This window comes from Gobio gobio (assembly GCF_949357685.1).
Source record: "Gobio gobio genome assembly, chromosome: 22".
NCBI classification, from domain to species: domain Eukaryota; kingdom Metazoa; phylum Chordata; class Actinopteri; order Cypriniformes; family Gobionidae; genus Gobio; species Gobio gobio.
The window spans coordinates 38,863,820-38,969,664 of record NC_137118.1 but is presented as its reverse complement, the minus strand read 5'-3'; the positions used below and the strand labels follow the sequence as shown (position 1 = coordinate 38,969,664).

The window sequence follows — 105,845 nt, the reverse complement described above, 5'->3', positions numbered from 1 at the left end:
AACATGAGAATGAATCCATCTGCTCTAAACTCACATCCATTCATGATGTATGCTTTTTAATGCACTACCTGAGAAAGATCAATTCTCTGTTTGGTGATCTCTGAATCACTAATCTTTGAAAGATTATATTGTGTGTCTGTGCTGAGGAAAGTACTTTAGCCCTGTAAAGACTGACATACACTACCCAGAACAAAAAAGTATCTGTTTGGAATTAAATAGGCAAAATCTTAAGAGTCAATAAATCAATTTTTTTGGCATGGTAATGGATATGACAATGTTGATATGTTTGTTCTTGGCGGAATAGATCTGCAACGTTGCTGCTGTTATTGCTGCTGCCGAGCAAGTACGGGACTTGCTACTGCCAAAACATACATGACACGCTGCTGTGAGCAAGTAAGACATGCCGCTGCTGTACAATATATACATGAATTACCAGTAGCAGATCTTTACAGGTGGAGCTGGGGAAGGTGGAGGGTTTCTGAAAGCGTGCTGCACTGCTACAGCAGTTTGAGTCTCTACCAATCAGAGTCTCATCTTCCATTCTCTTTAAAAGCTAGTTGTGCTTGTGCCATGGCAGATTCGCTATTTACATGGCGGAATTTGCGAGAGCAAAGACTGACCACTTCTCCAGAGAGGAATTTTTTATTTTTATTTTTATTTGCTGCTGCACGTCCTTGTGTGTGTAATAGGCGCTAGATGTGAAAATTATAACTGCGTCGGGCTGAAACTATAGCAAAAAACACTTGCGTCGCGCCTGGGGGTACGATAGGGCCCCAAGAGTTTAATGACAGAACTTTGTATAAATTAGAAATCTAGGGTTAAAGAATACTTCGACCAAAATGATGAATTTGAAATTTTTTGTCATTATTTACTCTCCCTCGTGTTCACTGAAAAAAATATTTTGTGATTAAGTAAATGCAGCAGAACAGACTGTATTTTCTTTATTCAATAAGTTAGTTCAAGCATGAACTTGAAAATATTAAAGGTGCTGTATGTAAGTTTTTGACTATACTAAAACATAAAAATACCATCATATGTTGCAGATATTTAGGAAACAGCACATACTCGTTTCTGTGAATAACAATGCTACAGCCAGTTATTTTACTTTGCAATGTGCATTCCGTGTCGGAAGGTCTGTTTTTGTTTTGGTCTGTGCAATACCGAACGTTGGCAGTTTACCCAATAGTATTTCGATACCACTGGTTACCAGTTGGTGGAAAACACAGCATATTGCTGCCATGAAGCCAGCAAACAAACTGTGTCAGAGATCGCTGATTCTACCCAACCTAAAAAGCCTCAGCACCCATTTAAAATTAAAATCTCTATGAACAGAAGCATATTAACACACAATATCTTGAATCAATAAATCAACTCATCAACTTACAGTGTGTGTCTCCTCGCCTTCCATTGTCAATTGTGCTCGTTCCTGTTGATATCCTCAAACCAGCAACCTGCGTAAGCGTCGACTCTGAGGAGGGGATGCGGGAACGACTCTCCAATATTTTGAATTTGGACTTCAATAGCCATTTCAACCGTTAGCTGTCAATCATACTCTACCTTTAAGGATACTCTACATTTGTACTCAATTCAAACATGTAGGAATGAAAACTCTAAATGAGACAATATAGGCGCATAACTTAGTGTTTTGTTGATGTTTTCTGTCAATTTTGGCCGTTTTTTTTCCGACACCTTGAGTTTTTCTATTAATATATATTTTTTATTAATTAGGGGCCAAGCACCGAAGGTTAGCGTTCCTATTATTATTATTATTGTTCTGTCTTAGAGTCTATGGCAGCCCATAGAACCGCTTGCGGGAAAGTTGTGAAATTTGGCTCACTGATAGAGGACCGTCTGATCGGTCACCATAGCGAATTTGAAGTCTCAATTCTCAATCCCTCTAGCGCCACCACCCGTCCAAAGTTTCACTCATGTTTATTCTAATAACTTTTGAACCATAAGGGTTAGAAACAAAATTATTTTTTCCTCTGGTTCCTTGGCTCAAGCCGATTCGAATTACGTTATGATATGACGTTCATGATATCATGAAAATTTCCCCGCCATTTTGAATTTTTTCCGAAAAACCTACTTTTCCTAACTCCTCCGAGGTCGTTGCTCCGATTTCCACGAAAATTGAACCAGTCATCTTCAGACTATGCTGACAAAACAATATTAGATTCTAGATATTAGATTAGACTCAAATTATGCGCTAACAAATTCGACAAGTGCCCACAATAATGAAAGTCAGGCTATATCCGAACGCTTTAGCATATTCTAACCAAACTTGGTGTGTGTGTTATGCCAACTATGACATGAGGCTGTCTGCAGCGTTTCGGCGCAGTGCCACCTAGTGGTCCAGAGATACAAAAATGTTATATATTTGATTTTAACTTCAGAATGCTTTAGCCAAAAATCACGCCGAGCTACACCATACTCAATTTTCCCATATCAACCATTTTGGGCCATTTTGTCAAAAAGTGCTATATTTTACGAACGCATTGGCATATCGTTACGAAACTTGGTATATGTCTTCAGCACCAAGCCCTGAAAGTACTCGAAAAGTTCCGTTATATATAATATAACAAAAGTTTTATTACGTTTTTTAAAAAAAAGCTAATAACTTTTGATTACATTTGACTATTGTCATAAAACTGGTTTTAATAGAATCCTTGGGTCATGCCAAGAACATAGATCCATATGTTACCATATTTGGCCAAACTTCCTGTTCGCCAGTTTGATTTCCTTTACAAACCTACTTTTTCAAACCCCTCCTAGACCATTTGTCGGATTTTCACCAAAATCGAATCGTAACATCTTCAGACCATGACAGCAAAAAGTTATTAATTTGTGTAAACAGACAAAACCGTTTTCATATACCACAGCAACGAAGCTGAGGCATGATGCCAAAATGACTCTTGAGGCTGTATGTCTGTAATGCCAAACTTTGCCTCTAATTGTCACCTCACTCTGACCACACCACATCAATTTCGTAACTGCGCCACCTATTGGTCAAAAGCGATAAACCATTAAATCATATTATTAGTGACTGTATGATTTTTCAGCCATTTTGCCTAAAATCATGTTAAAATGCCTTTAATTGCTCATTGTTGCAGTTGGTCTAACACTCCCAGCCATGTTGGCATGTCTTATTGGCTTCTTTGCGCTTGGCCCCATTAATTGCTGCTTGCAGCTATATTTTTATTTATTGTTATCTTTCTCCAGTTCTTTTGTCTTTTTTGAAGCTCGAGAGCTCCAGTCTGCAATGCATTCATTATATTTGCATGAAAAAGCACCAGCACAGTTTTCAGAATTTCTCCTTTTTTGCTCTACGTCATATGGGTTTGAGATGCAATGAGGATGAGTAAATGATGACCGTATCTTTTTTAGGTGGAGAATTATGTCATTAATTCTTAATTGCAGAAAGCAATTTTTTAAGCCAAAGAATTTATTTAGGCCAAATAACAGTGCTTTTTAACAGACGTGATGTCACCTTTGAGCTCCAAGCTCATTAGGATCCTCTGCCTGTTACAGTTAAACTGTCTTATACTGTCACATTAAACCCAAATTGATTAATTGAAAACGAAAACCCAAAGGGAGGTTTCAGAAGTGCTGTATGAGTGGCTTCAATCTTTGTGCTTCCATAAATAGACTTAATAATTATTCTGTCCCCTTTGCGTCATGCAAAACCCCCACCCTGCTTTCCCAGCAACAACGCTTCAAAACACGTTATGCATTTTTTTTGCATTTGCATTTATTATGCCTTTTTCATTACCTCTAAAAGGAAACACATACCAGATTTGTTTTGGCTACTGCATTAGCTTGTGTCTTCCTTATTAGGGGATGTGCATTCAAACTTTTCAGCCTTGCTTTGTTTTTAAGGAGGGGAATTACAAAGTGACAATCTTTAAATGCTCTAGGCGGGCAGACAGTTGAATTAAAAAAACACACACACACACACACACACACACACACACACACACACACACACACACACACACACACACACACACACACACACACACACACACACACACACACACACACACACACACACACACACACACACACACACACACACACACACACACACACACACACACACACACACAAGCCAAGTGCACATGTCTCCACTCAAGCGTAAATGCTTTCCAAAAGTATCTTCATTCCACTGAGTCAGCCCTGAATACATGGGAGTGGGCAAATAATTAAAATAAGTGAAAAAGTTTTCTAAGATTCCTGTCTAAATGGCAAGTAATGCAACAAGAAGAATATTTGGAATTCAAAGCGAAGCATTTGAGTCCAAATCTGACCAATTAACCCTTATCAATAATAATATACACCGTTCAGGCATTACATTATGATCATTGACAGGTGAAGTGAATAACACTGATTTTGTCTTCATCACGGCACCTGTTAGTGGGTGGGATATATTAGGCAGCAAGTGAACATTTTGTCCTCAAACTTGATGTGTTAGAAGCAGGAAAAATGGGCAAGCGTAAGGATTTGAGCGAGTTTGACAAGGGCCAAATTGTGATGGCTAGACGACTGGGTCAGAGCATCTCCAAAACTGCAGCTCTTGTGGGGAGTTCCCGGTCTGCAGTGGTCAGATACCACAGCACACCTTCAGGGGTCTAGTGGAGTCCATGCCTCGACGGGTCAGGGCTGTTTTCACAGCAAAAGGGGGACCAACACAATATTAGGAAGGTGATCATAATGTTATGCCTCATCGGTGTATATAATAATAATATAATTTGTATTTAATGGAATCTTAATTTAAAATGAATCATAATTTTAGAACTCAAAATATTAATAAAAACTATAATCGTAATTATACTAAAATAACATTGGGTCAAAGAATCACTTGAAAACTATTTTCAGTTTATTTTTTCCAAATCTTTTTGATTTGATTCTTTAGAATTTTTATCTGAGCCCTTTCAGAATCAGATTCCTGACTATATTAGAAACTCCACTGGCATTCTGGGAAGATTGGTTTACACACTTATATTTTATAATGTTTAATTTATGCAAACTGGGATAACTTCATAAATGTTTCAGAACTTTCATATTGACTCATTTGTTTATAAAGCTCATTACCCAAGCCGCACATTGTGCTTTGAGAAGCTATTTGGCTAATGATACCTCCATATTTGGCTGACCTCTGCGGCGCTGATGTGTTTATGCAGAAGCGTGAGTGTACAGCATTCAGTCCACCATAAACTCAAGCTGCTGACTGTTCAATTATTAACCCATCTGATGAATGTTTCAGAACCAGCAAACAGTGCCAATAGACTGGGGTTAATTGAGAGGGTCAGCCCGGGCCAGATAGTTGAACCGGCAACATCAGTCCTGAAAAGAACACACACATGCAGCTTCCTGGTAGGTGGTTTGACTGCAGTGTACAGTCTCAGTTTAACTCCTTGTTTTGTTAAGAATTTCGAAACAGTTGCAAAGGTAAACATACTGAACATAATTCAAACCGGAAAGTCTGAAAAATGATACAAGCCGAGGTAATTGAACCATAAGATACTGTAAGATGAGCACTTGAAATTTTAGACTAAATGTTATCAAGTGGAACACCAAGTGCTTTAGTCTCAACTAGCATTTTAACAACAGGCTCATTTACAAGGGGAAAAACTGTTTAGTATTACATACTCATGTATACATCATGTCCTTCCTGCTTGATTGACTGTCTCACATAATCTCAATTTACATCTTTAAATCAGGATTTTTGTTGAGTTGCTTTGCCCTTTAAATTGTTTTTATTCTACTCTCAACTTGTATTCACCCAAAATATAGACTTTAATGCCTTTAGTTTTATAGTGTCTTTATTTTTTTTTAAATATTTTCAAAAACACCACAATAAAAATGGCTGGATTAAAAACAACCCATTTGCCATTAGGCAACCCAGCGCTGGGTAAATATTGGACATAGAACACATGCTGGGTTAAAGTAACAGTAGCAGGATGGGTTGCACAATTTGAAGAAACACGCCGACTTTTTGGGACTTTAGCTTATTCACCTTATCCCCCAGAGTTAGATCAGTCCATTGTCCATACATACCATTCTCATCTCTCATGCCCAGGAAGAAAGAGTCTCTCCACGTCGGTGGCAAGTAATTCTAATCTAACGAAGCACCTCACATCATCACATGACGCCACAAAATTAGAGGCTAAAAACCCAGGTGATAACGTGAGCTCCACTACCAAAGGAGTTGTATAGTACTGATAATATTTACACAATATTTACACTATAGTAGGTCTACTGATAATATTTACAATAATGTATTGAATTTGATAGGTGTCTCTCACATTATCCCACAGCAACATTACAATAGTGTACATTAATGTACAATGTTTTAAAATAATAATGTATTCTATTTAGTGTACAATTCATTCATTTAACATATTTAATATTGGGGGCATCCAAGTTATTTGACATATTTGAACATTTGAAAAAAAGTAACACAGTAGTTACTTTCCCTGGTAATGAGTTACTTTTATAATGATGTAACTCAGCTACTAACTCAGTTACTATTTGTAAGAAGTAACTAGTAACTATAACTAATTACTTTTTTAAAGTAACGTGCCCAACACTGGTAACTATACACATCACAACATGTAAATAGGAAAATGTTGGCGTTATTTTGTCACTTATTGAGCAGTAGGCTAGATGGAGCTGTTTACCTCCAGTCTTTGTGCTAAGCTAGGCTAGTGGTGGGTACGTCAGACAGAGTTATGGCACGCACGGAGATGAGAATGGTATGTATGGACTTATCTAACTCTGGGGGATACGGTGAATAAGCTAAAGTCCCAAAAAGTCAGCGTGTTCCTTTAACCCAAATTCTGCTCATATTGAACAAATGCTGGACTAATTTTACGTCATTAAAGTAGACCTATTATGCCCATTTTTACAAATTATAATTTAAGTCTCAGGTGTCCCCAGAATGTGTCATGAAGTTTCATCTTAAAATACCTCAGATCATTTATAAATGTTGTAAATATCCATTTCTGACTACAGTCAAGAACAGGCTTTTTTTGTGCATGTGCCTTTAAATGCAAATGAGCTGCTGTGTGACGCCTCCTGTCCACTCAATTCCTGCCTCAATCGGATTCTCTGCCAAATACTAGTCTTGCATAACCAGACCTTCAGACTGACGGCAGAAGGTCTGGACTTCGTTGCAGCTTTCATTGGTCAAGGACCGCTCCAAGAGGACGTTTGACTGACATGTAACGCAACCAATCACCGGCGTGCATCTACAAATTATTCAATCATGAACGTTGTTCAAGTTTACTGCAACAATGGAGCCACGAACTTCACATACTTTTGAAAATTCAGTGTTTAGTTGATCCTGGTAAGTGCTCATTGTCACAGTTGTAAACACAACAGCGTTCTTCTTCCACGAAGGAGTTTGAAGTTGCAGCATTTGTTTTCAGTCAGAACATTAAAAAACGCAACACAGACATCTCGCAAACATAGAATTCAACCAATCAGATGACGACTTCGAAACTCCTGAAGTGTTTCCAGTTAAGTGTGCTATATGCATCAGACGTTTAGCCAACGGTCTGTGGGCGTGACGTCTGAGGCTGAGAAATAATAACAAGACATCAGCTTGGTTTTGATTATCATCTATATCGCGATCACTCTCGCGGATAGCATAGTTCTTCTTTCAGTTTATTATTTCCATGCGTTTTAAAGCTATATTAGTTTAAACTTCAAAATGGATCGTTTTCTGAGCGCGGCTGTCAGACGTCGAGTCTCGTGAGTAACTTCTCTTTCACATTTTGTTGAGTTTAAACTGTCAAATACACACAAAGGTCTTGTTCACCGTTGTCGCTTGCGGCGCCATGGGTGGAAACGTGCAGATTAAGGGGCGTGATATTGTAATAATATCCCCTACGTCAGAAGGGGAGAAAAATCTGAGCGGATCATTTTTTTACATCAGAGTCAGAGAAAGGCTTACCAAAACAAAGTTATTGGGTTGCCCTTTTTCATGTTTTCTGGGTTGGAAGATGCACCAGAGACCCGATTATAGCACTTGCACATAGAAAATATAAATGTTTTACGTCAGATCAGTAGTTATTTCATACATTAGGGCATACAAACCATAAAGTTATTTGGGAAGATCACCTCAGGAAGTTTTCTCTCAGGACCGAAGACAAAATGACCAATCCAGTTTATTCCAGTTTGGCAAACCAGCAGTGGGTTAGGCTACGATAACCAAAGTCCCTTTAAGACAAGTCATTTCACTCGGCGGCCATCTTTGAAACGCCTCTCTGGTGTCTCTCTGAATGGGGAAACATCAAATTCTCCAAAACTGTTCGCCAAGCTTATGATTAAATTTCATATTTGAAATCACCAATGAAATCTGACAACAACTGTCTCATAAATTTTGTTTCTAAATGCTCGAATCATGATGTGGCGAGCAGCGAGGCAGAGGGACCGTGAGGGCGGGACGAGGCGGCGCTCATCAGGGAGGATGAGCGCCAGCTGCGAGCCGCAGCGATCTCGGCCCTTGCGGAGGAGTGAGGGAGTATAAAGGAGGAGCGACGACAGTGAGGGACGAGAGAGGACCAGGCCTGGACGTTTTTGTTATGTGCACGCTGCAGTCGTCCGCGAGGGGCTGCAGCCTTTTTGTTTTCATTTTGTGTTTGTGTGTGTGTAGGCGGCAGTCGACCGTGAGGGGCTGTCGCCGCCATTTTATTTTGTGTTTATGTTTTATTAAAGAGCACCTATCATGGAATTTTGAAATTTACCTTTCATGTAGTGTGTAACATAGATCTAAGTGAACAAAAACATCCTGTGATAGCTTGAAATATGACAGTGCACCGTATATATAGTTATTTTCTTTCAAAAGTAAGAGTCGACTCGGAGTCATTTTTAAGAATCGTTAGAAGACCGAAGCTTTTTCTCTGACTAGATGACGTCAACTTGTCAAGTTATTTGAATACGATACGCCCACTTATTGCGCTCCAAGACGCCAGTGAAAACTAGAAAACATCATGGCGACGAGACGCTGTGTTCTGAAGTGCCACTCAAAAGCAAACTTCTTTCATCTGCCCAAGGATGAGCATTTGAAGACTAAGTGGCTTGAAGACAAACCATACATCGTCGCGATTGAGTGTTTATTATTAGTCGTCAAATGTATGTTTCGCGATCTCAGGAAGCTTTTATTATGGCACATGGTTCTTCTTCGTCTGTCTGTACCATATATGGATTACATGTGCACAGAGCGCCCTCCGGCTGCCAGTATGAATTGAAAACAACACGAGACTCAATCGCTCATGATTAGGCTATTTCTGCCCATTTTGAGGAAGTATTGAATAAAAAATACTCCTCTGTTTAGAAATTTGACACAGACATATGAGAATCTATCAATATGTCTCCTCATCTGCACACTTTTGAACTAAAAGCCCTGAGGGATGTTGATTTGTCGCGAGTCTTCGTGAGGAGTTTTTTTATGAATGAGATCAGCTGAGGCTCATATTACAATCAAACAGTACCGACGCGGTTTTCATATTCATAACTCCTGACACATATTAACAAATTACTGTCATTATAAGACTTTGATGGGCGTTCCGTTTCCGAGAATATCTGCACAGACTATACCAATCACAACTGACTGGGTCATCGGACCAATCACCGCAGATTAGCGTCACGTAAAGGCGGGGTTTTGAAAAGTGAATCACTAAAGGAATCATTTGAGAATCGCTGTCAAAACAGGTAAAAATAAATGCATATTATAAGAAAACTAAAGTCTTTTTTGTCATTGCATGCATGCAAAACTGTTGTTGGGGACTTCTAAAACAATATTTGGAACATTTTAAATGCCATGATAGGTGCTCTTTAAATACTTTGATTGTTCGCCGGTTCCCGCCTCCTTCTTCCCGTACGAACAACCTTTACTACACATGACAAAAAACAGCATTTTTCAAAGCTAATGCGCATGCCCAATCCTAGACGCGCATCTCAAAACACTGCCTGTTTCTATAGCAACCGGAGCTTCTAACTGCAGCTTTACTAATCAACAATCCACCCTTCGCCGCAAGTTTGATTGACAGGCGAACTGACCAATCGTATCGCCGATTCTGCCCTTTTGTTCAAAAAAGCAATCAGGAGAGTTAGTAGATTAACGTTGGTGGACTTTAACTTGGAAAAACGGTGTGTACTGACGTCTTCATGATTATCAATGAACTAGAAGGAAGAGATAATCGGTTCACGAGCAGCTTTAACTGAGGCGCTACAGCGATCACAGCACATTAAAGAGCCACAAAACGGTATTTATTGTTTACATTTCTTTTTTAAAAATGAGAATTTCAAAGTTGAGACTTTGTTTCATATCAAAAGAAACTTGCTCTGTCCTGTCTGTCGGTGTGTTGTCAGTGTCCTCTTTGCTCCTCGATGCATTTTTCCCTATGTGAGAACATGTGTGTGGCGTGAGAGCACCATGGCTTGTCGGACATAGCAACAGTAACTAAAGGGGGCGGGTCTTTGCGAACGGTCAATTGGCTCTTTCATTTAGAAGGAGGGGCTTATTCGCCATATTGGGCGTTGCACTTTCTCCCATTCATAAGTAATCGGAATGCACAATCTTCATTTAAAGTCTTTGCTATAACCCAGCAGGCTGGGTAGTTTATGAGGGGGTGCATAATTTCTACTATCGCTGAAATTCATGGTGTTCACGTGTCGTCACACGCTTATAGGAAGCCCACCTGGAGGGCAAAACGAGGCTCTCCTCCATTGCCCGCTAGTCATTTTTACCAGGTTTGTAGTCAGTATTAATGCGGTAAGACAGTGATATTATACCAAATTCAATATACACCTTATTGATGTTGCATACTTTGTACAGGAAAGCAGACGAACACAGAATATTAGTGCAACACAAGGTTTCTCGTTAGGTGTTTTCCCCATCGAAACCCATTATAAAGAAAACGCGTTGCGTTCACATTCTTGCCTCATCTACTCGCCTGTATATAGTATGAATCATCAAAAAAGGTGTAAACTGAATTTGATCTTTTAATGTCACTGTTTTAGTACATTACGGCACTTTAAGGGTGGGTTGCACTAAGGATTCTTTAGCCTGTCGTCAGTTCACCCTCCACTGCTGATCAGATAACGTTTTACTGCGTAATTAATCTGTGTTTAAAATGAAGTGGTGCAACGACTCGATTTAAAATAAAACCCATATCAACAAATCCTTTAAACTTTGCTTAATTTAATCCTTATTGGTGCAGCTCACCCTATAGTGTTTTTCACGTTAAGCGTTTTAAAAACGTCCCGCTGTTTTCAGTGATTGAAATACTGCAGCAGGTGCTCTATATGGATCATAAGTGCCCAAAACGTGCATCTTGTTCACATATTTTTGTTTTAAGATGGAAATTTGACAGGCTTGTGCTGTAGTTCTATGGAGTTCTATGGCGGTTTTGCCCTCCAAGGCTCCATGACAGTCACGTGACTGAAAACTATGGATTGAACCCAGCAGTGGCAGTGGGTTACACACAGAACTACCCAACACTTTTTGAAAATGACCCAGTTTTTCCTTTTATTCAGCAAGGATGCATTAAATTGATCAAAAGTGACAAGGCACATATATTGTTACACATTTCTTTTTCAAATAAATGCCATTCTTTTGAACTTTCCAGTCTTCAAAGAATCCTAAAATAATGTAGCACTTTTGTATAATTTTGACAAAAATATTAAGCAGCACTAGCCTAGAAATCTAGACGCACACAAATGTAATTTGCAGCCAGGGTCGTCTAGCAACTCTCCGTCGGCTTGCGAGCTGGAAAAACCAAACTCTGGTCAGGCCAATCACATCATGTATAGAGTCGGTGGGCGGGCTTAACATAATGACGGCAGAGTTGTGGCAGTTCCGCGTGCTACTCGTAAACAAAGAAGCTGCCGAACAGCGGTCTTTCGAAACGGCTTTGGCCGAGACTCTGGAAGACTTGGAGTTCAGCTTTTCTTTGAGAAAAGAACAAAGAACGCCACTGAAGTCTTTCTTAAGAAAGGATACGGCGAAAGTTTAATCAACTAGCTCCGCTTCACCTTCTTCGTTGCTCTGGTTGGTTGTAGCGCTATATTGCGTGCAGAGGGAATTTGAAAGACAACCGTTTATCCCGCCCCTCGGATTGAGCCCTGCCAATGGTGTGTTCCCAGACCCAACATCTTGATATGGGTCTGGCCTGTCAGGCTAAAGCAGCACAGCTGTTTTCAACATTGATAATAATAATAAATGTTTCTTGAGCATTAGCATTTTAGAATGATGAAGGATCATGTGACATTGAAGACTATAAAGAATACATTACATTTTAAAATACAGAAAGCAGTAATAAATTGTTTAAATTTAAATTGTAATAATATTTCACTATATTACTGCTTTTTTGTGTTTTTTTCTTCTTCTTTCAAATAAATACAGCCTTGGATAAGAGACTTCTTTCAAAAACATAAAAAATTACTGACCCCAACATTTCGAACAGTGCTGTTGCAAACAGTGAAATTTGAGGTATTGTCCTACTCCTACAGCACAAATGTTGCAAGAATTTTGCAGCCTACTATTTGAGCCCAAAGTTTAATACTTCATGTTAAAGATTTGTTCAAAGCCCAACACCATCATATAACATGTGATGATGTAGCACATGAAACTAAGTCTGTTTTTTCACTGGAGTGTGAGAAGAAAACACATCTTGTTTTTTTCCCTCTTTTGCTCCCTTGAATGCAAATGGGGCCAGATTGAACCCTGGGGCTTTAGTGTCCCCTGCTGCAGACAGAGAGGAGGGAGGGGAGCATCTCTTTAAAGAAACGAAAAATTCACAATTTTTTGCTGAATAAAAAGTTGGCCAAAGTAAGATAAACCAAACGTCAGTATGTATTCCAAGAGTTAGAGTGCGACCAGGGGAGTCCTGTCAGTCAAAAAAGGAAGGAGGAAGTGAAGCGGGGCAAGAGATGGTGAGATGAAGCGAAAGATGCCATCTTTCCCTGGAGCGAGTGAGACGGAGACACAGATGTCAGTGAACACAAAGTCCCAGGAGACTCTGTGGGGCAGAAGCGGCACTTTCCAACATCTCACACACTGTTTACACACATACACAGTGGAAAAAAGTTTTTTACTCCTTTAATTGGGTCCATGTTTAGTGACATAATGCCCATAAATGCTTGAACACCCTGTGCAGCTGCTCCGAGACTGAAGGAACGCAAGCAACCAGATGGGACTTTACAACGGGCCTGTTTGAACAGGAAACATCTCGCCTACTTCTAGCCAATCTGCACCCATTATGTGGCTTGCACAAAATGTCTTACATCTGCACCGAAACAAGTCATTAAATGTGAAAGAAGTTTGAAAGATGTCACTGGTCTTCTATAAAAATGATGAGTACGGTCACCTCAATTTGACTGTGATGTCCATCAAAATGTACTGTCCTTCAGAAACAGGCATAATAAGCAGTTCTGTAGGCCTAGGTACATCACAAAGATTTTATAGGAGCGGCATGTTTTGACACATGAATATATGGCTCAAAGTCAGCATTAAGAATGTGACTGACGTTTGCAATTTTAAGCTGTGAATAGATTTGCTTGTCTTTCCCCAGTTGTAGGCTATTATTGTGCACACATTATTTGCAGTAGAACCTTGCTAGTTTTCCAATAAATTGCACCTTCTACTGGGGTATGTCGTCACACAAGGTCGACGTGTGTTTAATGAACTGTATTTTTATAACATGTAGTCTAGTCTTTAAGGGGAAACATTCACTGATGTAAAATCCCCAGTCTCCCCAAATGAAAAGAAAACTGCGTGTAAAGGTTGAATACAAATGGAATATTCTCGTTTTTTTCCCTGTCACAATTCACCTGCGCAGAAGTCACGTCACACAGTTATTAATATTTTGACGGCCTTTTATTATTCAATGGCTTCGGTTTGTTTGACGTAACTCTCATCCTGTGAGAGCGAGAGAGGGAGAGCGAGCGAGAGAGATTCACTTGCTGAAAATTTGTGGTAGCGCGCGCTCAATGGGGTCACGAGGGACCGACCAAACTCTGCGCGAGCGACCTGTGCGATGCTCTCGAGCTCTATAAAGTAATTCACTGTGCTTTCACCGGTGAGATTCCAAACAGATAGTCAGGCTTTTGCTGCTACATCTGACTGAACTGCAAAACTTCACGAGTTTGTGGGTGTCAAAATGAGCTCCTCGCTTCCAAAAAGCGATTCCACCACGTCCCTGATCAAAACGAACCGGAGAGTCCGCGTGGACCCCGCGAGTCAACGCAACGGTCACCGGCACACGGGAGGCGTCGAGGACTCGTGCTGGACCGAAGAGTGCGATGCCACCGCCCGCAGACCCCTGTGCCAACCGAAACACGGACGAAAAGGGGAGAAGACTCAGAATCACCGCGGACAGGATGGATGTCATCAGGAGGATAGACTGGAACACCGCAAACCGTCACGGCACCACCACACCATTGACCCCCCGGTCCAACTCCACGGGAATTCCCGCACCAGCCGGACGCCCTCGCCGACTCCATCCCAATCCAAGCGCTCGGAAGAAGCCGCGCTGTTCTTTGAAACGAAGGACAAGCATCGGACGGGCTCGAATCAAAGCCTCACCTCCAGTCCACCTCCAGCGCTTCAGCCCAGCAGCAAGCGCGTCCCCGGGAAAGCGAGCGCGTACAGCGGCGCGCTTGATGCAGACCTCCATCCCATTGTCAAATCCGTCTTTGGACAGGTAGGGTGACTACTGTAGCCTACTATACCACTAACTATAAATAAGTCATGTAGCTGATTCCTGTATCTAAGGTGACTTACAGTACGTTTAAGGATGAGATAGAACCTACTCCGGAACATGGCAACTTCACTAATTAAATCCAACTGTTTACAACTGAGCAAGTTTCAATCAAAAAGTGAATAATTCAAAATGAGTAACAAGGTTTTTAAAATGGGTGGTTTGATTAAAATGTATACAGAAAGTTGCATTTTAATCTCCTTTTGCCTTTTTACCAGTTCATGACACATACAGCCATGTGGTGTGACAAAAAATCTATTAATATGAGGTGACAAAAGCTGTATGCATAAAACATTATTAATAATCATTTAAAAATAGTTTTAGTTTAGCTATTTTTAGTATGTCACACCACAGAAAGGTAACTGTGAATCAATACAATAAATGGATAAACATGACAACAAAATCAACAACAGTGTAAATCAAACTGGCAAACCATAATTATGATTTATGCCTTGGTGCATGCTGGGAAGAACATAAAATCAGTGAATGTTGGATTCACTCAATAATCTCTACATTAGGAATTGTTCAAACAGAATGATTATAGCATTCATAAAAAAGGTGTAGATTTAGATTCCAAACATGTTTATATTAAGTTCATCCAAATTAGGTAACAAGAAAATATTATTATTAAAATGGAAATGATTAAAATAAACTCAACAGGTGGTCAATGGAGAATTAAACAGAAATCCACTTTTATGCATTCCAGCTTTAGAGTTTTTGTCTCGGACATTAAGTGCAAGGACAAAACAAAAATGTTATACGTTTTAAGTCACTTTAGATAAAAGTGTCAGCTATATAACTGTCTCCCTTATAACCTAATGCTGCCCAGCTGAATTATGGGTTATGAAACTTCATTATTCATCACAGTGCCTCATAGAAGATGTTTTGAATGTGTAACTGGAGTGCACGCGTCTTTGGGGATATGATCTCTCTATGATCAGATAATGATAAAAGTGAATTATGCATGAGGATTTGAAGATCAAAGTGAAACAGAAGTCTCAGAGATGTCAGTTTGAATTCGGAGTTCAAATGGTGGTCAGAGTGGTTTATTGACCCTGTACTTCACACTTAAAGCCACAGCAATGTCGAAACGATTGATGGATAAATTATATGCATAGTGAAACGAGCTGTTGTACGAACCGCATGATTGAAGGTGACATACATGATGTAACCTGAGCATCATTTTTGAATCATATGATATTATTTGAGGCTCTTCAGATTTTCCATTCACTCTCATGCAATGCACTGGTAATGTTCCGCCAGGACACGATCCGTTAAGTTTATGGGCATTTCCTTTAACCATTAAATGCTTGATTCAAAATATGAGTAAAATCCTTGTGAAAAATCAATGCACAAATTTTCTTTGAATTAACGCAGTACATTGGCCCTATTTTTAAGGACTTTTTTTAGTGTGTGTTACAGCGGGACCACTATCGGCAATGACATGTTCATCATTCTCATCCTCACTGTATTTTCATATCACGTTCTCCTGCTGCTTTATCTCTCTGAAGGACAATAACTAACCATCCTTATAATGTGCCGCAGAAATAACACGGCTCCAAATTCAGGTTAAAGCTTCAGTAGGTCACAGACACAGAAGGGCACACATTTGTCTAGCTATCGAAATGAGGACATACCAGGGCCCGTTTGCATGGAAGCCCTTAAGTTAAGAAAACCCTCAGTTATAAGGTTAAGGGTACCCTTTGTGAAACATGGGTTGCACGGGGGAAAAAAGGGTCTACTTAAGGATATTTAAGGCTGTCATTAATTACTTTCCCTTAAAGGGTTAGTTCACCCAAAAATGAAAATTCTGTCATTAATTACTCACCCTCATGTCGTTCCAAACCCGTAAGACCTTCGTTCATCCTCGGAACACAAATGAAGATATTTTTGATGAAATCCGAGGGGTTTCTGACCCCTCCATAGACAGCAATTGACCGTTCGCAAAGACTCGCCCCCTTTAGTTACTGTTGCTATGTCCGACAAGCCATGGCGTTCTCACACCACACACGTTCTCACGCAGAGAAAATACATCGCGGAGCAATGAGGACACTGACAACACACTGACAGACAGGACAGAGCAAGTTACTTTTGATATGAAACAAAGTCTCAACTTTGAAATTGTAATTTTTTAAAGAAATTTAAACAATAAATACCGTTTTGTGGCTCTTTAATGTGTCGTGATCGCTGTAGCGCCTCAGTTAAAGCTGCGCGTGAACCGATTATCTCTTCCTTCTAGTTCATTGATAAGCATGAAATAAACATGAATGAACAATAAAAGAAATGTTGTTTCAATGTTTTTCAAGTTTAAGTCCACCAACCTTAATCTACTAACTCTCCTGATTGCTTTGTCGGACAAAACGGCAGATTCGGCGATGTGATTGGTCAGACCGCCTGTCAATCAAACTTGAGGCGAAGGGTGAATTTAATGAACACTTTCAAGGTCCAGAAAGGTAGTAAAAACATTGTTAAAATAGTCCATGTGACTACAGTGGTTCAACCTTAATTTAATGAAGTGGCGAGAATACTTTTTGTGCGCAAAAAAACAAAATTAACGACTTTATTCAACCAAATTTTCTCTTTCTTGCATTCTCCTATGCTATTCACATAGTAAGTACAGTGCAGCAATTCCAGGTTCTACATCAGAACGCTGGCTCATTATTGGCCAGCTCCTGCGTCAATATCACATGCATGCGTCGTGGTGCTCACGTGAACAGCGTCCGCCAATCAATGGTAAGCCGGCGTTCTGGCGTAACTCTCATGTAAATCGGAAGCGCTGCACTGTATTTACTATGTCAACAGCGCAGCAGACTGACACAGATTGTTGAATAAAGTCGTTATTTTTGTTTGTTTTTTTGCACAAAAAGTGAGTCACATGGACTATTTTAACGATGTTACCTTTCTTGACCTTAAAAGTGTTAATTCAATTGTTGTCTATGGAGGGGTCAGAGAGCTCTCGAATTTCATCCAAAATATCTTCATTTGTGTTCCGAAGATGAACAAAGGTCTTATGGTTTGGGAACAACATGAGGGTGAGAAATGAATGGCAGAATCTTCATTTTTTTGTGAACTAACCCTTTATGTTCTGTTATGCTATGTCCTTAGCAACCATTTAGCCCTTAAAAAAAATGAAGGGATTAAAACAGGTCCCTTAAGTAATTTGCCGAACTCAAACGCGACGGATAATTTCATGTTAAAGGGTTAGTTCACCCAAAAATGAAAATTCTGTCATTAATTACTTACCCTCATGTCGTTCGACACCCGTAAGACCTCCGTTCATCTTCGGAACACAAATGAAGATATTTTAGTTGAAATCCGATGGCTCAGAAAGGCCTCCATTGGCACAATGCACTTTACACTCTCAAGACCCATAAAAGGTACTAAAGACGTCGTTACAAAGTCCATCTCACTACAGTGGTTCTACAATAACTTTATGAAGTGACGAGAATAGTTTTTGTGCGCAAAAAAAACTCTAAATAACAACTTATATTGTGATGACCGATTTCAAAACACAGCATCATGAAGCTTCGAAGCGTTATGAATCAGTGAGTCGATTCAGCGGTTTGAATCGCCAAAGTCACGTGATTTCAGCAGTTTGGCGGTTTGACACGCGATCCGAATCATGATTCGACTCACTGATTCGTAACGCTTCGAAGCTTCATGATGCCGTGTTTTGAAATCGTCATCACTATATAAGTCGTTATTTAGGTTTTTTTTGCGCACAAAAACTATTCTTGTCGCTTCATAAAGTTATTGTAGAACCACTGTAGTGAGATGGACTTTGTAACAACGTCTTTCGTACCTTTTATGGGTCTTGAGAGTGTAAAGTGCATTTTGCCAATGAAGGCCTTTCTGAGGTCTTACGGGTGTCGAACGACATGAGGGTAAGTAATTAATGACTTTTGAGAAATGAATCTCAAAAGAAATGAATTTTCATTTTTGGGTGAACTAACCCTTTAATTGAGGAGGAGGAAGGACATCCGTCCTACATCCAATATTGAATATCTGATTCCCCTTTGAATTCCAAGACATCATAAGTCAAGGGCGACATGTTTGCCCACAAAGATAGCTTTTTAATGTTGTATTATGAAGCAGATGTGCTTGTACGTGCTCGCAGCTTTTTTATTGAGGTGGGAACTATATGAAGGAAAGAAATTGTGCGCACACACAAACATTCAGGAGCTGGTTTTCAACCTCTGCCCCGTGAGTTTTATAAATAAAACAGCTTCACTTCTGAAAGCTACATTAAATTTCTCAGCAATGAGGTGATAAATTTGCTGTAATTAAATCAATAAGCTTCACCATTGGCTACTCAATCGCACGTTCTCTCTCTCACTCTCATTAATTCATTAAAATTAATTTACAAAAAAAATATATCTTACAGCGCTACTTTATTTAACTTCAGAATTCTAGATCTAATGAGCCGTAGATAAAATAAACGGTTAGTTTTCCGGTCTATATCCGTTCGGTCAGATTTTTCTCTGCAAAACATCCCTGACAGCCGTTATCTTGTCCATGCAGGCAAATAATCATAGCCACCCGACATGATGAATTGTATAAGAATTTTAATAACACGGACATTCCAGAGGGTCTACCATGTGCATATAGTAAAGAGATCACGACAATCACTTTGAGTGGGAATTAATGTAAACACCGATATACTAGTCGTTTCTAAAGTGAATGTAAACAGGCGGGCCAAAAAATCTAATATGGACAAAAGATCGGATCTGTGCATTAACACTTTCAGTGTAAACGCAGCCTGAGTTAAGGACCTATTAGCCTGCTTCATCTAGAGTTCCAAGACAGAATATTGTATTTCAGTGCTTTTGCAAACTTCTTAGGGGAACGGAAATGTTTTGCGAGAGAACGCAAAGTCTCTCCGGGAACGCAATGCATTTGTGGAAGAACGCAAAAGCTTTGAAAGATACCCCACCGCATTTCATATTTTTGTCCCCTTAAGGGCTCCATATGAAGGACAAAATAATAAAAAGAAAAGCAAAAGTTGTAGCTTGCCATTTTTTTTACTAAATAGCAATGTTTCAAAAACCTTGTTTTGGCTGAAACATAAATTTTACTAGCTTTTTTTTAGCTTCAAGGACATTATCAAAGTGTGGTTTCATCAGATTTAGCTGCCATTTGAGGACAAAAGTACAATTAAAATTAAATACACACTAACAGACCTTATATATTATTACGGATGCAATGGTTTTCATATTAAGATAATGATATTTGCTACAGCCTTACCTTAAAGGGTTAGTTCACCCAAAAATGAAAATAATGTCATTTATTACTCACCCTCATGTCGTTCCGCACCCGTAAGACCTCTGTTCATCTTCAGAACACAATTTAAGATATTTTTGTTGAAATCTGATGACTCAGTGAGGCCTCCATAGCCAGCAATGACATTTCCTCTATCAGGATCCATCAATGTACTAAAAATATATTTAAATCAGTTCATGTAAGTACAGTGGTTCAATATTAATATTATAAAGCGACGAGAATATTTTTGGTGCGCCAAAAACCCCGAAATAACGACTTATACAGTGATGGCCGATTTCAAAACACTGCTTCAGAAAGCTTTGGAGCGTTATGAATCAACGTATCGAATCAGCTGTTCGAAGCGCCAAAATCACTTGATTTCAGCAGTTTGGCAGTTTGACACGCGATCCGAAACATGATTCAACACGCTGATTCATAACGCTGCAAAGCTTCATGAAGCAGTGTTTTGAAATCGACCATCACTATATAAGTCGTTATTTCGTTTTTTTGACGCACCAAAAATATTCTCGTCGCTTTACAATATTAATATTGAACCACTGTACTCACATGAACTGATTTAAATATGTATGTAGTACATTAATGGATCCTGATAGAGGAAATGTCATTGCTGGCTCGGATTTCACCATAAATACCTTAACATGCCGTTCCACACCCGTAAGACCTCAGTTCATCTTAGGAGCGTGAGTTATAAATTACTTTATTTTCATTTTTGGGTGAACTAACGCTTTTAAACCTAACCCTCAAACAAACCTGTTGGCATTATTAGATTTAAAGAAAAACATGATGTGGCCCTTTTGTGAGCATTTTGAACAGCACTTCAAATGTTGATTTTTGTTTGTGAGCATATTTTAAAAAAATTATAGCCCAAGCTAAAATTACAAACCCTTTGTCAATCTGTGACTGTGCTGGAATGAAACAAAACACTGAAATACATTTTAAATGAAAGTGATTTGTTTAATCACTTTAATCAAGCTTATGCGCCCATTTGGCATTGTCATTATAATCAGCACAGTTTTGGACTGGAAAACGTGTTTGATTAATCAATATAAATGTAATACAGGTACAACAGAAATCACATTGTTACTACATAGCCTATTTTTGAACCTCACATCTGATAGCGTCACAACAAGTAGCATATTCTGACACCAAGCATCTGCCTTTTCAGTCAGAAACTCAAGATTCAGTATTGCCAGGAACCAGAGTGGGTCCTAGTTTTGACACTTTTGCTCGGTTTCAAGTGCCTCCCAGACATCATTAGTCTTTGGCTTGTAAATGTCACACAGTAATTTTGTCACAACTCTTCAGTGTAAGACCTGTGTAAAAGTTAAAAAGCCTGCACATTTCTTGAGAGAACATTCAGCCATGACTGACGTGACACGCGATTGGGACGCTGTACAATATGTTCGCGCACACATGAGCTCAGCTCGTGCCCAGAAAAGCCTTGCATCTTAATGTGAACGGAAACGCTGCTGTATTTATAGCGACGCCGTGTCTATTTTTTCCTCGTAGTGGATTGATATTCCTCAAATGCCGTGTTTCATATTTCCTTATGTAACATCAAGGCCTGCATACAATCCCTACAGAAATCATTCTCCGCCAGCAGGCGCTAAATATAGCAGCTCAAGACCTGATTAGAGAGGAGAGGGGAAAGCTGTCTTTTGTGCTGGAGTGAAAAAATTCAAATCCATTAGCTACCTGACACCGTGAAAATGAAGAGAGGATTCGAGCGAAGCTCATCACCCTGCCGAGACTATTCTAATGTATACAGAATATGTAGTCACATCTGTTTGCACATTAGTGATCATCAGTGTTTAACTAATTGATATGTGTGATTTTAAGTCTAAAATCAACCAGTATTTTAAATATGCAAGCAGTGTGTTATATATATACTCCTTAAAAGTTTCATTTAGATCCATATCTACATTAAGAATTTACTGGTGTGAGGGCGGGATAATAGAGATGCGCGGATGGGCTATTGTTTCGTTCGCAACCGCATCACAAAACTCTTCATCCGTCCGCCATCCATCCGCACCAACGTTTTTGACCAATTTTCAAAGCCGTACCCGCCCGCCATCCGCTGATTGTTTTAAGGTCTCTGGGCGATACAAGGCGCTGCTGACGCAAGCCGCGAGGCTAGAAAGCTCTTGCCTGTTCTAGAAAGTATACTGATCCAATGCAGCAAAGATATTTAAAGGCTAAAGTCCCTACTAGTATAGCCTATTGGCTATGAATATTGTATCCCCAGAATATCAGCAGTGAACTCCGTCTCCGATCGGTGCACAGGGACAAAAATAAATAAATAAATAAATAGCCTAAATAAAACGCACATCGGCAAACCTGGCCTTACCTGAATAGGCTACTGTACAATTTTATCATTGTAATAAAAAACGCAATTTGGCACATCATTTCAACATGCTGCTATTTAGCCCACTACTAATTAATGCCTATTGCACTTAATTTTTTTGCAAAAAGAAAGAAAGCTTGAATAAAATAAGTCATTCACATTATAGGCTAATTAACTCTATGCACTGTCATGTCAGGGTTACGACTTGGAGGATTTTCAGTGCAATTAATTTTGCAGCAGGCCTAACAATCATACAAGAAACAAACTATGAAGACTCGATATTAAAGAAATGCCGACTCTGTTCATTCACTGAAATTTGCTGAAAGTCCACCGTACAACAGTGCAACTGTAACCCCACCTGTTCGAACCGCCCTCTTCAAGCGGGACTCGAACCCGGGTCCACCGGCATGGGAGTCGGACGTTTTAACAAGGAGGCTAAAGGCTGCAACCCCTAGCGTCAGTCGCTAGAGCATCTCTTGAGATCAGAGGAGTGAGGTTTACTCGCACAGCAACTACTAGCTGGCCTCCGTTACACTCACCCCCTAAACCTCACTCCCATCCGGGTCACGGCACCAATGTAACCCCTCCTCTTCGAACCGCCCGCTCCAAGCGGGGCTCAAACCCGCGTCCACCGGTGTGAGAGTCGGACGCTCTAACAAGGAGGCTAAAGGCTGCAACATCTAACGTCAGTCGCTAGAGCATCTCTTGAGATCAGAGGAGTGAGATTTACTCGCACAGCAACTACTAGCTGGCCTCCGTTACACTACCCCCCCCTAAACTAGGGGTGCACGATATTCACAAAAATGTGATATTGCGATATCGATAATGAATATTGCGATATCGATATTAATTCGATATTTTAAAATTGTAAATATTACAATATAATATTAAATAGATATGTAAAATTACAAAAGTTATGGAAAACACATCAAAATAGATTCATAACAAATAAAACAAGTTCTTACAACACAAGGTTTATTTCAACTGACAGTCATATTGGACTGGTACAACATGAATAAATAAATAATAATCATGTCTGGTTGTACAGTAGGGATGCAACAATAAAGTTAGTCAACGGTTCAATACATACCTCGGTTTTTAACCACAGTTTTTGGTTCAGTTCGGTTCTGATGGCTTGTCACATCAGTTTTTTGCTATTCTATTCTTAGGCGACAGGAACAGAAAGAGTTATTATTATTTTTATTATAAATTATTTTTTTATTGCAATACTCTTTTTATTTTACTTAAAAGACTTGGAAAAAACAATTATAATATTGATGTCAATGGCTACCATCAACTGTCTGGTATTCAGCTGTCTGTGTTCAACAGAAGAAATGAATACAGGTTTGGAAACAACATTAGAGTGACTAAATAATGACACAATTTTAGAAGTGAACTGTCCCTTTAAGGACAAGCGACAGCGTGTTCACTAGGCTGCGCTGCTGTCAGTGTAACTCCTCTACACATCTAATATACAGACACGCCGTTTTACTTCCACTTTAGACATAACTGACTGTGTTTATGTTAACCTTGTGTGTGTATTTGACAGTATAATCGCAAAAGACTACTAAGTCCAGTAATCATGTGTTTGACAGACTTTTAGTGCGCGGGCTCAGCGCATGTTAAAACAGTGCATGAGCACGCGAATGAAATGTTTAACCGGTAAGGCTTTAAAACGCATTCAAATAATGAACTTTCGTGATTGTGAATAACTATAGTGTTTTGTGAGTATGACTCCCTGACACCAGCATTGCAAGCGTGGCTAAACACCCCCTAACTTGTGCATATGATTGGCTATTTGCTCATATCAGCGCGTAGACTGACAGGCGCACTCAAACAGAGCCAAAATAAACTGAGAGAAATATTTAAAACGGAGAGAAATAAAAAGAATTAATTAAATGCAAAACCACCCATCGTAAAGTGGCTTGTGGTGGTTCTTAAGTATTTCGTCTTCTCCCTGAGCAACACTTTTTCTTACTTTTGTGTTCTTTCTTTTGCTCCACTCGCTCCCTTCGGTCTCTCTTTAGGTCCTTTCTTTTCTTTCACTTCGTTTTGTTGTGCGCTGGTGTGTGCGTCGAGCCGGCCCGACAAGAGTGTGTGTGTGTAGACCGAGAGAGAGTGACGGTTAGCTTTGGAGCGAGTAGGAGGGACCCGGTTAAAAAAAAATAATAGATCCGATAAAGAATGTATATACAGTGAAACTAACAAGGAGGCTAAAGGCTGCAACCTCTAGCATCAGTCGCTAGAGCGTCTCTTCAGATCAGAGGAGTGGGGTTTACTCGCACAACGACGACTAGCTGGCCTCCGTTACTCTCACCCCCCTAAACCTCACTCCCATCCGGGTCACGGCACCAATGTAACCCTTCTTGTTCAAACTGCTTGCTTCAAGCGGGGCTCGAACCCGGGTCCGCCGGCATGAGAGTCGGAGGCTCTAACAAGGAGGCTAAAGGCTGCAACCCCTAGCGTCAGTCGCTAGAGCATCTCTTGAGATCAGAGGAGTGAGATTTACTCGCATAGCAACTACTAGCTGGCCTCTGCCCACATTTTTAATTGTCCATAACAACCCCAAAACTTGCCAGCTTGCCTTGCACATCTATTTAATGGGCAAAGTTCTCAGACTATTTTTCTTACCTTCTTTTTTTGCTGTGGATATTATTGAGCTTGTAGAAGTTTAGCTCTTGCGTTCTTCTGAACATCTCGCACTGCCATTGCCCAATGTAATTTCTGATATAACTCCATTATCTGTCTCTCTTTTAAATGCCTATTCCCCGAGTGGTTGGCTACAATGACTGGCTGTTTTAAAATATAACTCATACCGAAACAAAATAACCCAGGCAGTTTCATCTACGACACGTTTAGGCCTCTCCATGCTGACAGCTGGGCTCATAGCTCCATAGCCACCCGCCCAAATTTAATTAAATTAAAAATGTTTGTCACGTCATCTGTGGAGTCCGCAGCTGTAACCACCAACCGCGCATCTCTACGGTATAACCTGTCACTCACATGACATCACAGCAATAGCAATCCACAACCATCCAATCAATTCCCAATGGACAAAATCAAGTTTCGTCCCACATTTTTTCCTTGTTCGAGAAGTCGTGTCACTTATACATCACAATAGGGAAGAAAAGAGTATCGCAACTTCCATTCCATGCCGACTTTACCAAAATACACATGGTACTTTAATCCATCTCTTTTGTCCACTTTCAGCCACTTCTGTTCTGATTTTTTCGAGGGGAGGGTCTATGGGCGGGTAAATGTATGGGTTTTTTCAGATCTTTCGATCTACTGGACAAAACAAGCGTGTGTAATTTACATATGAACGTGCCTGAAGATGATGGCGGAAAATCAGACGGAGAGCAGCTTTCGTTTGTGCTCTGGAAGTCGCAAGACCACGGCCAACACTGTGAGTGTGTGTTAGAAATCAGGAATGGTGAGAGAACATTGTGCTTGGTGCATTTTTCGTCTTCAAAACAAACTTGGATCTTCAGCCAACTGGCTAGAGCACTTCCTATGTTTACACATTGGGTCAGTAGGCAGAGAGTAGGTGGTCTTTTGTGGCTGTTCGAACACATTCGACCACATGAGAGTTTACACTATGAAAGCGTCGTCCACTTGTGATCCGATTGACCAAAATGCATCTTATTCATGTCTAATTTTTTAAATAGGAAACTAGTATTTGATAATTCCGGTAGCACGTGAAGGCAGCATTAATACCAGGTGTAAACAGGGCCTAAGAAGGGGAGAACAGATAGCACCTACCCATAATGATTTGCAACATGAGCAGTTAAGGTACGGTCACATTAGCGAAAATTCAGCGATATTTTGCACACAAAAAAGGTTAATTGTCAATAGCATAAAGAGATATGAAGCACAGCTCATATATAAAGAAGTCACTTGCAAACCAAGCAGCTTTCTGTTGTTCAATCCAGAATTCAACTTAAACATGAGTGCAATTTCCTTAGGGAACTTTTTTGGCATCACATGAAATACCAGATTGCAAAGATTCCAATTGGAATGACTGGATTTCACCCAGGAAATTTCAAAGAGAAATGGTCAATTTGACTGGACCTTTTCACTACGATGCTACAGTATACTAAAAAATAAGCATGCTAAACATATAAAAATTACGGCAACTCAACAGATGGAAGAAATGTGAAGAGAATTATTAATATAAAATAAATCATTAAATGTAAAAAAAAAAACCTAACGTTATTTTAACATGACTAAACTTTAATAACGGAACGCTTACTTCACCTAATGTCTTTATATACTGATTACATTTTTTTAAATACATTTTTAATCACAGATTTCCTTGATGTAAATCATAGATTTATATTCTTGAAAATGGTATGGGAAAACAGGTTTTTGGCTTTCACATGAAATGTTCTGCTGTGTTCATGTGCAGAAAGCTTTGATGTTGCTACTTCAATTAATGAAGTAAGTAATTTCACCACACGTTACCGTAATATTGACATGGGGTGTTTCTAGGATTTTCATTTTAGGGGGGCTCAGCCCCCAGTGAGGATATGAAAAAAAAATTGGTAAGACTTTAGTTTAGGGTCCAATTCTCACTATTAACTAGTAGCTTATTAGTATGCATATTAGGATATTGGCTGTTTATTATTACTTATACCTATAAAGCAAAATTAATGCCTCATTCTGCATGACCATATTGTACATCCCTTAAAGGGTTAGTTCACCCAAAAATGAAAATTCTGTCATTAATTACTCACCCTCATGTCGTTCCAAACCCGTAAGACGTCCGTTCATCTTCGGAACACAAATGAAGATATTTTTGTTGAAAGCAGATGGCTGAGAAAGGCTTCAGATAGGCCTCCATTGGCATTCAGTACATTTACACTCCCAAGACCCATAAAAGGCACTTAAAACGTCGCTACAAAGTCCATCTCACCACAGTGACTCTACAATAATTTTACGATGCAACGACAATAGTTTTTGTGCGCAAAAAAAATCTAAATAACGACTTTATTCAACCTCTTCTTGTCTTCCGTGTGTGCCTCCACGACGCATGCGCGAGAATATGACGTGACGCCGGGGTTCGGGAATCCATGAAATGCACACTTTAACCCCATTTTGAGAACTACGCCGAGACATAAAGCACGATCAATTTAGAATTCAACAGCTTAGATACGCGCGTCTTCCTCTGCTTGTAAACAAATCGCTTTATGTATCCGAACGCCGGATCTGCGTCATATTCTCGCGCAAGCGTCGTGGAGGCACACACGGAAGACAAGAACAAGTTGGATAAAGGTGTTATTTTGATTTTTTTTCGCACAAAAACTATTGTCGTTGCATCGTAAAATTATTGTAGAGTCACTGTGGTGAGATGGACTTTGTAACGACGTTTTAAGTGCCTTTTATGGGTCTTGGGAGTATAAGTGTACTGAATGCCAATGGAGGCCTATCTGAAGCCTTTCTCAGCCATCAGCTTTCAACAAAAATATCTTCATTTGTGTTCCGAAGATGAACGGAGGTCTTACGGGTGTCGAACGACATGAGGGTGAGTAATTAATGACAGAATTTTCATTTTTGGGTGAACTAACCCTTTAATCATACAATGTAGGCACTAGGCAGGTTTATAATCAATAAGATCCCAAATGTGAGGTCAGGGGGGTTTCGGGGGCATCGCCCCTCGAGAAAATTTCGATTTCTATGATCTACATATGTGCATTTTAAAATGTTCTGAACAAGAAAAAATTAGATAACAATAGCTTGAAAACCATGTCAGTGGGCAGATATGACTGAAAAAGTTTTTTAAACATATGTTTAACTGATATTTATATGTTTTATGAATACTTTGTGTAGACATGTTAATTTACTGAAGGCTAACAGGAAAGCTAGGTGGCCTAACTAAATTAATTAAATTAATTCACAATATGCACACATGTCATTTGTTTAACATTTCTGACTTAAAGAAGCAGCTGTTAAATATGAAATGTTCAGTTTAGCTACTTACATATATCTCCCTTGACGTCGAGTCCTGCTGCTAAAATTTGCGCTCAACCTCAGCAGCTTCTGTGTGAGCATAAGGCCCGCCTACTCTGATTTGATTGGTTTTCTCAAATATTTTGACATTGACGAGCGGTGACAGACCAATGAGGCTCAGATCAACGCACACACCTCTGCTTCTGGCGTGCGCTCTATTCGCCGCCACAGCGGATTGAAGAACACACTGATTAATGCAGATTAAAAGACGGGACGAAGCCGAAGCCTCCCGCCAGTTTCATATGTTTGAAAGGTTAATCACAAATTTTTTTTAGGGGAGCTGGACAGCCCCCCTAAAAAGGGCCTAGTGATGTCCATGATATTGACCTACATATTCCAAACATTTCCATAATATAATCTATTGAATTGTAGCTACTATTATACTCTTGTGGATAAAATAACATTTCTAGAAGTAGGTTTATTGTTGCTGATTGATATGGCATACAGCTGAAAATGACTTTTGTTTTACTTTACCATAACAACTTATTTTACTACAGGCTCTATAGTGTGCAATATTCACCATTTTCCTTTTTTTTTTTAAAGAAAAAATTTCAGATTTATTTTTCAATGTAACAAATGTGTGCCCTCACTGATTTCCTTTCAAGGGATACTTTAAAGGGATAGTTCCCCAAAAACTGAACATTTCATCATCATTTACTCACCCTCATGTTGTTCCAAACCTGTATGAGTTTCTTTCTTCTGTTGAACACGAGAAGATATTTTGTAGAAAATTGGTAACCAGTCAGTTGACGGTAGCCATTGACTTCTATAGTATTTTTTTCCCTACTATGGAAGTCAATGGGTGCCGATATTGCCAATGTTGCCAATATTCTTCAAAATATAACGGCGATTTTACATTTAGACAGAATTTACATTTTTGGGTGAACTATCCCTTTAACACTTTACAATAAGGTCTCATTTGCTAACATTAGTTGATTCATTATTTGACATATGAGCAATATATATTTTACAGCATTTATTAACCTGAGTGCCCTTGTCAGATTCTTTTCAGCCGCTGTGTGTCGCAGAAGACTTGTGCTTCTGCTCACAACTACCCCCCCCCCCCCCCCCCCCCCCCCCCTCTCTCTCACTCTCTCACTCTCTCAGAAGAGATTAATATCCTAATGCTGGCATAACTTGACCTGACTTGCGTTCACTAACACCGAATTATTCCACTAACCCGCTTTTGGAGATGTGCTGCGTACATCAAAAGCACAATTTTATGCATCATTGTTTTCACAGTGAGATTTCAGATCGATGCCCGTGCTCTGCCAGCAGGGGCTGCCCGTCTCAGGCTCTCTGGCTGGAGTCAGAGATACGCCGCTGCTTCTGACTAAATAACATTCTGTCACTCTTTGTCAAGTCGCTTGCATCTTTCCTCCCTGTTAGATCCAAACATGTTGGAGATGAGGATATTAAGGAGCAAGGACGAAGAAAAAGGGGAAGCGTGAGAGACCTTTATGTATTATATAAGAAAGACACAACACTCAATGTTTGGAGGCAGGTGATGCAGAACCACTTTAGCTCTTCCTCTCACTCTCTTGGCTCCATTTGCGTTCATTCTTTGGGCTTTTTCCGGAGCATTCAGTCGCTCCCGCCCTCCCTCTCCATCCCACTTGGGTCACACCGACCTTGCAAGGGTCTGAGGGGGGGGGGGATACAGAACAAGAGGGAGGGCGGAAGGCAAACGGAGGGCTAGTTGAAAGAACCAGGCTTAAATAGATGAGCAAAAACAGGATATGTGAAAGCGATACACGCTGTGTCGTAAATTCCACGTCATTTCTGTCTTCCATACAATCTCAAAGTCTGTGCTATTTATAGAAGCCAGTGTGTGTTTTTTTTATTCGCCCATGGATTGCAGGGGAGGAAATGCAGAATTTCTAAGCCTTTCTCAGTCTGTGTATTCGAGAATAGACCTTGAAATTCCTTTCTCGGCACATCCCGGAGGAACATGTTATTACTCAGAGCTTGATTGTTCAGGAGATTTCATGCATGGAGATTTCACCTCAGGAGAAATAAAAAGGTGATCGTGAGGATGTTCAGGTCATATTTCACCTGAAAATCAGAAGAAAAAGATGAAATCATACAATTATTTAAAATATTTTTAATAAAATACATTTATGATAGAAAAACATACAAAAATAATACCATTCATTAAAATTCAACTAAATTTAATGCTACAAAATCTTAATGGTCCTATAGGGCAATTTGGGAGTAGATTTCACAGTTACGTCACTACAGCTGCACGCACATTGTGGTGGCAGAAAAACAGCAATAGGTGGAAGGAAATGTGCAAGATCCACGGAATAAGAGGGAAAATGTCTTGTTGTGCCTTGGGATGTCAAAATCTGAAAGCAAAAAAAAGATGGTCTTCATTTTTATAGAATACCACTGTCGAAGATGCTCTTTAAAGCAGAACACAGACGTTTATGCTTGTAAGTCATTAAATGAACAGACTGGGCTGATGAAACCTGCATATTAAAGGGGGCATATTATGCAAAATTCACTTTTATAAGGTGTTTGAACACAGATGTGTGTGAACAACCAGCCTATAATGGTAAGAATCCACCCAATACATCATTATCAATCTCTCTTAACATGCTGTTTCAGATTCTCCCTACTCCTACATAAGAGTATGGAAACCCTGCCCTTTTAGCATAGACACACCCCTGAGTGAGAACACAGAGACAGCCATTTCTGTTTACTCACTGTATCAGCTATAGAGTATTACAATATCTGAGGCAAAAAAACATTACAAATGTTCTGTTGTTGGATGTTCCTTTCTGAAAAATGTCCTTTCTGAATGAGCTTTACGGCTAAAGTTACTATAATCTCTGGCTGTACTCACAGAGACTAGAGCTATCTTGTTAGTTTTATCTCGAAAACGCTCACCGTCTGCGTAATTCATAAACACACATTTATTATGCATTGTATAGTCAAGTGACAGACGAGTTACGTTCCCACACAAGCATCTCTACAACAATTTATAGATTAACGTGACAGTAAATGCTAGTCGATGAGTTGAATCAATGTAACTCAACAACAACTAACGTTACATAAATGTATCTACTAACCATTCAGAAAGTGTCATCTGTGTCCGACTCCGGTTCCGGTTCCGGTTCTGCCCTCCACAACTGGTTATTTCTGACATTTAGGCTGAGTGAGATTCGTTTTGTTGTTGATGGAGTATCCAAAGCTTGTGTAAAGAAGCAGCTGGAAGGGAGGCAGGGAGCAGCAGCTCATTTGCATTTAAAGGGACACACACAAAAATGGCACGTTTTTGCTCACACCCAAATAGGGGAAAATTTGACAAGCAATAATACATGATCTGGGAGGTATTTTGAGCTGAAACTTCACAGACATATTCAGAGGACACCAGAGATGGTATGATGAAAAGGGGCATAATATGTCCCCTTTAAAGGATGAATTTTATGTAAACAATAGATCAACATTATACTGTAGTTTATAGAGGGCATAAGTATTAGCCCTACTTCTAGCCCTAGTTCTCCCACTTAAAAAGATGAGAGAGGCCTGTAATTTTCATCATAGGTACACTTCAACTATGAGAGACAGAATGTGAAAAAAAAAATCCAGAAAAGCACATGATTTTTAAAGAATTTCTTTGCAAATTATGGTGGAAAATAAGTAACAAAAGTTAATCTCAATACTTTGTTATATACCCTTTGTTGGCAATGACAGAGGTGAAACGTTTTCTGTAAGTCTCCACAAGGTTTTTACACACTGTTCCTGGTAGTTTGGCCCATTCCTCCTTGCAGATCTCCTCTAGAGCAGTGATGTTTTGGGGCTGTCGCTGGGCAACACGGATTTTCAACTCCCTTCAAAGATTTTCTTGGGGTTGAGATCAGGAGACTGGCTAGGCCACTCCAGGACCTTGAAATGCTTCTTACGAAGCCACTCCTTCGATGCCCGGGCGGTGTGTTTGGGATCATTGTCATGCTGAAAGACCCAGCCACGTTTCATCTTCAGTGCCCTTGCTGATGGAAGGAGGTTTTTATGCAAAATCTCACGATACATGGCCCCATTCATTCTTTCCTTTACTTGGATCAATCGTCCTGGCCCCTTTGCAGAAAAACAGCCCCAAAGCATGATGTTTCCACCCCCATGCTTCACAGTAGGTATGGTGTTCTTTGGATGCAGCTCAGCATTCTTTCTCCTCCAAACACAGTTTTTACCAAAAAGTTCTATTTTGGTTTCATCTGACCATATGACATTCTCCCAATCCTCTTCTGGATCATCCAAATGCTCTCTTGCAAACTTCAGACGGGCCCGGACATGTACTGGCTCAAGCAGGGGGACACGTCTGGCACTGCAGGATTTGAGTCCCAAGCGGCGTAGTGTGTTACTGATGACAGCCTTTTTTACGTTGGTCCCAGCTCTCTGCAGGTCATTCACTAGGTCCCCCCGTGTGGTTCTGGCTTTTTGCTCACCGTTCTTGTGATCATTTTGACCCCACGGGGTGAGATCTTGCGTGGAGCCCCAGATCGAGGGAGATTATCAGTGGTCTTGTATGTCTTCCATTTTCTTATAATTACTCCCACAGTTGATTTCTTCACACCAAGCTGCTTACCTATTGCAGATTCAGTCTTCCCAGCCTGGTGCAGGTCTACAATTTTGTTTCTGGTGTCCTTTGACAGCTCTTTGGTCTTGGCCATAGTGGAGTTTGGAGTCTGACTGTTTGAGGTTGTGGACCGGTGTCTTTTATACTGATAACGAGTTCAAACAGGTGCCATTAATACAGGTAACAAGTGGAGGACAGAGGAGCCTCTTAAAGAAGAATTTACAGGTCTGTGAAAGCCAGAAATCTTGCTTTTTTTGTAGGTGACCAAATACTTATTTTCCACCATAATTTGCAAATAAATTCTTTAAAAATCAGACAATGTGATTTTCTGGATTTTTTTTCTCACTCTGTCTCTCATAGTTGAAGTGTACCTATGATGAACATTACAGGCCTCTCTCATCTTTTTAAGTGGGAGAACTTGCACAATTGGTGGCTGACTAAATACTTTTTTGCCCCAGTGTATAAACCTTGTAAGGTGGAAAATAATCAAAGATATTTGAAATAGAACAAAATCATCTGCTTTGCTGTTAGTAGCCATCGTCGTGATCAAGATATTGAAATTGACTCAACCCCCTCCCCCTTAACGCCATCAGAAGGGGCAGTTGGAGTTAGAAGAACAAAATAATGGCTGGATGGCAAACAGGTTTTTACACCTTTGATTCAATGGGGGAAGTTTTGTCTGATTGGTTACTTTCAAACGTCTTATGGTTTGGTCTGATTGGTCAGTTTTGAAAGAGTCAGATTTTAATTTGGTGACATCAGGGAAGAGGATAAAAGAGGATTTCAACTGTAGCTCGCTCTCTTTTGGATTCTCTGGCTTTCTCTGGAGAGAGCTGTTCTTTAGCTCTCTCTCTCTCTCTCTCTCTCTCTCTCTCTCTCTCTCTCTCTCTCTCTCTCTCTCTCTCTCTATCTCACAGGTAACATTCTAGGCAGAGGCCTACTGAGAATAATTAAAGGTTTATGTTTACATCTATTTGAAACTATTTTAAGTTACCATAACTAGAATTTGTGTTTCCTTTTAGAAGAGATTTCTGTCTATTATGTAATTGACATTTTACATTTACTTGATTGTTAATAAATTGTTACATTTTTGATCCTTTCTGAATTAATCTGTAATTATTAACTATCTCCAATGTGGAACGGTATAATTGCAACAAAGGGTTAAAACGGAATGATTAAATGTATGATTAACTATCAAATATAAATGATCAAACAACCGGTTGGCATTCTCTTCTAAATGCGACAACTATGATAAATGGAGTCAGATAAAGAATATTATAATCAAATCCATTCTTCCAGCTGAAACACTGAACGCGTGCGGCCTTCACCGCGGTTTGCTACCGATCCTTGGAGCGAATTCATGCGGTCTTACAACCTATAACATTTTTATCATGCAATTCTGACTTTTTCCTCATAATTGCAAGTTTATACCTATGCAAGTTTATGAGTAATTTGGACTTTTTAACATGCAATTGTGTGTTCATGTTCAGAATTTTTGTTCTCAGAATTGTGAGATATGAATGACCTTCTTTTATTCTGTTGCTTCCATAGTCTGCTACTGCAGAACTGTCACTTTCTGCCACCAGTTCACCAGAGGAGAACTGGCACCCTGACTGAGCCTGGTTTCTCCCTCGGATTATTTTTCTCCATTATGCCACCTGATGGAGTTTTGGTTCCTTGCCACTGTCGTCTTTGGCTTGGCTTGTTCAGTTGGGGGACAAAACATTTTCAACAAAATTTTCAACTATATTACTGATCTGCCCTCATTGTCACTATATGATAATTGAAATGAGCTGGATGACATCACCGTTTTCTCCAGAGTGGCTGTACAGCCGAATCAAATTCTGTTGCATTATTTTCCTGTTTAACACTGTGAAGCTGCTTTGAAACAATTGGCATTGTAAAACGCGCTATATAAATAAAGGTGACTTGACTTGACCAGTTAGGCTTCGCCAGCAAAACACATCATCACTGTTTGTAAACACCCAAATGGTACATAGGTACAGCTTGATTTAATTTTTTCCGTTTGATTTTGTTCACGACTCATTTTGTGATATTCACCCCAAAATAGACAAATTACGCAATTGTCAAAATGCAGTGTAAGTATAGGGCATATACAAAAATAATTTGGAAAGCAGCTCAGATCATTTGAACTTGGAAAAATGAATAATATAAAATAATATTCTCAGATATTATCTGCAACGCCACAATCTGCATGGGGGCTGTCAAGCTCCAAAAAATGATATTGTTTTAAAAAGTGTGCTTGTGTGCTATTTATACACTACACTCAAATCATGGTAGGTTTGACATCACATGTCATTGATTCTCAAGTGTATTGTCATTTTGACACCAAACCGAACGTGCAAAAGACTTGGAGCATAAAACAAAAAAGCCATTTTATGGTGCTTTTGTCATACTTTTTGTCCCCATTCACTGTCATTGTATGGAGAAGAGCAGAGACATTTTGCTAAATTTCCCCTTTTGTGTTCTATGAGTTTGAAAAGATGTTAAATTGAGCAAATGATGACAAAACTAAAAGTCTCCATTGCGTTCCATTTAGTCTTATTGCTCACTATGTGAAATTCTTGCAATATTAAAAAGATCCCATTTGGGATTTTTCTTTCCTGTGGTAAGGAAACATGCATTCGGGTGCTTTTATAAAACATTTACTAGGAACATCTATTTGTTTTTAGGACAAGTCTTCATAACATCAAAACACAGCGCCACCCGACACGTTGCTGGTTACCCGAGGTGAGTAATTGACACTCGGGTACGGCAGGTGAGCGCGAAAGGTCAAGCGGAGAGAAAGACAGAGTGAAACCAGAGCTAATGAAGCATTCGGATGTGGAAAAGAACAACACTTCTGAAGAGCTGCTACATTTTTGATGCTCTTAAAAGAAGGTGAATGAATATTTCAAGAGTAATATCTAATTCTGCGCATAAATCCGTCTCCCTTTAGAGAAACCAAATAAAATGTGTATTAAAGCGAATAACCTATTCAATACTTTCCAGCAGATTTAGCTCTCATATTTTCTTCAGATAATGTTAAAATCTAGTTATCAGTATATTCATGATTTTCATGATATATTTAAAGGAATAGTTCACCCAAAAATGAAAATGATCCCATAATGTACTCCCCCTCAAGCCATCCTAGGTGTATATGACTTTCTTCTTTCAGACGAATACAATCAGAGTTATATTAAATAATATCCTAGCAGCCCAAAATTTGCAGCCCAAAAAAGTGCATCCATCCATTCTAAAAGTAATCCACACAGCCCCGGGGGGTTAATTAAACGCCTTCCGAAGCAAATCAATGGGTTTGTATATGAAAAATATCCATATTTAACATTTAATATCCATATCTAGCTTCCGCCATACCACCTTCCGTATTTAACTTAAGAAAAAAGCGTGACGTAGGAGTCATATACACCTAGGATGGCTTGAGGGTGAACTATCCCTTTAATGAAGGCCTTCTGAAGCGAAGCGACGTAGTTTTGTAAGAAAAATATCCATATTTATACCTTTATAAACTATCATCTCTGGCTTCCGGTAATGGCCGTACACGAGTCTAGTTCCTCTGACCCGATGCATGACGTATTGACGAACTCGAAATGAGTAGAGGATAGAGCAAAGCAAAACACCAGTCACAATTTAGAGAATTATTAAATGTGAGGATTTTGATATAATAGAAGAGGAGCTTGAGTTTGTTGCCCAGCTCTATTTGTTTGAACCATGAGAGGTGTCTACTCTCACCTAAGCTTACGCTACTCCTACATCTTACATCTTACGCCATGTGTCAGGTCAGAGGTCACTCTTCTGCCGGAACTTGACTCGTGGACGGCCGTTACCAGAAGCCAGTTATTATAGTTTATAAAGTTTTAATATGGACATTTTTCTAACAAAAACGCATTGCTTGGCTTTAGAAGGCCTTTATTAACACCATGGATCCATATGGATTACTTTTATAATGGATGGATGCACTTTTTTGGGCTTCAAAATCTAAGGTACCATTCACTCTCATTATAAAGCTTGGAAGAACCAGGATATTTTATAATCTCACTTCGATTGTGTTTGGCTGAAAGGTCAGAGATGTTTCTTTCTTTGTGTGTGTTTGTGTAAGACGGAGCAGGAAGCTCATATGCCGTCAGCGCACTAGAGATGAACATGAACCTTTCTGCTCATCTTCCTGTCTCTCTGGCAGCCAGTCGCCGTGTCCAACAGGATTATCCATGACCTCCAGTCTTGGTTAAAATGAAGAAGTACTTATTAACATTGCTGTCAGAATGATCCGTTTTGTGCATGCGTGGCTCGAACGCTCGAGTTCCTGGAGCTCAAATGCAAAAGCGTGACGCCAGCATCATCAAGGTCATGGGTTTGTTTTTCTTACTTATCTGCTAAATGAAAAAAAAAATGAAAAAATGTATGTCATTCAACAGCATAAAGTACATTCAACATGTATTCACTTAGCAGACACTTATCCAAAGCAACAAATGAGGTACAACACAAACGCAAGTTATAAATCATAAGTGACAGCATTGCAATATATTCTAAGCCATGCATAAAATGTTCATAACACTGCAAAACAATGATTAATTAACTTGGTATTTTTGTCTTGTTTTCCAATATAAATATCTAAACATTATTAGATTAACATATATTTACTTGAGAAGATGATTTTTTTTATTTATTTACAATACATTTTCTTTGAAAATTGTTTTTGCTTAAAACAACAAAATATATCTGCCAATGGGATAAGAAAAAAAATCTTTTTTCCTTGCTTTATTAAATTTGTACTGAAAAACAAGAAAAAATACCAGTATAATAATGTTTTTTTTTTTTTTGCAGTGTATGAAACAAAAATTAAGGTCATTAGCCAATTATCATCCATCTAACATAAAAAAAACAATCTTTATTTGTTTCAGAATGTTCAGAACATTCCAAAGTAACAATCCCATAATGTTTACTAAATGGAATGTTCCTTTAACGTTTGCATAACCAATAAAAAACATTTTTAAAACATTTCAGAGAACATTCCTAAATAATATTTTCATAACTTAATGGGAACGTTAGCAAAACATTATTTTTTTATTTTGCTGGATTTCATCATGTCAATACATTGTCCCTTGATCTTGGAAATTGATTCTATTATTTTCTAGTTTTAGATCAATTTTGTATGAAATATCTTAAATCTTGACTGTCCGATCAAATAAATAATCTCATAAGAAAAGTTAAATTATATTGTTGATACTATTTCAAATGTATTTGTCACAATGGAATATGGTTATCATGAAATAAAACTAGTAAAAACATTTTTGTTAATTGAAATAAAGCTTAAATAAAATAAAATATAAATATTAGATGACTAAACAAACTAAACAAAAATTTTATTTAAAGTAGCATTAAAATTACCAACTGGAAATGAATAACTTAAACTAAATAAAATATCTAATTGAAGTAGAAATAAATTAAACCTAAATAGTATTATTGAATAAAAAATTAAAATGAAATCTGATGGGTGGGATATATTAGGCAGCAAGTGGACTGCCTGAACAAACAAGTCCGATCCATGGAGGCCCCACCTCACAACTTACAGGAATTAAAGGGTCTGCTGCTAGCATCTTGGTGCCAGATACCACAGCACACCTTCATCAGGGATCTAATGGAGTCCATGCCTCGACGGGTCAGGGCTGTTTTAGCAGCAAAATGGGGACCAACACAATAATAGGACATAATATTATGGGAACATCATTCCCACCTTAATACTCATTGAGGTGTTTTTATTCAGTTTAAACCACCATTAAAATTTAATTGAAATGAAACACATTTTAAATGAACCAAATCATATTAAACACCACAATTTTATCACAAAATGTTTTCTGAAAGTTGATTTTATCAGTCAGATTGTCACACTGTGACTGATAATTGTTTAATAAGTGAAAAGCAGCTCTGCATAAAAAAATGTGATTGATGTCACTGAAATATTGTACACATAGCGCGTACAGTAACACCGGCTAAACAATTTGTGACGTACGCAGAGCACTAAATCATATCTGTTTATTTAACGTCGACATACTGCTGTAAGCATTACAGTAGTGGAAAGGTGACTTAAATCACCGTGAGCGGATGATTTATGTATACCTGGACGCACAGTTATGCGTTTACGACAGTTCAAGAGCCGGTCTGAGCATGTATGGATATGTGCGAGTGTGTGCGCGAGTGTGTTTCTGCGCTGCTGGTGCGTGTTCTCTTGCTGAGTTGACGTTATGAGAGTGGACGGCGCCTGGCTCTGATTTCTGATGTGTTCTGAAGTTCACAATGAGCCTCCGGTGAAGAGGCTGGCTTCAACTAGATGAATCATCCTCACCGACAGAGAGAGAAAGAGAGCAAGAGATAAGCCATACATGAGTAAACCAAAAAGATCAGCTGAGAATTAATCGGGAAGGTTAAATGTGCATACAACAGAGATATTGATGGATCCAGGAGAATATGGATGTCTCAGTTCCTATTGAACTGATGTTTCTCATAAAGTTCCTTAAGAAAAATTAAATGATAAAAGTATTTTTACACATTTACTAACTTACATTCGCTAAACAGTTCACTTACATACAGTTTAACCATATACAAAAACATGTATCTAAAATATCACTGCATGCATAAGTATAAAAATTATCATTATTTCGAGAGCAAACATTAGGCTCATTATAGAACGCACCTTATTTACAAAAATCATTGCTGCATGACGCAGTTAATGTTGTGCTATTACAGCCAGTAAAAAGGGGGCAGTAGTGATCAAAGCAGCAGTGATTTAATCAAATAATAACCACATGATGAAGAAGAGTGTTTTTTTAGCGCTGAAAACATGATGGCTGCATCCAAAATCGCATACTCTCTTGAGTAAGTAATTATTTTGAATAAGTAATTACTTTGCGACCTCTAAAAAAGTATATTCTACATAGTACGTTCGCCATTTTGTCATTATCATGTGACCTACCGGTGTCCTTTTGCATCACTTCACTGCCATTCACAAATCCTCTCCCGTGGCCTCATGGGATAGTAAAGTGTCCATCAGATGCACACTTCAGAATCTTCCCGGAAACAATACATTTTTAAGTACAATCAACTTTTTAAAGTCATTTCAACTTAAATTACATTAAAGGGGTGATGAATTGAGAAATCAACTTTCCTTTGAGCCTTTGGTATATAAAAGTTCATCGTGATATAAGAATGTCCTGTAAGTTTCAGAGCTGAAAACGTCCTTGTTAGTCAAAGAAAAGCTTTTATAGACATCAGGCCCCGAAAACGAGAGCTCTCACAATATGTCAACCATTGACGTAATAGGACGCAGAAGCACCGCCTCAAGTCCGCCCACCGACTCGTGGAGCTAAACGGGTCGCGCTACTGAGCAATAAACATGCCGGTTCCAGCTCACGTGCGTAAGACATTGCGCGTTTGTTCGCTTCATTTCACCGCGGAATCGATTGTAAACAAGATACAGGTCGAGTCTGGATTTGCAGACCTATTGAGATTAAAACACAATGATGTGCCTTCTATATTGGATCCGAAAGGAATGGTGCAACACACTTATGTGAGTAAAACATGTTTTTTATATGTGTTAGTATTGCATTGTTACAGATCGTTTGATATCTATTGATTACATACCTTAGCACGCTGTCACAGGCTGGAGAAGGTGTTATTGGTTCATTCGTGATCAGACTCAGACTTGTAATGCCAGCTCACAAAGCCCAAAGTCCCGGGGCTATGTGTTTTTCAGACTGGCTACCAAAACGTATCACCGGTCTGCCGGCGGGCTGTAGTGAAATAACATTCCTTTCTTGTGCGCGCACGCGCACGTGTGTGTGTGTGTACGGTTCACGGTTATATTCACTGATCGGGCGAAATGATACAGAAATAACATTCCAATCAATCGCGGGTGGATGAGAGATGAATCATAAATATATTTTTCGAGCCCTGTGAACGTTTCTCCAGACGCTTTCAAAACAATTCCTCACGTGTACTGACAGGGGAACGGAAACTCATTAAATATGCAAATCTTATCCAATCCTAGCCGTGGGCGTTTACTTCCAAGTCTTCAGTGTGGCACACCATCAAAACCGACCGTTTTTCAGAGAGCCTCAAAACCAAGGCAGAAAATAGCCCATTACTTATTCATTATGATGTTTCTGAATGTAAAAACCCTGCAAACGTCATTAGTTGACCTCAGACAACAGTATTAAACAATAAAAAAAGCCAATTCATGACACCTTTAAACTGACTTGGAATGGGTTGAATCTTGTATAATTTATAAAAACTAATTTTGATGAGTTGAAGCAATGTAAAAACATATGCTGTTATAGCTTAATGATCATATACTTTTTTTACAGTGTATATAGTAGGAAAGTGTGGGATTTCAATAAGAGGGTTACTCTGCGTTCGGGCCAATTACCAAGCTCAGAGCCCTCTCCCCGGACAGCACGCCAAATACGTTTACCAACTTAATCTATCCGATTTATTTGTATGTGTGAACTCGCGAAACAAAGAAAGAAAAGAAAATTAAAGGCACAATATGTAGTTTTCGCCACTAGAGGTCGCTTATTCAAAACAAAGGCATAGCTTGATGATGCCTTGATTTCGCGGAAGTGGGAGTTGTTGTCTTCACCTCTACAACTGGTGGACGGGACTCTTGCAGAAATCATATTCATGAATGAGCTAATGTATGAAAAGTTTATTAACGTTACTGTAGTATGAAGCCGGGTGGGGCTGAAAGCTGTTGGAGTGGAATGAGGCCACTGGAGAGATTGCTAATGAGAGACAAGCGCGACACACAGCTCCAGAGCAGTGGAGCTTTTATTATGGCGCAGTCGCTGCTTCCGCTTCTTTTGGTTATGCGTATGTGGGGTAACGCAGTACTGTTTTATCATATTTGACACATTTGAGTGTGTTGAAAGTTATGTTATAATGACACTGTGCAGTCCCTCCAGAAAAACGCGATTATGCGATCGCGTGATTTAACGCATAATCAGCCAAAGTCCGCATATTCATGCGGGGGCCGCATTTTTTCAAATACGCCGCACTTTCGCCGCATAAATTGCCATTTTCCGCGTGCAAAATATGCGGGCTATCATGATTTCATAATCCCCGCATTTTCGTTGCAAAAAAAGTCATATATATTAGCAGAAAGTTGAAAAATTTTCGTTTACTTCACACAAGAGCCGCCATTTCCGCCTATTGCCATGGGAACGTTTTGAAGTGACGTGATTACCCGGCGCGAACGTCATCGAAAAGCTTCAAACCCCGTGGAGAAACCATAGATACCGGTGAAACCATGATGAAGCACAAACTCCCATTGGCCAACAAAAATAACAGCAAAAGAGCAAAGCAGTTTCCCTGTGTGCTGACTGATTTCAAAACACAGCATCATGAAGCTTTGAAGCGTTATGAATCAATGAGTCGATTCAGCGGTTTGAAGCGTTATGAATCAATGAGTTGATTCAGCGGTTTGAAGCGTTATGAATCAATGAGTCGATTCAGCGGGTTGGATCGCCAAAGTCACGTATTTCAGCAGTTTGACACGCGATCCGAATCATGAATCGACTCGATGATTCATAGCATCATGATGCTGTGTTTTGAAATCAGTCATCACTATATTAGTCGTTATTTATTTATTTTTGCACACAATAACTATTATCGTCGCTTCATAAAGTTATTGTAGAACCACTGTAGTGAGATGGACTTTGTAACGACGTCTTTAGTTGGCTACCTTTTATGGGTCTTGAGAGTGTACATTGTGCCAATGGAGGCCTTTCTGAGCCATCGGAATTCAACTAAAATATCTTAATTTGTGTCCAACAACATAAAGGGAAGTCATTAATGACAGAATTTTCATTTTTAGGTGAACTAACCATTTAAGAGATTGCACTTTGTGCATTGGAAGCACTCAAATGTCTGTTTTGTATAGCGACATTTGTAAAACAGGAAGTTATTTATTAATTTTTTCAGAAGTTGTAGCATATTCCTTTTGTAAAGCTACAGAACTTGATTGACTAAATGTTTTGTAAATTTGAGCCATTATTAAGGTCTTCAATAAAACAAGATGAGAACTTAAATATTCCAGCACTTTCTGTGATGTAGTGCTTTTTTTCTCTTTCTCATCAAACCGCAGTTTTTGCAAGTTCCCGCAATTTTATCGCATAAAATTGCATAAATATCCCGCATTTTTCATCGCATTTTTTAAGAAAACGTGCCGCTTAATCAAGGATTTTTGCCCGCAACAATCACAAAAAAAGCCGCATTTTTCTGGAAGGACTGACTGTGTGTTCGCTCGGCAGCTACTATGAGACACTTGACACTGCAGTGAGCTAGATTGATATTAGACATGGTAAAACTCGTACTCAGTCAATCAAGAAAACCAGATTTAAACAATTAGACTGACTATGTTGAGCTATATAACAATGATTCGTTTTCTGTCGATGAATGTCTTCAAACAGTTGCTCACCTGTCTAATAAAACACACAATATATTAAAGCGTCTTTGGTGTTTCCATGGTTTCTACAAAATAAAATCGAGGGTCACGCGGGTATGATGTCATTGATGCTCGACGCACGGACACAGTCCTTGTCCTGTTTAAAATTGCTTATTTCTCTGGATTTAAATATTCTTGAAAACATTTGGCATAATGTAAGTACACAAAATATATAACATTGTTCTAGTGGTTTTTGGATATTTTAATCCAAAAATCGTACATATTGTGCCTTCCAAAATTCTTTATTTAAACAGAATTTATAACAATGGCTTTGTTTTAACGCTCTTGCATTCATGTACATCTTCAATTATTATACTAAGGGTTGTATCATTTTTAATACTCTCAGATACCAAATTAATTGAAATTTTAAGCCAATCATACACATCAGACAGTGTGTTATAACAAGGCATATATAAAGATTTTAAAGATTTCAAAAAAACTAATCAGATGCTTGTTTTGCAATGCTGGACGTGTTTATGCTGTCACTTGCTTTGCATAATTACTTTAGGACCCATATGCTAAAACAATGCATGCATCATGTCCAAATAAACATCACTATCATTTTTGATAGGGTATGCACATTTTGGCGATACAGATAACTGATAATTACTTACAATTTGAAGCTAATAATCAATATATTGGCTAATATTAGATATCATAAATTTCTAGTGGTTGAACAAAATACCACTTAATTACATCCACCTAAAATATGTAATAATTTACCACCAGTACATGGCCTGCAGACTTTAGTGGCATAGCAGGAATTCTCCATTTAATCTCACTGCTGTCTGGAGCATCATTTAAGGATAAAGGTCTAATTTTGTAATTTTTCTTGTTTCCTATGAACACAGAGTACAATGAGAGAGTGTGAGGCGAGAGTGGCCTGAACAGGAAACCATCAGGTTCAGTGGGCGAGTGCCAGATCAGCAGGTGAATTCTGGGAAGGGCTTCCTGTTGTCCCCTAATAACCTGCCGTGGCCTTCGGCCGGTGCTCTGCATTTTGGCAGCCTTGGCGCATCAACCACACCTTTTCACATGCGTTTTTTTTGTTTTGACGTCCGGTGTTTGATCTGAACACTGCCCCTCGTAGCTGGGCGCACGACTACAAGTGTGTGTATTTTTAGCTCTGTAGCCCAACATCCTTATGTGTGTAATCGACTGTGTTCGTACACGCATGCTCGCGAGTGTGTGTGTGTTTTTGGATTAGTGTCTTCAGCATCTTGCTCGGGGGAAGGTGATACGCTCGTCCGTGCGAGCCTCTTTGTCTGTTTTCGCCTTGTTTGGATGGACGGTTTTAAAACTGAGCAGCTGAGAGTGAGGGAGAGAGAGAAAGAGGGAGGGAAATGAGGGGAAGAGAGAGTGGGGGAAAAGAAGGGAGGGTGAAAGGGAGAGAGCGAGAGATAGTGCAAGCAAGTGAACAAGCAATCTTGGCTTTTCTCTTCTGAGCAGCCCTTCACACTGAGACACATGTCTCCTTTTCCTGATCCCTTCATCCACTTCTTCTCTCCTCCCTTCCTGTCACCTTGACGTCCTGCATCGCCACCCCTGGCTCATCTACATCCTTCCCCTAAAATCCATCTCTCATAGAAGATAAGCCTGCAGACCTCATCTCACCATCTGTAATCCATGCATGGAGACATGTGGATGCATGCACACGCGCGCATGCGGCCGCATTAACTCTCAAGCGCGCAAAATTAGCAGAAGGGACTTTACTATGGGAAACTGTGTTAAATCGCCGCTTAAGAATTTCTCCAAGAAGGTAAGATGCTCTTTCTGATAGCTGAGAGTGTGTGTGTGTGTGTGAGCTACGGACTCGACTCAAACCTGGACTGTGTTGCATGGACTGTCAAAGATGAGTTTAATAGTCATGCTCTGAATTCCTTTGAGTGCTGTATACAGTACCATTATAGTAATTCTCAATGAAACAGAATCTGGACTGACTGAACTTTATGAAATTGTTGAATTTTGCATGCTAGAGAGGACTAGAAAACGTAAAAAAAACCTAAGAAACCACTCTGGAGTAGCAAAAACATTACTATGAAAAAACGGACTTGTCCTGCATCAGGATGTTGGACGTTTGGTTGCCGTTTTTGACCTTGGAAGTTGCTGGACATGTTCATGAATTAATATGTTTAATGATATGCTAGATCACGATGTTGTTAAAGGGATAGTTCTGTCAATAATTACTCACCCTCATCTTCGCAACTGAGAGCTTTCTGTCTCTCCATTGACAGCTACGCAACTACTACTTTAACTCTTCAAAAAGTTCATAGAGATCGTAAAACTAATCCATATGAATTGAGCGGTTAAGTCCAAATTTTCTGAAGAGACATGATCGCTTTATATGATGAACAGATTTATTTTATGCTTTTATTCACATATAAACATTGATCAGCGAACATAAACAGAAGCTCAAATGAACCAATGAATAAACCTCTTGAGGAAGCTCAAACGTGATGCGTAACACGAGAATTAACCTCATTGGTTCTTGCGGAAGTTCAAACGTGATGCATAACACGAGAATGAACCTCATTGGTTCTTGCGGAAGCTTAAACATGGTGCGTAACATGAGAATGAACCTCATTGGGTCTTGCAGAAGTTCAAATGTGATGCGTAACACGAGAATTAACCTCATTGGGTCTTGGGGAAGTTCAAACGTGATGCGTAACACGAGAATGAACCTCATTGGTTCTTGCGGAAGCTTAAACGTAATGCGTAACACGAGAATGAACCTCATTGGGTCTTGCAGAAGGTCAAACATGATGCGTAACACGAGAATGAACCTCATTGGGTCTTGGGGAAGTTCAAACGTGATGCGTAACACGAGAATGAACCTCATTGGTTCTTGCGGAAGCTTAAACGTAATGCGCAACACGAGAATGAACCTCATTGGCTCTTGCGGAAGCTTAAACATGATGCGTAACACGAGAATGAACCTCATTGGTTCTTGCGGAAGCTTAAACGTGATGCGTAACACGAGAATGAACCTCATTGGGTCGTGCGGAAGCTCAAATGTAATGCGTAACACGAGAATGAACCTCATTGGTTCTTGCGGAAGCTCAAACGTGATGCGTAACACGAGAATGAACCTCATTGGGTCTTGTGGAAGCTCAAACGTGATGCGTAACACGAGAATGAACCTCATTGGGTCATGCGGAAGCTCAAACGTAATGCGTAACACGAGAATTAACCTCATTGGTTCTTGCAGAAGCTCAAACGTGATGCGTAACACGAGAATGAACCTCATTGGGTCGTGCGGAAGCTCAAATGTAATGCCTAACACGAGAATGAACCTCATTGGTTCTTGCGGAAGCTCAAACGTGATGCGTAACACGAGAATGAACCTCATTGGGTCTTGTGGAAGCTCAAACGTGATGCGTAACACGAGAATGAACCTCATTGGGTCTTGTGGAAGCTCAAACGCGGTGCGTAACATGAGAATGAACCTCATTGGTTCTTGCGGAAGCTCAAACGTGATGCGTAACACAAGAATGAACCTCATTGGGTCTTGAGGACGCTCAAACGTGATGCGTAACATGAGAATCAATCTCATTGGTTCTTGTTGAAGCTCAAATGTGCTGTGTAACATGAGAATGAACCTCATTGGTTCTCACACATCAAGCGAACATTCTTGAGCTTCTGTTTAACTACTGATGTGCGAGTTGATGAATGTTTATATGAGAATAAAAGCCTAAATTCCTAAATCAGTTCATCAGATAAAGTGATCGTGTCTCTTCAGAAAATTTGGACTAAACCACTAAATTCATATGGATTAGTTTTACGATCTCTTTATGAACAAGTGGTAGTTGCGTAGTTGTCAATGGATGGACGGAAATCTCTCAGATTTCATCAAAAAGATCTTCATTTGTGTTCTGAAGATGAAAGAAAGTCCTACGGGTTCGAAACGATATGAGAGAGTAATTAATGACAGAATTTAAATATTTGGGTGAACTATCCCTATGCAACAGCAATATAACCATATTATTAAATGAGATTAGTTATTGACATTGACGTCTGAAGTTGCTGTTCTGGAAGTTTCTAGAAGTTCTTCTCAATCATCTCTAGATGACTGTGCACGCTCAAGAATTAGCGTGAGATATCAGGCGCTGACACCTGCTAAGATCTCCTCTCCCCGAGTGCCCAATGGCACAGGTTTCTTCGGGAGAATGCACGAGCTGGCACCTTACAGCCTTGGCAACAGACGGAGTGTGAAGGTCATGTGCAAATAGAGGGGAGATGCAATGCATATATTTGCACAGACACATATGTGCATGTGTCATGCAACCACATTACAGTGGGAACATTTAAAAAAGCATGACCAGTAGTGTCTTAGGCTTCATAGCAAGATCTTCAGTATGAGGCCAAATGAGACTGCTGTTAGTGCGTGTATACCTCAATCTTGCCCAGCTGTCGGATGCAGATTACTTTAGCCGCATGTGGTAGGAGAGGATAACAGGAAGAGCGAGAAAATGAGATCTAAAGGAGACAAAAAAAACCTTTAAGTTAATAAAATCAGTTTGAAGTCAATGTAAAAACCCATCAGGAAATTATTGGATCGTAAAATCATGTGTCATGTGGCTGGAGGGGAAGTGTTGAAAAAATAAGGGATTCGTGACATCATCTGAAAGGAAAGTCATTTTAGAGGTGGAGCAAGTTATTATATTTTGATAAAAGATTATAATTGCTGCACCACAATTCACCTACTTTGTGAAGAAAAAGAGTGCGTACCAGAAGAATAGGCAAGTTTTGGGACATACTGTTGTGCCACATCATAATTTGCATCATGTTACCGTAAACCGCTGTTATTTTAGTATTATTTATATCATATCATAGTGTATCATAGTTTTTATTAATATTTTGAATGAGCTTTTATTGATATATTTATACATTTTTAGTCTTTTTTATATGCTTTTGTCATTTTATTATTTTTCTTTTAAATTGAAATATTACTATTTAGGTTAATTTGTTTTTTTATTTCAGTGTTAGTTTTTATTTATTTATATTTTAGTGGTTTAACTTAAAAAAAAATTTGTTCGTTGTCAAGGTAACATTTTAAAGTTTTTCATCTAATATTTATATTTTCTTTTAGCTTTAACTTATATTTTATTTTATTTCAAATATTAAAAAAGTTTTTAATCATTTTAATTTTAGTTAACAATAATCACTCTGCCGTAAACTGGCCTGTCAGTCATGTCACTTGTCCTCATACACACATTCCACATTTCAGTTCATTTAACTTCCACTAATGAACAATTCTTCCTTCCGTATTGGAGAGAAAAGTAGTAGCACATTGATCTGCCAGTCGTGGGTGTTTCATGCGGAAAAAAATCCTCATGTTTTATCCATAATGATGCATTTAAAATATAATGGCCAAACATACATTTTTTAAAGTTCACAATGTTGTTGCATATGAAATAAATATCTTTCATCAGGTTAGATATTTATTATTAATCACTCAAACGCCTTTACCTAAACCTCTCTACTTAAAGGAACACGCTGACTTTTTGGGACTTTAGCTTATTCACCGTATCCCCCAGAGTTAGATAAGTCCATACATACCATTCTCATCTCTGTGTGTGCCATAACTCTGTCTGGCGCACCGACCGCTAGCCTAGCTTAGCACAAAGACTGGAGGTAAACAGCTCCAGCTAGCCTACTGCTCAATAAGTGACAAAATAACGCCAACATTTTCCTATTTACATGTTGTGATGTGTATAATTACTAGGGATGGGACGATACACTTAAACTCACGATACGATGCACCTCGATATGCCAGGGTTACGATACGATACGTCACGATACGATATCAAAAAAGAAAATATTACTGTATAACAACAACTTATTTATTTTTGTTTCAGCTGCACACAGGGAAACGCAACACTTTTTCTCTCCCATTTCTCGTTGATGACTTCTGCCGTGATGGTTATATAACTCTGTGTTGCACGTGAGGTCCAGCTGTCGGTGGTCAGGGCGACACAGTCGGCATTTTTTAGATACTCTTTCACGCTTTGTTTGGTTTCATTGTAAATTTCCGGGATTACCTTCTCTGAAAAATGTCCTCGACATGGCATCTTAAACTTGGGCTCCAGCACATTGAACATTTGGATGAATTTTCTGTTCTCTACCATGTTAAATGGAGCCATATAGTCCGCTATGAATTCGCCAATGAGCCTGGTTATCTGTTTTGCACGCGGACTTGACGGAGGTAGAGTTGGTGTCAGCGCTTGTTTCATGGTCAGCTGTCCCTTCAGTAGGCTCGTTTTCTCCGGGGCCGTCTTCACATTTTTGTGGTGGTTCATGTTTGATGTGTTGGACGTGGTGTACGGAATGACAGCATGGCATAGCTTACACACAGTCTTAGTCTTGTCAGTTACTCTATTGCCGTCTTTGTCTTTTTTAATGAGAAAGCCAGACATATCACTTGTATCCAGGCAGAGCGTCCTCAATTTCGACCTCATTTGACTCCATGGTCGGCTGTTTGGGGGCAAGGCAGTTGGTGCTAATGCTAATATTTGTTAGCTCGCTGCAGTGTTGTTGTTGCAACATGCGCTGTCTTGACGTGACGACGTACCGCACCGTTCCCCGGATAGAATTTTTTTTTTCATTTAGTTTTTTTACCCTGCTTGATCAGCAGATGGTGCTGCCAGCCTGCCACCATAGACTGTATGTCTTCCCCATATACATACACACACATATAATACACTCAATTATTTATATACTACGCAAATCAAGCAGCAGTGCCATCTATCTTTATTTCGCGATCCATTTTTTTCGACCTCGATGCGTTTCGTCACGTTTTGTATCGCGATATTTTGTCAAACGATATTTCGTCCCATCCCTAATAATTACATCGTGTACTAAGACTGACGGAAAATGAAAAGTTGAGCTTTTCTAGACCGATATGGCTAGGAACTATTCTCTCATTCCTGCGTAATAATCAAGGAACTTTGCTGCCGTACCATGGGTGCAGCGGCGCAATGATATTACGCAGCGCCTGAAAATAGTCCCCAGCACGCTCTCTGTGCAAGCAGGTTGTCACGTTGGTTATGTTGACGGAAGTTAAGGCCTGTTCACACCAGTGCATTTTTTGTGCGCGTTTATCGCCGACGTTTAACGCCTCGTGACTAAACAAAGGGCGCCAATGTGAGTGTGCACACCGACGCGCAAAACGGCAGGCGTAAAAGCATAATTTTTTATGTGGCGCGTTAGAAAAAAACAATACATAATATGTCTATGGTTTTGGCAAGCACGTAAATCTCTCTTCTTCTTCTGTGTGACAAGCGAGTGTCAGAAGCGTAAAGTGCCGCAGCACCACCTTGGTTACCGGGAGCGCTATCTACTGAATTTGCACGTTCACTCGGCGCATAGCCAGTGGAAATCGATTGGGTGTGAAAAACGCTGGCGATAAGCGTGCGATATTCGTTCCGGTGTGTACAGCCTATTTTCAGGCGCTGTGTAATATCATTGCGCTGCTGCACCCATGGTAAGACAGCAACGTTCCTTGATTATTACGCAGGAATGAGAGAATAGTTCCTAGCCATATCGGTCTAGAAAATCGTAACTTTGAATTTTCCGTCTGTTTTGTACGGTAGTACACGATGTAATACACATCACAACACGTAAATAGAAAAATGTTGCCGTTATTTTGTCACTTATTGAGCAATGGGCTAGCTGGAGCCATTTACCTCCAGTCTTTGTGCTAAGCTAGGCTAGCGGTGGGTGCGTCAGACAAAGTTATGACACACGGAGATGAGAATGGTATGTATGGACTTATCTAACGGTGAATAAGCTCAAGTCCCAAAAAGTCGGCGTGTTCCTTTAATCTGCACTTTGATTTTCCACTAGAAATAGTAGACCATCCAGGTACCTTTAGGACACTGATTTCAACATACTACGATTTAGGACGCACTGTATGAATACTATTTAGGACAGATAGTATTTTAATGTGCGACACTGAATTGCGCGCAATAAGACCAGGATCTTGATTCATGCTGACTTGAAGGTCATGCTCTAAAGTACTAGCTATCTATAACTAAATAATTTGAGTGATAATTGATCACTATAAATACAAACATATATAATTTCCTAACATTTCAGTAGCTGTTTCTCTGTAAGCCCTCTGATTAGGTGTTGATGACGTCGGTCTTCTCTTTAATTAACCCGTGGGTCTGTCAATAATTGGGGAGATGCTCTTTGTGTGTTTGTGAGTTATATTTCACGTACTCTTCACCTCCTCTGCCTGTCTGCTAATTGGCCATTATAATGTGCTGGCTGACTGGTTTCATTCTTATCCTGATTAGCCCTCCGCTAAACATGAGCAGTTTTACGCTCTCAAAACATACTAGGTTATTTGAGGATCTACTCTCAAATAATGACGTCGGTTAGCCCACATCGTCACCCTTCAATGATCATGAACAGTGAGTTTCATTTGTGAGAACCACTTGGATTTGCTTTTAAAATGTCTTAAGCTTAGTGTGATCATTTGTTTTTATAGCAGCAATCAAATGGCATGGCATTGTGCCAGTGTGCAGCAAGTATGAAAGGGGATGAATTATTCAGTTTGAATGATATCTTATCTTAAAGGTTCTGTCAGTTGCTGAGAGGGAAGAGAGAATAGAGGGCAAAGTCTGGCACAATGTGATTTACCCAAGTAGGACATGTTCCCGGATCAACAGCCTTTCTTAGTCTTAGAACAATGTCCCTGTCAAAAAAACATATCCCTAATGGTACATTTCATGCAAACTCAGATGTGTGATATTGTTACCTTCTGAATATATATATACAACCTTTTTTTTGCTAGTTTCAGCCCAGACGCAACGATCATTATCATGTCCAGCGCCATGTTGTTTAAATAGCAAATACACTCGCGCCCATCTGTTCGCCCATGGCCGCGCTGGTCTGAAAACAAGGTGTGTTCAGGCGCATTGTTGGCGCGTTGCTAAAACTAAAAATGACTGTGCTATTGACCAACAAAAACCTGGTCTAAAGTCAATGGCGCAGTATTTGTTGTGTTATTTAAAGGACGCGTTAGTAATATGCGTCTATAGGCGGGACCACAATGTGCGTACACTCTGCTTATTACACACACAGGGACACACAGCAGCACACAAACATTTTAAAATATGAATAATAAAAGGATTCCTCTCTGGAGAAGTGTTCAGTCTTTCCGCTTGCAAATTCTCACATGTAAATAGTGAATCCGCCATGGCGTGGGTGCAACTGCCTTTTAAAGGGAATGGGAGATGAGACTCTGATTGGTTTATTGCACGTTACGCCCAAAACACACCCATGACTCATTAAGAGACTAGGTACAACCCTTTTAGACCATGCGCTGGGGCGCGCCGACCATTTTTCTCGTCGTTCAACTAGCAGAAGTGGATTCGTACACACCCTAAGTGCATTTGCGCCATGCACTTTAGATAATGTGCTTAGATCGTTAAAATAAGGCCCATAGAGTTTCCCGCTGTTGGCTAACAGCACACAAAACTGATGGTTCAGTACGTACCTCAGTTTTCAAGTCACGGTTTGGTACAGCAGGGGGAAGGAAACTAAACAAAATATCTATTTTTATTAAACAGTGGTTTACTGAACAAATTGTGCCTTTCTTAAAATGAATTCCATTATAATTAAAGGTTTCTTAAGGGAAAAAAGGATCTCTGCTAATGCTATAAACTATAGGCCTATAGGGAGCCCTTACTTGCACATTACTATAATATTAAAGACTAACTATAGAGCCCAAACTATTTGCCTAAATTGCTATTTATTTTTAGATATAATAATCAACACTCAAATAACAAATTGTATGCAAACATGTAAACTGCACATAAAGCAGTTTTTGCATTAATTTCTAAATCTAAATCATGTTTTACTCCAATTCGTTGCTGAAATATAATCATTTACTCAGAGATTTATTTAAACATACATTATATAATCCAGACATCACTAATAGGTTAAATCCAAAAAATTAATATATTGTCTAATTTAGGGCATATATATAGCCGAAGAGTTAATTTCTCTGTCGAACTAACAAGTGTTCAGTATCTTGTGGACTATATGTAAACATATTTTATGTAAAATATCGTATTCAGGACAGTACTAAATAAAAAGAACATATATTTTGTATGGTCTTTCTTATTTTGTTAAAATTATTCAATTTTCACAGATTCTGCAAGTGGTTCACAAACTTTCAAGCGGCACTGTATGGGACTGTAGCTTCAGTGTGCAGATATTATTATTTTTCTTTACAAACTACATTTTCCATCATTCTCTGTAGAAGCACAAGAGTGCTAAAATACATAAGACACTGATTCGAGAGGAAGAGAAATATGAAACTGTCAAGAGAATCAATTTTAGAGAATCAATTTTAATTCAAATCTCGTAAACCTTGATCTCATAAATGGGAACTTCCCAGGAGAGGCTGAAAGCAAAACTGCTGATCCAGCTGGGTAAATCACATTAAGCGCAAAGTCTGACGTTAGAGCTCTGCTCACAGAAAGATACTAAAAAAGTTTAAATTACTTTTCAACCAATGGCTTGACCTGACGGCTGACTGAATTGACTGACTGGCCCGTCCATTCATTGTGTCAGACAGACAACCGTGTAGTTTCTAATTGTGTCTTTGCACCACGTTCCCTCTTCACTAACTTGTCCGGGGCCGTTGGGACATGATGGCTGTGCTCAGGACCGGAAGCGCAGCTACAAAGCAGTGCAGTCATGTGAGGAAGGGGTGACATCTGGAGAGGCCCTCGCGGCCTTGGCTCAGAACTCAACATACATGCACAATGTACTCGGGCCTGCCTGCATCTTTCTCCGTAAGGGCTGGGCGGAGAGCCGGAAGGCTGTACGTAAGTCTGGGCATGCACATCTACACACATATGATAATACAAAACAAGTTCTCACTTATCTTCTTCCAGTTCAGATTTCAGAAAAACAAAAAAATACACATAAATATGTATATACACATATATACAAATTGACAGAGTTTGTATGCAGTTTAGTAGGAATTACCAGAATCCAGCATTCCAATAAAAAATATTTCGGAAATTTTATCTATACTCAGCATCCATAAAAATGGCTATCTAGTCAAAATACAGAGATCATCTGTAAATGGGTATCCCTTTTCCTGTGGTGTGACATGCGATATACAGCAAAATAAATCATATTACACCCGAGTGAATGTGAGTTGCGATATCACATAGCCTGTATTGAGTGTGATGGCGGCGGACCGCCGAACAATGGCAAGAAATGTCTCTTCTAATTTGTCTTTAATAAACAAACACAGAGTACGTACAACACAAACATTCTGCAGTCTGATTCACGAATGAATGACTCTTTTGTTCTTTTTAATGAATCAAAAACATACAGCGTGACCAATGTTGTGGGATTGCTGAATGAATAGCTCTTATGAGACGGTTCTTTTAATGAATCAAAAATATATACCGCGACCAATCTGATTCCCAAACAAGTGACTCTTATGAGCCGTTTTTTTTCAGTGAATCAAAAACACAGTGCAACCTAATGAGTCTGATTCCTGAAAGAGTCAATAGGAGCCGGTAGCCTGACAAGCCAGACCCACATCAAGATAAACAAAAACACCAAGGGAAAACACCATTGGCAGGGCTCAATCCGAGGGGCGGGATAAATGGTTGTCTTTCAAATTGCCTTTGCATGCAATAGGATAGCGCTACAACCAACCAGAGCAACGAAGAAGGTGAAGCGGAGCTAGTTGATAGATTAAACGTTTGCCGTATTCGGTCGGCAAAACTCAGAACACATCTTCCTTTCTTAAGAATGACTTCAGTGCTGTTCTTTGTTCTTTTCCTCAAAGAAAAGCTTAACCCCAAGTCTTTCAGAGTCACGGCCAAAGCCGATTCGAAAGACCACTGTTCGCCAGCTTCTTTGTTTACGTCTGCCGTCATTATGTTAAGCCCGCCCACCGACCAGAGTTTGGTTTTTCCAGCTCGCAAGCCAACGGAGAGTTGCTAGACAACCCTGGTTGCAAATTACATTTGCTGCCGCTAGGGTGCGTCTAGATTTCTAGGCTATGGAGCCGGTTCTTTTTTTACTGAACTTACAAAAACAGTGCCACAGTGTCTGATCAAAGACTTTGGCTGCGTCCGAAATCACGTACTATGTGAGTAGGTACTACATTTGAATTTGAACGAACTTCGCCACCGTTAAAAAAGTATGTTCTATATAGTATGAGTAAATGTAGTATGAATGTAATCCGGACGTACATGATCATGTGACCTACCAGCGTCAGTTGCATCCCTTCACCTCCATTCATAAATCGTCTCCCGTGGCCTCATGGGATAGTAAAGTGGCCATCGTATGCGCACTTCAGAATCTCGCCAGAAGTAGTAGGTCATCCGGGTACTTTTCGCCTACTGTTTTTTGTCTGTTGGCGTACTGTTTTTCGCATACTATATAGTAGAGAAGTATTCGATTTCGGACGCAGCTTTTATATATAGGAAGACGATGCACTCCAATTACTTATGAATGAGTGCAACGGCCAATATGGCGAATAAGCCCCGCCTTCTAAATGAAAGAGCCAAACGTTGATTAGAAAAAAAGGTGTCACTGCAGCTGCCGTTAGAAGCTCCAGTTGCTATAGAAACAGGCAGTGTTGTGAGACGCGTGCTTAGGATTGCGCATGTGCATTAGCTTTGTCCAGGCTGAAAAATGCAGTTGTCATGATTCGAGCAACAAAACAAAACAAAAATGTAGGGATGCACCGAATGCTCTGCAACCGAAATCAATAATAAAATGAATAAGTGAAAAGACAGAATAAATTTTACAGAACAATTAGGTTTTTGATGACGCAATCCAATACAGCAACCTGCGCGTGTGAGAGAGGCGCGCACGCTTCTAAATGCAGCACATGTCGGCAGTGTGGAAGCATTAAGCCTTGTTTGTACTTTCGTCTGACTCCGCAGCGCGAGCCTCCACTGACTGCGTGCACGCCTTGTCCGCTTGGCACTCTGCGATGACGTCATTTTTGCGGCGCGCACCCTCGCGCTCGTGTGGACGCATCGAGTATAATCAAGGCTTAGAGAACGCTTTAAAGTGTCAGAGAAAGACACAGAAATGGCCGTTTGCAGACACTTTTCTGCTGAATTGTTTAAGCACTCTCAAATGCAAGCAAGAACACCCTCAGTTGATACTGTAATAATATTGGCAAATGCACCAGTGCGTATTTGTGTCTGTAGAACGTCAAATGTATCCATTTACAACGTAACATAGTTGTTGATCTCTTGTACGCAATGGCCAATATGTTTAAAGTTATTCAGACTCCACTCACTGCTCAAACCGTTGAGTTTTTATTCAGTGCTGAGTTATACAGGCTTGCAAAAGAACAAACAAAATTTGATTGTGATTTTGATTATGATACCTGTAGGCATAATAGGCCAAAGGTAAGATAAGATGGCCAAATAAAATATATATTTATTTTTAAAGTTATATTGTGCTTTGTTTGTATAATGTCTGCTGGAATGCTAAAAAAATGTTCCGTATTAAATATTTTAAAATTGTAATTTTGTCTTTTTTTATTATTTATTTTAAAAGCAAGACAAAATAGTAAAAAAGCAAATTTATGCAATGGTGAAAAAATTGGCAAAATAAATGAAAAAAAAATTATAGGAAAAACATGTTCGGTATTCGGCTTCAGCCTTCGGCCAAGTGTTTTATTATTATTCATTTTCATTTCGGTGCATCCCTACAAAAATGTATGAGACAGTTCTTGTCAAATTTCATTGGTGATTTCAAATATGAACTTTAATCGTAAGCTTGGCAAACAGTTTTGGAGAATTTGATGTTTGCCCATTCAAAGAAATAGGAGCTGCACTTGCATGCCAGAAAGGCATTTCAAAGATGGCCGCCGAGTAAATTACTCATCTTAAAGGGACTGATTTCTGAAAAAATGATTCTAATGAGCCCGTTCTTTTAATGAATAGCTTGGTTCAAAAAACGAGTTAGGCCCCAATCAGACAGAATGCGTTTTTTTGCAGTGAGAGGTGCCTTTTTAACTAAAAAAATTCTATAGCGCTCTGAGTGGCTGAAGTTGAAAAAAATTAACAAAAAAGAGCACCTGACGTAATTTGCATTTTTTTCAATTGTCCAATAGAATGACGGGCCCTCCGTTGTGGTGACGGTTACCTTGATTAGACTGACAGGGCCGCTGATTCGGGGGTTGCCGAGCAACATAAAAAAACGCAGTGCACTGCTCTTTTCTAAATGAAAAAACGTCAACTAAAAAAAGGCAGTGCGAGTGCGGTGCGCCTCTCTGATTGGGGCCTTACTGGTTCAAATCAGTCTGACAAGTCCTTCACTGAACTGAGTGGATAATGTCTCTATATATGTATATATTCACACACGCAATTTACACATTTTGCATTTTGCAGACGGTCATAAAGAAGCAGTGCTGCGTGTGCATTTATGCATGAACTGCAGGGATCTGCGTTTATTAGCCTCTGCAGGGGTATTGGGTCAGGGTCACATGATTGAACTCTTCTGCAGGAGCTCAGAGTGTTTGGAGGTGAGCCCTGTGTGTGCGAGGAGATGTGTGGAACAGGGAATGCTGGGATCAAAGAAACTAACTTGAGCTGATTATGAGAGATCAATCCTGGGTTTTTATGTGGTGTTCCAGATTACTTAATCCAAATGGGAAGATCGAATTTAAAAACCAGACGCTAATTCCGTTAGAGACACGGGGGAAAACCATGAAAGGGTTGGGGTGTATTAGTTTACACGTGCCATTGTGATCCTAAAGCTGTAATAAATTGCTGCTTCTCTCTAGCAGGAAATGGTGCATTGAATTAAACGACTGGATTCTTCAGAGTGGGAGGAGGATGCAGCTGACTTTTGGGACAAAACTGCAGAAATTTGTGTGGATTGTTGTTGATTACTTTGTTTATCTTGTTGCAGAACAGAGAGCTGAGACCAGAGGAAATGGATGGTAAGTTCTAGCTCATTGATAATAATTAGAAATCGTTCTTGAACACAGCATGATTTCTGAAGGATCGTGTGACACACGTTCTTTCTTTTTACACTTGTCTTTCTTGCATCTATAAAACCTGAGATTACCTAAAACACGATTCTTTCACTGCCGTGAAATCTCAGGAAATGCAAATCTAGTTTTTGAATATTCAACATTCAAACCTTTAATTCCATAATCGTCTTTCATAAAGCCTTTTAATAAGACTAAGATTATCTCACCCTCTGTTCCCTGCAAATGCATTATAAATAGAAGCCATTCGTAGTAAACATGCAGTTATTAGGTTGGTTGTTTGATATTAAACTAAACTGAACTAGAGTCTGCAGAATGCTCAAGTGTTTTGATCACATGTTATTTTCTGGCATTCCAATGTGTGAAAATTCTCACTATGAAATTTCGCAGCATTCGCCAAAATAATGTGTCGATTGTTCCATTTTAATTTGAAGAGCTTTTTTTTCATTTTGAGTGGAGAGGGTTTGCAATGAAGTATTTAGTTACAAGTGTTTTGGTCATTCATAGATGCATTGTTGTGCTTTGTAAGTGCTTTGTAATTGTCTTCAAAATTGTTCTCAAAGCAGAGTGCATGAGGGAAGCATAATTGTACAATAAAATATTCTCTTTTCATCTTTTCCGACTCCCTCTCAACTGTCCTCTTTTTTTCCCCTGACCTGCTTTCTATCTTCACAGAGCTACGAGAAGCCTTCAAAGAGTTTGATAAAGACAAAGACGGCTTCATTGGCTGCAAAGACCTGGGGAACTGCATGAGAACCATGGGATACATGCCCACGGAGATGGAGCTCATCGAACTGAGCCAGCAGATCAACATGAACCGTAAGCAACGACAAATCTAATTTTGTTCTATATATATGGCTCTATTTGATGCTGTCTACATAGGAAGCTCACTAAGTTCTGTCTTATAGTGGGGGGACATGTGGATTTTGAGGACTTTGTGGAGTTGATGGGGCCCAAACTTCTGGCCGAGACGGCAGATATGATCGGAGTAAAGGAATTGAGAGACGCTTTCAAAGAGGTGAGTGAGGTAGGGCAATTTTTCAAAAGAAAAATATTTTTCTTTTTATTAGAGAAATCACAATTTCCCCAAATCGTGCAGATTTTGTGATTTTTCTTATAAAAATCGTGATTGAGAAAATATTCCAGCTTTGCTGTGCTTGTTTGTAGGGCTGCACAATTTGGCCAGAATTTTGAAATTGTATACATCAGTATGGCTATAAATAATAATTATTATTATTAATTATATACAAAATACTAGTGCTGTGAATCGATTAAAAAAACTGAATTAATAAAAAAAATTCTGTAATTATTCATGATTAATAGCAATTAAAAAAACATTAGAGTTTTTAATATTTTGCTATTGTAATAATTTCAGTTACTCTCCAAATTACAGCATATTTTAAATATTTGTTGTAATGGCATCTTTTTATGAATAAAGGCCAGTATCACTGATATTAATGTCTCTATGAAACATTAATGAAGTTACATTACAGTATACAGAAAGTTACCCATTTCAACATTTATTAGGCTTTAAAAAATAACAACTTTTAATTTAATTGAACTTAAAACAATCTTTACATGAATTATAATAAATGTTATATTTACCCATGGCCTTCCCTTATAGACATCAGTCTACCCAGAAATTGAATAAAGTTATCAACACCTTTCTTAACTGCATAAATAATAAATTAAATATAGATTAATCATCATTAAAGCTACAATTTTTTCTGTTCCCGATGTTCTTTGATGAACATTAATGATACATCATCAGTGCTGCTGTCACTTTAAGATTGGCCGCTGCCGAACATGACGCGGATCTGTCACGCGGACACGCGCATCTCATTTTCTCACAAGTTCATTTAAGACGTTATTTAACTAATTTAAGACTCCTAATATGAGAATACTCGACAAAACTGGCATTTTGGCAAAATTCTCTGTGTTTTTGTTCAAGAGCGAAAGAGAACTCGATATGTGCACGAGACTGGCATGTGCGTGTGTGTGAGTGTGTGTCAGGGTGTCCCTCTATCAGCTCCCTAGCTTCCTAGGTGGTGAATCAGTATATCGTGTACATGAATGTGGTGACTCCCTGATCAGTGCCCTGACTACTGAACTAGGGAGCGGATCGAGACGCACCCACACAGACAGGACATTGACATACTTGTTCCCTTGTGTCTTGTCGCGCTTAGATTGTTTAAAGCATTTGCATGAATAATGCTGCCTTCACGTGCTATCGGAAATTTGATGATTCCGACTTCTGAAGTCGTGATTACGAGCGCATTGCATTCAAGTTTCAAAATGTGAGGGCGTTCATGTGCAGTGTTTACCTAGGAAACTTGTATATTACGATAATTCCGAGAGCACGTGAAGGCAGCATTAGAGTTTGATCATATAATGTAACTATATGTTAAATATTTTTAATGCGTTAAACTGAAAAAATGAATCGCCCGCGTTAACGCGTTAATTTGCCCATCACCAAAAAATACTAAATACATTTTTACAAATAAATATTATTGATATATTATTTCACTGCACAAAAAAAGTATGTAAGAAAAATAATGTGATAATAATTATTTTATTTTACATTGCTGTAAAAATCGAATTGCTTTTTTTCTGATAAAAACTTGATAGTGATTTAAAATAATAAATTCCAGGTTTGCTGTGTTTGTTTGTAGGGCTGCACAACTGGCCAACATTTTGTCATTTTATATCAGCATGCTTAATAATAATAATAACGGGGCGTCTGCGCCAGCGATTCGCATTTACTTTGAATGGGTGACGTCATGCGTTGTCGAACAGAATTTAATTCTGTTGCGTCGCTTTCTCGCAGCCGAAGTTGAAAAGTTTTCAGGCATAAGCCAATCAGATCGCCTATGCAAATACTCTAACGCAGACGCCAGCCAATTGCGTTCATGCAACACAAAAGTAATATGATTGGCTGTTGTCACTATGATGGTCGCGTCAGCATCAAGCTTCAGACACCCCCGCTGTCAAGCGTTGACACCGACGCCCGTGTGAATGCAACGTTAAATCACAGCCTTTGTGATTTGATAATCGCACTAAGCCATACGAGAATTTCCATTTTGTTTCAATGAATGAGTGCAGCTTTAAGGTGAAGGGTGCCAGGTGACGCCACACATCATGAAAATAGCTCACAAATAAAATGGCAGAAAATTGAAAACAAGGGGTAAATGAAGAAATAACATTAGCATATAACGCACCATTTCTGTGTATAATTGCTTAAAACTGCCATTCAGAGCATGATCATTTGGATCCAGACATGCTCGAGAACATTAACACTCTTCTTTTGTTCTCCTTCTCTCAGTTTGACACCAACGGAGACGGTCAGATCAGTACAGCAGAACTAAGAGAGGCCATGAAGAAACTGCTGGGCCAGCAGGTGCTGTTATTTACTATGCTGAACCACCTGAAAGCTTTTAGCTCTCATCCAATTCTCCTTATCATCGTTTTATTGATTCTCTTTCCTTCAGGTAGGTCACAGAGATCTGGAGGACATTCTGCGGGACATTGATTTAAACGGAGATGGGCACGTCGACTTCGAAGGTGAGCCACCATGTGTTGATTTTGCGTTGCTAATTAGTAATGCTAATTTCACTGCTGCAGTGTCTATATTGCTGCGGTAGGCAGAGTGAATCGGTTTATGCAGCCTGGGAGAAAAATTATCGCAATTATCTGTCCACAGCAACCCAAAAAACATTAGATTCACGTTCCCTCTGTGTCTCTTGCCCATATTTTGGAATCTGCAGTAAAATTTTGTTATGCTAAGGAAGGGTTTAATCCCAAATGCGATATTTGTTTGTTCTCAAAGTTATTAAAGTAGCAATTAACCTTTTGAAATTTTTTAACGGGACATTTCATGAGGGAAAACAGAGAGAATATGGAAGAAACCTTGACTAACATAAGTGGACTTCAGGGGAAAATGCAATGCAAAATATAGAATATGAAAAAAAGGTCTGAGACAAATGATGCCTATTTTTGGACCTATTATCATTTATTTTGATGCCTCTTGCTGTGAGCCGCTGTGTCACACAGTTTAGCTGCTATTGAATCTCATCATGGTGAAGGCGGTAAAGTGACAGTACTAGAGCTGTCGACCAGATTATCTCTTAACCATGGGATTATTTCACCTCTCACATTAACCACGCGCAAAAGAGCATGAAAACGGGAAGGACAAAAATAGCTAGCACTGTTACTCCTGCTGATGTCTGGAGGTGTGACAGCCGAACGTCCTCTTGCTGTATTTTGAGCTCAGGCTAACTTTGACTCATCCGAGGTCAATAGTATTTTTTTTTTGCAAAGGAAATTTATAAAGCAACAATTTATAGAGCAGTGGTTCCCAAATGATGATTGCGACCCAAAAATGGGGTCACAGACAGCAAAGGAAAACAATGCCTAATGTAAAAATAATAGGCAACTAATAATAATAATAATCATGCACAGTTTGGACAACATAATAAGTAGACATGTCAAGTGTAAAGGGGGAGAAAAAAATTGGTGTTGTTGACAAGCAAAACCTTTGTGGGGGTTACTATAGAATTACTATTTTGAACAATTTTTATGGATATTTTTTTGTCGTTTATACATGTACCTTGATAATTATGTCTCTCAAAACAACAGCATTTATTTGAAATAGAAATCTTTTCGTGTCATTGTAAATGTCTTTACTGTCACCTCTTACTGACCCCAAATTAAATGGTGTGTGTGTTTTTATGATTTATGAGGACACAGATTTGGATAATGACATTGGTATTTAAAATAGTAATTCAAATGACGTAAAACATACTAAACGTAAAAATGAACATACATCGGAAATGTAAAAATGCAGAAAGCTTTCTGTGATGGGCAGGTTTAGGGTTATTGTTACAGAATATATAGGGTTATAGAATATACAGTTTGTACAGTGTAAAAATCATTATGTCTATGGAAAGTCCCCATAAAACATGAAAACACAGCAATGTCCTGGTAAACCCTGTTATGGGACAAAATGTCCCCACAAGGACAAGGATTTTGGATATTCCCATCCTTGTGTGGACATTTTATCCCCATAACAGGGTTTACCAGGACACACACACGTACAGGCTGAGGCGCAGTGTGCAGAACTTTCTGCAGAGTCAATAGCTACAGACCTCCAAACTTGGTGTGGCCTTCAGATTAGCTCAAGAACAGTGCATAGAGAGCTTCATGGAATGGGTTTCCATAGCCGAGCAGCTGCATCCAACCAAGTGCAATGCAACGCATCGGATGCAGTGTGTAAAGCACGCCGCCACTGGACTCTAGAGCAGCGGAGACGTGTTCTCTGGAGTGACGAATCACGCTTCTCTGTCTTGGCGGTTGTCAGGAGAACGGTACTTGGATGACCGCATTGAGCCAAGTGTAAAGTTTGGTGGAGTGGGGATTATGGTGTGGGGTTGTTTTTCAGGGGTTGGGCTTGGCTCCTTAGTTCCAGTGAAAGGAACTCGTAATGCTTCAGCATACCAAGACATCCCACAACTTTGTGGGAACAGTTTGGGGATGGCCCCTTCCTGTTCCAACATGACTGCGCAACAGTGCACAAAAGCAAGGTCCATAAAGACATGGATGAGTGAGTTTGGTGTGGAGGAACTTGACTGGCCTGCACAGAGTCCTGACCTCAACCTGATAGAACACCTTTGGGACGAATTAGAGCGGAGACTGCGAGCCAGGCCTTCTCGTCCAACATTAGTGCCTGACCTCACAAATGCACTTCTAGAAGAATGGTCAAAAATTCCCATAAACACACTCCTAAACCTTGTGGAAAGCCTTCCCAGAAGAGTTGAAGCTGTTATAGCTGCAAAGGACACACACACAGTATATAGGATCTGTTGTTAATTGAGTATTTCAGTGTTAAATTAAACCAATGTCTGGTCTTTCTTCCTTCAGAATTTGTGCGCATGATGTCTCGCTAGAGGAAAGGTGGACAAACCACATCAAAAACTGGATCTCCTGTGCTCCGACATAGGAAGACGAGGATGGAGAAGATGAAGAGGAGAGGAAAGATTAGGAGGAAATGGGAGCAGCCTCACAAGAGGAACTTCTGGAAATGACTTCTGACCTCAAAGCACAAATGAAAGAACTGCACTGTAACCCTCCATGACAGCTTTTATGAAGCCCAGAAGCCACCAGTGGGAATAAGCGGATGCCTCACTGATACTGTGATCTCTGATATATATTTTTACCCAATAAAAAGCCTGCGAGGGGTCTGATGCAAGAAACGCCCCAAGAGCAACCTTACAAAAAAGCGAGTGATCAAACTGCTCCGTTAATAAGCATCAAAGTATCCAGTACTTTCATTTACTGGCATCTCACTGCTACTTTGTGACAGTAGGGTGCATCAAATTGCAATAACATTGCCGTTTCATATTTAAGCTATTTATTAATATTTGTAAAGTATATACAGATGGGTGTTTATAGTTTCCCTTTAAAAGACTCTGGCTGTTTTACAGTAGCCTATGATATATTAGATTATCACAAAGATTTTATTTTATATATCAATACTGGGAAATGCTGGAAATCTTTGCTATCAATCATTTGCTATTTATTGTACAATACATTGGACCTATGCACTAGTATGCGTGGACATATTTTTGAAATGTTGAGAAAGATTTGCCATAAAGACAACATTAAACTGCCCTTGTTTGCACATTTGTCTTGCATGAATGCTAGTGCTGATGCAATTATGAGTCAACACAGCGAAGTAGCCTACTATAAGCATACTTTGTGTAGATTTTGTCCCGTGTCCTGTATGTAAATGTTGTGAGTTTAGTTAACAGATGAGCGTCCTTGATCTTAATTCACTATTTGAGAGTGAGTGAGTGTGTGTGAGAGAGAGAAAGAGAGGTTGGATCGGATTTCTTGTACCTTATTTGTGCGATTTCAAGTTTGTCTTAACCGAGTTATTCTATGCATGCCAAAACAACTTTTGTAGAGTGTAGATTTCATTAAAGAGTTGTGCAATCAAAGAGTTTGTTTTTAACTTGTATTCAATTGCATTACTGACCCACTTATAACGTCACATTTTATATCGAAGGATAAGTAATATGTACACAGTGCAGTACATGTTTTTGTTATAATATATTTTATTTCAAATGTTACGTCGAGCCACTTGCTTCTCCATAGAGTTCCAGCTCCAGCATCTGGCCAGAGACGGTTCTGCAGTCAGGCACGCACATTTCAACCTTAGACTTAACTGTATTATTTTGGTGAAACATTTCATTTATAAATGTCAGTTTTACAATCACAACACTCTGTAGGAATGAAAAAAAAACTATTTTAGAAGGCCAGAAAGGAACATAAAAGAAGCACTGAATTTACTCTGTAAGGAAACATTTTCTGTAATCAATCAAAATGAATTGGTACTGGTTGACTTTCAAAAAATAAACTCTTAAACAATTTTTACACTTACATGATTTAATCTATCTACCAACAGTGAACATTGGATCACTGGAGAATTCTGTTAATTTTGTGTCATGAACATTTCCACCACATCACTAATTATGCACTGTGATAACATTCTGTGGTGGAATTATATTTTAAACATTGTTATAACAGAATGGCAATTTTGGAATTTTTTTTTTGGAAATTATGCATTCTAAATACATCCAATTAATAGATTTTCACACTTTTTGCACCATTTGAAAAATTAAAGGGATAGTTCACCGAAAAATGAAAATTCTGTCATAAATTACTCTCTCTCTCATGTCGTTCCAAACCCTTAGGACTTCCGTTCATTTTTGGAACACAAATGAAGATCTTTTTGATGAAAACTGAGAGCTTTCTATCTCTCCATTGACAGCTATGCAACTACCACTTTGACGCTTCAAAAAGTTCATAGAGATCATAAAACTAATCCATATGAATTGAGCGGAGGTCAAATTTTCTGAATACACTCGGTTGCTTTATATGAAGAACAGATTGAATTTAGGCTTTTATTTACATATGAACATTGATCAGCCAACATAAACAGAAGCTCAACCGAACCTGCTTGATGTGCGAGAACAAACCTCTTGTGGAAGCTCAAATGTGCTGCGTAACACGAGAATGATCCTCATTGGTTCTTGTGGAAGCTCAAACGTGATGCGTAACACGAGAATGAACCTCATTGGTTCTTGAGGAAACTCAAACGTGATGCGTAACACGAGAGTGAACTTCATTGGTCCTTGTGGAAGCTCAAAGGTGATGCGTAACACGAGAATGAACCTCATTGGTTCTTGAGGAAACTCAAACGTGATGCGTAACACAAGAATGAACTTCATTGGTTCTTGCAGAAGCTCAAACGTGCTGCGTTACACGAGAATGAACCTCATTGGTTATTGTGGAAGCTCAACAGTGATGCGTAACACGAGAATGAACCTCATTGGTTTTCGCGGAAGCTCAAACGTGATGCGTAACACGAGAATGAACCTCATTGGTTCTTGTGGAAGCTCAAATGTGATGCGTAACACGAGAATGAACCTCATTGGTTCTTGAGGAAACTCAAACGTGATGCGTAACACGAGAATGAACCTCATTGGTTCTTGTGGAAGCTCAAATGTGATGCGTAACACGAGAATGAACCTCATTGGTTCTTGTGGAAGCTCAAAGGTGATGCGTAACACGAGAATGAACCTCATTGGTTCTTGAGGAAACTCAAACGTGATGCGTAACACGAGAATGAACTTAATTGGTTATTGTGGAAGCTCAACCGTGATGCGTAACACGAGAATTAACCTCATTGGTTCTCGCGGAAGCTCAAACGTGATGCGTAACACGAGAATGAACCTCATTGGTTCTTGTGGAAGCTCAAACGTGATGCGTAACACGAGAATGAACCTCATTGGTTCTCGAGGAAGCTCAAACGTAATGCGTAACACGAGAATGAACCTCATTGGTTCTCGCGTAAGCTCAAAAGTGATGCGTAACATGAGAATGAACCTCATTGGTTCTTGTGGAAGCTCAAACTTGATGCGTAACACGAGAATGAACCTCAATGGTTTTCGCAGAAGCTCAAACGTGATGCGTAACATGAGAATGAACCTCATTGGTTCTCGAGGAAGCTCAAACGTGATGCGTAACACGAGAATGAACCTCATTGGTTCTTGCTGAAGCTCGTGAAGGGGCAGGTCAGATACCTGTGCCTCTTCGTTCATACACATATCCTTCAAGAATGATTTTATGATCAATATTAAAATAAGAATCAATGATAAATCAAGTTATAACCATTTTCTATATTTGATAAATCATTTCACCTATAACCTCTCTATATTTAATGAGTGATTTTGGATACAGGTCTACGTGACTTTCGGGGACTATGCTTTTCTTACTAAATAGAATAAATTCACTTCTGTACTAGATGTAATATCAGCATGTTTTGGAGAAGTGCCTTGTTGATAGTTAGTTAAGATGTTCTCAACCTTGAGGGAACTGTTATTCTCTGGAGCTTTTGTGTGTGCGTTGCATGATCGGTGCAGGCCCAATATTGAAGATGGACGTTTTCTGCACACGACACCAGACCTGCAGACGTCTTTCTATGACCTCCTGGGTCATTGTGATCTAAAAATCTAGTCATGGGGCGACAACTAGTCTACCCATTTTAGTGATATGCTCTGCTATCTATCCTTGTGTGGAAATTTACCGTGACTGGGCACTTTCTCTGCCAATCAGAATCATTCCACATGTCAGTAATGACGTGGCTAGACCTTGAAAACAGTATAACTGTTCAGAAATTGTATGTACGTTAGGCGGAGGCGAAGAGACTGTCAAAGGGAGTGCGGCCTACAAACTCCTTGTGAGCTGGCTTCTGCTGATGAAACTGCAAACTATTCTTCAGTAAATTTTTCTTTAATTAATCTAACTCCTGACTCTTGGTCTTCATTTTTCACTACTGGTCCTGGGTCCTAAACTGTTACCCCAACACTCGGGCTGTGTAACACGAGAATGAACCTCATTGGTTCTTGCAGAAGCTCAAACATGATGCGTAACACGAGAGTGAACTTCCTATCTCAATTCGAGCGGCCGAGTCTGTAGCCGTTTTCAAAAAACGTCCAAAGACATCTTAGCCTCTTATGAGCTGAGATCTTTCTTCTTTAAAACCAGCACATTTTAAAAGAACATGTTCGACTGTTTCTGGTAATCCACATTTGCTGCACAATCCTGTAATATGTTTTCCAATTTAAAAAAAGTGATTGATTCAAAGCTGTGTGTCCAATACGAAGTCGAGAAATTACTGTCATGCCTTCTTTTTCCACAAACTTTTCTCACATTTCCTACTTCTTTATTTATATCAAATAAGTGTCTTCCCTTTCCTTCCTGTATCCACAACTCTGTCCATCTTATTCTTAACGCCTGACCGATCGAGAATAGCACTTATCATTCTATTCATTCTTTCTGTCTAATTTATTTATTAAAAAAAATAAAAAATATTCTGTTCTGTGCTAGATTAACTGAGACTTGTTACAGCACTTGCATATTGTTGATATTGTTGCCCTTGACTGCTCTAGCTGCTTCTATTGCCCTCATTTGTAAGTCGCTTTGGATAAAAGTGTCTGCTAAATGACTAAATGTAAATGTAAACTATCTTTTTAATAAAGCCCTTCATTTCAGCTTTCCCCAGAGGGACATTAAAGTTTATTCTTGTATACTTTAAGGACTTTTTTGCCAATGAATCTGCCATTTCATTTCCCACAATGCCCACATGAGTAGGAATCCACAGAAAAAAGACTTTTACTCCTGACTGATATATTCTGAACAGGGTCTGAAAGGTTTCAATATCCTGTCTTGAGTCAGACCTTCCATTCTTTAGACTATAGTAAGCATTGATAAGGAATCAGAACAAACCACAAATTGAGGCAAATGTACCTCTTCCACCCATTGAAGGGCCAATTGAATAGCAATCAATTCTGATGAATAAACAGATAAAAAATTAGATGTTCTTTTACTTATTTTAAAGTCCAGTGGAATTACTATCTACTGCAACAGCTGTAAACACAGATTCAGGATCTTTTGAGCCGTCAGTATATATTTGAGTACAACCATGATACTATCTCCAACATATTTTGGAATCTTTCTCTGATAGTCATTTATTTCTTCCAGCAAGTTTAGGTTGATAGTCATTTATTTCTTCCAGCAAGTTTAGGTTGATAGTCATTTATTTCTTCCAGCAAGTTTAGGTTGATAGTCATTTATTTCTTCCAGCAAGTTTAGGTTGACCAATATGGCATTGGGAATAGCCTAATATTCGTTTTCCCTGTTGCCCCTTGTTGGTCTGGTTGCTTCTATTTATCTCCTCTTTTGTAAGTCGCTTTGGATAAAAGCGTCTGCTAAATGATTAAATGTAAATATAAATGTATTACATTTTAATACAAACTATCTAAGAACAGTATTTTAAACAAAATACAAACGTGACAGGTCTAGAATCAGCTATCCCCGCCACTATCCATTCCCCAAACGCAACCGAACATAAAACAACTGCTCGGAGATCAGCGGTAGGAGGGGCAAACATCCTCAGCCAATGTCGAAGAAGCCGAGCCCACCGGAAGCGGAAGCTGCGGCAGCCGAGCGAGCATCGCGCCGCTGCTGATGCTCTTAAACTTGTTGCATAACAACAACAACAGCTGCATCTCACGTTGCAAAAATATCAAATTAGTATTTTATTGAGAGGACAAATTAGCATTTAAACTCCATCTTCAGGGAACAGGTCAGTATAAACAGCGGGTTTCATATATTCAAAGACGTTTGGGAGTTGAATTAAGTGATTAAAAGAGAAGCTGTTGATAAGCGCTTTAGCATCCTTTCATTGACATCTGCATACAAACAATATTTCACATCACTGCAGTTTAAACCACTTCTGATGCAGTTAAGATCTAATTAACATTTATTTCAGATGTTAAGATAAGGAATATGTTTAAAGGCGTTATAATATAGATGTACCGTTATAGCTTTTGGAGTGCCGTTGAATTGTCCGCTACAATCCATGAAATACTCATTACAGTCATTTAATAATGTCTATCAATACAGTTCATTACTCAGAATATAATTCTGCTTTAGATGATTAATCTAAAAGGGGGTAAGGGCATTTATTTCTTACATTTCCCTTCAAAAACATTTTCCCTCTTTTTTTTTCTAAATATGTCCGCAACCAAATATTTGTTGTGGACAGTTGATTATGAGCTTTTTTGAACTCTTCTAAAAACATGTTTTCTTCTTTTTTTTCTAGATATGGTGGAAATGGCAGTGGACGGTGATGTGAGACCTTATCAAATAGGTCATTGATGCAGAAATATTCCCCCAAGAGACTGTGAAAGGTGGATATTTATGCACATTTGTTTCTATTTCCTACACTCCAGACTTGTGTAGGGTTTCTTAACCCTGACATCCGCAGACTTGTCTGTAGCATCGTGAGGGTGTTAATTTGATGGATATGGATATAAAATGATAATTTTTCCCCATATGCCCATGAAGGCCGTGTTTCAGCGTAGGCTTCAGAAATTGAGGCACTATAGAAGAGTCCATCAAGCTGTGTTTAGGTAATCTCGTCACTTTTAAATCGTTCCTTCCCTGCGTCTTGGTCAAGATGGAGTCCTACCTCTTCCCCTTCGACAGCCTGATCTGTATGCTCCTGGGCATTTCCTTCACGGTGTGGTTCACTCTTCTGCTGGTGTTCATCATCGTACCCGCAATCCTCGGCGTGTCCTTCGGGATCCGCAGACTGTATATGAAGTCGCTGATTAAGCTTTTTGAGGTGAGTGAGGCCGTTTACAATGATTATCTCATGATTATATTACCGAACAAGAATATCAGAGGAGCTGTGGAAAGTTAAACCAGGTAAGATGGTCAGTTTGCAGTGTAAACATCTCATAATAATAAGTAGAAAGGTCATTCAGGGGAGTATTTTGAGTCATCTGTGTTGTATTACTAGGTTCAGTTGTCAGCACTCTCTCCCTTCACAGAAGATGCCAGAGGCTAAATATACAGCACGCATTCATGAACGATTGACTGAATTAGTAAGTCTGGAGGGTCTGGCTGTCATTTGACTTTGCCTCAGACTTTAACCTGTGCTGTCACATATTCTTTCATCTACAAAACTTTTATAGACAACATGCATTGTTGCAGACTTTTATAGACAACATGCAGATTCCATTGTTGTTGGAATCTGGCTGTTTAAAGTCAGCGTGTAGCTCTTTGCTTGAATTTGTGAAAATGGAAGCCTAAAAACATAAGTCACTAATTGTGAATCCCACACTGATGGGTCAGGTACACTACCGTTCCCAAGTTTGGGGTCGGGATGATTTTTATTTTTTGTTTTGAAACTTGACAAATAGATATTTTTATTCAGCAATAATGGGTTAAGTAAGTGAAAGTAAAAACTTTTATATTTGTTCATTAAAGGCACAATATGTAAGATTTTTGGATTAAATATCCAAAAACCACTAGAACAATGTTATATATTTTGATGTGTAATTCAATCATCTAAAATTTTTCCTACAATGTTTAAATCCAGAGAAATAAGCAACTTTAACCAGGACACGGACCAGGTCTGTGCGTTGCCTATCAATGACATCATATCCGCATTACCCTCTATCCGGTTTTATTTTTTAGAAACCAAAGACGCTTTAATATATTATGTGTTTTATTAGACAGGTGAGCAACTGTTGGATGCATTCATCGACATAAAACGAATCATTGTTTTATAGCTCAACACAATTTTATTGTTTAAATCTGGTTTTCTTGATTTACCACGAGTACCATGTTTTACCATGCCTAATATCGATCTAGCTTACTGCAGTGTACAATAGGGGTGTGCATTGGCACTGCCCTCACAATTCGATTAGATTCCGATTCACCAGGTAACGATTCGATTCAATTCGATTCTACGATGAATTGTGATGCATCAAAATTCTACTGCACACAACAAGGCAAATTTTTAATCAGTCATGAGGAAATACAAGCAGTCAGATATTGAACAACAGATATTGGCTGCTATGTGTGTATTATCACTCTCCTGTATCTTTGACATAAATGTCATTAAATAAAATAAAATTGAATGGTACAGGGTATTGAATATGGCATTTTCAAACCTGAAAAAGAAAACATAAATCACTGCTTTCAGTGCTTTGAATGAGAAATGTTTCTCTTCTCTCTGCTTTAGAACCATTTGAAATTATATAGAGCAATAATAACCAACTAAGCCAACTTTTTCCAGCAGTGAACATAAGTGGTTTTTTTTACATACAGTAAAAAGCTCTAAGACAGGGCACTTCATGAACTCCTGTGCAAATATTAATCCGTAATTACGGTCACACTATTGTAACAACAACCACCACCCAGGCACCCAGCAGTAAAAATATTCAGTGCAACACACACAGTAACGTTGACACTAGGGACTCGTCAATTCTTGGCTGGGATGTGTCGACTTTTTGTGTTGTTGTTGAAGCCAACTCAGGATGCCAACGATAAACATGGTTCGTGAAGTTAGTTGTATTGCCAACGTGCTTGATTTTAGTGTGGCAGGCGCGTTAGCAGGGCGTTAGCAGCGCATATTTTTTCCGGCGCCCATGTTAACAGATTCGATCATTCACATCGCACGCAGAGGCGGCACGGCAGCGCATCGCAGGAGCAGAAGCAGCAGTGCCGCGATCGTTTCGGCGCCGAGTCTATTTTTGCCGCGCTGCTCACGCTGATTTCAAGCCACAGTGGATTGTTCTTGATCAAAACTGACCAGATTAACATGGAAAATAACAAATTTCACCATGAAATCATGTAGTGAAGTGCCCCGTGTGTTTCACAATCACCATATGACATCCAGAGCTGTTAAAAAAATTAAAAACACAACACTGCCAGAAGTTTTTGCCCAAACTTCAAAAGCCTGTTTAAATTATTAAAACTAGAAGCATATATTCACTTTAATATTAATTTACATTTATCATGTGAACTACTTATATACAACACGTGATATGCATGTGTGTTTAGGACAGAGGGGAACACGGTCGCATTTGCAGCATATGCTGCCCATCATAAATCAAAGCACGAGACAGACGGGGCTCGGAGGAGAAGACCGGAAAATGTGACATAATGTACAATATTTGTCTGTATTTGCAATATACGAGCTGCGGTAGACAAACGCTGCCAGTGTGAATCCACAATGGGGGCGCGGGCTCCGGCTCTCCATACCCACCGCTCCTGCCCTGCTAATGCGTGCGGTGTGAAGCCGGCGTCAGAATCCGAAATGTGCCCAGATGTCCGCTTTCCAAGCTTTGGGTGCGTTTTTAAATACCCATCTATCGCGGTCATCTCCCTCCGCCTCAGCCATCTTGATTGTTGTTGTTATGACCCTGGAAGTAATTGAAACTTCACCACTTTATTGTCCAACTCAAGGCCAGAAAATAAACGATGACATAATCGATTATGGCACTTTGCCGCATCGATGCTGAATCGTGCATGCCCCGCATTGCGATGCATCGCTGAATCGATTATTGTTGACACCACTAGTGTACAACAAGTGTCTCATAGTAGCCGCCTTGCGAGCACACAGAGTAGTAGGCTATTATAACATAACTTTCAACACACTCAAATGTATCTAATATGATGATAAAACAGCACTGCTTTACCCCATATACATGAGTGGAGGGCATAGACCATAAAACAATATGGACGACGCGACTTCATTGGTTTCCGCTGAAGTAACTGAAGCCTCCTGAGGTCCGAATATGACTCTGACATCGTGCACAGATTTGGGACCGAGTCTGCGCAGTAGTGATTTCGTGACCGGAGTTGCGCAGTAGAGAGCAGGAAGTAGAGGTGCGATATCAAAAGCCCGCCCACACTCTCACAGATGCAGAACAATTCATTATGTTGGTGTGAAATAAACAGTTATGGGAATGTAGAAATGAAAGCTAAAGCTCCAATCTCCTCCCAAAAATCCAGAAAAAAGTCTGTTAGTGCCTCAGTGACAACTTCACTCAGAGAAGCCGTCAATCATGACGTCACACCCCCCGTTTTTATAGCATCAAATAACTCACTAAAACCAAACTTATTTAAAAAACGCTTGAAATGAAATCGTGATTAAAAACTGCTTACAATGTCAAAAAATATTTGAAGTGTAATTTGATTGTTTAGTTTGTCTCGCGTCCATTAGAAAACACGGAGGGGCGGGGCTTATGAGCTATACTGGGACCAACCACCTGGGGGCGATCGAGGCGCGGAGGCTTCAGTTTTTGAGAGGAGTGCTACAGGCTTGGTGGAGGAAGTTGAAGAAGCAGAAGCGGTCGTCTGCGGCATAATAAAAGCTCATCAAGCGACGCCTTTGTTTTTTAATTGAGCATAATCAAATGAAATAAGAAATATCAACGATTTCTGAAGGATCATGTGATGCTGAAGACTGGACTAATGTCTTCTGAAAACTCAGATACCATATTAAAAGAGAACTTATTAAAATAGAAAGAAAAAAATATTACTCTTTTTCTGTGTTTTTGATCAAATGAATGCAGCTTTGGTGAGTAGAAGAGACTTTCACAAATATTAATATATCTTTCTGACCCCAAACTTTTGAATGTAGTAACTTTTGTTGAGAATAAAAATTGATTCACAGGTAGATTCTGATGATTTTGCATCAATACGCAATCATTTATGAATTCATTTAAATAATTGTAATTAAAATTTTTGGCAGTTTAGTAGGTCATCTGTGTATGTGCATACAGAAAATTGACATACTGTTCATAGTACGCATATCGTATCCTGTAGAAATTGTAAGTAATATGATAGTATACTGTTATAGAAATGTCCTATTGCATGTTTCCATTCAGAAATGGAGAACCGATGGCCTGTCTGAGGATCCTCTTTTTGGAACTGACAGCAAGTATCAAAGATATCACATACTTTGAATAACATGAAGCTAATCATTAGGTCTAATGCATGTTTTAAAGGCACAATATGTAAGATTTGTGGATTCAAATATCCAACAACCACTAGGAGCAGTATATATTTTGTTGACTTGTGTGCTTGCGTTACCCCAAATGTTTCCAAGAATGTTTAGAACCAGAGAAATAAGCAATTTTAACCAGGACACGAACAGTGTCCATGCGTCACCTAACAATGACATCATACATCATTACCCTTGATTTTAGAAACCAAGGAAACACCAAAGACGCTTTTAATATATTTCCATTTTTTATTAGACTAGGGAACAACTGTCTGTAGACATTTATAGACAGAAAACGAATTATTGTACAGTAATACAGCATTTTCTCCATCATACAATACGTTTTAAAATGAATTGCATGCTATTTAGCAACCCAAGCCACCCAGCATTTTTTAACCCCACATACACATGAGCGTGACAGACGGCTCGATAGAAGCGGAACTTTTATTATTCCACAGTCGCAGCTTCCGCTTCTTCCGAGCCGTCTTACCAATCGCTTCTCACCAATCGTTCAACTCCCACAGCATTCGGCCCTGCTCTGCTTCATAATACAGTAACGTTAATAATCACGTCCATGAATATGATTTCTGCCCGCGTCCCGTCCCAATTCTTTTCCATCGGCTGTGAGTTGAAGACGACAACTCCCAAGATTCCGTGCTCAATCTCTGCGTCATCAAGCTACGTCTTTGTTTTGAATAGGCGACCTCTATCCGCAAACTACATAGTGTGCCTTTAATGCAAAAGATTTGCTCCCCTACACTGTAATTTGAAAAATTGACATGCTTTAAGAATCGCATTGTGATTCTGACAGTTCAAATCAAATCATGAGGAGCCTAAATATTTCTTTAATTAATTAATTGTTGCAACAATTAGTTTGCTTAATGCATGTTAGTAGGAGCTGTCTGTGACCTTTCCTATTTCCTATTGTTCCGCTCTCTCTTATCCATCTGGACTGATAGTCACTCTTTCAGACTCCCTAAAAAAACTCCAGATGGCTGTTCTAATGACTAACTTCCACTTACTCTGCTGTCCGGTGACCCTGAACAGGGGAGCGAAATGTAGTCTGACAAGCAGCTTGACTGTTCACTCTTTCCCCATCCCGACTGTTGCGTCCACATTTCCCTGAGTCACAGCATCATCAGCGACCACGAGAGAGTCACTGTTTACTTTTACACAGCGGAAGGGCATCTTTCTACACTCGGTGCTCAGCTGCTGTCCTTGCTTGACTAATCCACTTTAATGATTCCTAAGGGGAAATTATGATGCAGCAACATCAAATGTTGAGTGCACACGTGTACATACATGTGCAGGTATAGATAAACAAGGCTAAATATGGCAGATATTTACAGGGATCCCGCAGGTCTTTAAAAAGTCTTCATTTCAGTTTAATCAAATATAAAATGTTTTAAATATCTAAGTCTTAATTATCATTTATCTATAGGCAGAAAAAGCCTAAAGATTAGTTTTTTTTGGTTACACAATAAACTGTATCTGACATTGTATACTCTTAAGCTTCTCTCTGGGTCGCCCTGTCACAGGAAGCAAAGACTAGCAACTTTATTTAACAGATTAATTATTTCGATTTTACTAGATTACCTTTCTTTAAGTTTAAACACATTGTTTTTGTATCAACAAAATCCAATATCGATCGACTTCAAATTAGTATACACTGCTGTTCAAAAGTTTTTGATCGGTACAATTTCTGATTATTATCAACGTTGAAAACAGTTGTGTAAAACACTTTTTTTAGGATTCTTTGATGAATAGAAAGTTAGGGTTAGGAAAGCTTTTGCAACATTGTATTACCGTTCAAAGGTTTTGGGTCAGTAAGTATTTGTTTTATTTTTTAAATAACTTAAAGAAATGAATGCATTTATTCAGCAAGGATGCATTAAATTGATCAAAGGTGACAGTAAAGACATTTATAATGTTACAAAAGATTCTATTTAAAATAAATGCTGTTCTTTTGAACTTTCTATTCATTAGAGAATCCTAAAAAAAAGTGTTACACAACCGTTTTCAACACTGATAATAATCATAAATGTTTCTTCAGCATCAAATCATCATATTAGAAATTTTTGAAGGATCATGTGACACTGAAGACTGGAGTAATGATGCTGAACACTCAGCTTTGAAACCCAGAAATAAATTGGAATTTAAAATGTATTCAAATAGGAAACAGTTATTTTACATTTTAATTATATTTCACAATATTACTGTTTTTGTTTCATATTTTTAATAAAATAAATGCGGCCTTGGTGAGCAAAAGACACTTCTAAAAACATGAAAAATCTTACAGATCAAAAACTTTTGAACGGCAGTGTGTTTAGATACGAGTACATAAACGCATATACATTTGTACTAAAATTGGTTTAAGTAAAATAATCTGAGATGCATGATTTATTTTGAGATTGTATGAGTTTCTGTATGAATGTACAGTATTAATTTTTATTTGTGCCGGTCTTATAAAAACGTACATTTGATTTTAAAAACTATGCACTATCCTGTGGGATGTGGCAGGTTTAAGACAAACTGGTTCTTTTAGCCTGTTCATTTAATTCTGAACTGATTTTTTTGAGTCAAGTGCTCTGGTTTCAAATCTGTTTTATAGATTCCAATATGACTTCTTAGTGATTGGCAGATGCTTTGTGAATCATTTCGACTGAATCAATGTGAAGAACCGGTTCAACAAAATGATTCATTCTAACTGATAATTCATTGCTGACCCAATAGTTCCTGTGGAACTGTCAGTGGATGGTGTGCTCATGAGGTTTTCAGGGGCTTTGGCTGAACTCCAAGTCTCCACAAGGACACATGGATCAGCCATTGTGTTCTCACCCCCGGTGGCTGTATCTCTGTGGAATTGGCGCCCCAAAGGCTGTTTATCGCTTGAATGTTGTTTGTTTCCCCATCGTCATGACAGCTGTATGAGGTCTCTTGGGGTTTCAGACCAGCCTTCCATTGGGGGTACAAAATAAAACAAAAAGATGATTAAGTGATCCAATTAAGACTCGTGTAATGTAATTCCATAATGGAACGCAGCCACCATCACCATAATATGAAGAAATGGTCGATTACATTTTTTTTTTGTACTTTAATTTAAACTAATTCTAAAATATTCAGACTAGCTTTATTACTGCAATACTATTATGGACACTGCAGGATACTGTTCTGAATGATTACAGTGTGCAATTTATTTCATTTGTCTGAATGATACGCATTCTTCTTTCAGTGGGCGACCTTAAGAATGGAGCGAGGAGCCAGAGAGAAGAATCAGCATCTCTACAAACCCTACAGCAATGGTGAAACACTAAAAAGATCATTCACATGAGTTGCCACTAACGTCATATCTTCGACATTGTCGTAACCCTGTTATTTTTTCCCCCCACAGGGATCATTGCTAAAGAACCAGCTTCACTCGAACAGGAGATCCAGGAAATGAGGCGTGGCGGTGCAGAGCCCGAGTTTGACATGTCTGACATCTTCCATTTCTGCCGGCGAGGTGTGGAGAGCATCGTCGATGACGAGGTGACCAAGCGTTTCACAGCCGAGGAGCTGGAGTCCTGGAACCTGCTGACCCGCAGCAACTACAACTTCCACCACATCAGCACCAGGCTCACGGGGCTCTGGGGGGTGGGCGTGCTCATCCGCTATGGGTTCCTACTGCCACTCAGGTGAGAGGGAGATCGATGGATACTGCATGAATGCTTTGTGGATTACGGATATGGCTGGTTTTCGCCAGAGTAGTGGTTTTCAAATGGGTCTACTCAATCAATCACGCCTGTTTCACACTTACTCCGTCTGCAGTCCGTATGCGGTGTGTGTTGCAGTACGGATGCGATGCAGGAGCAGCACACGCTGTTGTGCTTTCACATATGCCGCGTTTGCAGTGTGCAACTGATCCCCAGTTGTATACCACAAACAACATTTATTCATTATTTTTATTTCAAATCCAAAAGTTGCTACTGAACATGGCTTGTCAGCATTGCAATTCTCTTTGTATACACTCTTTCATAGATGTCACGTTTAAACTACATTTAAACAATGTATTATTCAAGTCATTACTTTATATTTATATAGCCTAGTGCTAACTAGCAGACTCCGGTCCGAATCCGGACCACGAGATGCGTCTATCCGAACGCAAAGCCTTTTGAAGTAATGAAATAAATAAATGCCAAATGCCAAAAAAAAAAAAATCACATTTAAATCAGGCAGCTCAGTAGAACCGTTTGGGTCCTCTGTCGCCACGGGTTGCGACGACCGTTAACGTTACTATGCTCACTGTTGCTACGTTCAGACGCGCGGTCATGCATGCAGTGAAGAAGAGACCGAGAGCAGAAAGCAGAGCTTTTCAAAAATTAGGAAAGTTGATGCTGAAAAAAAACGAGTTTTCCGAGATGCATGGGTGGGAAAAAAATCGCATTTATTCTTCCTTCTTCCTGCTTCCTGTACGAGGCTTGTGTGTCTCATTTGCTCTGATTCTGTTGCGGTTGTCAAAAGTGGAAACATAAAATGTTTCTTGCACTTTTTTATTTTTCCAACACTGGTGACACTTTATTTTTGCCTGTTTGTGTTTCGGAATGATATTGCTAATGATACTTTACCAGTGCAATTTGAAGCACAGAAGAGAGCAGTGTTCAATATTAGATACATTTAGTTAAGACTATACATGTGAATGAACATAAAATGTGTTATGAGATTTCTGAATTTTTTTATTAATCTCAGTTCAGCAGAGGAAAAAAAGTACTTTAGTTGCTAGTAATGTTGAAATTAATGTATTTTCAGTGAGGATTTAGAGATGAAGGCATTTTTAGTTCATTATATTTTTTGTCAGACATGGTTACTGGTTGAATTGAGATATTTTGTACCAAAGCAACTTAAAGGACATAACAGAACAACAACAAAATGGATTCAATTTTGTGAAGGATTACCCATGTTTGCTTTAACAATATGAACACACATGTTTTGTCCATATAAGAACTTTATATTTTGTTCAATAAAGAACAAATGTTATCTACACTAATTTCTATAGTCTGGCAATAAACATAAATTATTGTTTTTAGGTATATAATTGGCCAGACCTCGGCCGGTGAGGAGGGTTCATTTACTGGACCTCAAGCTATTTTAGTTGAAGACCCCTGGCCTAGTGCTTTAAGTGTCGTTTTCTCTAACCGGTTAACATGGGTACAGAAAAACAAAAAAGCACCACATACGCAAACAGAGTATGTGTGAAACAGGTGTCGGATGTGATGAACTGGCTCTGAAAATACGTATTTTGCTTCCTGCTTACAGAAATGTTAGCAAACCAGATGGAGTCTAAGTGAGAAATAGTCAAAGTTCTGTGTGGCCCGATTCCAAACCTTAAAAACAGGAACTTTAAGAATCACCGGTTTTAAACTGTCAGCACTTTTAAGGCATCAGCAGTTTTAAGGCCTTACGGTGGCCAGTGCTAAGTGCTCAAGGTTAAATGGACACCTTATAGAACTATGCCAAAGAAATGTGCAAACACCCTGAGGCTGTTTGTAATCTTCACTAGCCCAGGACGTTTACTCTAATGCTGACATAATGTTTTGTGCCGTGATTATGTTAGGTTGTGTCCTTCTTAGATTTGTGCTTTTTAGCATTTGTTGTGTTGCTCTTAACAGGGTCACGCTTGCTTTCACCGGTGTCGGACTTCTCGTGGTTCTGACTTCAATCGTTGGCCTGTTTCCAAATGGAAGGTATGTCTCTGTACACTTCTGAAGGTCTGAGGCTGTTGAGACGATATGTAAGGAAACATTTACAGTTGCAAAATAAATCCCAACACTGTTATCAGGATACGGACAATGGTTTAGTTTGTCATGATGACTGGATGTAATCCTGATTATTGCACATTACCAAATCAATAAATATAAGCATGAACTACACATTAATTGACTTATGACTGAAATTGAGTCTCTTACACCGTGTCCTAACTAGACGCGATAAGATTCCAGCGTCAAGCAACTTGTCTGTCCACACCAGTCGCGACTACGAGATGCGACAGTCAATCAAAAACCACAGCCAATCAGAACAGCGTGTGGGCGGGCTCTCGTGGCAGGTGTAGGCTATGGCACCAGAGATTAATCTTGACGGCACTCGCAAGGATATGAATAAGTACATAATCAAATTCACAAATATTACACCATTTAAACATTAAAAATACATATTTAGTTACTAAAACAATCTTTGTCATAGAATATACTTGTTTGTTCACAGTTTGAACGTTCTTGTTTCCATTTACAAAGCTGGGAGCACTAAATGATATTCAAAGTCACGTTACACACTTTTAACATTAAATAAACATAAACACTACCTGAGATGATCAATGCCATGTTTTGTGTTGTTGTTCCAGACGCGTCGTCGCGGCTGGTTGGGACAAAAACTCCAATTAACATGGAAAACATACGTTTTACCGTGTGTCGTCGCATCGCGTGTAGTCAGGACACAGTGTTAGACTGATATGTCCTGTGATTTAACAGTTTGGCTCAATTTTGCTGTGCTTAAGAGAAAACTGTGTTAAAAGGGTAAAAGTTTGGGGTCATTCATTTTTTTTAAATGGATTTTCAACTTTTATTCAGCAAGGGTCAAAAGTGACAGTAAAAACCATACGTAGTGATACAAAATATTTCAAATAAATGCTGTTCAACTGAAAAAATGTATCAGTGTTTTTACAAAAATATTAAGCGGCACAAGTGTTTTTAACTGTCATAATAAAAAGCAATGTTTCTTGAGCAGCAAATCATCATATTAGAATGATTTCTGAAGGATCATGTGACACTGAAGACTGGAGTAATGATGCTGAAATTCAGCTTCACATCATAGGAATAAATTAAAATTTAAATATACTAAAATAAAAAAGCGTTGTTTTGGATTATAGTAATATTTCATTTCTGTATTTTTAATTAAATCTTCTTTTAAAAACATTTTAATTGGAATTGGAGTGCAAATGGCAAAATTGGTTGGATGGAAAAAAATTTGATTATACAGTTCAGCATCATTATTCAGAAATATTTGACCGCTAAATGTGAGAGGGACCTGTATAACAGTCATTTATAAATTAATGTATCTTATTACTACAGTCAAACGCATGCATACATTGGCTAATTGATGTCTCTTGTTGCAATGTAAATGTGATTTGTTTACAATGTTTTCTGTGGTCTAATGTGCAGAATGAAGAATTATCTCAGCGACAAGGTTCATTTAATGTGTTACCGGATCTGTGTAAGAGCCCTCACGGCCATCATCACCTATCATGACAGGTATTGACACACAAACACTTCCATATTTCAGTATTAAACATTGTTAGAGCTGTCATGTTGCTTGATGACTACAGCTACACATCTGTATGCCTGTTGCATTGTTTTATTTTCCATACTTTTTTTTTTTCCCTTCAAGTGAGAACAAACCCAAAAATGGAGGAATCTGCGTGGCCAATCACACATCACCTATTGACGTCATCATCCTAGCCAGTGACGGCTGCTACGCTATGGTAGTGTGATGTTTGTGTAATATTGTGATTATTTAATGTAATAGTGTAACACCTCTGGTTCTACTCGCACTGCTCCGAGTGGGATTCTATATTACACCAGCAATTAATGCTGTCCGTCTGTGTGCATCAGGTGGGTCAGGTCCATGGTGGTCTGATGGGGGTCATTCAGAGGGCAATGGTGAAGGCCTGTCCTCACATCTGGTTTGAGAGGTCTGAAGTGAAGGACCGACACCTAGTGGCCAAACGGTAACATTGCATTTGCTTTGCATGCATCCATTTTCTTGTATTTACAATTTGAACTTTTCTGTTTATCACAAATTCAAACAAATGACATTTTTTTTTTTTTTAGATTAAGTGACCACGTTGCAGATGAAAGCAAGCTGCCAATCCTCATATTCCCAGAGGGTAAGTGTTAAAACTTACAATTTCATAGTGAACTATATGTGGAATAAAAAAATAAAAAAATGTCTTTTCTAAAGGAACTTGTATAAACAACACTTCAGTCATGATGTTCAAGAAGGGAAGCTTTGAGATCGGCTGCACAGTTTATCCTGTGGCCATAAAGGTAAGAACAACCTCCTTTTTATGTTATACGTTGTCGTCTTTGTTATAAAGTGGCTTTAAATTTCCCTTGCTGTTGTTTTGGCAGTATGATCCTCGCTTTGGCGAAGCGTTCTGGAACAGCAGCAAGTTTGGGATGGTGAACTACCTGCTGCACATGATGAGCAGTTGGGCCATCGTGTGTAGCGTCTGGTACCTTCCACCAATGAGCCGAATGGTGAGTGGAGAAGCTTTGAAAGAGATGAAAAGTAGAAAATAGTACTTTTATTCAGCAAAAACAAATACATTTAATAAATTATATATTATTATTATTATTATTAGTGCTGTCAAAATTAGCGTGATAACGCATGCAGTTAATTTTTTCAGTTTAACACGTTCAAAATATTCAACACAAATAACGCAGCATCCGTTTTTTTTTCTGTCATCCTTGGGCTAGCGTTACAGTGCATCTGGAAAGTATTCAGAGATTCACTTTTTCCACATTTTGTTATGTTACAGCCATATTCCAAAATGGATTAAATTCATTTTCTTCAATTCTACAAACAATACCCCATAATGACAACATGAAAGAAGTTTGAAATCTTTGCAAATGTATTAAAAATACAAAAATCACATGTACATAAGTATTCACAGCCTTTGCCATGACACTCAAAATTGATTTGTACTTTCCACTGATCACCCCTTCACTATATTTAGGTGAGTTTCAAATTCTTCTTCTTTTTACAGGAAGGGGAGGACGCTGTGCAGTTTGCCAATAGGGTTAAAGCAGCCATCGCTAGAAAGGGAGGACTGGCAGACTTGTTATGGTGAGTTCCTCTTTAAAGGGTAACTAAACCCTAAAGCAACTTTTTTTAGTTAATGATCTGTAATAGTGGGACTTTATTAATGCTGTTCATTGATTCGAGTAAATGTTTTGACATTTGAGTATAAAGTGTTTTAATTCTATAAAATATGGTGTAAAAACCGCCAAAGTGCTGCCCTCTTAAGGTTGAACGGTGGCTACTGCAGTTGAATTTTCCTATTGGACGTTGTGGTACATCGTGACGTAGGATGGTACTTCCACCGGCTCACTATCCGCGCCCCTGGCACAAGCTCACCACGCCCTCAGAAATGTTTTCCCCAATCACATGATGAGAACGGCTTCACTCCAGTATGAACTGTCATGTTACATGAAGTTGAAACATTATGAATGAAACTGACTTGACACTTGCTTTAACATTGTAATGAAGAAAATACAGTTAAATAATGCAGTTGACAGTACACGTCAGGCTTTTCTTGCGATATTATTGCCGCCTGTCATGTGTACAGATCATTTTCATACATGGACACGCAAGTGGTTGCCTCGGTAACGAACAACAATACCGTTACGTGCTGGCGTATATAGTCTAACTTATTTGAGGAAATCCGTTTATAATAGGCTTTTAGGTCTGAACTTATTGATTCAGTTAATTTGTGTGAAAATACATTGTTTGTATATCAGAGATCTGATCTATTTTTAGTGGCATTCAGTGAAAGGATTTGACTGTTCATAGATTAGGTCAGTTCTCTTGGGCTGCTGCTTCACTATCATCGTCTGCATCGGGAGTTAACGCAGTTTGAGCCAGCGGCTCGCATTGAGAAGGCTCTGGGTCTGTGTCTACAGACCTTTCACCCTCCTCCACTTCAGGTAAAGGTAGGAGAATGACCGCTCTGTTGCAAAGCTGGCGTCACTCCAGTCATTCTCCATCTTTGCGACTCGCGAGTCAGACAGCTGTCAATCAACCCGTCACTGCGGGTCTCAGGTGCATACCCTCCGCTCAGCCCCGCCCTCGGTTCGTCCCCTCTGTCTCCGCTGGGCTCTGCCCATTATTCCAGCATTTTTCAAAAATTGCCAGTGGGTGGAGTTAAGCTCTGAGCTGGGGTTTAGTTACCCTTTAAAGAGTGTCAAACACGCATGTAATATGAGTTGGGATTAAAGTGGAATAAAGCGTAAGCCTTTTGTGCTTTGCATGTTCACAGGGATGGTGGTCTGAAACGAGGGAAAGTCAAAGAAGTTTTCAAAGAGGAACAACAGAAACTTTACAGCAAGGTTTTAGTGGGCAGCAGCGAAGACCGCAGTCGCTCCTGAAGAGACGCTGCTGTTTGCTTGACTTCACACGTGCTGCGCGGCGCTCACGGCGAGAGCCTGGAACCTCAGCAGATGTAGTGCGGCCCTAGACTGGCCCCTTCCTGAACCTGCTCAGACAGACCTGTAGAACTGATGAAGTCATCCGTGAGCTGCTGGGAAAACTGTGTTGCCAGACCCTCGGCTCACTGCTGCGCCTCAGGAGCTTTTGCATTATTGCACGATTTTCTCCGTTGCATTCAATTCCTGGGCTGACTATGATTTTAGTTTTGGAGCGAGAGTTACACATGGCGTACTTGAGTGTTTTTTTTATTTTTTATTATTATTTATTTTTTTCTTCACAGTCTGTTTCAGTTTTGAATTTGTGTGCTATGTTACTGTAATGCATTATGTCCCAGGAGAAGAAAGAATGCAAGAGTTTGAAGTGATTTATTTAAGATTGTGTAAAAAAAAAAACATCGGTGGAGAAAGTGAAGGGATGATGTGTGTAGACTTTAATGTTGGTAGAACCATGAAGAACAATGTCTGTTAAGTGTTTAGCTGCTCAGCAGTGTTTAGCTCTGTTTGTTCTTTTTTTTTTAATACATTAGTTTTTTTAAACATCGCGACTTCATGTTTACTTTTTTCATTGATGCATTCAAACAGCTTTCATCCAAACATTATTCAAACGTTATTGAAAGGACAATGTCTAACCATTCAGAAAGCACAGGGTTTGTATTTAGTTAGTTTTTTTGTTCAAGCACGTCTCAAGTTTTTAATTGAAATCAAGAACAAAAGGGCCTGATTTTTTTTATTTTTTTTATTAGTTATTTATTTTGTTTTTATGGAAGCTTGTTTCTGCCATGGAATAAAACAATTTAAACTCAACTGTATAAAGCAATTGCGACTTTATAACTTACAATTCTGAGAAATTTTTTTTTGATTAAAAGCCGCGATTATCTTTTATTTATTTTTATATATATATATATATATATATATATATATATATATATATATATATATATATATATATATATATATATATATATATATATATATATATATATATATATATATATATATATATATAAATTAAACAGTGGCGTAAACAAGCGTCTATAGATTTTCGCCTTGCACAATCAAAATGTCTTTTGGCACCCCTAGCCTAACTTATTTTTTTAACAAAACACTCACTATCTTTGTGATACATTCATAATGTGTAAGGTAGTGGAATGAAGCATTTAAAGGAACACTCCACTTTTTTTGAAAATATGCTCATTTTACAAGTCCCCTAGAGTTAAATAGTTGAGTGTTACTGTTTTTGAATCCATTCGGCTGATCTTTGTATCTGGCGGTAGCACTTTTAGCATAGCTTAGCATACATCATTGATTCTGGTCAGTCCATTAGCATCTCATTCAAAAAATGACCAAAGACACTTTCAATATTTTTTCCTATTTAAAACTTGACTCTTCTACAGTTACATCGTGTGCTAAGACCAACTGAAACTGAAAAGTTGCGATTTTCTACACCTAAATGGCTAGGAACTACTTTCTCATGCCTGCGTAATAGTTGCGGATCTTCGCGGCCGTACCATGGCTGCAGCAGCGCAATGATATTACAGCGCCTGAAAGTAGCCCAGCTAGGTAACTTTCAATGTGACCGGCACTAAGTTTGTGTAGGTGCAGAGAAAGTTTCAGGCTTGCAGCCGACAAATTGTGTTGTGGATTTACCTGTATGAATAGCCATGGTTCTGTGTGTTGTAAAGGGCTGTGATAGTAAGTCGAAGGTGTTAACTACCACCATGTTTCACAGAATGCCAACGAAACATTGCGCCGCTGCAGCCATGGTACGGCCGCGAAGATCCGCGACTATTACGCAGCAATGAGAAAGTAGTTCCTAGCCATATAGGTGTAGAAAATCGCAACTTTTCATTTTCAGTTGGTCTTGGCACACTATGTACCTGTAGAAGAGTCAAATTTTAAATAGGAAAAATATTGAAAGTGTCTTTGGTCATTTTTTGAATGAGATGCTAATGGACTGATCAGAATCAATGATGTATGCTAAGCTATGCTAAAAGTGCTACCGCCAGATACAAAGATCGGCTGAATGGATTCAAAAACGGTAAAACTGAACTATTTAACTCTAGGGGACTTCTAAAATGAGCCTTTTTTCAAAAAAAGTGTAGTGTTCCTTTAATTTATGGCGTTAAATACGCAAGACGCTACGAAACGCGAGTGCATTGGTCCGTTCACACACAACGCATTTTTTCCATTCCACTGCACTAACGTTACTTCTCCATTGTTTTTCAATGTAAACGCTTTAAATTGACGTTGTTAATGGTGAATGTCCACAAGAGGTAACTCCATTCAGAGTCACTTACAACGCTAAAATGTCTCTGCGTTGGGGTGTGTCTGTACTGAATGTTTAATCTGTATTTGTTTTTTTCAACACATGGGCAATATATCACTTCAAGTGATTACAGTTGCAAAGAGGCAAGCTTGGTTTCTGAATTCCCTAAGTATGATATGTCAATTTTATAAACTTTTGTAACCCAGCCAGTATAATTACAATGAAAGCGTCCAAACTGCAATATTTAACCTAAGGACTACAAGGTGTCCATGTGTAAACGATATGATTTGCGCAATCAGCATAAACTCTGGCACAACCTGTATATTTTTAAATGCTCAAGACAGACTTCACTACCTGGACCGGCCTTCGCTCCCCACGTGCATCAATGAGCTTGGCCGCCCATGACCCTGTTGCCTATTCTTAAATTGAGGATTGAATTGCTCCGCTCGCACTGTAACACCGTGTCTAACACCGGAAGCAACCGCTTGTGGCTGTCTACAATAAAAATGACAAAGCGACCTTTGCAAATCCATTTGTTCTTTGTGTCAGAAGCAGTGCGAGCACTTGAAGTGCATCGGAAATGGATTGGAGCATCACTGTCTGGGATTTGTTATCGCATCGTGCCCTCTAGTGTAGACAGCATCATTGATTATAACGGGGGTTCTGTTTGCTTTTGACGTGTCACGGCCTCGCTTCTGGTGTAGACACTATCGGTGTTTCTCAATGTCAAGGATCCTTCCTCTGCGGGACTGGTCCTTCCAAGTCACTTCCTTCAGAGGCTCGGCGAGGTTCCTCTTTAGCATAGCAAGTGCACGTCAGCCTCATTACGCCAGTGAAAAGGTCCGTTAGCCATCAATAACGTAATTTGTATAATATCAATACGGTTGTAATTTGTACTGGCATCTAAAAGTTAAACTTATATTTACTACGGTTATAACAAATGTTTGGTAACGTAAATACTTACACTTGAAAGCATATTGCCCCGTTAACGCTCCGACTCCGCCAACGTCCGATATATTGTATTTTTTGAACAAGATAGCAAAGCTGCGCGCATAGGATTGTGGGTGATTTGAGAACGCTAAGAGCGCGAAGTCTACTCGTATGCATCCTTTCCTGTATATGGCATATTTTTCGAACGAAGAACTCAGACCTTGGTTGAAATTTTCCGAGGATCCTCGACATTGGAACAGCCCTTCGACGGACGTATATGACGTAGCATCCTCAGAATTCTGGCTTCCGAGGATCCTTCCTTGACATTGAGAAACGCCTTATAGCCGCGTTTCCACCGCAGGAACTTTCCCCAGGAACTAGGAACTTTGGGGTGGTACTCGGTGTGTTTTGACCGCAGGAACCAGGGTCTAAATGAAGTTCCGGGTAAATATCCTCCGAACGGCCCTGCTCCCGAGGTAGTACTTTTTCAAAATTCAGGAACTTTCAGGGGTGGGACTTGGGCACTGAACATGCTGATTGGTTGAGCTCACGCAGCATTTTATTTCAACCGGCATTTTTAAAAGTCTTTTGCGAGGTTCGTTCTGCGTTCAGTAAATATCAGTCTTGCTCTTTCTGTCCGATGGCGCGCGTTCGTCTCAGCCATCTCACAGTCAATGTCCGTAATAGCTGGTAATAACATACGTTGTCTTATTTTAAATCTAGCTTTACGAGCTTTCAGAATACGCTTTAGTATCAGTGCTCGTCTCTTTTCCGCCGTTTTGTTAATGACCTCTTTAGTAAACCAATACATAACTAGCAAAAGCAGTGTTTCTTGAATCTCCTCCACTTGTTATTGTTGCAGACAGTGTCGCGCAAAAATTATTATTGCCCGTTGCTGACAGGGAGGAGCAGTCGCGTGCAGTCCTACATCACAGGACTACTTTGCCTAATCTTCACGGTACTTTAGACCGCAGTGGAAACGCAGACAGTAGCAGGTCTGGGGGAAAAAAGTTCCTGGTACAAATTGTTCTGGGTAATTTCGGTGGAAACGGGGCTTTAAGTCAAGTCAACTTTATTTATATAGTGCTTTTAACAATGCAGATTGTTTCAAAGCAGCTTCACAGTGTTAAGCAGGAAAATAATGCAACATCATTTTATTCAGCCGTATAGCCGTTCTGGAGAAAACGGTGATGTCATTTCATGTTATTTCAATTATCATACAGTGACAATGTGGGCTTTAGATCGGTAATTAGATCAGTAATTTAGTTTATATGGTCAATTTAGTTTAATAATTTTATTTATTTGGACATTTAGTTGAAAATTTTATTGTCCCCAACTGAGCAAGCCAAGCCAGAGGCGACAGCGGCAAGGAAACCAAAACCCCATCAGGTGACCTAATGGAGAAAAATAAACCTTGGGAGAAACCAGGCTCAGTCGGGGTGCCAGTTCTCCTCTGGCCAATTAACAAACAGCGTATGATTATTAGTCTGACAACTTTACAGGTCAGAGGTCATAATAGATCGGAATATTTGAAAGATCGGAGGCAACACGCTGGAGATGGGTTTATTGAGGATGATGTGTCGATTAAATCATTATTAAATAGGAATAATCGAAATATCGGAGTTATCAAGGCGGAGACGGGTTTATTGAGGATGCCGTATTGAAGAAACAATTATTAAAGTGCAATATTCGAAGGATCGGAGGCAGCCGGAGACGGGTTTTATTGAGGATGACATATCGATTTAACAATTATTAAATAGGAATATTCGAACAATTGGAGTCATCACGCCGGAGGCGGGTTTATTGAGGATGCCGTGTCGACGAGGCAATTTCAGGGGGAGTCTAATTGACACGGTCTCTGCAGACACTTCAGGGTCATGCGTTGGTCTTGTCTGGGCGGAGGTCCACCATCTGAACTGGATGCGGCCCGGATCCGGCTGACTGCAGTAAACCTCGGGATAAAACAGAGAGACTAACATTAGCGTAGATGCCATTCTTCTGATGATATAACGAGTACATGGGAAGTGTTCCCGGTTCCGGCTGACCCAGATAATGCAGCCTAACAATCATTTAATTGAAAAAGTGGTTTATGTGTATGCCATAGTAAAGAGATGGGATCTACACCGATCAGGCATAACATTGTCCTAATATTGTGTTGGTCCCCCTTTTGCTGCCAAAACAGCCCTAACCCATCGAGGCATGGCCTCTATGGACTCCCTGAAGATGTGCTGTGGTATCTAGCACCAAGATGTTAGCAGCAGATCCTGTAAGTTGCGAGGTGGGACCCAAGGTATCCCAGCAGAACATTGCCCAAAGCATCACACTGCCTCTGCCGGCTTGCCTTCTTCCCATAGTGCATCCTGGTGCCATGTGTTCCCCAGGTAAGCGACGCACACGCACCCGGCCATCCACGTGATGTAAAAGAAATGCATCCTTCTTCCAATGCTCCGTGGTCCAGTTCTGGTGCTCACTGTCTTTCGGCAGTGGACAGGGGTCAGCATGGGCACCCTGACTGGTCTGCGGCTATGCAGCCCCATACGCAACAAACTGTGATGCACTGTGTATTCTGACGCCTTTCTATCAGAACCTGCATTAACTTCATGAGCAATTTGAGCTACAGTAGCTCGTCTGTTTGATCGGACCACACGTGCATCAATGAGCTCGTGCGGACGCAACGTGTGTAAAAAAGGCTTTAAAGCTACACTGTGTAACTTTTTTAGTTTATTCTTAGCTAAAAACACTTAGTTCTTTCAAAAATATGTGCTCATTAATGTATATTTACTTCTTTCAAGTGATAAAGTATTCTCGTAAGTTTATAATATGCCATTGAAAATACATACGGGTGAGGGGTTCGAATGCGGGTCGCCATGTTGCCCCTCCATCTTGAAAGTACATTAGCCAAAGAGGGACATACCCGTAAATTCAAGCTTCGCCTTTCGCGTTTTAACACTCGATGGCACCGTGTCGAATGTGGACGAGGTCGAACTGGAAGCCATGTTAATCTTGGACTAAATCGGCCACCGTAGGAGTTAAAACGAAATCGGAATTGAGAGGAACAGAAACTAATATTCACTGGATGGTCATATACCTTTTCACCGCTAGATGGGGGAAAATATCACACAGTGTAGCTTTAATGCTGCGTTCACACCAAACGCGTCGCGAATAGAGCGTCAAAATCGCGTAATTCGGGCTGAATCCGAAATCGCTCCCTAAACTCTCATTCACTATTCCCTACGTTAGTCCACTAATATAGTTCACTTGAACTATCGCCTCGGTTTTTTCTCAACAAGGTGACAAGAGAGCTCTCAGTCAATAAATGGGAAAACTTACGTTAGGCTACTTATTTGAAAAAGAAACTCAGATATTTTGTTGTAAATTTAAAATGAATGCGTTACTTTACTAGTTACTTGAAAAAAGTAATCTGATTACATAACTCAAGTTACTTAAAATGATATAGTTTTACCATAACATTTTCTTGCCAAGAAAATAGCCACAGAAGCTGGCATGGCATTAAAAAACAAACCAACATCAGCTGAGAACATCAAGTACAGATGTTCATGGGTGGTGTTGACCGCACACAGAGCCTCCATATCTCTAAGCTCCAGAAGAACTTTAAAAATACACCATACGGCTGACCCCTTTAGTCTGGCACAGGCCAGAAACACAAACCGGTTTTGTTGTTGGCCATTTAAATTCAAAGCTTGTGGCAGACAGATGACATTTAGAGTGAATTTGACAGGTCCACCACCATGGGGGTTTCATATCTGTGGAGGAAGAGACTTCAAGAGGACTCTGACTGTCTCCAAGGTGAGCTGAACATATTTATCTCACATTTTCTCACGAACAGAATATTGACAGTTTTAAGCACAAGATGTCTTTGTATATAAATGAGCTGCACATATCATGTTGTGTTTTATCAGGTTCATGAAGGGAGCAGGGCAGGCGACGCTGGACTGCAGGCGGGGGACGTTATATTGGAGATTAATGGTCAGGATACTGAGGAAATGTTGAATGTGGAGGCTCAGAACAAAATCAAGATAAATGAACATCAGCTTTGGCATCTTATTGAAAGGTTCATACATTAATACATATTTCACGCACACATCACGCTAAAAATGTCAAGCTAATTTTAGGGAGCAAGATTTTGTGCAATGCATTATTTTCATGACAAGTAAGCATATTTCAGCCTGTTTTTAAGATTTATGAATTTCAATTGTAGCCTATAGTCAAATCCATACTTGAATTGAATATTCCTTTCATATTATGGATAATTTTTTCGAGTGCATTTTCCCCAAAACTCTAATTAATACAAAAATTACCTTTATTACCTTCATGCAAACATACACTGATCAGGCATAACATTATGACCACTGACAGGTGAAGTGAATAACACTGATTATTATTCATCACGGCACCTGTTAGTGGGTTGGATACACTCACCTAAAGGATTATTAGGAACACCATACTAATACTGTATTTTACCCCCTTTCGCCTTCAGAACTGCCTTAATTCTACGTGGCATTGATTCAACAAGGTGCTGAAAGCATTCTTTAGAAATGTTGGCCCATATTGATAGGATAGCATCTTGCAGTTGATGGAGATTTGTGGGATGCACATCCAGGGCACGAAGCTCCCGTTCCACCACATCCCAAAGATGCTCTATTGGGTTGAGATCTGGTGACTGTGGGGGCCATTTTAGTACAGTGAACTCATTGTCATGTTCAAGAAACCAATTTGAAATGATTCAAGCTTTGTGACATGGTGCATTATCCTGCTGGAAGTAGCCATCAGAGGATGGGTACATGGTGGTCATAAAGGGATGGACATGGTCAGAAACAATGCTCAGGTAGGTCGTGGCATTTAAACGTTGCCCAATTGGCACTAAGGGGCCTAAATTTTGCCAAGAAAACATCCCCCACACCATTACACCACCACCACCAGCCTGCACAGTGGTAACAAGGCATGATGGATCCATGTTCTCATTCTGTTTACGCCAAATTCTGACTCTACCATCTGAATGTCTCAACAGAAATCGAGACTCATCGGACCAGGCAACATTTTTCCAGTTTTCAACTGTCCAATTTTGGTGAGCTTGTGCAAATTGTAGCCTCTTTTTCCTATTTGTAGTGGAGATGAGTGGTACCCGGTGGGGTCTTCTGCTGTTGTAGCCCATCCGCCTCAAGGTTGTGTGTGTTGTGGCTTCACAAATGCTTTGCTGCATACCTCGGTTGTAACGAGTGGTTATTTCAGTCAAAGTTACTCTTCTATCAGCTTGAATCAGTCGGCCCATTCTCCTCTGACCTCTAGCATCAACAAGGCTTTTTCGCCCACAGGACTGCCGCATACTGGATGTTTTTCCCTTTTCACACCATTCTTTGTAAACCCTAGAAATGGTTGTGCGTGAAAATCCCAGTAACTGAGCAGATTGTGAAATACTCAGACCGGCCCGTCTGGCACCAACAACCATGCCACGCTCAAAATTGCTTAAATCGCCTTTCTTTCCCATTCTGACATTCAGTTTGGAGTTCAGGAGATTGTCTTGACCAGGACCACACCCCTAAATGTATTGAAGCAACTGCCATGTGATTGGTTGATTAGATAATTGCATTAATGAGAAATTGAACAAGTGTTCCTAATAATCCTTTAGGTGAGTGTATATTAGGCAGCCAGTGAACATTTTGTCACATCACAAAGTTGATGTGTTAGAAGCAGGAAAAATGGGCAAGCGTAAGGATTTGTGTGAGTTTGACAAGGACCAAAATGTGATGGCTAGACGACTGGGTAAGAGAATCTTCAAAACTGCAACTCTAGTGGGGTGTTCCCGGTCTGCAGTGGTCAGTCTCTATCAAAAGTGGTCCAAGGAAGGAACAGTGGTTAACCGGTGACAGGGTCATGGGTGCCCAAGGCTCACTGATGCACATGGAGAGTGAAGGCTGGCCCGTGTGGTCCGGTCAAACAGACGAGCTACTGTAGCTCAAATTGCTCAAGAAGTAAAAAAAAAAAAATCTTAATGTTCAAAATATATATAATAAATGAAAAGAATAATATAATTAAATGTAATATAATATAAATATTTTTGTTTTTGGAGTGAAATACAGAATAAAAATGTCAATGGCCCTAAAAGATATCTAATCCGTTAAAGGGATAGTTCACCTGTTTTCTTTGTTCTGTTGAACACAAGAGAAGATATTTTGAAGAACGTCTGTAACCAAACTGTTAATGCGCCCCATTGTCTTCCATTTTATTTATTTTTTCATACTATGGAACTCAATGGGGCCCATCAACTGTTTGGTTACCAATATTCTTCAAAATATCTTCTTTCGTGCTCAGCAGAAGAAAAAAAATCATCAACTTTCAAAACTTGAGGGTGAGTAAATAATAACAGAATTTTATTTTTTGGGTGAACTATCCCTTTAAATAAGTAAAAATAATATATAGGCCTAATATATTCATTTCTTTGTAGTGAAAAAGTGACATGTTTTCATAAGATTCGCCCCAGACAAACAGTGTTTTGTGAAGATTCTTCACTGAAACATCTCAACGAATAAGCCGTTTCTCATGATCTTACAGACCTGCCCAAACAGCTGTCCTGCAGCACTGCGGTCACCCTGATCCAAGACTCCCTACATGTTCATTCGGTTAGTTATTCACTCTCTTTGTGAACATAAAGTTAATGTTAAATGTTGCTACAAGGCTCATTCAGCTTCTTTGAGTTAAACTGGGAGTGTGAGAACGATGGTGTTTTCTGCAACTTCCTGCTGTTCTTCTTCAACCCAGGATCCGTCTGTCAGGCCAAAGCAAACCCATGAGTCTCTACAGGGTCAGTCCAAAAGGTTAATGCACTAGAACCATGCTGTCTCAAACAACATTGCAATATGTTTCTTATTGTTCATGTGTTGTTCAGCAGTTCTCAAAGGAGCAGAGCTCCACTGGAGAGAAACGGCAGTCCAAACCAGCTGAAACAAGCATGCAAATACTAATATTACACGGAAATTATGTTTGGCTTGAATTCAAGTCTGTACATTTAGTTACCATTACCATTAAAAGGACAAAAACTAATGTTGAAGGCTTTGCTGCCATCTTGTGTTCAGTAAAAAAAAGCAAGCCAAAATTAAGATATATCTCATGTGGAAGTTTTATTTTAGTATCATTGATATAGTTTTTGTTAATATTTTGAATTACATTGTGTTTTATATTATCTTTTTTCCATGTTAAGTTTTAGTAATTTTAGTTGAAGTAGTTTGTAAAATATGTAGTTTTGTATATATACAGTGGGGAGAACAAGTATTTGATACACTGCCGATTTTGCAGGTTTGCCCACTTACAAAGCATGTAGAGGTCTGTAATTTTTATCATAGGTACTCTTTAACTGTGACGGAATCTAAAACAAAAATCCAGAAAATCACATTGGATGATTTTTAAGTAATTCATTAGCATTTTATTGCATGACAAGTATTTGATACATCAGAAAAGCAGAACTTAATATTTGTTACAGAAACCTTTGTTTGCAATTACAGAGATCATACGTTTCCTGTAGTTCTTGACCAGGTTTGCACACACTGCAGCAGGGATTTTGGCCCACTCCTCCATACAGATCTTCTCTAGATCCTTCAGGTTTCGGGGCTGTCGCTGGGCAATACGGACTTTCAGCTCCCTCCAAAGATTTTCTATTGGGTTCAGGTCTGGAGACTGGCTAGGCCACTCCAGGACCTTGAGATGCTTCTTACGGAGCCACTCATTAGTTGCCCTGGCTGTGTGTTTGGGGTCGTTGTCATGCTGGAAGACCCAGCCACGACCCATCTTCAATGCTCTTACTGGCCCCATCCATCCTCCCATCAATACGGTGCAGTCGTCCTGTCCCCTTTGCAGAAATGCATCCCCAAAGAATGATGTTTCCACCTCCATGCGTCACGGTTGGGATGGTGTTCTTGGGGTTATACCCATCCTTCTTCTTCCTCCAAACACAGCGAGTGGAGTTTAGACCAAAAAGCTAAATTTTTGTCTCATCAGACCTGACCTTCTCCCATTCCTCCTCTGGATCATCCAGATGGTCATTGGCAAACTTCAGACGGGCCCGGACATGCGCTGGCTTGAGCAGGGGGACCTTGCGTGCGCTGCAGGATGTTAATCCATGACGGCGTAGTGTGTTACTAATGGTTTTCTTTGAGACTGTGGTCCCAGCTCTCTTCAGGTCATTGACCAGGTCCTGTCATGTAGTTCTGGGCTGATCCCTCACCTTCCTAATGATCATTGATGCCCCACGAGGGGAGATCTTGCATGGTGCCCCATACCGAGGGAGATTGACCGTCATCTTGAACTTCTTACATTTCCTAATAATTGCGGCAACAGTTGTTGCCTTCTCACCAAGATGCTTGCCTATTGTCCTGTAGCCCATCCCAGCCTTGTGCATGTCTACAATTTTATCCCTGATGTCCTTACACAGCTCTCTGGTCTTGGCCATTGTGGAGAGGTTGGAGTCTGTTTGATTGAGTGTGTGGACAGTTGTCTTTTATACAGGTAACGACTTCAAACAGGTGCAGTTAATACAGGTAATGAGTGGAGAACAGGAGGGCTTCTTAAAGAAAAACTAACAGGTCTGTGAGAGCCGGAATTCTTACTGGTTGGTATGTGATCAAATACTTATGTCATGCAATAAAAGGCAAATTAATTATTTAAGAATCATACAATGTGATATTCTGGATTTTTGTTATACGTGTGTGTGTGTGTGTGTGTGTGTGTGTGTGTGTGTGTGTGTGTAGTTCTTATTAAGTTAAGTTTTTAGATTTAGTTTATTTGGTTTCTGAGAAATGTAGATATTTTTCATATTTTATTTCAGGTGATGTTTAATTTATTTGAAGTAATGATAATTGTTTATGGTTTTTATGGTTAACAATAATGTTTTAGTTTATATATTTCAGAAGGATTCCACACCAGGACGTATCTATAATAAATGTTGTAAAATAATTTCAGGCATAAAATAAAGAATGTGTGTGTGTACATATTGTGAATTAATTTATTAAACTGTATAGTGTTCATAGCCTTCAGTGAATTAACTTCAGTTAACCCTTTCTTCACTGACACAGACGAAAATGAATAGACTATCAGCCAGAGCTCAGCTTTAGGAGGGTAAGAGACAGGGCAAGAGAAGGAGACTGAGCGAAAAATAAAGAAGAAAGATGGAAACGAGAGAGTGATGAAATGAGGAGAGAATAGGTATGACAAGATGACAAACCACTAACATGGTTTGTTTTGAAAGCTATTTATTATTATTTTTAGCCTTCAAACATCTTAAAATGCACAAAGTTAGATCAGAAAAATAAAAAAATTCTTGGGGGACCAAGCCCCCAAAATAGCTCAAATTTGGAACCTCACTGGTTGTAAAACTCCTTAAGGCAGTTGTATTCTCAAAAGTTGTTTTCTGTTTCTGGAAACCTGTTTGCTTTGACCTCGTATCTGGAGTTAATGCGTTTATGCTGTTAATGTGTTGCAGCCTGGAATATTTATATATAGGCCTACTTAATATTAAAATTGAATATTCAGACAGTATATACTCATTGTATATCAGTGCTTTGACGATTTAGTTTTTATTAAAAAAAAAAACGAATTATTTATGTGGTAGAAAACGTTGTGGCACCAAGATTTGGTGGGTTTGGCTAAACAAGGGTTTGTTATAGCCCCAGGGCCTTACGTGTTCTTAATTCAGGATTTAATAATTTTTATATTTCCCATTTTTATGTTTGAATTTACATTGTGAAAAGCAAGGTTGTGTTGTATATTATTTTAACATAGTATTATCATTATATCAGTGTAGATGTAGATGTACCAAAATAAAACCATTAAAATATAAAGTAAATACGTTTTGTGATACTTGGTGCCACAGTGACACTCTTGTCCCAAAAAGTATTGCTATACCACGATACTCAATATGTTGTCCCACGGTGAGTCATTCTGTAAGCTAGTCCCGCTATCAGAATTCCTCTAAAACCCTCCACCTCCCCCAGCTCCACCTGCCTAGATCTGCTACAAGATGTATGCCTATTTATGCATCAGCAGCTTACATGCTAACAGCAGTGTGTCTGTGTATCTGTTAGCAGCAAGTTCATACTTGCTCTGCAACAGCCGCAATAATCATCACCAGCAGTAGCGTAGTCCACCAAGACCAAAGACATTAATACAGCCATATTCAGTAACATGCTAAAACTAATTAGAGAGTTGCCATGATTGACATATCTCGTTTATACAATTTTGCATACAATTTCTTTCTAAAAGGTAGAAACACTGTAAACTATGGAATAACAAATATTTCAAATAGTAGCATGCTGTTGTATTTAGGCATTTAATTATCACATGGAAAATACTGTTTTTTAATAAATTTTTTCCACTTCCCGGACACCGCAGCAAAATGGCTTCCCGTCGCTCCGGGTGTGTGTGTCCCATAGACAGTAAAAGAAATGGACAGAGCGAGCCCATAGACTTCGACGGGGAGAATTGAAGTCGGATAGAAGCACTCACTTCCTGATGGCTGATGTACTGCGCAGCCTCAGACTGAGCTTGACGACGTAGATGTGACGTGAGCAACCTGTCCGACAGTGGCAAGTCTTCTAGTAGTTGTGCTTCTACAGGGCGATAGTGTAAGATAAAAGGTAATGGAGCCTTTTATACATTGTCGTGTTTGTTTAGAAATATACAATGGACGAATGGAGTCTTTAAACGCCTCAGATGTAAAGATATTCACTGTCAAAGTGAGGCCAAAATGAATGGGAGTCAATGGAATGCTAACAGCAGGTGATGGCTTGGTTAGCAATGGCTGCCCCTATGGAAGGTACGCTTTCCGGGGGCTGGATTACCCCCTTGGTGTGTCCACGGTTTGCTGTGTGTGTGTGTGTGTGTGTGTGTGTGTGTGTGTGTGTGTGTGTGTGTGTGTGTGTGTGTTCACTACTCCTAATACATGTGCACTTACATGGATGGGTTAAATGCAGAGGACTTGGGTTACCATACTTGGCCTTCACATGTCCCTTTCACAAAGTTTAAAAGAACAGCATTTGAATTTGAAACAGAATCTTTTGTAACATTATAAATGTCTTTATGAAATAAAAGTATTCATTTCTTAAAAAAAAAAAAGAAAAATCTTTTCACCCCAAACATTTGAATGCTATTATACATACTAATCCTATATATGGCAAAATTAGTAGTAGAAGAACATTAGGATGTCTTTCCAAACTCATGCTGCTCTTTGACTCAGGCTTTAAGCTTTAATTATCCAGTATGGAGCTACGGTCCTGTTGACCCTGAAGAGCTCAGGATAATCAAGAGTACGCAAGGTCAACCTCAGCGGCCCAGACAGTCCAAAACTTTCAGAATAATACAGGAGGGCCTAGAATGTAGAGTATTTCATTCACTCTTGCATTAAAACTCTATTAAATGAAACATAAAGAGTGCCTCTTGTAATAGAAATGCACATGATTTGTGCAGGAACATCACAGCCATCTGGAGCGATCCAGCACAATCAAAGATCCCGCACTTGTGAGAGATGTGGCCACATCATTGTGTAAGAACCCAAAAAAGAGGACATGTTATGCTTTTTTACATTTTCAACTTTTAGCGTGTAATGTTGCTGTTTGAGCATGAAAAAAGGTTTGCAAAGTTACAAAGCAAAGTCACTCCAAATTGCGTTATTCTCTATATCAGTGTCCACTGTTTCTGAATTCCCTGAAATGCTTTGATTTGTAGTCTTGAATGTTCTTCTACACAATATCCCTCATTTAAATGTAGGGTTGGTAATTTTCGGAGAGGCTAGCAATAGCGAGCTAGCTTTGAAAGCGTAAGTTCCCATCCTCCCTTCACAGCGTCTCCAAAGCCACGCCTCTTCCAAAACACATGAACGTGTACAGCAGGGAGCAAAACAAAAGCGTCACAAGAGACTGCGTTAAACTACCTCATGTCTCAATGCACATAACATTACAATAAATTAACATAAACAGCTTAACCCTTAAATGCATACCTCTGGTCTTTAGCGACCGCGGACGTCATTCAATACCCTCCTCCTCATTCATTTTTTAAAGTTAGACATCAACCTTCTTAGTATTCCTCAATCAATGCATTATAAACAATATAACAAGAAAAAAAATTATACAATTATAAAATAATACCTGTTTTTCCATAATTTTTTTGTAAAAAATTGTATAGGGTCACTAACGACACAAGGTGTATAAGATGTACATATATTTTTTTATGCACAATAATAATTGAAACTTTAATGATGGAATAAGTGCAATTCACCTTTATTCCACAAGGTGGCAATGTCTGACACACAATGATGAAGTGAAGTTTCACTGATACTTACTGCAGACAGAAAATGAAACGATAACTGCAAAACTTGAAATGGCTAAGTGTTTTATTGCAGAGCAATACTGAACGCAATCAAATATTAGTGTCACAGTCACTTGATGGTAGATCTGGTGAAGAAGCTGTCAGCGATCAAAATATTGATTTTGAAGATGTTGAAAATGATCGTTTTGAGAATATGTTTGAGATTGCGAATATGAGCCAGATGCTGAATGTACTGGGAAATGAGCTCTGACGAGGACAGTGATGATGGTATAAAACACCTGCACAAACTGAACCCTTCCAAGTTCCAAATGGTAATGAAATATGCTTTATTTTATTCTTCTATAATTGTTATCAGGAGAGTTTTATATTATCGCGGCAGGTAGAGATCCATCCATGTTAGATATAGATCTCTAGTCTCTAAAGACCTGAATATGTAAGAATGATTGGCAAAACAGTCATGCATTTAAGGGATAAAGAGCACTGACCCTTACCACCTGACTGCTGCAGATTCATTTCAGCGTTTTTAGTGTGGCCATTGAAACATAATTCACAAATTTCATGAACCACTCCGAGTATAACATCACGGGTTTCCATCTCTTCCAAATTACAGTAGTTATGGCGGGAATGCAGCATAAGCTCATTGTTTTGGTTCAGGAGGAACTAAGGTGGTTGTGGTGTTTGCTGACTGATGTCTGTTTAACTCTGCATAGCTTGAAACGCGCTGATGACTTTGGATGTCTGCGCGAGCAGGTACACGTAGGTGAGGGAATACAAAAGTTAACAGGCAAGAAGGACATCGAACCCAATGCAATGATTGGACGAACATTTTATGGTCCTACGCAATCCACAGACGATATGCATTATATTGCCAAAAGTATTGGGACAACCCTCCAAATCATTGAATTCAGGTGTTCCAATCACTTCCATGGCCACATGTGTATAAAATCAAGCACCTAGGCATGTAGATGCTTCTACAAACATTTGTGAAAGAATGGGTCGCTCTCAGGAGCTCAGTGAATTCAAGCGTGGTACCGTGATAGGTTGCCACCTGTGCAATATGTCCATTTGTGAAATTTCCTCACTAAAAAATATTCCACGTCAACAGTTAGTGGTATTATAACAAAGTGGAAGCAATTGGGAACAACAGCAACTTTTGTGTGGCCTTCAGATTAGCTCAAGAACAGTGTGTAGAGAACTTCATTGAATACGTTACCATGGCCGAGCAGCTGCATCCAAGCCTTACATCACCAAGTGCAATGCAAAGCGTCGGATGCATTGGTGTAAAGCATGCCACCACTGGACTCTAGAGCAGTGGAGACGTGTTCTCTGGAATGACGAATCACACTTCTCTGTCTGGCAATCCGATGGACGAGTCTGGGTTTGCCGGTTGCCAGATGAACAGTACTTGCCTGATTGCATTATGCCAAGTGTAAAGTTTGGTGGAGGGGAGATTATGGTCGAGGGTTGTTTTTCAGGGGTTGTGCTTGGCCCCTTAGTTCCAGTGAAAGGAACTGTTAATGCTTCAGCATACCAAGACATTTGGGACAATTTCATGCTCCCAACTTTGTAGGAAGAGTTTGGGGATGGCCCCTTCCTGTTCAAACATGACTGCGCAACAGTGCACAAAGCGTCGGTCCATAAAGACATGGATGAGCAAGTTTGGTGTGGCCTGCACAGAGTCCTGACCTCAACCGGATAAAACACTTGTGGGACGAATTAGTGTGGAGACTGTGAGCCAGGCCTTCTCGTCCAACATCAGTGTCTAAGCTCACAAATGCGCTTCTAGAAGAATGGTCAAAAATTCCCATAAACACACTCCTAAACCTTGTGGAAAGCCTTCCCAGAAGAGTTGAAGCTGTTATAGATGCAAAGGGTGGGCCAACTCCATATTAAACTCTAGAGAATAAGAATGGGATGTCATAAAATATGTTTACAGCCTGGTACAAAAATTGGTTTTGGTCTATATAGTTCATTTTGCCATTCCTGATTGTGAGGGGGGTGAATTTTTTTTATAACTTATCCGTTTAAATTATATTAAGCCTTAAAGTTCTGCATAATTAAGGGTGTGACCACTTGTGCGACAGGTGGATTTCCGCTACTTCTAGCCGTTTGTCTGCTGTCTGTTAGTCCACCCACGTCCTGCCTCTTTGCCCATTTTCGGTTATTCGGGAGTGATGTCCTGTGACATGCTGCGTCCTAGATGGTGACGGCCGCCTCCGCCCACTTTTGAGCGTCAGAAATGCTCTTCAGGAACCTAAGGGTGAGGTCACAGACACTACGCCCATATTTTTTACAGTCTATGGTTGAAATTATGGTAAGGGGCGTGGCATTTCCGAAACACAATTGAAGCAGCTGACCAATCAAAACACACTGGTCCAGCTGACCAATCAGAGCACACTGCGTTTTTTTGTGAGGAGGGGCTTCTTAGAGACCAGAACTAAACAGAGTGTTACTGACAGACTAGGAAGAGAGGTGCTGCAACAATGTAGAATACTTGAAAAATGCATTTTTTGAACATTCAAGCAAGAAAATTCTACTCTACAAAATCAAGACCGGCCAATACATGTCGGAAATGCATAAAGTTCACATACACATGGATGTTTAGCTCGTTTGACGGTGTCTCCTGATGCAGAACTCAGGCGGTGAGGATCAGAGAAGGACCCTACAGGCACGTCGAGTGCTATACCTGCAGGGACTGTGATGTCAGTCTCATGGAGCGAGGGCACTTCTGTGTGGATGAGGGGCTGTACTGTGGGAAACATTTTCGGCAGAGACGCCAGGACCACTTAAAACACTGGTGACAAGCACTTCAGTGCCATAATATGCGCCTTTATGTTCATTTTTAAGCAGTTTTATTGGTAACACTTTATAATAAGGTTATATTAGTTAACATTAGTTAATGCATTAGTTAACATGAACAACACCTTTGTTAGTACCTTAGTTCATAAAAATCCAGCTGTTCATGGTTTGCTCATGTTAGTTCACAGTGCATTAACTGATGTTAACAAGATTTACATAATGAATTAGGAAGTGTTGAAATTAACATTAACAAAGATAAATAATTGGTGCAGTAAAAGTGCAGTTCATTATTAGTTCATGTTAACTAATGCAGTTAACTAATGTTAACTAATTAACCTTATTGTAAAGTGTTACTGTTTTATTTTAGCATTGAGATACTATTATATTCTTATTAACAATTTGAGTCGGTTTAAAAAAAAAAAACAATTTTAATTTAAACGTTTTGGTCATGTTTTTTAAAATGTCTATACAATTTGTTATTAGTTTTCATTTTGATTTTAGTTCAAGTGTTTGTCATTTTTTATCATTTTTTTTTAAAATCTCTCTTATAGATTTTATTAATTTTTGTTTTAGTTTGACTTATTTTAGCACATCAACTTAAACTAAAGCTAGCTGAAATGTATTTTTTTCCATTCATTATTTATTTTAATATTTTTTATAATTGTTTTATATTTTTTATTTCAAATAATTATTTTGTTGTGTTTTTACTTTCAGTTAGCTATAATATCCCTGGTCTTTAGTGAGTGTATTACACAGAACATGTTTTTTTTTTAATGATGCTCAGGTAAATACAGTTGCTTCAAAGCTTTTATAACAGTGGCAAATATACAATTTTATTTGGTCATATAGAACAATGAAAATGGATGGCTCCAATAACGACAACACACCATAAAAACATCATAAACATGTCTTTATGTACATCTTCAACCATACAGTAAAGCGTTGTGTGAGGAACACACTGAAAACTTGTAGCTATTCATTATAAATCCTGCCATCTCACAGCTGTGGTCACAATTCACTTTCATTGTATGACTTATCTTTCGGGTTATAAAGGAAGTTATATGGTTGCAAAAACATGAGATTTTTGGCTGAATTATTCCTTTATTGCATGTGTTCTTAGTCCTCTCTAGAGGGCAGTATGTTCTCATGATTCACTATTGCATTACAGTAATTCAATACATGCGGTCTGTGACTGAATGATAAAATGATGCTTTCAATTAGTGTCTCTCGTATTGAAAAGATGACATCATTGGAACGCATCCCATGGCCATAACACAGAAGAAAAGAGCGTGGTAGCTATTACATGTGTCTGGCAGTGTCTTTTTTACGTATGAATTTATTTTTTGCTGCTGTAGCAAACCATAGCCTACAGTCTGACCTCATTTTATTATGTAAAAGAATACAATGAGAAAGAGTTAAAGGGACGGGCCCTGTTGACTTCCACTCCCCATGCAGAAGTATGAAGGCCTTGAACGACGGGTTTCAGGAACAATACAAGCATGCATTATCCTCACGAAGGCACATAGTGTTTGTTCACGTCATGTTTATTAGGTTAACCCTGAATGACAATGAAGATTCATCAGTAATGTACGATGGTGACTTTGTTAATACATTTTTGCTTACATAACTGGAAAAACAACACATTAATATACAATTATGAAACAAGTCACATTGATTTATATAGCGCTTTATACAATACAGATTGTTTCAAACGCAGCTTCACAGTAATAAACAGCAAAATACATACAACTCTACAGTACACAATGTTTCCCACTAACAAAATTCTTTGTTTTTGTTCAACCTATCTCTATTTTAGATCATTATAAAACTTTATTTTGAGTAATCGGGGTGG

At 39.3% G+C, this 105,845-nt stretch overlaps 2 protein-coding genes across 7 annotated transcripts; both read left to right on the top strand.

Annotated features, from left to right (window-relative positions):
* The first annotated feature begins 13,915 nt into the window (after positions 1 to 13,915).
* On the top strand, positions 13,916 to 65,933 carry cabp1b (calcium binding protein 1b). 4 transcript variants are annotated; one of them, XM_079804199.1, is made up of 8 exons: positions 44,705 to 45,258; positions 54,181 to 54,339; positions 58,422 to 58,452; positions 59,179 to 59,322; positions 59,412 to 59,521; positions 61,826 to 61,900; positions 61,992 to 62,064; positions 64,420 to 65,490. In XM_079804199.1, exons 1-8 carry the CDS (start codon positions 45,130 to 45,132, stop codon positions 64,443 to 64,445), a joined length of 747 nt encoding a protein of 248 aa, XP_079660325.1. In that variant the 5' UTR covers positions 44,705 to 45,129; the 3' UTR covers positions 64,446 to 65,490. The 4 variants fall into 4 exon arrangements, with proteins under 4 accessions (XP_079660323.1, XP_079660322.1, XP_079660325.1 ...); XM_079804198.1 differs by having other exon boundaries at positions 44,937 to 45,258; positions 59,412 to 59,530; XM_079804197.1 differs by lacking the exons at positions 44,705 to 45,258; positions 54,181 to 54,339 and adding an exon at positions 13,916 to 14,711 and having other exon boundaries at positions 64,420 to 65,933.
* A 4,114-nt stretch (positions 65,934 to 70,047) lies between these two features.
* gpat4 (glycerol-3-phosphate acyltransferase 4) lies at positions 70,048 to 86,497 on the top strand. 3 transcript variants are annotated; one of them, XM_079803941.1, is made up of 14 exons: positions 70,076 to 70,210; positions 70,730 to 70,817; positions 71,087 to 71,254; positions 78,663 to 78,732; positions 78,822 to 79,104; positions 81,076 to 81,150; positions 82,621 to 82,710; positions 82,847 to 82,940; positions 83,071 to 83,186; positions 83,290 to 83,345; positions 83,420 to 83,505; positions 83,590 to 83,718; positions 84,228 to 84,307; positions 85,500 to 86,495. In XM_079803941.1, exons 3-14 carry the CDS (start codon positions 71,087 to 71,089, stop codon positions 85,606 to 85,608), a joined length of 1,356 nt encoding a protein of 451 aa, XP_079660067.1. In that variant the 5' UTR covers positions 70,076 to 70,210; positions 70,730 to 70,817; the 3' UTR covers positions 85,609 to 86,495. The 3 variants fall into 3 exon arrangements, with proteins under 3 accessions (XP_079660066.1, XP_079660067.1, XP_079660068.1); XM_079803942.1 differs by lacking the exon at positions 70,076 to 70,210 and adding an exon at positions 70,567 to 70,579; XM_079803940.1 differs by having other exon boundaries at positions 70,048 to 70,210; positions 70,730 to 71,254; positions 85,500 to 86,497.
* Positions 86,498 to 105,845: the final 19,348 nt, after the last annotated feature.

Bases quoted from the DNA above. Each gene is read 5' to 3' on its own strand.
- cabp1b (XM_079804196.1), top strand. From the start codon at position 14,169: ATGAGCTCCTCGCTTCCAAAAAGCGATTCCACCACGTCCCTGATCAAA. The intron at 14,712-58,421 runs GTAGGGTGACTA...ATCTTGTTGCAG, and splicing joins TCAAATCCGTCTTTGGACAG to AACAGAGAGCTGAGACCAGA. The intron at 59,323-59,411 runs GTAAGCAACGAC...TCTGTCTTATAG, and splicing joins CCAGCAGATCAACATGAACC to TGGGGGGACATGTGGATTTT.
- gpat4 (XM_079803940.1), top strand. From the start codon at position 71,087: ATGGAGTCCTACCTCTTCCCCTTCGACAGCCTGATCTGTATGCTCCTG. The intron at 83,506-83,589 runs GTAAGAACAACC...TTGTTTTGGCAG, and splicing joins TTTATCCTGTGGCCATAAAG to TATGATCCTCGCTTTGGCGA. The intron at 83,719-84,227 runs GTGAGTGGAGAA...TTCTTTTTACAG, and splicing joins TTCCACCAATGAGCCGAATG to GAAGGGGAGGACGCTGTGCA.